This window comes from Passer domesticus, chromosome 8, assembly GCF_036417665.1.
Source record: "Passer domesticus isolate bPasDom1 chromosome 8, bPasDom1.hap1, whole genome shotgun sequence".
Classification (NCBI taxonomy): Eukaryota; Metazoa; Chordata; class Aves; order Passeriformes; family Passeridae; genus Passer; species Passer domesticus.
Window position 1 is genome coordinate 57,953,381 of NC_087481.1, and position 122,221 is coordinate 58,075,601.

A 122,221-nucleotide genomic window follows, 5' to 3' on the forward strand; every position below is an offset into this window, starting at 1 on the left:
AGACACAGCAGTGCAGACCTGTGACCTTTCCAAGCACTTAGCCCTTCCCTAGAAGCAGCTGGGCTTTAAAGTTCTTTAAGTTGTACCACTTTCCAAGGGACTTAGAGACCAGGAATACATTAAGAGAGGGATTTGGGAGCAAGCACAGAATTCATATTCATTTATTTCTGCTCTTTCGGACTTAGGGGCATCTTCACAACTTCCAGAATCTGTGCTTGGAAAAGAAGCAGTCAGTGTGAGAGGCCCGAACTCAACGGGGCACCAGGAATATTCAGTTTGTGAGGCAGGAGACTCAGGAAGAGGCAGCCCCGCAGCCGGGGCTCCAGAGCAGTTCCTGAGGGATCCCCGGCCGCGTTCCCTGCTCCCAGCCCTGCCCCGTGCCCAAACCCGGCCAGCCACAGCCCCCAGACCCGGGCCCGGCTCGGGGCTGGATCCCAGACCCGCCTGCCGCAGCTCCTGGGCCCGGCTGGGCCCTCTGCCCTGCCCGCAGCAGGGAACGGCTTGGGTGGGACACCGAGCTGAGCCGGGCCTAGGGAATGCTGCCACTGAGACACCAGAGCCAGGCCTAGGGAATGCTGCCACTGAGACACCGAGCTGGGCCGGGCCTAGGGAATGCTGCCACTGAGACACCAGAGCCAGGCCTAGGGAATGCTGCCACTGAGACACCAGAGCCAGGCCTAGGGAATGCTGCCACTGAGACACCGAGCTGAGCCAGGCCTAGGGAATGCTGCTGCTGAGACACCAGAGCCAGGCCTAGGGAATGCTGCCACTGAGACACCGAGCTGAGCCGGGCCTAGGGAATGCTGCCACTGAGACACCGAGCTGGGCCGGGCCTAGGGAATGCTGCCACTGAGACACCGAGCTGAGCCGGGCCTAGGGAATGCTGCCACTGAGACACCAGAGCCAGGCCTAGGGAATGCTGCCACTGAGACACCAGAGCCAGGCCTAGGGAATGCTGCCACTGAGACACCAGAGCCAGGCCTAGGGAATGCTGCCGCTGAGACACCAGAGCCAGGCCTAGGGAATGCTGTCACTGAGACACCGAGCTGAGCCGGGCTTAGGAAGTGTTGTCACTGAGACATTGAGCTGAGCCAGGCCTAGGGAATGCTGCCACTGAGACACCGCGCTGAGCCGGGCCTAGGGAATGCTGCCACTGAGACACCAGAGCCAGGCCTAGAGAATGCTGCCACTGAGACACCGAGCTGAGCCGGTCTTAGGAAATGTTGTCACTGAGACACCAGGGCTGAGCCAGGCTTAGAGAATGCTGTCACTGAGACACGGCTGAGCCGAGCTTAGGAAATGCTGTCACTGAGACACCAGGGCTGAGCCGGGCTTAGGAAATGCTGTCACTGAGACACCAGGGCAGAGCCAGGCCTAGAGAATGATGCGACTGAGACACCGAGCTGAGCCGGGCTTAGGAAATGTTGTCACTGAGACACCAGGGCTGAGCCGGGCTTAGGAAATGCTGTCACTGAGACACCAGGGCTGAGCCGGGCTTAGGAAATGCTGTCACTGAGACACCAGGGCTGAGCCGGGCTTAGGAAATGTTGTCACTGAGACACCAGGGCTGAGCCAGGCTTAGAGAATGCTGTCACTGAGACAGGGCTGAGCCGAGCTTAGGAAATGCTGTCACTGAGACACCAGGGCTGAGCCAAGCTTAGGAAATGCTGTCACTGAGACACCAGGGCTGAGCTGGGCTTAGAGAAAGCTGTCACTGAGACACCAGGGCTGAGCTAGGCTTAGAGAATGCTGTCACTGAGACATGGCTGAGCCGAGCTTAGGAAATGCTGTCACTGAGACACCAGGGCTGAGCCGGGCTTAGGAAATGCTGTCACTGAGACACCAGGGCAGAGCCAGGCCTAGAGAATGATGCGACTGAGACACCGAGCTGAGCCGGGCTTAGGAAATGTTGTCACTGAGACACCAGGGCTGAGCCAGGCTTAGAGAATGCTGTCACTGAGACAGGGCTGAGCCGAGCTTAGGAAATGCTGTCACTGAGACACCAGGGCTGAGCCGAGCTTAGGAAATGCTGTCACTGAGACACCAGGGCTGAGCCGGGCTTAGGAAATGCTGTCACTGAGACACCAGGGCTGAGCCGGGCTTAGAGAAAGCTGTCACTGAGACACCAGGGCTGAGCTAGGCTTAGAGAATGCTGTCACTGAGACATGGCTGAGCCGAGCTTAGGAAATGTTGTCACTGAGACACCAGGGCTGAGCCGAGCTTAGGAAATGCTGTCACTGAGACACCAGGGCTGAGCTGGGCTTAGAGAAAGCTGTCACTGAGACACCAGGGCTGAGCCGGGCTTAGAGAAAGCTGTCACCGGGAGGGTGGTCGGGCCTTAGCAGGCGCTGCCCAAGGAGGGTTGGAGTGCCCATCCCTGGAGGTGTCCCGGGAATTCCTGGAGGCGGCACTCAGAGCTCTGGGTTGGGGACACCGGGCACAGCTGGGACTCGTGGTCCTGGAGGGCTTTTCCAGCCCCAGTGACTCTGGGATTCTGTGATAAATCTGTCCCGGAGCAGCGCTGCCCCCCGAGCCCCCGCTACCCTCCCTCCCCTCAGCCCGGCTCTGGCGCTCGCTGCAGGCGGAAACGAGTCAGAGGCACGTTTGGGTTTTTTATTGCTTTAGTTGTTTGGGGGTTTTTCCCCTCATCACAAGTAACTCTTCAGGGAGCGAGCAGCAATAAATCGGGAGGCACAGCGCTATCTCCCCGCCCCGTCCCTTCACGTAAAGCCGCGTGTGGAGCGGCGCTCGTGGAGCCCCCGCTGCCGCCTGGGGAGCGCCTCCACAGCACCAAGACCACCACTTCTTCCTCCTCGTGCTCGTGCTCATCCACCCGCTCCCGCCGCCCCCCCCGCGTGCCGTGCCGGGCCGGGCCGGGCCGGGCCAAGCCGTGCCGGGCCGGTACCGGGATCACCGCCCCGCTCGCTGCCCGGCCCGCCCTCCCTGAGGGGAGCCGGCGGTGACGTCACGGCCGGGCCGCCCGGCAATGGGCGCCATTTTGAAACCGCGAACCCTCCCGCGGCTCCGGGCGGCTCCGTCCCGCTCCCGGCCCCGCTCCCGGCCCCGCTCCCGCGGCTCCCCCCGCCATGGCAGGTCTGTGTCCGCGCTCCGCGCTCGGCTCCGCGTTCGCGCCGGGATGGGCCGCGGGTCGGCTCCGTGTGGCCGCGGCAGCCGGCCGCAGGCCGGGCCGCGCCGGGCGGCACCGGCGGGTGATGCGGGAGCGCGGCGGCCGCGAGGGGTCCGGGCCGGGGCGGCGCGGGGTCTCCTCTCTCCTCCTTCTCTCACCGCCCTTTCTCCCTCCGCAGTAGTGGCGAGAGCTGGAGGCGACGGCGGCGGCAGCAACAACGAGGTGCAGTGGTGCTTCTTGCAGGTGAAGGGGGCGATCGACGAGGACGTGGCGGAAGGTGAGGGAGCCCCTGCGCGCCGAGCCCGCCCGGGCGGCCGCGGGGCAGCGCCGCAGCATCCCCGGCCGTGCCGGGGCGTGCGTGCCATGACTAAGCGAGCTCCCACCCCTAGAGCATCACAGAGCAGCCACGGTGCCTGCCTCCGGGTCTTTGGTGTGGATCCCTGAATCCCTAGATAGTTGGGGTTGGAGGGGATCTCTGGGGTCCCCCGGCCCCAGCCCTGCCCAGGCAGGCTCCCCTGCAGCAGCAGCACGCAGGAGCTGCCCAGGAGGGTTTGCAGTGGCTCTGCACAGGGAGACCCCAGCCCCTCCCTGGCAGCTGCTCCAGGGCTCTGCCCCTGCGGGGAAAGGAGTTCTTCCTGCTGTTGGTGGAACTTGCTGTGGTTCAGTTCCTGGCCAGTGCTCCTTGTCCTGGCTCTGGCACAGCCTCTGGCAGCCCTGGGGGAGCTCTGCACGGGTTGTGGGGTCCCCTCTCAGCCTTCCCTTCTCCAGCCTGAGCAGGCCCAGCTCCCACAGTCTCTCCTCATCTCAGAGATGTTCCAGTCCCAAAATGACCTCTGTCGCCTCTGCTGGACCCTCTCCAGTAGCTCCTGGACTTTCTTGTCATGAGGAGCCCAGACCTGGGCACACTTCTGGGCTTAGGATAACTGTGTACAGTTCTGGGCTTAGGATAAAAGGTAACAACAGTGATATGATACAGGGAGAGGAAAAAAAGAAACACCAGTGGAGTCTGTCAGGCTTGTCAAGTTTCGCTCTGACGCACAGAGAGTGCAGCTCTGTCATTTGTACTGCATTGAAAAGTGCAGTTTAAAGGGATCCTGCAGCTGTGGAGAGATTTGATTCCCACTTGTTAACGTTTGGGAGCTATAAATAGGGATATTAAGCAGGGAAAAAGGGCACACCTTCACATTTCTCTGAAACTTTCCAGGCGCTTCGTGTTTTGGACAGGGTAGAAAACAAGAAATGTTTTAACTGGGAAAAGTGTTTTCTGTACAGTGCAGAGCCTGGGTGGAGTTTTGCTTGACTCTGATGAGAAAGTTCTTTTTTTGCCCCTAAATTTTCTGTGTTCTAACTGTCCAGGCTGGCAGTGTGAACTGTCCTTTCCAAAGTGTGAATTCACTTGCAGGGCCGTGGGTTTGGGATTTTATTTTTGTTACTGGATGCAGTAAATATTTTTCCTTGCTGCCTGCTATGGGGAAATTGTGCTGACAGTGTTTTCATTTTCATGCCACTTGTTTGGCATTCCATTTAAAATAATGGCCATTGGAGGGATAGACTGGAAACTGCTTGGGAAACTGCTTGAGAAACTGGACTCACTCAGTTGTTTTCTTCCTTTGTCTCCCCTCTGTGTGTTTTGTAGCTTGCTCTGAAGTTCCCAGAAATCTTGTAGAAATGTATATAAGTAGCTTGTATGTTTTTTAAATGGTTCTTTTTTCTCAGACCTGGCTCCTAGGGGCATCTTGCTTCCCAGGTAACTCCTGAGCAGCCTGGATTTGCACAGAGCAGGAAAGCTCCATGAATCATTCAGCACCTGGTTTTGCAAAACTACCACTAAAGTTTCATTTTCCTGTGGGAATACCAGAACTACTTACAGGTTTTGTGACTTCTTGATTTTTTGTTTTGATTTGTGGCCTTTCCCCTCTTGTTACATTTTGCTGAAATTGGAATTAAATATAAAAAAATAAGCCATTTATTTGCTAGTAACTGCCCAAATTTAATTTCCTAGTACAAATACATGGCTAGATTTTGGGCTTCATTTAGGGACATATTTACTCATTACAATCTTTCAAATCCTCTCTTACCAAACTGCACATCTGAACCTACTTGGTGGACAACTGTTGCCTTGAAATAGCCTTTGAATGGCACATACATTTTTGTGACAGTGCAAACTTGCTACTGCTGTCACTTTTTAGTCCATTTTGTGAAAAATCAGCTCTCTAGAGAAGGAGGACACCAGGAAGTTGCTGTTCAGCCCATTCCATGCAGTGTTTTGCTGGATTTTCTTAGAAGTTTATTCAGGAGTTGAAACTGCTCAGCCAGGCAACTTTTCCAGAAAATCCTTTCTTTTCCAGTGCAGTTCTAACATAGGTTTTATATTCCATAGTTGTTTCTCAGGTGTCTGGCTCCATCACAAACACTGGGACAAGTGGCTGTGTTAGATTGGCAGCTGGATTTTCCTAACTGGGTCATTAATACAGAAAATCACTGTCTCCTCTTTGTCTTGTCCGTGCCTTGCCTTTCCTCGGTGACTAATCCCTGACCTCTGTTCAGGCTCTGTGTCAGGAAAGAGAAGGGCTCTGTTCAGTGTGACCATTTCTGAAAGACCAGGATCATCCATCACTTATTGAATATGGATTTTCTAAAGGGTTGGATAAGGCTTTTCTAAACGGAAAAGTTTCGTTGGATTCAGGGAAGAGGACTGGAGGATAAAACAGAGATTGAGTGAAAGATTTAATATTAGGGATGGCAACAATCACAATTTGAAAACAAAGCTAATTAAAGATTGTGTTATAATTTTGCTGTTAGTGTTAACCACATGACTCTAAAACTTGCACTGATTGCCCATGGAACTTGTAATTCTTGGGCTGCTTTTTTTGTAGAAAGACCTTTCTTTCTTTCTAAATAGAGAATACAAATGCTGCCAGAGACTTTATCACTTCCATGATTTCAGTGTTGAATTTGTTTTGCATGTTCAAAATCGTTCATTTTAGGAGGCTGTTTTTTTGGGGGAGCAAGTAAAGTGTAAATCTGTTTATTAAATGTACAGATATGCCCAAATTCCCATGGGCCAGATGTTCTGCATCTAATCCATGACCACTTTTGGATGCAGTGCTGTATCTCCAGTTAATGATCCAAGAAATAAACTTTTTTTTTTTAATTGTTCAGATAGTGACTGGTATTGATTGACTGTCCTGCCAAACTGAGACATCCCTTGTTACCATCACTTCAGCCAACTCTCCTCCTGCTTTTGCTGCCTGTTAGGTGTTGGGTCAGACACCTCAGCAGTGTGCCAGGAAGCAGAACACAAGGAGCAAAAACAGCCACCATCTGATAAAAATATATTAGTCTGTAATCCTGAGTACAGCTACAAGTGATTTAGAAATGTTCTTTGGAAATTGTTGTTGCAAATCAGCGGTTTAAGATATTCTCATGTATGGTTCAGGAATTCACTTTGGCTATTCCCCTGTTCTTAAAGGACGTTCAGGCATGGTTTTGTGCTTTAAAAAAACTCTTGCAGTAGAAGTGCAGCTCTGATGTCTGGTTCAGTTGCATGAAGGGAGGTGCAGAATTGGTTGCAAGCTTTGATACTGTCTTTTTTCTGTTCAGACCTGGAAGGTAGAGGACTAGTGATTGCAGAGCTGTTTGCTGTCACCCTAAGTCTGTGGTCATGCCTGGAGGTGGCACTTGTGCTGCAGAGGGGCAGAAGGTGGGCTGTAGGCTGGCTTTGGGCTGGGGTTGTCCTTGAGAGCCAGTGCTTTGCCTTGAGCAGGACCTCAAGAACCCCCTGAAGCCTTAGGGTTCCCCAGGGCAGCTGTGGCTGCCCCTGCATCCCTGGCAGTGCCCAAGGCCAGGCTGGAGCACCTGGGGCAGGGGAAGGTGTCCCTGCCATGGCAGGGGTGGCACTGGGTGGGCTTTGGGGTTCCTTCCGACCCAAACCAGGCTGGAATTCCATCATTATGTTTTGATGAAGTATGAAGCTTTGGTAAGATGTAGCTTGTGAGTGGTGAAGAGTTTGAATAAGCCGTGCATATCACTTGCAGAGTTGTAAGTGGGAATGCACAATAAAGCAGTTTGAGTACTGGGAATGCAGAATTAGTGCAGGTCTTCCTGTGTGACCAGTGGGAGCTACTGGATTTGTCCCTGCAGACGGGCAGGCTGCGTGCAGAGCGAAAAGCCTAATGAAAAATGACAAAACCCACTATTTTTTGAAGGATGGGAAGGTGTGAAAGCTTCAACTGAAAGAAAAAATTTATTTTCTTCTAATGTTAAGACTTTTATGAACTGATAGAACTACACCCAAAGCCATCACAATGAGCTACTTAGAAAAAACTAACAATAGCATGAATTAATTAAATACACTTCTGGTAGGAGAAGGCTTATTGGAATTAGTCTTCCAAAGGTTAAAAAATAATACCGACGCAGTAGATTTGCACAAAGAGTACTGGATTATGTCACGAATCTGAGAAACAGCCTCCAGAATTTCTCATGGCTTGTAGGGAAGGCAGGGCAAGCTCTGCAGGCAGGAGAGGAGCACATCTGTGGAACTGAGCTCTGGCTTTGCTGCTCCTTTTCGTGCCAGGCTGGTCTGGCTTTCCCTGCTCTGTGCACCCCAAACTCAGAAGACAGCTTTTTTGGGATGTCACTCAGAGACTGGACTCCCAGTGTCAGCTCACGGTGTGGCTCCATTGGTGGAGAGCAGGCTGAGCTGTGTGAGGGAATGGCACTGACTGCGTGAGCCGGAGCTGGGGTGCTGTGCCATCCCTGAGCGCTGCCTGGGGGAGCTGCTGCTGGCTGCCTGGCTGGCTGTCTGTCTGTCCACGCTGCTCAGCGCTCCTCCAGGAGCCAGGTGGCTCAGCTCCAGGCATCCAGGACACACAGGAGCTGGCAGGCTTTCCCACACAGCTCCAAACAAGATGTTTGGAGTCTGCCATGGCCTGTCAGCAGCAGCACTGACCTCAAAGAGCTTCTGCTTCCCGGCTGGCCGGTGCCCTGCTCTTGCTTTATCTTAAATCTGTTCAAGGACTTCAATTAGTCCCAAAAGCAGAGTTATTTTTGACCGAGTTAAACCCTGCCAGGTGCCTAAAGGCAATTCAAGACAATTTCACAAGTGATTTGAGTGTTAGGGCCTAAAAAATGGTTAGACCTTACAAATACTTTTGGTTGGCAGAGTGCTTAGCGGTGTGAGCTGAGAGAAGTTTGGTGTGAGCAAAACTATACCCCTTTGCCTTATTTTCCTGATTCTCCACAACTCACTCCTGTGGTAACTCTTCAAAGAAGTCCTAAAAGTGGAAGTGTACAAATTGAGTATGTAAGTAGGCATATTCTGAAAAATAGGTGATTGAGTAACTTGGATGTGTATGTGTATTGTCAGGTGGTTATTGGCAGCTGTAAAGTTTGGCTCATGTTTCAGGACAATTGTGATTTCTATCAGCTGTTAGGAAACAGCACTTTAGGAGCACTGACAGCAAGAGCAGTCGGTCCCTCCCCACTGCAGGGTGGCCCCCTCTGTTCCACTGGCTGTCCTGGCAGCTGTAGGGGACAGCCCTCCTTCACCCTGAAGCAAGTCAGTGACATGGGCAGGGAGGGGGAGAAGTGGGTGCAGGAGTCAGAGTCCTGCAATGGCAGCACTGCCTGCCTGCCCAGCACGAGGAGGGTGGAGCAGGGTGCTGCCAGCAGCCATCCCAGCTGGAGAGTTGACTGACTTCACGCCCTGCTTCCCTCTGCCCACCCCAGAACCTTCCGTGCAGCTGCATATCCACGGGGTGTTGGGGAAGTGCAGTTACTGCAGGTCAGTGACAAGCAGTTCTGAGGCCCTGTGTGTCTGGAACTTGTTAAGCTCCAATAGGATTTTGGTTTTTAAACATTTTTTCTATGATTTGTTCTTTAGCAGGTGCTGGTCTCTAAATTGCTTCATTTTTTTGGATAATCTCTTCCTTCTAAAGGGGCTCTCTGTTTTTTTGACTGATCTTATTTGCTCCTATTATATTTTTTATTTGAGGAATCTTTCCTGAGTTGCTGTGAAGTGATGGCTCCTTGCTGTTCTCACTGCCCACGTTTGTCACCTGTGCTCCCTCAGAATGGTCTGTTGTCCCTGTCTACTGCAAAGAGAGTTGTGTTCCTTCTGATGTCGTGTCACACAGTTCAGCACAGCATTCCAGGGAGATGCCAGTGTCTGCTCTCTGAGTTGATGTAGGAGCACACAACCTGTGCCGATCCCTTCTGCACTCTCTGCTTGCTTCCCATCCACTGTGGGAGACCACACAGTGCCTGCCACAGCTTTGTCCAGCCACGGGATAACTCCTGCTTGTTAGGATAACAGTGTTGGGGGGAGAGGTGTGTCTCTGAGCTTGATCACAGCCACAGAAATACTCCCTCTGCTCAGCTCCCCCTGGCAGTCCGTGCCATCCGTCTGCCTGCAGGCCAGTCCAGCCATTTCCTCTCAGAGCAGGAACCTCTGCACAGGTTTCCCTGGGCCTTAACAAGTTCCTGCTTTGGTCCCAGGATGGGTCATGGGAAATGGGGCTGTGCATTCAGACACAGGGAGCAGGACAAGAGCCAGGTTTGCAGGCAAGCATTGTTCAGGCTGTGTGCTGAAGTGGTACAATGTCCATTACATGTTTGGAAAATTCTGGGTTAAAATGCCCTGGAAGCTGGAACAGCCTCCTTTTTAGGTGCTGTTAGAGAGCTGTGAGTGTTTGGTTCCTTTTCACTACATGTATGAGGAGTGAGTTTGTGACAAAAGGCCCTGAGCAGCTCAGGAGGGTGAGAGGCACTGGTGCTGACCGTGTCTCATTAGTGTTGGTCCTGAATGCGAGCTGCAGCTGCAAATTCCTTCTCTTCTGGGTGAGCCATCAGGTAATTCCATGTTTTCAGCTTTGGGTTTTAACCAGGGCAGCAATGCACAGCCAGCTTAGAGAGGAAAAGTTCACAGGAGCTAATTTTAGGCACCTGATGTAGATGTTGTGGATCTCTTTGCATTCTCCATTACCTCAGCTGAGAGCCCGGGCGTTGATACCGGTGTCAGAAATACCGGGGATGAATCCTGGGGGGATTAAGTTAGTTTGCGGGTATAAGCTTGCTGTTGTCTCCAAATCCTAACAAAAGCTGGTCTCTGCCACCCCAGCTCCCTTCACTCCCAGCAGAGCTTGCCCAGGAGGCTGTGGAGGCTGTGAACGTCCCAGAATTCTGGCAGGAGTTGTTTGTAGGAAGGTTTGCACTCAGCAGAGATGGTGAAAGGCTCAGAGCACTCAAACTGAGCTTTGACACATCTGTCAGGGCTGTCCTGAGACAGGCAGTGGGCTCCACCACATCACGGCAGAGCTGGATTTGTGGCCTCTGATGTGTTTCCTACCCATGGAAGTGATCAGTGCTCTTCAATCTGGGGGTACTACAGAATCACAGTGCAGTTGCCAGCAATCCTTTTAATACACCAGCTGTGAAAACAGCTCGGAGTTTCTCCTCTGAATGCAGTGTAACCGAGTTGGAACTCATTTCCAGAACTGAGGCTAAACATGAATTTTTCTTGTCTGGAAAGAAATATTGCCAGCCTTGTATGTTCCTGTGAAGTCCCAGGGATTGCCGCCCTCCCTGGGTACAGCAGGGGGATTTACATGAATGCAGAGCAAGTCCCAGCCCCACAGAGACAGCTGGCCAAACCTCTGTTTCTAGGAAAGCAGAACCTGAGAAAAGAGCCTTGGGGTGCTGTCCATGAGCAGATATCACGCTGGTTTGGCTTTGCTCACCCTTCCCCACATTCCATGGGATTTACTCTGCTGGCATGGAGAAGAGGCTTAAAGTGAGGCAGGGGGGATAAGACTGGTGCTTGTATACCTGAGAAGCAGTTATGACATCTAACAAAAAAGCCTAGAAATCCCAGAGTTAATGCAGTGATGAAGAGCCTGCAGAGGTTTGCTTTGTTCTTTCCTAAAAGTTTTAAGCTGACTTGGAAGTGAGGAGCAAATGTAGGTGGATGAAGTGTTGAGCAGAGCAGGGATGGTTTGGAATTCATTCTGTGCTTTACTTGGAGTCTTGGAATAGTTTTTTATTTCACCTGCTTTGAGAAGGTAGAGTGCTGAGGATAGTGGGTGGAATGATTTGGGGGATTGATCTGCTTCAATTAAACATGCCTGTAGGGAAAACTTTATAATTCATACTTTTATGGATAAAACAAGTACAGGGCTATTAAAGCAGGTATTTGCTCATATTCCAAATTTCATAACTTAGAAAATATTTGAAGGAAGCTTCTCTATTTTTGTCCTGCTGTGCCCCCCTAGTTCCCTGTTCCCTAGAGCGCGTTGGTGACAGACTATTTCAGTGCATCTTCTTTCCCTCCTCTCCCTGCATTTCTTGTTTCAAGCCATGGAATTTGGGTAGTGTCTGTGTTTTGGTGCGTTTCCACCCAAGATTCTGTTTGTCTGGGTAGCACTGCTGGGGAATAATGGCTGTGTCAGCAGCTGGTTTGGGCATTTTTGGGAAACAAAAATGATACACGACTTACTTTGAGCAAATAATTGTGTGAATACTCCAGCAGAAAGTGGCATAAGCTAATAATAACTTGTTCCTTTTCTAAAACAAAATGGAAAAGTAGCTTTTGTGACTCTGAAAGAATTGTGTGTGCTAAGGAGGCATTTATTCCTGCTGTTATTCCTGAGTCTCCAAGGGTGAAAGGGATCCTAGCTGGAAGGGCTTGCAGGTGGGGGTGGTAGTGGAATATTCGTTTTGCTACTAATAAACTTTCATAACTCAAGGGCTTCTTCCTGTCTGAGTACTGAAAATCTCAAAATTCTCAGTGAAGTCACTTTACTGATTGCTTACCTTCTCAGTTTGTTTCTTTTTCCTTGGTTTCCTGCTTCTCCAGAGTGTCTTCTAAAATCCCTGCATATAATTAATAATAACTGATAATTGACTAGTAATTCCCTTTAAAGAAAGGTGACTATAAAACTGGATGTGTCCAAAAGCTGGTTAGTGATATTGAAGGCTGGCATAAATCTATAGAAAGGTTATATTTAGTCATTTGTTTAGTTGTTCTAAATAATATTTTTTTAATCCAAGAAGGTAAATCATTATCTCTCCATACTAGGAAACAACTTTTAAGAGCATCATTGATAAAAGATGAAAAATAAATTTATATTGAGAAAACTGGTTAATGTTTCTAATCACCTTCCTCTTAAGAGTGGGGCATTATTGAAAGGAATTTCAAAGATAGCACATCAAGATCAATACAGGAAAGGAGTTTCCAGGGAGTCTCCAATTGCACACTCTGGAACTAATTGATATGATACACTTCAAACCTCAGAATTCTGCTATCTGCATCATAAATGCAATATTTGATGTGAGCAGGCCCAGCAGGAGCAGTGTTTGCTGAGTGCTTTGTTCGTTACCATCTGCCCCAGCCCCGGGACAGACATTTCCAGCTCCTTATCTCACCTCCCTGTGGCTGGGGTTGTGCAGTGGCAATTATTTCTTTATTGCCACCTCCCAGAGGGCCTGGGGCTGCTCTGGGGGGTAAGCACTGGCCTCTCTCCTGGCCCCAGGGCACTGCAGGCCCCTGCTTCCATGTGTCCTCCTCGCTGATGCTTCTGCAGGGAGCTGCCTGTGCCAGGCTCCTGAAGTTACTAAGTCCCTGAGTGCTTGGCTTGGGGAGGCAGTGTGCCTCAGCTCACCTGGGCCAGGGCACGCTGCAGGTGGGAGCAGCACACCTGGCAGGATGCACACACTGGGCTGGGATCCCTGGGGGGGCCTCAGGGCAGGGATATCCCATGGACACTGCAGTGTTACTGCCCAGCCCTTGGGAAGCTCAGGGATATCCCATGGACACTGCAGTGTTACTGCCCAGCCCTTGGGAAGCTCAGGGCAGGGATATCCCATGGACACTGCAGTGTTACTGCCCAGCCCTTGGGAAGCTCAGGGCAGGGATATCCCATGGACACTGCAGTGTTACTGCCCAGCCCTTGGGAAGCTCAGGGATATCCCCTGGACACTGCAGTGTTACTGCCCAGCCCTTGGGAAGCTCAGGGCAGGGATATCCCATGGACACTGCAGTGTTACTGCCCAGCCCTTGGGAAGCTCAGGGATATCCCATGGACACTGCAGTGTTACTGCCCAGCCCTTGGGAAGCTCAGGGCAGGGATATCCCATGGACACTGCAGTGTTACTGCCCAGCCCTTGGGAAGCTCAGGGCAGGGATATCCCATGGACACTGCAGTGTTACTGCCCAGCCCTTGGGAAGCTCAGGGCAGGGATATCCCATGGACACTGCAGTGTTACTGCCAGCCCTTGGGAAGCTCAGGGATATCCCATGGACACTGCAGTGTTACTGCCCAGCCCTTGGGAAGCTCAGGGATATCCCATGGACACTGCAGTGTTACTGCCCAGCCCTTGGGAAGCTCAGGGATATCCCATGGACACTGCAGTGTTACTGCCCAGCCCTTGGGAAGCTCAGGGCAGGGATATCCCATGGACACTGCAGTGTTACTGCCCAGCCCTTGGGAAGCTCAGGGCAGGGATATCCCATGGACACTGCAGTGTTACTGCCCAGCCCTTGGGAAGCTCAGGGCAGGGATATCCCATGGACACTGCAGTGTTACTGCCCAGCCCTTGGGAAGCTCAGGGATATCCCATGGACACTGCAGTGTTACTGCCCAGCCCTTGGGAAGCTCAGGGCAGGGATATCCCATGGACACTGCAGTGTTACTGCCCAGCCCTTGGGAAGCTCAGGGATATCCCCTGGACACTGCAGTGTTACTGCCCAGCCCTTGGGAAGCTCAGGGCAGGGATATCCCATGGACACTGCAGTGTTACTGCCCAGCCCTTGGGAAGCTCAGGGCAGGGATATCCCATGGACACTGCAGTGTTACTGCCCAGCCCTTGGGAAGCTCAGGGATATCCCCTGGACACTGCAGTGTTACTGCCCAGCCCTTGGGAAGCTCAGGGATATCCCATGGACACTGCAGTGTTACTGCCCAGCCCTTGGGAAGCTCAGGGCAGGGATATCCCATGGACACTGCAGTGTTACTGCCCAGCCCTTGGGAAGCTCAGGGATATCCCATGGACACTGCAGTGTTACTGCCCAGCCCTTGGGAAGCTCAGGGATATCCCATGGACACTGCAGCGTTACTGCCCAGCCCTTGGGAAGCTCAGGGCAGGGATATCCCATGGACACTGCAGTGTTACTGCCCAGCCCTTGGGAAGCTCAGGGCAGGGATATCCCATGGACACTGCAGTGTTACTGCCCAGCCCTTGGGAAGCTCAGGGCAGGGATATCCCATGGACACTGCAGCGTTACTGCCCAGCCCTTGGGAAGCTCAGGGCAGGGATATCCCATGGACACTGCAGTGTTACTGCCCAGCCCTTGGGAAGCTCAGGGCAGGGATATCCCATGGATACTGCAGTGTTACTGCCCAGCCCTTGGGAAGCTCAGGGCAGGGATATCCCATGGACACTGCAGTGTTACTGCCCAGCCCTTGGGAAGCTCAGGGATATCCCCATGGACACTGCAGTGTTACTGCCCAGCCCTTGGGAAGCTCAGGGATATCCCATGGACACTGCAGTGTTACTGCCCAGCCCTTGGGAAGCTCAGGGATATCCCATGGACACTGCAGTGTTACTGCCCAGCCCTTGGGAAGCTCAGGGCAGGGATATCCCATGGACACTGCAGCGTTACTGCCCAGCCCTTGGGAAGCTCAGGGCAGGGATATCCCATGGACACTGCAGTGTTACTGCCCAGCCCTTGGGAAGCTCAGGGCAGGGATATCCCATGGATACTGCAGTGTTACTGCCCAGCCCTTGGGAAGCTCAGGGCAGGGATATCCCATGGACACTGCAGTGTTACTGCCCAGCCCTTGGGAAGCTCAGGGATATCCCCATGGACACTGCAGTGTTACTGCCCAGCCCTTGGGAAGCTCAGGGATATCCCATGGACACTGCAGTGTTACTGCCCAGCCCTTGGGAAGCTCAGGGCAGGGATATCCCATGGACACTGCAGTGTTACTGCCCAGCCCTTGGGAAGCTCAGGGCAGGGATATCCCATGGACACTGCAGTGTTACTGCCCAGCCCTTGGGAAGCTCAGGGCAGGGATATCCCCTGGACACTGCAGTGTTACTGCCCAGCCCTTGGGAAGCTCAGGGATATCCCATGGACACTGCAGCGTTACTGCCCAGCCCTTGGGAAGCTCAGGGCAGGGATATCCCATGGACACTGCAGTGTTACTGCCCAGCCCTTGGGAAGCTCAGGGATATCCCCATGGACACTGCAGTGTTACTGCCCAGCCCTTGGGAAGCTCAGGGATATCCCATGGACACTGCAGTGTTACTGCCCAGCCCTTGGGAAGCTCAGGGCAGGGATATCCCATGGACACTGCAGTGTTACTGCCCAGCCCTTGGGAAGCTCAGGGATATCCCATGGACACTGCAGTGTTACTGCCCAGCCCTTGGGAAGCTCAGGGCAGGGATATCCCATGGACACTGCAGTGTTACTGCCCAGCCCTTGGGAAGCTCAGGGCAGGGATATCCCCTGGACACTGCAGTGTTACTGCCCAGCCCTTGGGAAGCTCAGGGATATCCCATGGACACTGCAGTGTTACTGCCCAGCCCTTGGGAAGCTCAGGGATATCCCATGGACACTGCAGTGTTACTGCCCAGCCCTTGGGAAGCTCAGGGATATCCCCTGGACACTGCAGTGTTACTGCCCAGCCCTTGGGAAGCTCAGGGCAGGGATATCCCATGGACACTGCAGTGTTACTGCCCAGCCCTTGGGAAGCTCAGGGATATCCCATGGACACTGCAGTGTTACTGCCCAGCCCTTGGGAAGCTCAGGGATATCCCATGGACACTGCAGTGTTACTGCCCAGCCCTTGGGAAGCTCAGGGATATCCCATGGACACTGCAGTGTTACTGCCCAGCCCTTGGGAAGCTCAGGGCAGGGATATCCCATGGACACTGCAGCGTTACTGCCCAGCCCTTGGGAAGCTCAGGGCAGGGATATCCCATGGACACTGCAGTGTTACTGCCCAGCCCTTGGGAAGCTCAGGGATATCCCATGGACACTGCAGTGTTACTGCCCAGCCCTTGGGAAGCTCAGGGCAGGGATATCCCATGGACACTGCAGTGTTACTGCCCAGCCCTTGGGAAGCTCAGGGATATCCCATGGACACTGCAGTGTTACTGCCCAGCCCTTGGGAAGCTCAGGGCAGGGATATCCCATGGACACTGCAGTGTTACTGCCAGCCCTTGGGAAGCTCAGGGCAGGGATATCCCATGGACACTGCAGTGTTACTGCCAGCCCTTGGGAAGCTCAGGGATATCCCATGGACACTGCAGTGTTACTGCCCAGCCCTTGGGAAGCTCAGGGATATCCCATGGACACTGCAGTGTTACTGCCCAGTCCTTGGGAAGCTCAGGGCAGGGATATCCCATGGACACTGCAGTGTTACTGCCCAGCCCTTGGGAAGCTCAGGGCAGGGATATCCCCATGGATGTTGCCCATGGGCAGCACACACACCTTGGGTTCCTAAGCCAGTGTGTCTCTGGTGACTAAAGGCCTGCACTGAGGAATGAGTGAGTGTTTTAGCCTGTCAGTAAAAGTGTGTCAGACTTTGAAGCATGGCTGCATTTGAGGATGTAAATGAAGAATTTTGTCATTGCATTAATACGAGTTGTAATGCTTTTTTTGCTCAAGTCTTGGAACTCCTTGATTTGCTTTCCACATTACAGCGCTGGTTTATTTCTGTTCTCTTTACAGCTGATATAATTTCAACAGTTGAATTTAATTACACTGGTGATCTTCTTGCAACAGGAGACAAAGGTGGCAGAGTGGTTATATTTCAAAGGGAACAAGAGGTCAGTGACTCAAAAAACAAAAGTGTTGTTACTACACTGTTCTTGTGTTGCACAGTCTCCCTCCATCTGTTCATGCCCTGGGGTTTAAATGGAGAGTTTTCTCAGAAAACCCCAAGTTAGACAAGTTTCTAAGTATCTGCCCTGTGCTGTACTTGGTAAGTTGGTCTCGTGGGGGTTCCCTTCCCTCCTTCCAAAAAAAAGAAAATCCCCAAAATCCAGGTGAGCTCTCTATATGTACCTGATGTACTCAGTAGAATTTGGACTTTCTCGTGAATTTTTCCTCTGGGTCAGCCTGATCTGAGATAAATCACAATGCTTTGGGAGAGACTGTAAGAAAAGTTCAGGAAATAAGCTGCATGGACTACAGGATAAGGTAGTTAAAAATTGTTTGAGGATTTAAAACTAGTGGGAACAGCCAGTTTTCCAGAAACACTTGAGTGTTTCCCATCAGGAGGGTGGGAGCACTGTCCCTCCTGCACTTTCACAGCTCCTCTTCATGAGTTCAGCTGTGTGACAGTGCTGTAATGCTCCTGTGTGTTCATCCTGAGCTGGGATATCCCAAGCAGCAGTGGGGATGGGAAATGTCCACCAAGTGCTGAAAAATAATATCTGGGACGAATCTGGAATTGTGTTCTTTAAAAAGTCAGTATTCCACATGGCAATTCTCCACAAAGTGTCTGCATAGTCTGTCCTTCGAGGAGATGAGGGGAATTTGAGGGTTTGAGCATTCTCCTGGGTCAGAAGTATCAGAATTTATAATGGAATTTTAATTCAGCTTTGTCTGTACATGAATATTACAGATCTTCGGGTGCTGTGGGATTCCTCCAGCAGAACCCCTCTGCTCTCTTTGTGGGGCTCAGATGATGCTCTGCTAATGACCACCTGGCCAGTATTTTGCATTTCTCCTCACTGCTGCTGGTCCCAGCCCTGTCCCACAGGTGTCCCTGGTTGTGCTGGGAGGCTCTGAGCACTGAGGTCCAGCAGTGCTGAAATGTTACCTGGCTGCACCCGCACGGCTGCGGCCTCATTCATCATTTACTCTGGGGCCAGAGGCTTAGCTAAGGCCCAGAGATAAGGTCAGAAGTGCCTCAGGCCCATCCTGCACTTCTCAGGATCTTGGACTTGCCTGATGTGGAGGGGGACTATTATGGGCTGGCTCTCAGTTGTTCTGTAAGGCAAAACCTGCCTGTCACGGCACTTCCTCAGAGAAGGAAAAACAAACCCAGGTCAGACTGTTCACACTGGAGGGTTCAGCTGTCTCCTTGGGAACACATGGAAACTGAGGGAAGAGTTGGGAATGAGGGACATTTCTTTTGTCATGTGCAAAACTGCAGGAAAGAATCCAAAGTGTATAATGCTGGAACCTTAAAATAATAACCATATTTTTTACCCGGTTTGGATTTAAGATTCAGTTAATTAGGTCAGTGACAGCTTAGGGTGGTTATACAGTTCCCTATACATTGGGATTTGGGAAAGCACCCTGGAATGCTCTGCATCATGCCCTGGGCTCATAGGACTTGACTTCACTTGCAAGCAGCAATTACTCCAGCCAAATGTGTGAGAGAAAGCACCAGTGCCAAGGCAGCTCACTCTGTGTGCAGGGAACTTCTGGATGGGGTCAGGTGAGAGGAACCTGCCTGAAATTCTTACAAGTCAGTGATGTGTAGGGAGTAAAATCATGTAGAGTCTGAGAGTTCAGTGAGAGCATGGAAGCTCCACAGCCATGAGACACTGCAGGCAAACTGCACCCCTGGGGCTGTTCTGCAGCACAAACCACTGACACCAGCTCACTCAGAAAGCCTGATAACAAGTTGCCTCAAATCTGATAATGCAGATCTGGGGAACCTTGGGACTTTGCTGTCTGTTCCTTGCTCCCACACCCACCACATGAGAATAGCAAAGCCTGAAGGGTGCACAGGTATTTATACATAAACTTCCATTTCTAAAGAGGAAGGGCTGTGTGCACTGTATTGATGCTAAACTGGATACAGTATCACAGACTGAAGATTCAAAATTCAAGAGCTGTTGTAAAAGCTGATGTTCTGATTGACAGTTTCTAGTGGTTGTTTTGTGCGGGCCATTTCTGAGGGACCCAGTGCCACCAGCCTCAAGAAATGCTCTTTTTCTTGCAGACTAAAAGCCGTCCTCTCGCTCGGGGAGAATACAATGTTTACAGTACCTTCCAGAGTCATGAGCCTGAGTTTGACTACTTGAAAAGTCTAGAAATTGAGGAAAAAATTAATAAAATTAGGTGGTTACCACAACAGAATGCTGCTCACTTCCTGCTGTCTACAAATGGTAAGGGTCTTTTCTTTTGCACAAAGAACTTTGTCATTGGAATATTGTCTCACCTGCCACACACTTGGGTTTTTTTCTGACATATTGTGGAGTTGTTTTAATGTCTTCTCTAATTACATGAAAAAATGTTTTGATTGTAATGTTGGCTGTGTAAATATTGAGTCTGTTTAGTTTCGGTGCATCATGGATCTTCTGTAAATGAAATTGTAGAACTGGGTACATGGTTAGTGGGAACAGTTAGACTTATGTCTTAAAGGTATTTTCCAACCCAAACTATTCTGTGGAAAAAACTTGCTCTTATTATCAGAGGAACACATTATTCCTAACAGTTTGGATCACTTTATGAGGTCATGGTGACATTCTAAGAGCAGGAGTGACTTCTGTCTGCTGGTCTGTGCAATTAAGTCTTAATAGATAGAAGTCTTACTAAAGTATTCTTTAAACTGTGTCAAATGAAATGCTCTGCAGGAGTTTGGGGAGGAGAGGTTTGGCTCCAGTTAGCCAAGGATCTCACCCTTGGGTGAGACAAGTGTGCACTCACTGCCTGCCCTTGGAGCACTTCTTTGGTAACACCTGGCACGTGCATTCCTGTGGAACCCCAAAGAGTGGGGCAAATCCTGATCTCTGCCTTTGGCTGGCTCTGAGCAGGTGCCTGGGGCCAACCTGGTTTCCTTTAGGACAGTTAATACAAGGAGTTCATGTGTTTGTTGGGTTTGGTCCCTAGCAGTGGCCTGCTAATGTAATTCCGCTAATTATCCAGGGCTTAGTGGGGAATTTGGGTAATTGGTGTGTGAAACTCTCCCCAGGCAGTGGCATTTGGGTGAGTGGGAGGCACAGGGCCTTACTGCTCAGGCACAAATTGGGATCTTATTCAAACTGCACCTCATGTTGTGGGTAAAGAACTCCGTCAGGGTCCTTCTGCTGCGTGCAGGGAACACAGACAGGTCACTCCTGTCTACTCTGCTGAGTCCATATTTAGTGATTTGATTTTGTATTCAATCCATTCTCAAGCATGTGAATTTTTTGGTTGTAGATAAAACTATTAAACTATGGAAAATAAGTGAAAGGGATAAACGAGCCGAAGGTTATAATTTAAAAGATGAAGATGGAAGACTTAGGGAGCCTTTCCGAGTCACAGAACTACGGGTATGTCTCTGCTCTTTGAGTTTATGTATCTCTCTGCATGCTCTTCTCTGTCTCTGTGCTACCAAACTGAAATGTGCAAATCAAAAATGGTTTTGGTGTCAGGCTCGTTGAAAACATTCAGAAAAAAATGGAGACACTTCATGTTCTTAGATATAAAAACTATTTTAAAAAGTTCCTCTGGAAAGCTTGAGGAAAACTTTTATCATTATAACACTGTATTTCTAAGAGGATGACTCAAAAATTGGAATAGGGTATTCTGTGGCTGGATAAAAGTGTGTTTGTTAGAGCAAGTTCCAAGCATTTGGATAACCTAATGTGCACTGGAATAGTCTTGGACATCATGCTGTAGTGGTAGGGCTAGTGCTCCAAACTTGGGATCATTTGGAGCAGGAGCCCAAGAAATGAAAGGTGGGGTTGGGTTTTTCCTGGGGTTTCACGTTGTTCCACCATCAGCAGGAGCAGAACTGAGGCTCTCACTGCTCTCAAGGCCACCCCTCCATGGTAGGGACTTCAGCTGGAGGCATTTCTAGGGGGTTTGTCTTGCTTTTGCCCAAGCTGAACGTTGAACAGAAGCTTTGGGTGTACAAAATGTGTTGGGAAAGGATATCCACTGCCTCAGTGTGTGCAAGCCAGGGTTGGATTGAGAGTTCCAATGACAGCAGCTAAAGCCAGGGACATCCCTTGGGATACAGTGGTAGAAAGAGGTCCCGGTGGAGTTTGGGTTCTGCAGCCTTGCCCTGCTGGAGCAGGCACCAGCTGGGCACTGGAGGGGCACTTTGGGCTCCTTAAGGCACTGTCCTGCCCAGGGGGAGCAGCAGGAACCTGTCCAGCCAGTCCCCTGCACTTGCTGCTGCTCTGGGCTGCAGCCCCTGCAGGCACTGCAGCCTGGGAGAGGGGCTGATGGATGAGCCAAATCTGAGCAAAAGCTGGCTGGAGGAAAAGCCTCACCTGGAGGTACCTTCATGTGTTAAAATGCTCAGGGTTTGGAGAGCCAGAGTGTGCCAGGAGCTTTGGGGCTCTCTTGGCAGGTTTTGTTACAGGAGCACAGTGGCCATGTTCATGGGGACGTGGCCATGGGGGAGAAGCAGCACTTTACACAGAGACCATGGCATTTCCAAGTCCCATTCCTGATCTTCGCCGTTAGTGCACCTGTGCTGTCACAGCCAGGCTGGGAGCACTCTGCTGAGATAGGACAGTGGCCTGATAAAAAGTAATGGATTAATTGTAGTTGTTAATTGGCTGTAAACAGGCTGGGAGATACACACCGGGAAGGCAGGTAGGGAGCTCTGGGCTGGATCAGTCCTTGTTCCATGAGGACAGGTTACCTGAGGCACCCCTGAGCTCAGCTGGCTGTGGCAGCAGGACACCCGGGTGTGCCTGAATCCCTGCTGACTGTTCATGAGCAAATTGGGAATTTTCTTGGAGACTGTTCTTGCCAGTTTCCTGGGCACCCCGAGTCTGAGGTCTGGGGACATTTCTAAGGGTTTGTTTACAAACACAGCCCGTGTGCTGTTGGGTGAGGCACCAAGGGCTGGCTTTGACTGGGAGGTTTCCTGTTGGCAGTGTCCAAAGTCAGCATCCATGTGCTCTCGATATTTTTTGTGCTCAGTGGATTTCAGAAGTGTTTAGTCACCGAATCAATACAGAAATCTGTGCAGTGCAATTAATTAATTGCCATCAAACAAGCTGTGGGGTTCAGGGCGCAGTGTTGGCGCCAGTTCTGTTTAAGGTCTTTATTGATGATCTGGCTGAGGAGATCAAGGGCAGCCTCTGAGTTGACAGAGGATGGAAGGTGAGTGGGGTGTGCAGCTGCTGGAGGGCAGGAAGCTCTGCAGGGGAAACTGGACAGGCTGGATTTGTGGGCCAGGGCAGAGGGGTAGAGTCCCCATCCCTGGAGGGGTCTCACAGCTGTGTGTGTCACTTGGGGACAGGGGATAGTGGTGGCCTCAGCAGTGCTGGGGGAATGGACTCAATCCTAAGGCAGTGACCCTGTGCTGGGTGATGTGGGGGGTCAGCAGTGACCCCGTGGGGGTCAGCAGTGACCCTGTGCCAGGGTGATTTGTGGGGGTCAGCAGTGACCCCGTGGGGGTCAGCAGTGACCCTGTGCCATGGTGATGTGTGGGGTCAGCAGTGACCCTGTGCCAGGGTGATCTGTGGGGGTCAGCAGTGGCCCCGTGGGGGTCAGCAGTGACGCTGTGCCCAGCCGTGTGCTCTGTGCCCGCTCAGGTGCCAACGCTGAAGCCCATGGACCTGATGGTGGAGGCCAGCCCGCGCAGGACCTTCGCCAACGCCCACACCTACCACATCAACTCCATCTCTGTCAACAGCGACTACGCCACGTACCTGTCTGCCGACGACCTCCGCATCAACCTCTGGCACCTGGAGGTCACCAACAGGAGCTTTAGTATCCTTCGGTGCCCTCTGCACAGCGGGTGCAGCTCAGCTGCCTGTGCTTAGGAGAATCACCTCAGTGTTACTAATTAGAGTGGGTGTTTGAAGCCAGGGCTTAAAAGAGCATTCTGAAGTCTGGAGGTGTAATGCAGTGAAAGCAGGCTTTGGGATGCTCAGTCAGTGCTGAGGGCAAGTGTGCCTCCAGTGGAAAACTGGCAGTAGAAACATTAGGGAGGGTTTGGTTTCTAAGGACGAATTGTGGGAGCATCCCTCACTTGTGGAGTTCAGTCAGCTTAAATAACAGTTGTTGGTTATGAGCAGTAGATCCTTTGTCACTGTGGATACTTCTTTCAAAGTTTGTGGTCTCTTAACCAAGTGACACTTCTCTTGAAACCAAGTGTCAATATTTTTTCATGTCAAACAGTACCATTAACCGCAGAAGTGAATTTCAGATCTTTCTGCAAACCTATGCAACTAAAACTAACAGAGTGCTTTACATTGACAAATCTGCAGTACAATAGAAGTTGCAGGAGTACTGATGCCTAAATAGGTCAATTTCCAAAGCTTCAGGTCAGGTTTTCCAAAGTTTTAGGTCAGGTTTCCAAAGCTTTAGGTAAAGAGATGAGGTTTAATTTGGTATGCAATAGGAAGCATTGAGAAAGAGGCTTAGGGAGACTTGCTGGACTTTGATTCTTGTGAGATACTCTTTCACTCCAGGAATCTGAAATTGCCCAGCATCTGTGGATTTGAGATGGAGAAAGCTGGGGAGGCACTTTTTAATGTAATGACAGGCCAAAGGGCAATGGTTTCCCAGAGCCAGAGGGCAGGGATGGATGGGATATGGGGAATTGGGAATTGTTCCTGGCAGGGTGGGCAGCCCTGGCACAGGGTGCCCAGAGCAGCTGGGGCTGCCCCTGGATCCCTGACAGTGCCCAAGGCCAGGCTGGGCACTGGGGCTGGGAGCAATCTGGTCCTTAGACCATTCTGGGATTCTGTGACTTGTCAAAGCCATAGTTCTCCAGGCTGTCCCCCACTCCTGTACCTTACCCACGGTGGGAAGGAAGCTCTTGCCCCAGTTTCCTAGCTGGCATTTTTAAGCTCTGTCGCTGATTAGCTGCCAGAGGGGCTCGGGTGTGAAGCGTTGCAGGCCTTGACCAGCTGTGGCAGACATCGTGGACATCAAACCAGCCAACATGGAGGAGCTGACAGAGGTGATCACAGCGGCCGAGTTCCACCCGCACCACTGCAACGTGTTCGTGTACAGCAGCAGCAAGGGCACCATCCGCCTGTGCGACATGCGCTCCTCCGCGCTGTGCGACCAGCACTCCAAGTGTGAGTGCCCGCCTTCCTTCCTGCCCGCCTGCCTTCCTTCCTGCCCGCCTTCCTGCCTTCCTTCCTGCCCGCCTGCCTTCCTTCCTGCCCGCCTGCCTTCCTTCCTGCCCGCCTTCCTGCCTTCCTTCCTGCCCGCCTTCCTTCCTTCCTTCCTTCCTTCCTTCCTTCCTTCCTGCCCGCCTTCCTTCCTTCCTTCCTTCCTTCCTTCCTTCCTTCCTTCCTTCCTTCCTTCCTTCCTTCCTTCCTTCCTTCCTTCCTTCCTTCCTTCCTTCCTTCCTTCCTTCCTTCCTTCCTTCCTTCCTTCCTTCCTTCCTTCCTTCCTTCCTTCCTTCCTTCCTTCCTTCCTTCCTTCCTCCCTCCCTCCCTCCCTCCCTCCCTCCCTCCCTCCCTCCCTCCCTCCCTCCCTCCCTCCCTCCCTGGGGAGGGCTGGGCCGGTCCCAGCTGTTTTGTTCTGGGTCACCACTGGGCACAGGTGAAGCGTGAGGCACCACCTGGCTGCTCTCTGCCCATTTGTGCCTCGTGAACTGACGGGAACGAGTGCTTTGGCACAGTGAGACCTGTCTGCTGGCCACACTCGGGCTGGCTGCCTCTCAAGGTATCTGCTCACCCTGTGCCAGTTCAGGGCAGCTCTTGCACCTCTGTGCATTGCAAACTGGGCTGCTGCTGCCAGAATCCCTGTCCCCTGTGACCGGTGCAGCTGCTAGGGTAGGATGAGTCCCTAGGAATAAACCCTGGAAGTTTCCAGGGATGCAGGGTGGCTGCTCCCTCAGCTGCCGAGCCACCAAAGCATGAGCAGGTCAGGAAAGAAAGCTTTGCTGTGGAAGCCGTGAGGCTCCTGCCTGGGCCTTGCACACAGCCATGTTCCTGTCCCTGCTGGCAGAGCTGAGCCCTAGCAGTGTGCCCAGCCCTGGGGGTGCCTGCCACACACCCACTTCCAGGCCAGCTTCCTGCAGTGCAGACAGGGCTTTCTTGGGGCTGGAAGGAAATACTTGTGCAATGGGAAGTGACTGACGCAAGGCCGTCCCACTGATCTGGTTCAGTGTTGCATTAAATCACTGAAAAGTACTTAATTTTTAACTGCTTGGGACTGAATCACATCCTGCTACAAGGGATCTTCCAAAAATGAGGGAGATCTGGGTAGCCTGGGTCAGGGATCTCTGATTTCAGAGGTTGACTTGTGGATTTAAACAACACGTGTTGATCTGCTCTCTAAAATCACACAAACTGTTGCAAATGGAGCTGCTCACATCTCAGGGTTTGTTTAGTACAGCTGTGGTTCAGAGCTAAAGGAAAGTACATGGTTCAGTGGTCTCCTGGTGTTCAGGTCACCACTGTTCCCACCTGCTGCTGTTCTGGCTGATGTGATGGTTACAGTACCACTGCTCTTTGCTGCTCTGGTTGATCCCCAAAACCTGTGAGCTGTGGTCTGCTGGTGCTGTGCTCCAGTTGAATGTTGGAGATGGACATGGGCAGTCTGATGACCTAGAGCACCACAGTGCTAAAAAAGAGATTATTTCTGATTATTTCCGAGAAGTGTCTAACAGCTAATTTATTCAAAAATAAACTGGTGACTGATTTAAAATTCTCCAGTACTGAAAACATGGAAACCTTAAGAGCTGGCATTGGTTTCATGTGGAACTGTGTGTTCTCTCTGCAGTTTTTGAGGAACCTGAAGATCCTAGCAGCAGATCATTTTTTTCAGAAATAATATCCTCGATATCTGATGTGAAATTCAGCCACAGCGGGCGATACATGATGACAAGAGACTACCTGTCTGTCAAGGTGTGGGACCTCAACATGGAGAACAGGCCCGTGGAGACCTACCAGGTACATCCCCGTGTGCTGAGCTGTCCCTGTGTCGCGGTGCCCGTGTGCGTGTCCAACGCGTGTCGCTGTCCCCAGGTGCACGAGTACCTGCGCAGCAAGCTGTGCTCCCTCTACGAGAACGACTGCATCTTTGACAAGTTCGAGTGCTGCTGGAACGGCTCCGACAGGTGAGGCCTCAGGGGCAGGGCTGAGCCTGGGCCAGGGATCAGCCTGGGCAGGGGCTGAGCCCGGGCAGGGGCTGAGCCTGGGCAGGGGCTGAGCCCGGGCAGGGGCTGAGCCCGGGCAGGGGCTGAGCCTGGGCCAGGGATCAGCCTGGGCAGGGGCTGAGCCTGGGCAGGGCTGAGCCTGGGCAGGGGCTGAGCCTGGGCAGGGGCTGAGCCTGGGCAGGGGCTGAGCCTGGGCAGGGCTGAGCCTGGGCAGGGGCTGAGCCTGGGCAGGGCTGAGCCTGGGCAGGGGCTGAGCCCGGGCAGGGGCTGAGCCTGGGCAGGGGCTGAGCCTGGGCAGGGGCTGAGCCTGGGCAGGGGCTGAGCCTGGGCAGGGGCTGAGCCCGGGCAGGGGCTGAGCCTGGGCCAGGGATCAGCCTGGGCAGGGGCTGAGCCTGGGCAGGGCTGAGCCTGGGCAGGGGCTGAGCCTGGGCAGGGGCTGAGCCTGGGCAGGGGCTGAGCCTGGGCAGGGCTGAGCCTGGGCAGGGGCTGAGCCTGGGCAGGGCTGAGCCTGGGCCAGGGATCAGCCTGGGCAGGGGCTGAGCCTGGGCAGGGGCTGAGCCTGGGCAGGGCTGAGCCTGGGCAGGGGCTGAGCCTGGGCAGGGCTGAGCCTGGGCCAGGGATCAGCCTGGGCAGGGGCTGAGCCTGGGCCAGGGATCAGCCTGGGCAGAGCTCAGCCTGGGCAGGGGGCTCAGCCTGGGCTGGGCTGGGTTGGTTGCTCTGAGCGGGGCGTGCCAACGGCTCTGGGTCACAAATGAAAGGGCACAAATCCCTGCAGTAGGCAGTTCACACCTACAGGATGGCCAGCCTGTTCCTGCCCCTGTGCCCAGGTGAGCCTCCAGCTGCAGAACCCAGCACAGGAGGGACCTGGAGCTGCTGGAGAGAATCCAGAGGAGGCACCAAATGATCAGAGGATGGAGCAGCTCTGCTGGGAGAGGCTATTCAGGCTCTCCCTGAAAGGCTGGTCACCTGGAGAGGAGAAGCTCCAGGGTGGCCTCGCAGTACCTGAAGGAGCCAAGAAACTGGAGAATATTTACAAGGGCTGGAGTGCCAGGACACAGGGAATGGCTCCCACTGCCAGAGGGCAGGGCTGGATGGGAGATTGGGAATTGTTCCCTGGCAGGGTGGGCAGGCTGTGGCTGCCCCTGGATCCCTGGCAGTGCCCAAGGCCAGGCTGGACACTGGGGCTGGAGCACCTGGGACAGGGGAAGGTGTCCCTGCCATGGCAGGGGTGGAATAGAATAGGATTTAAGGTCCCTTCCAGCCCAGACCAGTCTGACTTCTGTTGCCAAGGGATAGAGGAGCACCAGGAAAACCTGCTTTGCTCACGTGCAGATTACAAAGTGTCACTGCAGCTGGGTGCAGTGGCAGGAGGGGACACCAGGGGAACACCTGCTTAAAGAAGCGGTGCACTGGAGGCAGTGCTCAAGTGCCAGAGGAATGGAGCAGGTGTCCAGTGGAGAGGAGAGGAACGGAATGCCATGGCCTGGTGGTGAGCGTGGTCTGACTGAGAGGAAGGGGTGGAGTTTATTTCTAACAAGGTGTGCCTTCCTTTCCCTCGAACCAGTACAATCATGACTGGATCTTACAACAACTTCTTCCGGACGTTTGAGCGGAACACGCGCCGGGACACCACCCTGGAGGCCTCCCGGGAGAGCAGCAAGCCTCGTGCCATCCTAAAGCCACGCAAAGTGTGCACAACTGGCAAGAGGAAGAAGGACGAAATTACCGTTGACAGTCTGGACTTCAACAAGAAGATTCTGCACACGGCATGGCACCCCATGGAGAACATCATCGCTGTAGCTGCCACCAATAACTTGTATTTATTCCAGGAAAAGGTTAACTAAGGATGGCTGCCCGCGGACAGAGTCTCGTCTCACATAGTTCAGCTCAGTTGTTTTTCTGTAACAGAAGGCCTTGTTGTCCTGTCAGTGAGGAACATTGATGCACTTACTTCCCTTGAGCTATCGGAGAGCATCTGGCCTGGCTTTGAGTTCCTGGCGTGGTTCTGCCTGCGGTGGGGTGGGAGCATCCACGCGGCTTTCGGGGAGGACCCTCCGAGGCAGAATTGGTGGACAGTGCTCAATGAGGCCAACACTCAAAACAAATGTATTTATTGATGTCTGAGCCTTCCTTTCCAGTTTATAGACCAAAAAGTTTAACACCTGAGAAGAAAAAGTTGTCATAAAAGTGTAATTTCTCTCTCTTGCTCTCTCTGCTGTAATATTTGGGCCTTTCAGAACATTTCTCGTGCTTGATGCCTGTCCATTCCTCCTCAGGCCAGGGCCTGACCTCGGAGCAGGGCTTGAGCTGGGGTCTAGGCAGGTGTCCATGGCTATTTACTCACCAACTGTACCTATAACCACACCTTCTGGTGGAAACCACTTAATAAATAACAGCCTATCAAACGTGTTCTTAGAGCTGGAGGGATGTATTCAGTCTTCTTTTTGTATTGCATGTCCTGAGCTGGTGCAGAACAGTTCTGGTGGCACCTCTGACAGGGTTTGCCCCAAAACACCGAGTTTTTGGCAGACTAATACGAACTTTTTTGTGTAGTATTTCAGATTCTGAATTTAGAGTTTCCATGGCATTGTCATAGAGTTGGAGTTGCACTGGATTTGTTGTCAAAGGCTCTGTGTGTGCCAAGTAGGAGATGGAAAGGGTCCTAGAAACATCCACAGCCTTAACCAAGTGTCGGCCTTGCACGGAGGGAACCGAAACATCGACACCTTCTCTGCTCTGAGGATAAGCATGCAGCCTCCTGGTGCACCTCACCCTCAGGCAGAGACAGACCTGACGTGCATTATGGTTTTTAACCTTTTTAGTATTTGTCACAAAGGGAACAGTTTATTTTAAGTATTTGGCGTAGAATCTTGCATTTCCCACTGCAGTTCCAGAGCCACTCCGGGCTGGGCTGCCCAGGGAGGCCACGCCAAGCCCCGGCCGGCGGGACAGCAGCTGCTGGAGCTCTCTTGCTCACTTGTTTTAAGCCTTAGGTACTGTTTCTTTCTTTGTTTTTTTTCTTCCAAAGAGGCCTAAATGACATGCCCTTCCCCCGGATGAGCCCGGGGCCACGTCCAGCAGCCCCCAGCAGCCGGAGGCTGCACTCTGCCAGGTGCCTGCAGCCTGGGAACTCCTTCCCAGAGCCCCAAGCTTTCCCCCAGCCAGCCCCAAGTGGTTACACTCCGTTTTCCCTGGAACAAAGGCGTGTTCCGGTCCCAAGAGCAAACCGTGGCCGTCCCGCCCCTCCCGGTACCGCCCCCGAGCCGCTGGGTCCCAGGAAGGGGGGAAGGACAAAGCCTGAGGTTCTCCCAGGAAAGGCTCAGTCCAGCCACTCCTGTCCTGTACGTGGGTTGTGACACTTTGGAACTCTGGAGATGTGGAACTGGGGGGTCCCTGAAGCGTTGATCCGACCGCGTTCCCAACGCCTGCTCGAGCCGATCCGTGGGGTTGTACATAATTGTTCAGTTCTTTTGACCAAAAAGTTTAATAAATTTTAAATGTTTACCTGGCCGTGCTCCTTGTGTTTTGCAACATTTCCTTCTGTATGGGAGGGAATTGGCTGGATGGGCCAGCCCAGGGGGATGGTTGGAGTGGCCAGGGCTGCTGCCCCTGCTCCAGGACACGGCGGCACTGGCCGGTTGTGGATCTGTTTTTTCAGCAAATACAAGTGGAATATCCATGAAAAGGATATGGGGGAATTTCCTCTTCTACAGCCCTGTTTGCTTGTACCACTTTCAGTCAGCTTTTGACTGTTCTCATGGAATTGCTATCCTTTTATCTAAAGCCCGATTGTAGTGTCAAGTTTGGTAAAAGCGCTGCCTAGTGGAGCAGCCCGGGCTAGTGAAAGGCTGTGCTCCCCATGGCAGGGGGGACTGCCGGGCAGAGCAGGGTGGGCTGTCGGTGGTCATGCCAAGAACGGGGATTGAAGGCCCCAGCCGTGAGGAGTGGGTGAGCATGGAGCACTGCAGCACCTCACTGGCAGAGCCAGCGCTGCCCCGGGGTGGGGGAAGGAGCTGGGGGACAATGGCAGTGAAAAAGGGACACCGTGGTTTAACCCCTTCCCTCCCCAGCCAAAGCCCAACGCTCAGCAGGGACCTGCTGCTCTCATCCCACAGGAAATGGAAGCAGCGTTCGGGGCACATTCAGGGGTTCCAATCCCACCTTTGCTCTTGGCTCCAGCCTCGGGAGAGGTTTGGATTGAAGGGTAGGAAAATTTCTTTCCTGGAAAGGGCTGCCCAGCCCTGGCACTGCTGGAGTGCCCATCCCTGGGGGGATTTCCCAGCCCTGTGGATGTGGCACTTGGGGACATGGGCAGTGGTGCCCTGGGCACTGCTGGGAATGGTTGGACTCCATGGGCTCACAGGGCTTTTCCAGCCTCAACAATTCCATGCTTTCCAGCTCCTCAGGAGCGCCTGCGTGTGTGCAGTGAGTGCAGGTTACCCTGCTGAGGTTTGCTTGATGCTGTTTCCATGGAAACTTCTCAATTCCACGTCAGGAAGTGACCAGTGGGAAAGGGACAGGCAGAGGCCAAGAGCCTCATCCGCCCCCAGAGAAAAAAGAATGAGGAAACTCAGTTCACCAGGAACCTTTTTATTTAAATATATAAAACATAGTATTTTGGCAAACATTCATTTTCTCATTAAATAAGGTAAAATCACTGAAGGGAAATGCATTGCATCAGTAAAAACCAAGGAGAAGCCACCCCGGGGTTCATCTGCCCAGGGCTGGGGTCAGGTGCAGATTTACGTGGGACAGGAAAAGCCTGTAAGCGACAGCCTGCGGTAGGTACAGCAGAGAACCTGGAGTAACTGCTGGGGTTAAATGAATGTCCTGGCAAAAGCAGCTTTTAGTAGGCACTAAATCCAAATTCTACCTCTGAACTAGGACAAACTGATGGAGTTTCACCCACGTGCTCATCTCTTCCCACTGTGTCTCAACACCTTACAGCTCCCACCGAAGTGAACCAAGCAACACGTACCAGAGGAAAAGCTGCCCGGGGCAGTGAGAGCCCCGGGATTCCCGGATCGATCTGTAAGGCCACTCGCAGTCTGGGCTCATCCCTGCCCGTGGGGGCTGCAGCAGCAGGGACAACATTCCCTCCTTCCACAGGCACAGGAGCGGGCGGGATGGACACGGCCCAGCACACGGGCTGCTGAAAGCTGGCACTGATTTAAACACGGAGCTGCTCTAATTCTCAGGTACTTCACTACAAAGCACTAAGGGACATTACAGCATCTGCCACGTGCTCATGGGGTTGATCCAGCAGGGATTGATCCAGAAGGCTCTATGTGACACGGGAGCTCCAGCGTCTCCCTTCCCATGTTTAGACTAAACTAGAACAGGACAGGACAGGACACACACACGACGGCCACGACCAGCTCCCCCTCCTGTGCACCTCCTGCGCTCCAGCTGCGGCTGCTTTGCTCCAGCTCCAGACCCGCTGCCTCTAAAAGGTGCTGCTGGAAGCCGTGGTGGTCAGGCGCCTCCCGATGTAAATCCTGCGGGGTCACACACGCTCAGCCAGGCTCCCCCTGCCAGGCCCCTGCCCTGGAATTCCGGCAGGAGCAGCACTGCCAGCTGTACCAAGCAGGAGCAGAGCTGCCCTGGAGCCCAGCCCCAGTGACTGCCCCTGGCCTGGTACCCCTCCCAGCCCCAGGGCCCAGCGCCTGCCCCCATGCTGTGGGACGGAAACAGCCCCCATTCCTCCCAGGAATTAAAAACTCTACTGAGTAATTTAAAATAATAGTAAATATTTTTAAATCTGTGTCAGTGGAACTTCAAAATTTCAATATTAGCTTTTTGCTTTGCTGATCTCCTGGTTGTGAGATCGAGTCTCATCTCCAGTAGAGACAAGTGCTGTGTGACTACAGTTCCAGTGTACAGAATTCCTCATTTCCCTGCCTCTTAATTGTTCTGAGAGTTCCCAACCAGGGAGAAAATCAGAAAACTTAAACCATCCAGCAATACCAGCGGCAGGAAGCACTTCCTGAATAACCATCTTGGACAAAGAGGAAATTGGGAATCAGAATCAGGCCTCAAAGAAAGCAGGTTAAAAAATGTCTTCTTTTTTTTTTGTTTTCAATTGAACCTTACCCCAGTCCAATGGCCAGCAGGTGAGAGAGCAGCAGGGATGGGAGGAAAACCTTCAGGAATTCTGCAGAGAATATCCCCCCTTTCTTCATGACACTGGTGTTCCTCATGCTGAGCGTGGCTGTGCGCCGGGGGTGCTTGAAGAGGAATTCCCTGGATGTGGGGAAGGAAGGTGAGGCGTGTGTGCAGCCAGGGAAGCGGCAGGAGCTCTCCCGGCAGCGGTGGCAGCACTCACTTGGGCGGGATGTTCTCGGGCCGGCTGGACCAGTCCCAGATCCAATCCGCGTTCTTCCTCAGCAGCCGCTCCACCTCCCTCCTCCTCTCCAGGAAATCCTCCTCAGACTGCAAGCGAGAGCCACCAGCCCTGAGCAGGACAGCTGCCAGAGCTCCTGGGAGCCAGGAGCACTGCCAGGCCGGCCCGGACACCCCCCTTCCACCCCCGGGAAGAGTTCACATCCCAGATCAAGAGAGGGAGCAGGGAGAGCCATCCTCACAGGGGGGTGAGAATGGCAAAGACCATATCCCATATCCAATATCCCATGTGTGCCCGAGACAACACTGCCCTGCAGTGAAATCCCAGAGCCCAGCTTTAATCCTTATGCACAGTCCCAAAATATCCCCAGCTCCCAGCCCTGATGGACACTGGGCACAGGGACTCCTGCCCTGTCCCTGTCCCAGCCCTGATGGACACTGGGCACAGGGACTCCTGCCCTGTCCCTGTCCCAGCCCTGATGGACACTGGGCACAGGGACTCCTGCCCTGTCCCAGCCCTGATGGACACTGGGCACAGGGACTCCTGCCCTGTCCCTGTCCCAGCCCTGATGGACACTGGGCACAGGGACTCCTGCCCTGTCCCAGCCCTGATGGACACTGGGCACAGGGACTCCTGCCCTGTCCCAGCTCCCAGCCCGGATGGACACTGGGCACAGGGACTCCTGCCCTGTCCCAGCTCCCAGCCCTGATGGACACTGGGCACAGGGACTCCTGCCCTGTCCCAGCCCTGATGGACACTGGGCACAGGGACTCCTGCCCTGTCCCTGTCCCAGCCCTGATGGACACTGGGCACAGGGACTCCTGCCCTGTCCCTGTCCCAGCCCTGATGGACACTGGGCACAGGGACTCCTGCCCTGTCCCTGTCCCAGCCCTGATGGACACTGGGCACAGGGACTCCTGGCCATGCTCCGAGCTGGCAGGTGTCACTGGCAGTCCCTGTGCAGCCCCTGCAGGTGAGCCTGGCCAGGTGTGTGCTCCCAGAGCAAGCCCCCAGCCCCAGCTCTGGTGCAGCTGCAGCACAAACGCTGAGTCAGGGCAGAGCTCCTGGCTCAGCTCGGCTCCATTCCACACAGCCCAGGCCTTGGGATAAAAATAGATCCTGCTCCCAGAATTCCAACAGCTCTTGATGCACACACACACATGGGATGGAAATAAAACTGTCCAGGCAGCTGGAATGCTGATGGCTTTCTAACTTGGGCTTATTTGTTCTCAAAGTCTAAATAATGATCTTTAAACAGCTGAAGGGTGTTTCTGACAATGTAAAAGAATAATTTCCAGTAATAATTAACTTGCAGTACCACATTTAGCTAACCTAAAGCTGGGTCCTCAGAGTCTGGCAGGAGCTGTAGAAATGATGCAGAAAAATTCACTTCCTTGAAATACTTCCTTCCTAAAAATGCTTTGTGAGTCTTTTTTTTTCCATATTAAAAGCTAATTTATTACACTGAAGACTTCAGATTTCAGCCTGTCATCCTGCAATAAGCCCTGTATTGATTAACATGGTCAATGTACATCCTTTCCCCCACTCTTGATGCAAACGTGTTTATTCATTTTCCTTGCAAGGTAAACAAACCTACAAAGTGAAATCAGAAAGAACGGGGAGTTTGCCAAAGCAGCACGTATTCAGGTTTGTATTAATTGTTGAAATACCTGGAATCAAAGCTATGGCATGGCTTGGGAGTTGTGTATTTTTGGCTGCCATATTTAAGTGACTCTAGAAATTCTTGCTGCCGTCAAAGTATCTTTTAAAATTGCTACTCTATTGGTGGAGGTGCATTTCAACATTGGTGGGGGATGCAGGAAATGCACCCCATCAGCAGCCAAAGGGAGAGGGCAAATCCTTCTGAAAAATCTCAGGCACAGACTGGAAAGGCCAAACCAAAACATGCCCACGTGTCAGGAACAAGCACAGGCAGCCTGGATGTGCCAGGGCTGCTGTGAGCTGTGGGAGTCTCTGCTGCAGCAGCCTCTGCTGCTCCTGCCCAAGCACAGAGCCAGAGCTGCCCTGCCCAGCACGGTGAGGACCTTACCTGGAAGCTGTTCTTCTCCCCGCTGCTGTGGCTCTCTATCTCCAGAGCTCTGTGGCTGTCCTGGGGGGTCTGCGAGCGAGGAGGGCTGCACCAGGACAGAAAGAGGAGGTGAGGAGTTCTGTGGCACGCTGGGAGCTGGGCACTCTGCCCAGGAGTGCCCCAGGGCTGCACGGGGCAGTGCTGCCACAGCCCCGCCACCCCAGCCCCTGCTCTGATCCCCAGCCCATGCTGGGGGGCCCTGGCTGGCACAGAAACAACGGGCAGCACACGAGGAGTGCCAGCGGGGTTTGCTTTGCATCCCCAGCAGCCAGGCTGGTCCCACTGTGGAGTTTGTGTGTTTGGAAAAGCCCCTGGATCCCTGGGGCTTTTCCAAACACACTTTTCCAAACTGTGTTTGGAAAAGCCCCAGGGATCCAGGGGCTTTTCCAAACACAGTTTGGGCTGGAGGCCTCAGAGCCCATCACAACCCAGCAAAGGCATTAATGGCACTGCCTGAGCACTGCCCCAGGGCTGAGCTGTTGGGTGGCACCCCTGGACATCTGCTCTGGTTTCTGTGTTCATATGGAAACACACATAAACACACAGCCTATGCACACGTGTGTTCACACAAACAGGCACATGGATGTACATACACTCCTGCAGCACCTGTGTCTGCCTCTGGGCCACCGGTGGGAGCACCCGGTGACGCTGGCAGTGCCCCTGCTCACCTGTCACAGTGGGAGCTCTCCCTGGAGCTGCTCCTGCCCGACTCGTGCTGGGCGTCCAGCAGGATCTTCTCCATGTCCCCGTTGTGGATGGACAGCGAGGCTGGCACCTGCTCCTGGCTGCCCCCGGACACAGAGCTGCCATTGCTGCCACTGCTGCTGAAGTGCAGCTCCACCCAGGAGCCTGCGGGCACAGAGCAGAGCTCAGCCACAGCCCCCGGGGACACTGCAGGGACAGCCCTGCTCCCAGCTCACAGCCACCACGGCATGCCAAGGGCAGCACCTCGGCTGGGAAGCAGCTGCTCAGCAGTACACTGTGTTTCTTTCTGCATATACAGATCTTTTATTTTGGGATACGTTCAACTTTTATTGTTCAACATAGGTGGCAGTCAAAATAATCTCAAGGACTTTTACTGCCAAGGTTCAGTTATTTGTTTATTGTGATTGTTTTGGGCTCCAGACCCGGGGACTGTTCAGTGCAGCCTTTTCCCAGTGCCATTTGTAGGTGCTGCTGTTAAGCAACTGCGGGTGTGTGGCAAGGGCTGTCATGGGTTTGCTCCTAGCAGTATATTTAACACGGTCACATGGGCTTTGTTTTCCTAAGGGAGGGAATAACAACTCCTGCAGGACCCGGAGCTGTTCCTCCCTACAGAATCCTGGAACGCTTTGGGTCAGAGGGACCCCAAATCCCACCCATGCCACCCCTGCCATGGCAGGGACACCTTCCCCTGTCCCAGGTGCTCCAGCCCCAGTGTCCAGCCTGGCCTTGGGCACTGCCAGGGATCCAGGGGCAGCCCCAGCTGCTCTGGGCACCCTGGGCCAGGGCTGCTCACCCTGCCAGGGAACAATTCCTCATTCCCAATATCCCATCCAGCCCTGCCCTCTGGCAGTGGGACGTCCTGTCCCTCCAGCCCCCCAGAAATGAGCTCAGGGAACAGAAAACACCCGAGTCACACAAATGCCAGAGGAACCCCGCTGTGGAGCAGATGTGGCCCAGCCCCAGCAGTGCCCAGCGAGGACAGGAGGACAGGAGCAGGAGGGCAGCAGAATTCCCTGGATTCTGGGCAAGGGGGTCTAGGCAATCAGCAGGGAAAGGACAGACAAGGGCAGTGGTGCTCAGGAGCAAAGGCACAGCAGGAACAGCTGGAGCTGCAGGGCCCCTTCCCAGCCATCCAGGAATGCAGCTGGGGAGCAGGCAGTGCAGGGCTTTAGCAGGAAGCAGAGACATCCCAAATATCCCGGCTGGGAGGAGACGGAGGGCTCCAAAACCAAGTGGGAACAGCACAAAGCCAGACTGCCCCATGTGCATGAACACCAGGAGAATCTCCATCCCAAACACAGAGACCTCCATCTGGACAGCCAAAGCACCACGAAACCTGCTGGATACCAACATTCCAGGCCACCGAGCTGGGAAGAGACGCTGTTCTTCCAAAAGCCTTTTCCTGTACAGCTGGTTTGTTGTTGTTTGGGTTTGTTGGGAATTTTCCCCTCCACGTGACAGTGCCTGGTATGTGGCAGGGAGTGTGTTCAGAGCCAGACAAACCCTTGCCTGCCCTTTCCCTGAAATCTGGGAAGCTCGAGTTGTTACCAAAGAACAGTCACAACCACTGGAGCTCAAATTAAGTCTTTGTCAGCTGAAATCTTACTGGGCACAGTGCTGGGAATGCAGGATAGAGCAGGGAGAGGACTGGGATTGCAGCAGCAAGGGGACAGAAGGCGTGGTTTGCAATTTTCCCTTTTTTCCTTCTCCTTTTGGACACTCCTCAGAGAAGGGCTGTGCTGGGGCACGTGGAACAGGCTGTGATATCATCACTTAAAGATAAAAGCAGCTGTGTTTTTGTGAAGCTGCAAACAGCAAGAGGGCGAAGCGGGTGGCGGGGATGGCCTGGGGACAGCGGGTCTGTCGCGATAGCCCAGCCCGGGACACCGGTGCGAGCACCGAGCAGCGCTGGCAAGCCTCATTTTCCCAAGATACAGCTTCCAGCGCTGGCAATCAATAGCAGAATTGCACAGAGCCATGAGGACGGCCCCTGAAAGCGCTAACCCCGAGCCAGCCGCTGTGTGTGCTGCGCTGGCATTTTTCTGGCATTTTTCTGGCACTTTCCCTTCCCCGGCCCATCCGCCGCTATCCAACACCCGAGCCCCGCTCACAGGCACATCCACGGGCTCTTCCCGGGGACGCGGGGCGATGGCCACGCACCCTGCCCCCGCAATCCGCCAAGATCGCCACACAGAAGGGGCCCGCAGCCCCGGGCGGCGCCGCTCCCAGCCCGCAGCCCCCGGGCGGTGCAGTTCCCGGCCCGCAGCCCCCCGGCAGTGCCGCTCCCGGCCCGCGGCCCCTCGGGCGGTGCAGTTCCCGGCCCGTGGCCCCCCGGCAGTGCCGCTCCCGGCCCGCGGCCCCGCTCCCGCGGCCTTACCCTGCAGGTTCTCCTCCTGAGGGCTCTGTCGCGACATGGCTGGCGGGCGCCCGGGCACGCACTGACCGCGCGCCGCCCGCCCCAGCAACGCCGCGCCGCGCCGCCCCGGTGACGTCAGCGCCGCACCGCCCGCCCATTGGCCAGCGCGGCGGGGCGGGACCGGGCGGGGCGGGGCAGGGAGAGGGGGGGCGCGCGCTCCCTCAGCGCTCGCCGCGCCGCCATGATGGCGGGGAGCCGGGAGACGGGAGAGAGGGGACGGATCCTGCGGGACGGCATCCCTCAGGACAGCATCCCGCAGAACATCCCTCAGGATATCCCCCAGGACCCCCGCTCGCTGCCCGCTGAGCGCTCGAACGCGGACACGGGGGGTTTCGGAGGATACACGGGGGTGTTTCAGAGGATACACCGAGGGGGTCTCAGGGGATACACGGAGAGGTTTCGCAGCAGACACGGAGGGATTTCAGAGGATACACGGAGCGGTTTCACAGCAGACACGGAGGGGTTTCAGAGGATACCCGGAGGGATTTCAGAGGATACATGGAGGGGGTTTCGCAGCAGACACATCCTCTTGCAAACTCGCAGCTCGCGGCCGCTAAGCCAGCCCCGACAGCGAACCGTACACGGCCTTAAAACAGGCAATGGTCACAGGAGGGCTGAGGTGGAAGGGACCGCAGGCATCATCGAGCCCGGCTCTTAGCCCTGTCAGAACAGCCCCAAGAAAATTAATAAATAATGGAAAATAAATAATAGATAATGAATAAATCTTCTCCTTTTCGGACTTTAATTGACGCGATGCCATCAGGGCTCTCCACTTAACTCGTGTTGTTATTCAAAAGCAGATGCCGATTTACTGCTGGGACTTCGTAAAGACAAACGCATAAAACCTGATTTTATTAGCCAAAGTATTAACTCACTTAAAGCACGCAGGCTATTTTTAACCTTGTCTGGAATTGTTTTCACTTGTGCCTTTCGGCGGCCGAGTCACGAAGCCCAAGTGAAACCCGTCAGTAAATTGTGCGTGAGGAACATCGCATTGTAGCCTGCCCCGAAGGAGAGGCCAGGCTGTGAGGGACGCGGCCCTGTCACCGCACAGCCGATGGGTCCGGGGCGGTGGAGCCAGCGAGGGGCTGTGCACAGCTCCGGCCGGCGCCGAGGAGCGGCTCCGGGGCTGCGCTCCCGGCTCCTGCCGCGGCGCTCTGCTGCTCCCTGCTGCCGGCAGCCCGCCCGCCTGCCTGCCTGCCGGGCACGGCTCGGCACGGCACGGCAGGGAACGGGCACGGCTCGGCACGGCACGGCACGGCACGGCACGGCACGGGCACGGCACGGCACGGCACGGCACGGCACGGCACGGCACGGCACGGGCACGGCTCGGCACGGCACGGGCACGGCACGGCACGGCTCGGCACGGCACAGCACGGCACGGGCACGACTAGGCACGGCACGGGCACGGCACGGCACAGCACGGCTCGGCACGGCACGGGCACGGCTCGGCACGGCTCGGCACGGCACGGGCACGGCACGGCAGGGAACGGGGCACGGCTCGGCACGGCACGGCACGGCACGGCACGGCACGGCACGGGCACGGCTCGGCACGGCACGGGCACGGCTCGGCACGGCACGGGCACGGCTCGGCACGGCACGGCACGGCACGGCACGGCTCGGCACGGCACGGCACGGCTCGGCTCGGCACGGCACGGCACGGCACGGCTCGGCACGGCACGGCAGGGAACGGGCACGGCACGGCACAGCACGGCACAGCAGCCGCCTCTCGGGTGTGGCATTCCCATGCCCTCTGAACAGAGAGAAGCTGTGAGACAAGCAGAGAAGAAGGAAAAACATAACTCCTGTCTCGCTTGCTGTGCTGAAGTAGAATGCGAGGTTGAGATCGTTCACCCGAAGTGAAGTGTTTTGTTCCCTTGGCCTGTCAGGGCCGGGGTGTGTGTGTGTCAGGGCTGTCTGCAGACACTCACGGGACGATCAGAGCAAGGGTGAGTGCAAGGCAGGTTCACTTTAGATGCAATGTATATAGTATAGAATAATAAAGGCATTCTTTAGCCTTCTGGTGATGGAGTCAGATGCATCATTCTCTTCCCTTCCTCGGGTCGCCTTTGATTTGTAATACTCGGGGACTCGTCAGGTTCTGCCTCCAGGAGCTGCTCCTCTCCTGCAGGCAGCACTGCCTCGGTGTGTGAGGGATGGGATGCACACCAAGGTTTGCCCCCCAGAACCTGCTCCTCTCCTGCAGGCAGCACTGCCTCGGTGTGTGAGGGATGGGATGCACACCAAGTTTTGCCCCCCAGAACCTGCTCCTCTCCTGCAGGCAGCACTGCCTCGGTGTGTGAGGGATGGGATGCACACCAAGTTTTGCCCCCCAGAACCTGCTTCTCTCCTGCAGGCAGCACTGCCTCGGCTGTGAGGAGCAGGGGCTCAGCCCTGCGGGCACGCAGCAAGGGCTGCCTGCCTCAGGAGGGACGTGGGGATCGTGGAATCACACAACCCCAGAAGGGTTTGGGTTGGTGGGACCCCAAATCTCACCCAGTGCCACCCCTGCCATGGCAGGGACACCTTCCCCTGTCCCAGGTGCTCCCAGCCCCCGTGTCCAGCCTGGCCTTGGGCACTGCCAGGGATCCAGGGGCAGCCCCAGCTGCTCTTTCATCGGTAATTGGGTGAATACTTTTATTTCCATGTATAATTTGATGGCAGAAACTTTTGGGTTATTGGCAGAAACTCACTGCGGTGTCATCAGGAAAAAATGTGAATTTTCCTGTTGTTGGATAAAGTCTTTGAAAGGTTATTGATTTGTTGCACTGCTACCCTCTGCAGAGCTGGGACTCGCTCTAATCTTATTTACTTGCATGTCACAAGCCAATCATGTATTGATTAATTCCCTTTAAGCCAGAAGCAGTGACCATCTCCACAGAATAACAAAGGCATTGATTCGGGTATGGAGTCACACTTGCTGCTCAGACAGCTTCAACTTTGTGTTTGGTTTTCAGCCTCTGGGTTGGGCCTGACATGAGGGCTCAGCCCAGCTGCAAGGGACAGGTATTTCAGGCATTGCACAGAAGTTGTTTATAATCCCAAACCCGTGATAAACTTGCATTAGTTTAGAAATTGATCATGTTAACTGACATTTCTTTGGTTTCTTACTAATAAAAATCAAAGTAATCCACCCACTTCCTAGCCGTACATTGTGAGACAGTGGGGATTTCAGGAGTGATTTGGGAAGATGTGCCTACAACTCCTGCCAGGAGGGGACAGCCGGGGGGTCGGGCTGTGCTCCAGGGACAGGGACAGGAGCAGAGGGAACGGCCTCAGGCTGGGCCAGGGCAGCTCAGGGTGGGCACAGCAGGAATTTCCCCATGGAAAGGGGGCTCAGGCCTTGGCACTGCCCAGGGAGGGTTGGAGTGCCATCCCTGCAGGTGTCACCTGGAGGTGGCACTCAGAGCTGGGGACAGGTGGGGATGGGCACGGCTGGCACTCCGTGGGCTGGGAGGGCTTTTCCAACCCAAATGATTCAGTGATTCCGTGACTGTGCAGACACGGGCTCAAACCCCATGAAATGTGAGCACTGCCTGTCTGCCTCCCACCCAGGGGCTGGTCATTAACCTCGCTGGCTGCCTCTGGAAGTGGAACCGTGTGTGTATTTCACGCTGAGCGTTTCTTGCAGCCAGGTTCATCATTAACCACCCAGCTGCTCCGCGTCCTTCCCGCGCTGCGGCCGCTGCTCTCAGCCAGGGACACAGCAAGGTGTCCCTGCCCACGGCGGGTGGAGCACGAGGAGCCTTAAGGTCCTTGCAGCCCAAACCCCTGCGAGACTTGCTGATTCTGACTGTGCTCAATTAACAGAGAGTTAATAGAAAGTTAATAGAAAGTTAATAGAAAGTTAATAAAGCTGTGTGTGGTGCGGCTGCTGCCGCGGCAGGGCTGTGCCGTGTCCTGGGCCATGTCTGTCACGTTCCTCAGCAGTCCCCACACGCTTTGTGCCGTTCTGTGGTGGCTGCACAGGGACAGTGATCCTGCCTGACCTGAGCTCAGTGTCACAGGGAGCTCAGAACCAGCTGGCACAGTGGGACAGGGCACAAACCAGGCTTAAACCAACCCCAGAGCTGCTGGTTTGCTTCTGTCTTACCATGGAAGAAACTCTGACCACTTCCAGTGTGAATCAGAAAAGCAGAGCATGAAAATCCCTTCAGCTCTTCTTTACTTCCTAACTTCAGGTTTCTAAAGTCCATTCCCATTTTTGTCAGCTCAGCCCGTGGAAGTTGCCAGAGGAATGCTTCTCTTGAGCTCCTGCCAGCAGAAAAACAAACCCCCATTCTCTGAGTGATGCAAACCACTGCTGGGCTCTTGTGTAGGTCACTTACAACACTGCCTGGACGTGACTTGTTTTGCTTACAAACTCCCACAAAATGTTGCAATTCAGCTCTAAAAATAGAAGCCAGTTTCATTTGTCCCAGAGCCGTTGTTGTCACAGCTCTCAGAGCCACAGCCAGTCCTGTTGTCTCCAAGTGCCACTACATGTCCCTGTGGCAAAGGAAAATTGAACCACCGAGCAGGGAGCAGGCAGGGGGAGCACAGCGTTGGGATCCACAAAAATACAAACAAGTTTCTAGGGAATCTGGTTAGCAGTCACGTGTTTCTTGTCCTGCACAGTTATGAGCTTTGGATGGAGGGAAAATGAAGATTTTTCTATGCAAAGTTCCAGATACTTAGCTGTTGTTTAGGGGGGAAAAAACCCAGACCCTCCTTTCTAAAACTGAAACTGTGTTCCAGGGTAGGTTTCTGCTTCCCAGCCCTGCACTCAGATCACTCTGTCATTCCTGTCAGCAGTTCATGGACACACACTGGGAACAGTTCCCACTCTTCTTCCCAGTCTTCACTATTTCTCATGTCAGGAAAACACAAACTCAAACAAATATGCCCTATATCCTATTTGCTTGTAGAGAATGTGGTGGTCTGGGGCTGTTAGAAGTATCTTGTACCCCAATGCATTTATTTTATCCGTATTTGTGATTGGTTTCTGATGGAAAGGGGAATTTTCAGTGGGCAAGTAAATATTGACAATGGATTGAATATTTCCTCAGGTGTGAGGAGCAGTGGGATGCAGCACACTGGGGGTTACAGACCTGCTTTATATCCGTGTGTTTTAGTCCTGAGATCAAACCTGACAGGGCCTTGAACAACGCCTGCCTTTTCCCACCCTCCCAGCACTCCCAGGTCACTGCAGGGCACGCTGGCACCCAGGAATGCCATTCCTGTAAGGGGTGCACCCCAATGCCCGCCCTGCACTCCCACAGGCGTGGGCTTCCATGGAACATGGACCTGCAGCAGTGAGGCCAGAGTCCTCTGCTCTGGCCAGAGTCCAGGCTGGGAGAGCTGGGCGGCTCTGGAGCAGGAGCGGGCTGATCCCGGGATCTGAGGGATGGCAGGATGGGAGGGCTCTGGAGCAGGAGCGGGCTGGGCTCGGGATCTGAGGGATGGCAGGGATGGCAGGGATGGGAGGGCTCTGGAGCAGGAGCGGGCTGATCCCAGGATCTGAGGGATGGGAGGGCTCTGGAGCAGGAGCGGGCTGATCCCGGGATCTGAGGGATGGCAGGGATGGCAGGGATGGGAGGGCTCTGGAGCAGGAGCGGGCTGATCCCGGGATCTGAGGGATGGCAGGGATGGCAGGATGGGAGGGCTCTGGAGCAGGAGCGGGCTGGCCTCGGGATCTCAGGGATGGCAGGATGGGAGGGCTCTGGAGCAGGAGCAGGCTGATCCCGGGATCTGAAGGATGGGAGGGCTCTGGAGCAGGAGCGGGCTGGGCTCGGGATCTGAGGGATGGCAGGGATGGGAGGGCTCTGGAGAAGGAGCGGGCTGATCCCGGGATCTGAGGGATGGCAGGGATGGGAGGGCTCTGGAGCAGGAGCGGGCTGGGCTCGGGAAGGCAGGGATGGCAGGATGGGAGGGATGGGAGGGCTCTGGAGCAGGAGCGGGCTGATCCCGGGATCTGAGGGATGGCAGGGATGGCAGGATGGGAGGGCTCTGGAGCAGGAGCGGGCTGGGCTCGGGAAGGCAGGGATGGCAGGGATGGCAGGATGGGAGGGCTCTGGAGCAGGAGCGGGCTGGGCTCGGGAAGGCAGGGATGGCAGGATGGGAGGGCTCTGGAGCAGGAGCGGGCTGGGCTCGGGAAGGCAGGGATGGCAGGATGGGAGGGCTCTGGAGCAGGAGCGGGCTGATCCCGGGATCTGAGGGATGGCAGGATGGGAGGGCTCTGGAGCAGGAGCGGGCTGATCCCGGGATCTGAGGGATGGCAGGGATGGGAGGGCTCTGGAGCAGGAGCGGGCTGGGCTCGGGATCTGAGGGATGGCAGGATGGGAGGGCTCTGGAGCAGGAGCGGGCTGGGCTCGGGAAGGCAGGGATGGCAGGATGGGAGGGCTCTGGAGCAGCAGCTGCTGACGTGCTGCCGGAGCTGCAGTGACTCCGCAATGGCTGAGCCTGCCGGCGCTGAGCTCATCCCGCAGCCTGCCGGGGAAACCTGTCCTTAGCTCCTCCGACCGCTCGGATCCGCGCTCGGGCTACGTGGTGAGCACATTTTACTCTGCGCTTGGGGGATTTTTAGTGATTTTTGGTTTATTTTCCTTCTCTGTCCTCTCGGTGCTTCCCTGGACCAATCGATGCATCACTCCTCACCTGATCCCACTGTTTAGAGGACAGAGAGGGAAAATAGAACCATCTGCAGCAGGGATGGATTATTTTTTTAGCCTTTTGCAGTGTGAATGGTAAAAATCTCCTTAAATGTGTCTGCTCGAGCAGCCTACAGGTTTTATCTGGAGTGCACTGCAGGCAGGGACTCCCTTGCTGTACAGCATGAGGGACCGAGGTTTCTGCCTACCTGTGCTCCTTAATTAGCATCTACCTGTGCTCGCTAATGACTGCCTGACTATGCTCCTAAATTAGTGCCTGCCTGTGCGTATTAATCAGTGCTCACCTGTGTAATGTATCTATAAATTTGGACACGAAGTGTGACAGACAGATTTGCTGCACACGAGCCATCTAAAGGCTTTGTGGGCTCCATTTTCAGGTGTGCTGTTTGCCATTCTGTGTCTGAGGTTGTCCCCGCTCTGCCTCAGCCATGGCTGTGATGGGCAAGGCGGTGCCAGGAAGGGGATGGCTCTGCCTGGCACCAGCTGCACCTTCCTGCTCCCTCTGTCCCCAGGATTTTATGGACTCTCTGTCGTGTGTGATGCAGTTGGAACGCCAGGCTCAGAGACTGCTGCTGAGCCTCCTGTGCAGCTGTAGTGCTGGTGTTTGGGTGATACACGCCCTGGTGAATCGCTGTGACAAATACCCCGAGTCTGCGCTCGCCGAGGAACTGATCTGGGCATTTCCTGTGTGCTGCACTCCCTGTCAGAACTGCTTCCCATGGCAGTCCCATCCTCACAGCAAAGCAGTGCCATCCCTGGCAGTGCCAGGGCCCGGCTGGATGGGCTGTCACACAGTGTGACATTGCTGTCCCTGTCCATGGTAGGGCTGGAATGGGATGAGCTTTAAGGTCCCTCACAACCCAAACCAGTCTGGGCTTTGATTCTATTCTGTGCTATTTAACCTAAAAAAAGAGAAAGCTATTTCATTTTTCTTTCCCAGCTGCTTGCTCCCTCAGTCATTTTAAATGTGATTTATCTCATCCAGAGTCATTTTCCTTTCAGTTCACGGGATGCCTCTACTGACACTGCTAAAAATGGAGACAGAGATTAGAAAACACATTGGAGTCCCGTTGACTTTTGCCTGTTATTTCACACATTGTGGTACAGCCAGAGGAATGTGTGTAGCACAAAATAATAATTTCCTGGCAAAAAAAAAAGACTCCCAGCTGTCAGCCCGGGCTCTCAGCTGACATGCAGCATCCTTAACCTGCCACCCCTCTGCACCTGGGCTCCTCTCTCTGTAAGGGCTTGCTGGGTGCTCAGTGTATGCTCAGAACTGAAAGTTTCTCAGGGCAGATTACTTTACTTTGCAGTGGAATTTCTGCCTGGTTCGTGTTGGCTCTTGGCAGCTTCCTGACCCATAACTCCTTGTTCCTCACCTGCAAATACCAGACTGGAAGGAATTTTAGTGCTTGTGGGGTGATTAAGAGGACACTGGGACCAGTACGAGGCCACAGGAAAGTGCATTTGCCACCAGGGCCCTGATGGAGAAAATAACACCCCACTTGGACAGGCTTTAAAGCATGTGCTGAAGGCTCATGGGTTGTCTTGACAAATACCAGTCTGGGATGTATTTGTGGAACTGTGTGCCTGTAAATCCTTCCCTTGGTATATGCTCAGTTGTCAACACCTCCCACGTGGTGAAGTTTCACCAAGTTTCCCAGTGCACTGTCAGTTTACATGAAGAGTAAAACTTTGGTTTTTTTTCCTTAAAATGCATCTCTCAAATATTACTTTTTATTGCAGATGGCTTGAATTCCAAGTAGCACCAGCAAACAAATGTTAGCAAGTGAAGGCCTTTAAATAATGATCTTTAACATTTTCCCTTAAAACATGTGTTCTCAGCTTGTCACCTTCTGTGCTGCAGCTCTTCATGTATGATCAGGAACAGAGGCTTAAATGGATAAATAATTTAAAAAGCAAAAAAATTTTACACATGCTAGTTGACTGGGATGTAGGATTTGACCCCACCCAACCACTCTGGGAGTGAGATTCTAACAGCACTGCACAATCTTAAGACACATAACAACATTTGTATGAATATATTTCATGGTAAAAGCAGACAAATATTAGCCAGTACTTTAGAAATCCAAATGAAATCACTCAGGGAATCCTGTTTTTATTTGCCCACAGTGGGCCAGGAGCAGGTACCTGCATGCAGAGAAAAGAGCTTCCTTCTCCCAGAGAGGATTGAGTGTTGGCTGCTGTGGAGCAAAATGCTAATGCATTTCTAGCAATCATTTCACCTGGAAAATGAATTCCTGAGTTCCCTTCACAGCTACAGCCAAACGTGCCGTGCCCAAATAAACCCCCAAGGTCTCAGGGCTGAACAGAGTTCTGTAGAAATGACTCTCGTGGAGAATGGCACAGGGGCAGATTTCTGAAAGTCTCTTCTCTCCCGTGCAGACCCGCAGCTCTCTCCAGGCACACGTGATCAGGGATTTGTTATTCACTGCTGCTGTGGAATCGAGATGAGGGCTCCGTGGATTTCATCTGTGGAGCAGAGGCAGCTGGGAAAGGCTTGGGAGAATGTCTGGAGGATAAATGTTTCCTCAAACACACAGCCAGCAGCAGGCTGTGGAGCCTTGGCTGTCCTTAAACCCAGCAGAGATGCTGGGGCTGGAGCTGTTGCACTGCTGCTGTGGACATTCAACCTTGACAAGGTCAAGTGCCATCAGGGACTCTTTAAAAGGTCACTTTAAGCTGCAGAAAGTCTCCTCTCAGTGCTGGGCTCGGGGTATCCTTGTGTTGGGTTTGTGACACTTGGTTATGCTACAATGCAAAATTTATTTCCTTGCTGTGCAGTACAGCACAACTGGAAAACACTCAGTGGTCAAGATTTATCTGTTGTATGCCACATAATGCCTGCAGTGGTTAAAAGCCCTTTCTCGCCAATCAAAATGCTTTTGGGATTTCTACTGTGGCTACTAATGACTAATTAAAACTTGCTGTGCTGGTAGATCCCAACTTTTCCCTGCCTGAGCTCTCCATGTTCCCAGCTGTCACTGAAGGATGTAGAATGGATTTGGGGTTTGTCAGGCAGCCCTGGTGCATCCCAGAGCTGTCTCTGAAGGAGGCAGGATGGATTTGGGGTTTGTAAGCCAGCCCTGGTGCATCCCAGAGCTGTTGGGAACACCTGGGGATGTTCCTGCAGGGCTGACCCAGGACAGGGGAGCCCTTTATTGTCTGTGCTGCCCCTGGGAGGATTCCATGCACAGTTTGGGTCTCCCACCTCTGACTCGTGCCTGCTCTTCCCTCAGTGTTTGCCCCTAGCCCAGGGGGCAGAGCTGGGGGCTCCTGGCCCCCCTGCCCATCCCAGCCTCACTGCTCTGCCTCTGCCCCTCACCTCTGGGGAGAGGCAGCAGGAAAGGGGCCAGCCTGGGAAAGGGGCTCAGCCTGGGAAAAGGGGCTCAGCCTGGGAAAAGGGGCTCAGCCTGGGGAAAGGGCTCAGCCTGGGAAAAGGGGCTCAGCCTGGGGAAAGGGCTCAGCCTGGGGAAAGGGGCCAGCCTGGGAAAGGGGCTCAGCCTGGGGAAAGGGCTCAGGCTGGGGAAAGGGCTCAGCCTGGGAAAGGGCTCAGCCTGGGGAAAGGGCTCAGGCTGGGGAAAGGGCTCAGCCTGGGAAAGGGCTCAGGCTGGGGAAAGGGGCTCAGCCTGGGGAAAGGGCTCAGGCTGGGGAAAGGGGCTCAGGCTGGGGAAAGGGCTCAGGGTGGGGAAAGGGGCTCAGCCTGGGGAAAGGGCTCAGGCTGGGAAAGGGCTCAGGCTGGGGAAAGGGCTCAGGGTGGGGAAAGGGCTCAGGCTGGGGAAAGGGCTCAGGGTGGGGAAAGGGGCTCAGCCTGGGGAAAGGGCTCAGCCTGGGGAAAGGGGCTCAGCCTGGGGAAAGGGCTCAGGGTGGGGAAAGGGCTCAGGCTGGGGAAAGGGCTCAGGCTGGGGAAAGGGGCTCAGGCTGGGGAAAGGGCTCAGGGTGGGGAAAGGGCTCAGGCTGGGAAAGGGCTCAGGGTGGGGAAAGGGGCTCAGCCTGGGGAAAGGGCTCAGCCTGGGAAAAGGGGCTCAGCCTGGGGAAAGGGGCTCAGCCTGGGGAAAGGGCTCAGCCTGGGGAAAGGGCTCAGGCTGGGGAAAGGGGCTCAGCCTGGGGAAAGGGGCTCAGCCTGGGGAAAGGGCTCAGCCTGGGGAAAGGGCTCAGCCTGGGGAAAGGGGCTCAGCCTGGGGAAAGGGCTCAGCCTGGGGAAAGGGGCTCAGGCTGGGGAAAGGGCTCAGGCTGGGGAAAGGGGCTCAGGCTGGGGAAAGGGGCTCAGCCTGGGGAAAGGGCTCAGGCTGGGGAAAGGGGCTCAGCCTGGGGAAAGGGCTCAGCCTGGGGAAAGGGGCTCAGCCTGGGGAAAGGGGCTCAGCCTGGGGAAAGGGCTCAGCCTGGGGAAAGGGCTCAGCCTGGGGAAAGGGCTCAGGCTGGGGAAAGGGGCTCAGCCTGGGGAAAGGGGCTCAGCCTGGGGAAAGGGGCTCAGCCTGGGGAAAGGGCTCAGGCTGGGAAAAGGGCTCAGCCTGGGGAAAGGGCTCAGCCTGGGGAAAGGGCTCAGCCTGGGGAAAGGGGCTCAGCCTGGGAAAAGGGCTCAGCCTGGGGAAAGGGCTCAGGCTGGGGAAAGGGCTCAGCCTGGGGAAAGGGCTCAGGCTGGGGAAAGGGGCTCAGGCTGGGGAAAGGGCTCAGCCTGGGGAAAGGGGCTCAGGGGGACCTTCTGCTCCCAGGGAACAGGACAGGAGGAGGGGGAATGGCCAGGGAGGCTCAGGGTGGATGTTGGGAAAGGATATTTCATGGAAAGGCTTGTGCAGCCCTGTCACAGGCTGGCCAGGAGGTGTGCAAAAAGCGTGGCTGTGGCATTGAGGACATGGCTCGTGGTGGCCCTGGCTGTGCTGGGCTGGCAGCTGAACTCAGCGAGCTCAGGGGTCTTTTCCTGCCATAAGGATTCCACAGTTCTGTGATTTAGCAGCACAGGCAGAGACAAATCAGAACCAGCCTGTGGGTTTAGTTTTCTCTCCTTCCCTGAATACACAGCTGGTTCCTGAATTGGCACAGGCAGAAATCCCAGTTCCACATGTTGCCTTTCCCAGTTTACAGGGACAAAACCAGCACTGCCAAAGCTCTGGGCTTTGCAGGTTTGCAGAGCTGCATGGAAGGGAATCTCCTCAGGTTTTATTCCCTTAGGACACGCTCAGGTGTAGCAGGAGTTAAAGGAGCTGCTGCTTTGTGGTGCCCCTTGTTACCTGTCAGTCACCCAGCAGGCTCAGCAGCCTGACCTGCTTCCAGCCTGAGGGAGCTCTGCCAGGCAGCACTTCCAAACAAAGGCCATTTTCTGCTTTCTTTGGTCACTTTTTTTTTTTTTTTTTAATTCCCCTCTTACTGAAATATCAGTGTGTGTCCTGGGACTGACATGGTTTTAGTCTGGTAAGGTTTTACAACCACAAATCAAGCAAAAAAACATAGTGGAGAAGCAAGGAATGCAGCAAATAGGATATATCATGGACATGATGAGGAATGCAAAGACAGGAATGCTTAAAGCCTTCCTAGAGTTGTGCTGCAGGAAATAAGAGGTGGGAATGGATGCTGAGACAGGAAAAGCAGGGGCACAGGGATGGGGAGAATCACTATGGCTGGTGTCAGAGTAAAAAAATATAAACATGGTCTTTTCCCTCAAAGCTTCTTTCTGGTGTTTTGGGAGTTTGAGGGGTATGGAGTTTGGTGATTTTTTGTTATCTTGTCTGTTCAAAGGGAAAATATGAAATGGGAGTGTGTGAAATGAGTTTCTTCAGCAGTGCTCGGTGACCAGCAGGATCCCAGCCTGGTCTGGGTGGGAAGGGGCTTAAAGCTCACCTGATTCCAGCCCTGCCATGGCCAGGGACACCTTCCAGCAGCCCAGGTCGCTCCAAGCCCTGTGCAGCCTGGCCTGGAATGGCAGCAGAGGGTCAGAGTCAGTCTGGCACTGATGGAGGTGCACGTCCCACCCCTCGGGGAACGAGAGCAATCCCCTTGGAGCACCCAGAGAGCTCTGCTGCTGTGCCACACAACGCTCACTAAAGACTTGTGTGAGTTTGGGGGAAGAGTCTGGGTGTAAAACCTTCTTCTCCTCCTTTCCCTGTAAATCCCTTGCCATTACGGTGTGAGGGTTGTTTTCCCTGCAGGAGCTGGGCTGAGGTTGGGTATGTTTTGCTGTAAGAGCAGTCACAGTTCCGTGAGGGGAACAAGTCATTGGTTGACTCGGTGTCCTGCATCAGCATGTGGGACCAAAGGGAAATAAATGCTCTGCTAAAAATACTACTGCTGTTGTTTAAAAATAAGCCAGTCAACAACTGAATTTGAGACTGAAGAGTGTTACCAGGCAGGAATGGTTCCTTGCTGCTGCTGTTTCCGTGTCAGTCACCACGGGAGCAGCGTGAGCAGACGTGGCTCCCGGGAAGGGATGTCTGCACAGGCAGGGATGGACTCCCACACCCAAACCCGGGCTGAAGGGCAGGCAGAAAGACCCCAGGGCTTCTTAAAACAGCAGCTGCAGCTTTGGGACGGAGCTTGGAGGTGCTGCTGTGCACCAGCACTCAGAGGCAGCGGTGACTCAGTCCCTGTGAGCCCTGCTGTGACCAGCGTGCTCCAGCTTCACTGAGGGCTGCTGCACCTGTGGCTTTAGCAAGGTTATTTCATGGCTGCTTATTTCATATTAATGACAGACATCTATTTAAAGTAACATGCGTGCCAACTTAGGGCCTTGTGGTTTCCCTGGAGCTCTGAATTCCAAGCTGGCTTGACTCACATAGAGTAAAATTTTCTGAGATGTTTTTCCATGTTCTTTATCCCCAAATCAGTTTTGTTACGTCTAAATTTAGGCCATCGGCCACGCAGGCCTGGTAGCAGTCATTTGTGACAGCAGTTATTATTTCATTGCTGTGTGCTCCCATGCCCAAACCAGTGCTGGGTCTGCCTGTGTCCTGCCCACTGCTGACAGTAAAGTGCATTGAAATCAGAAATGTGCAGCTGAAACCTGCCTGGGCCAAGCTGTCCCCTGCAGAGCAGAAGCCTGTGTCATTGCCCCTGCAGCCCCAGGTCACTGACCACCACACATCCTCAGTGCAGTGCTGGGCACTGGAAGCCAGCTCCAGCTGCTCTCAGAAATGTGTCACTGTCTCAATCGGCTCCTCGTGAGCAGAGGGCTGGGAGGGCACCCAGAGAGAAGAGCTCTGTGTGAAATTGGCATTTGGCAGCCTTGCAGCACCTCTTCAGAAAGTCTCATTTGGGCCCTGAAGTATTTGTAATATTCTTGCTGGGATATAGGATTTGTTTTGGTTTTTTTTTAAAAAAACTGCAACACATCGACTTTGAAGATGAAGCATAAAAATTATTTTTAGCATTTGATGCTAAGTCATCAGAGATGATAAAGGAGAAAGAACAACATTTATAGCTCCCTTCTCTTTGGCAACAGCAGAAAAACCCCATCCTCCTTCCTGGCTGAGTAAGGAGCTTTCCTCAAAGTTGGCCTCAAATCCCACCCAGTGCCACCCCTGCCACGGCAGGGACACCTTCCCCTGTCCCAGGTGCTCCAGCCCCAGTGTCCAGCCTGGCCTTGGGCACTGCCAGGGATCCAGGGGCAGCCCCAGCTGCTCTGGGCACCCTGTGCCAGGCCTGCCCACCCTCACAGCCAAAAATTCCTGACCAAAATCCCATCTAAATCTACCCACTTTCAGTTTAAAGCCATTCTCTGTGTCCTGTCCCTCCATGCCTTGTCCCCAGTCCCTCTCCAGCTCTCCTGGAGCCCCTTCAGGCCCTGGCAGGGCTCTGAGCTCTCCCTGGAGCTGCTCCTCTCCAGGTGAGCCCCCCAGCTCTCCCAGCCTGCTCCAGTTGCAAAATAAGGCTTTAAAATACTTGATTTTAATTAAACATAAGTGCTTCTAAAAATTCAAATGCCATTCTAAAACATTTCAGTTTCATTTCTGACAGCATCTCAATTTCTCATCTTAATGTTTTGACTGAAATGATTGGTAAATAAATCCATCACCCAAAAATGCTCCAGGCAGCAAAGTTCACCCCAGCAGCTGTGCAGGGTAGTGGGGTCCCCATCCCTGGAGGTGTCCCAGGAATTGCTGGAGGTGGCACTCAGAGCTGGGGCTGGGGACAAGGCGGGCGCTGGGCACAGCTGGCACTCCATGGGCTGGGAGGGCTTTTCCAGGCTAAACAATCCTGTGATCCTTGTGCCTGCAGCCTGTGGGGCTCGCTGGAAAGCTCAGTCACTGCTCTGCAGCAGTTATTGCCCTTTTTTGCAAGGAAGGGAAAAGGCAGAGGAGCAGCAGGTTTGGCCTCCATGGCAACGGCAGCTCCAGCCGTGCCTGGGGAAGCTGCTCCTCAGCTCCTGTTTGTTTTCCAAATCTGCCTGGCACAAGCCGATTGCCAGAGAGGAAAGTCGTGTTTTCCTTAATGCAGTGAGGACAGGCATGTGTCTCTGTGCAGGGCTGAGCAGGGCTCTGGGATCACACTGGGGGCTGCTGGGGACAGGCCTGCAGTGAAGGGCAGCAGGGCAGGGAACCTGGGCACTGAAATCCCCTGTTCAGCTCCAAACTGGGCATTTCCCTTCCATTCCCTGTAGTTTATATCCTGCAGTGAAGGGCAGCAGGGCAGGGAAACTGGGCACTGAAATCCTCTGTTCAGCTCCAAACTGGGCATTTCCCTTCCATTCCCTCTGGGTTGTATCCTGCACTGAAGGGCAGCAGGGCAGGGCAGGGAAACTGGGCACTGAAATCCCCTGTTCAGCTCCAAACTGGGCATTTCCCTTCCATTCCCTCTGGGTTGTATCCCGCAGTGAAGGGCAGCAGGGCAGGGAACTCTGGGCACTGAAATCCTCTGTTCAGCTCCAAACTGGGCATTTCCCTTCCATTCCCTCTGGTTTGTATCCTGCAGTGAAGGAGAGCAGGGCAGGGCAGGGAAACTGGGCACTGAAATCCTCTGTTCAGCTCCAAACTGGGCATTTCCCTTCCATTCCCTCTGGGTTGTATCCTGCAGTGAAGGGCAGCAGGGCAGGGAAGCTGGGCACTGAAATCCCCTGTTCAGCTCCAAACTGGGCATTTCCCTTCCATTCCCTGTAGTTTGTATCCTGCAGTGAAGGAGAGCAGGGCAGGGAAACTGGGCACTGAAAGCCCCTGTTCAGCTCCAAACTGGGCATTTCCCTTCCATTCCCTCTGGGTTGTATCCTGCACTAAAGGGGAGCAGGGCAGACTCTGGGCACTGAAATCCTCTGTTCAGCTCCAAACTGGGCATTTCCCTTCCATTCCCTGTAGTTTGTATCCTGCAGTGAAGGGCAGCAGGGCAGACTCTGGGCACTGAAATCTTCTGTTCAGCTCCAAACTGGGCATTTCCCTTCCATTCCCTCTGGTTTGTATCCTGCAGTGAAGGGCAGCAGGGCAGGGAACTCTGGGCACTGAAATCCTCTGTTCAGCTCCAAACTGGGCATTTCCCTTCCATTCCCTCTGGGTTGTTTCCCGCTCTGCTGGAGGGTTCCCAGCCCATGGCATGGGCTGGAAGTGTCCAAGGGCAGGTTGGACATTCTACCTGGGATGGTGGAAGGTGTCCCTGCCGTGGTGGGGTGCAGTGAGGGGAGCTTTCAGTTCCTTTTGAACCCTAACCAACCTGGGATTTTAAGGATATAGCAAATGCAAGGGTCAGATTGCTGAAAGAAATGGCTGAGTTTGAGACTGAGAGGTCTCAGCCTTTCCTGGGTCTGTCCCTGCTCCCAGAGGTGTTGCTGGTGTGCAATTAGGGGCAGTGTGCTGGATTCTGGCCTTGGGGGGGTCGGGCTGGTGCCCCTTCCCTTTGAAGCCAGGCCAGTGCTCGAGCTGCTGTGAGCAGCAGCTCTGGCAGCAGGAGCACAGCCAGCCCTGCTCTCCTGGGGGGTTGGAGGCTCTTTTAAATTGGGATTCTCTAGTGCTTCAGGCTAATATTGATTTTTTTTTGTTCTGGTTTTATTATTTTTTTATTGAAGTATTCACCACATGTCTCCTGCATGACATGAAAATTTCATTCTTCTGCTTTCTTACTCATTCACTCATTGAATCCATTCTAAAGCTCTCAACTGCACCTTGTATTTCTCTTTTTAAAGAAGATGCTGTTCATTGGTTCACACCTAAAAACTGTACCTGGTGGTCACTAATATTTTAGTGGTTTGAACAGATTTCTGTCTGCAGAGATGTCAGAATCTCTGTGTATCTCTTCTATATGTATGTCTTCTGTACTGCTTCTGCAGCAGCTCTTGGCTGCTGCTGGAGCACCCTGTGTCTCAGACCCTGATGGTCAGGGGCTTTGTAACCTCGAGGATTTGTTAAATCCATGGAAATTTGCAGGATGTGTTTGGGATTCAGTGGTGCCAGCACAGGAAGGAAAACAAGACAGCCTTCTATGTAAATGGCATCTGCATCTTTGCTTCTAATTAAAAAATCGAAGGGAAAAGCTTTCTGTAATTAAAGGGCGTGTTTGCTAATTTGTCACGGGCTGGACTCTGCAGCAGCTCTGCCTGGATCTTTCTGGAAGTAACTTCCAGCTTTCGCTCTCCGTGGGAACAGGCTGAGCATTCACCTTTCCCTGGTCATGAGTGCCAAGGGCAGGGCAGGGTGAGCAGGGCCAGGACAGTGTCCGTGTGTCCGTGTGTCTGACCAGCTGGGTGGTAGCCGTGCTCTGCCCCCCCAGGCAGGCTCAGCCTGGCAGACGGGGCTCTCAGCCCTCCCCAGCTCCCCCGAGAGCCCGCTCAGGTCCCCTGGCTGTGCCTCTGCTGCGGGCAGTGCTGGGGCCTGGCCCACGGCTCGGGGCCGTGCCTGGGCTGAGGAGCTCTTTCCCTGCCTGGTCCCATCCAGGGGGATCCTGCAGCCTGTGGAAAGGCCAGAGGGATCCTCCCAGAGCCAGCCTCACTCGTAGAGCACCTGCCATCCCTGCCAGCCTGCCGGGGCTCCCCGGGCAGGGCTCCTGGGGCAGGGGTTCCTTGGGCAGGGGCTCCCCGGGCAGGGGCTTCTGTTCCCATTCCCATTCCCATTCCCACTGCCATTCCCGTTGCCATTCCCATTCCTGTTGCCGTTGCCATTCCCATTCCCATTCCCATTCCCGCTGCCATTCCTATTCCCATCCCCACTGCCATTCCTGTTCCCATTCCCATCCCCATTCCCATTCCTGTTCCCATCCCCACTCCCGTTCCCATCCCCATCCCCATCCCCATCCCCGTTCCCATCCCCATTCCCACTCCCGTTCCCATCCCCATCCCCATCCCCATCCCCATTCCCATTCCCACTCCCGTTCCCCTTCCCATCCCCATCCCCGTTCCCATCCCCATCCCCACTCCCGTTCCCATCCCCATCCCCGTCCCCATCCCCATCCCCATCCCCATCCCCATCCCCATCCCCATCCCCACTCCCGTTCCCATCTCCATCCCCGTTCCCATCCCCATCCCGTCCCCGTTCCGCGCTGCCGCCGCTCGGGCAGCGCTGCCGGCCCGCAGCAGCCCCGCTCCCGGCGGGCACTGAGATGTCACCTTCTCTTTTCGGCCGGCGCGGCTGGGGGCCGGAGTCTCCCCTCGCTCGCTCAGCCCGGTTCCCACGCAGCCTTTGCATTGGATTTTTTCCCCAATAAAGCGTTTCCTGTTGCCGTAACGCAGCCAGATGGGGAGGGTTCAGTGGAAATACCTCGGGAGAGGCCGGCAGAGCCGTGGATCCGGGAAGCAGATCCTCCCCGTAACACTGGCACGGTTTGGTAAGTTCCAGCTGAAAAATGAAAAGCTGCTCCTTTGCTGAGTCACAGCCCCTCGGAGCTGGAGCCGTGACCAGCGGAGCCGCCGCTGCCGGAGGTGAGCCGGGGCGAGCGGGGCCGCGGTCCGCTTCTCCCCCGAAATGATTTTTAATCATTAATTAAAGGGCTCCGTGAGATGAACGCCGTCTGTGGGAACGCGCGGCGGCCCCGGTGGCCCGCAGGGTGGGGGTGGCACGGCTGTGCCCAGGCACATCCCGGCACATCCCGGGCACATCCCGGCACATCCCGGCACATCCCGGCACACCCCGGGCACATCCCGGCACATCCCGGCACATCCCCGGCACATCCCGGGCACATCCCGGGCACATCCCGGCACATCCCGGCACATCCCGGGCACATCCTGGCACACCCCGGCACATCCCGGCACATCCCGGCACATCCCGGGCACATCCCGGCACATCCCGGCACATCCCGGGCACATCCAGGGTACATTCTGGGGCACATCCCGGCACATCCCGGCACATCCCGGGCACATCCCGGGCACATCCCGGGCACACCCCGGCACATCCCGGCACATCCCGGCACATCCCGGGCACATCCTGGCACATCCCGGGCACATCCCGGCACATCCCGGCACATCCCGGCAGGTCCCGGCCGGGGCACGGAGCGGCTGCGGGCGCTGCCAGCGGCTCGGGATGCGCGTCCCGGGCAGCACCGAGCCCTGCCCCGGGCTGGCAGCTCCCGGAGCGGCCGGAGGGCTGTGCCCGGTGCCAAGGGCAGTTCTGCCGAGCCGGGGCCGGGGCCGGGGCCGGGCAGGAGGAGCTCCTCCCGCAGCAGCGCCGGTGCCCGGTCCGGAGCTGCCGGTGCCCGGTACCGTCCGGGGCTGCCGATACCCGGTCCGGGGCTGCAGATGCACGACCCCGGCTGTTTGTTTCCTGGAGCTTTTTTATCTCCTAGAGCCCACGGATCTGAGTGTCAAATCCAGATGAATTTATACATGGAGGAGGGAGCTGGGATTGCTGCAGGAAAGAGAGGAGGGTTCCCGTGCAGCAGAGAGGCTGCAGGTGGGACAGGGACACAGGAGCATTTCCTGAGCACCAGTAAAATGTTGCATTTGTCACTTGAAAGTAATTCTAGTTTGGTTGAAAAGCCGCCAAGGTATTATTATCTAGACAGAAAAATGCTCTTAGGCTGCTGTTTCCAGTGCATCTGTGGTCATTTCAATTGCAGATTTGGTTTTTAAAGCAAGTCTGAAGTTGTTATTATTGTTAGACATGTTTTCCTTGTACTTTTCGATAAGCTTTTAAAAGTTTTTAAAAGCTCAGCATCTTTAGTTGCTGTGGTGTTGCTGATCTGTGGGTGCTCAGCCCACCTGCAGCTGCCTGACCACTGCAGGTCACCGTGGCCTGAGCTGACATCCCTGAGGGATGGGGCAGAGTCACGGAATCACAGACTCACAGAATTTATAAGGCTGAAAAAAGCCTTGGTGATCATGAAACCCGGCTACTGACCACCACCACGTTCACCTCTAAACCGTGTCCCTAAGTGCCACATCTGCATTTTGGAGCACTTCCAGGGATGGTGATTCCATCACTGCCCTTGGCAGGACTGGAGAATCCTAGAAACCTTCCCTGATCTCCAAGCTGAACCTCCCCTGGTGCAATGTGAGGCTGCTTGCTCTCATCCTGGGGAACTCAGCTGGGGCCTCTCCTCCCAGCCCCTTTCCCCCTCTCCTGAGCCTCTGGGCTCTTCCCTCTCCTCCTGGCCCAGCAGGGCTCTCCCAGTGCCACCAGGACATCTGTCCTGTCCCACTTTGCACCTGGCAAGGGCAAAGCAGGAGCTGTGGGAGTGCCAGTCCGGGACTTGACCTGCCTGCTGCAGGTCGGGGTGCTGGGCTGGATGGGCTGGGCTGGTCTGGGCTGGATGGGCTGGGCTGGATGGGCTGGGCTGGATGGGCTGGATGGGCTGGGCTGGTCTGGGCTGGATGGGCTGGGCTGGATGGGCTGGATGGGCTGGGCTGGGCTGGGCTGGGCTGGATGGGCTGGATGGGCTGGATGGGCTGGGCTGGGCTGGATGGGCTGGGCTGGTCTGGGCTGGATGGGCTGGGCTGGATGGGCTGGATGGGCTGGGCTGGGCTGGGCTGGATGGGCTGGGCTGGAAGGGCTGAAAGTGTTGCCCTGCCCTGCCCTGCCCTGCCTGCCCTGCCCTGCCCTGCCCTGCCTGCCCTGCCCTGTCCTGCCCTGCCCTGCCTGCCCTGCCCTGCCCTGTGGTGGCTGCTCTGGTCCCAGCACCAGGGACTCAGCTCCTGCCTTTCCTGCCCAGTGGTGGTTTGGCCCCAGGAGCAGCAGCACTGCTGCTCCTGCTCCCAGGGTTTGTGGTGTGTGATCCCAAGTCAAAGATTCATCTTGCCACCAGAAAAATCATTTCATTTCCTGCCAGTGCCCACAGGGTGGTTTCTTGTTCTTGCGTTAGTACAAAAAAGTAACTGAAACATCCTTTTCACCTACACAGGATTAATCATTTAATAACTTCCTGTTCAATGTCCTTCCAAAAAATCACAGAACTTTGCTCTTCTATTACCTGGTCACACCTATTATGTTCCATTTAGGAGAATTTGAGTGCATTAATGAGCGCCTACCATTTAGCTTTCTGCAGCATCATAATGCTTTTCCTCTGATTTCACATCTCCTGCCACTGTAATGCCTTATTTACGTTGCTGTGTGCACAGCAGATGTCCTCAGTGATGACTTGATCTTTCCTCCTAAATCTCTGTGTGCAAGATATGTCAAATTGTATTTTTAAATGTAGATTACCTTGTACTTTCACGGATTGAATTTCGTGTTGCTAAGTTACCTATTTTTTTCTAGTTTGAGGTTATTGTTTTATTTTTTTCCTTTTGCCTGCCTTGTCCTCTTTCCTGATTGACCTACATAATCCTCTGCTATCAGCGGGTTTTTGTGTCCTGCCCTTTACCAGGTCACCAGCACACCCAGCAGTGCCAGCCCCTGCAGCTGGGCCCGGAGCAGATCCTGTGTCTGGATCCCCACTGTGCAGTTTGCTACCCAGCACAGTGCTCACTCTGCTCTGGGAATGCCCTGGCCGGGCCAGGGGCAGGGCTCAGTGCTCCTGTGGGCACATCCAGCTCAGATATTCCGTGATTCCACAGTTCCGAGCATTAATCCCAGCAGGGTGCTCATGGAACTGGGATCCAGATTCCATCCCCAGCTCCCCATGGCCGGTGGGTGCCAGGGCTCACTGAGGTCACTCTCAGCCCCAGCACAGCCCGCGTTTCTCAGCCCCTCTGCCTGCTGGCAGCCGCTGGCTTGCTGGGCAGGGCTTGCTGGCCATGGCCTTCCCCCTGCATGTAATGAGCCGTAGGAATTTGCACCGTGTCGATTAAAACCCTCGCAGGCTCCCCGGAGCAGAGCAGGCACAGCCATTGCTGTTCCAGGGCGGGTTCCCTGCGGGTGCCCAGAGCCGCAGCCCCTCCCTCAGTGCCCCGAGAACGGCCAGGCTGGGCTGGGGGGCATATCCCCGCAGGGAGCGTCCCCTCGGGCTGGGGACACATCCCCTCGGGCTGGGGACACATCCCCTCGGGCATCCCCTCCCCAGCAGGGACACATCCCGGCAGGGAGCATCCCCTGCAGCATCCCCTCGGGCTGGGGGACACATCCCGGCAGGGAGCGTCCCCTCGGGCTGGGGGACACATCCCGGCAGGGAGCATCCCCTCGGGCTGGGCACACATGCCCTCGGGCCCCGGCCGGGCAGGGTCGGGCAGGGTCAGACGGCTCAGCCCTTCCTCGGCTGAGCATCAGCGCGGTGCCAGGGGCCGCTTCCCCTGAAGGAGTGCATGCAGGAGGCTAAGGGAGTGGAGAATCCCGGCTCAAATCCCAGATTACCCCGCTGCCACACTGACCCACAGAGGGAAGGGCTGCTCTGCAGCTTCTCCAGCCCGGAGCTGGAGCTGGCGGTGGGAATGCGTCCCCGGTTCGTGATGCAGCACATTTCACACGGAAAAGCAGGGCCGGTGCTTTTCCTGATCACTTGCACATCTGAGGGGGAGATTCCTGCAGGGAAGGGCTTCCCCAAGAGGAGGCATCAGCCAGGAGAGGCCGCTTGGGAATGACTCACTTGGCCTCAGAGGTGAAATCCAGGAAGTCATAGTGACCCAATGGAGAGCACAGGCAGAGGCAGCTGTTGAAGTTCTTCTTTTCCCCTTTTCTTTGTTTTGTTTTGTTTTGTTAGTCTTGGTAAAAAAAAAAAAATAAAAAAAAAAGAAAAAAAAAAATTTTTCCCAGAGAAATGGATCAGAGAATCCCCGAATGGTTTGGGTTGGAAGGGACCTTAAAACCCACCCATCCCACCCCTGCCATGGCAGGGACACCTTCCCCTGCCCCAGGTGCTCCAGCCCTGTCCAGCCTGGCCTTGGGCACTTGGATGGGGCAGGCACAGCTGCTCTGGGCAGCTTCCTCAGCCTGGGGTGCTTGGGCTGCAAATGCTCAAGTGAGGGTGAAAGCCTTTTCTTCCCCCAGGCTCTGGGTCTGCCAGGGTGCAGGGTGGCCTCACACCCTCCTACAGCTGCAGGGCAGTGCTATTGCAGGCCAGGCAAACTGACTGCAAGGGTTCCTGCAGCATCTCAAACCAAAGCAGCTTTGAGCAATCATTGCAGCTGCAAACTCCTCAGCCGTGTGTGTGCAGAGCTGCCCTGGCCAAGGCAGCAGCACGGGGTCTCTGTGCCTCCATAGCCCCACGGGCACAGCCTTTGGCTCATGCCACACCAGCACTTCCCACTGAGCCCTTTCCCGTGTGCCTGCAGCCCTTTCCTTCCCGCCTGTTGCTCTGTCTCTCTTCTGGAAGCACGAGCTGTGTTCTGCCAGCCTGGTCAGGGATTCCGGCTCTTCAGCTGGGAGGACATTTTGCTTCCAGGATTTTATTCAGCCATCTTCCAGGGGTTGCTTTTGTTATAAAATCCTTTTTGGATTTTTTCTGTATAGTTGGAAATATTTATTTAGCCAGGGCCTGAAGGGGCTCCAGGAGAGCTGGAGAGGGACTGGGGACAAGGCCTGGAGGGACAGGACACAGGGAATGGCTCCACTGCCAGAGGGCAGGGATGGATGGGATGTTGGGAATTGGGAATTGTTCCTGGCAGGGTGGGCAGCCCTGGCACAGGGTGCCCAGAGCAGCTGTGGCTGCCCCTGGATGCCATTTGAGCAGTTTCTGTGTTCTGAACTCGTTTGCCATCTCTGGATTTGGTCTCTCTCCTTGCCCGTGCTGGAAGCCCCACCTGGTGCAAGCACAGCAGGCTCTCTGCTCTCTGACGCAGAGCTGCCTGCCCCCAGAGCGTACCCGAGGCTCTCTGGATGTTCCCCAGGGATCCCCTTCCCCGCTGGAGGCTGGCACGGGTGCCAGCAGAGCTCACCCTGCAGGGAATTGGGAATGCTGTGGATCCCTGGCACTGCTGCCCCGGTGGGCACCACCCCCACAGCACACCCCAGGCACGCTGGGATGCTCCTGCTCTCCTCCTCAGTCACTGTTTATTTATGGTGCTGTTTCTCTGTGTTTATTATTGGTTTTTTGTTTTTATATTATTGAGGATCACAGGCAGTAACAGGGCAGAGGTGGGCTGGCACTAGGGAGGAGACTCGCAGCAAGCATCTCAAAAAGGTCATTTAAACCAGGATATTTAGTAATGAAAAATCAGGTTTGAGATAATCTCGTCCTCGGTTTTCCAGGCTGCAGGAACAGCTTTTCACTAGAGCCTGATGGACATCTCCCAGCTGTTTGCATTGGGAGATTAATCAACTTTCCATTCAAATTCTTGTCTGTTGCTGTGAAATGTCAATTTTTATCTTGATTTAGAGCTGGGCACACATCTACTGAGAAGTAAAGCACACTGTCAAATAGAAATGTAATTTTTGGATAGTCTGGGTCAGCCTAAAGAAAAGTTCCTGCTCCCATCAGTGTCTTTTGCTGCTGCCCAGTTCCTCACAGCTGAATTTAATGATGATGAATCAGCCTGGAAATTAACCTTAATTCTGAAACCCAAAGCACACTGGTTTTGTTGCCACTGTTGAGTCTGTTATTTTTCAAGCTCATTTATAAATTGAATAAATCCAAGAACTAAAAATCTTTTATGAGCGTGCAGCAATTAAATACTGCCTTTTCCATCCTCAAATCCAGCTGTGTTGTGTGTTGGTGCCGAAGAGGGTTGGAGAGGTAGCATTAAATAGTTATTTAGGGATGCTAATAACATGCTTAAAATGTTTCCATCAAGTGCTTTTGGATGGTGCGATGCCATCTGTGTTACAGTTGATTTAGTTAATTATACAGGCATGAATTCCTTGGGAGAGGGGATGGCATTGCTCTAACAGCTTGTTTGTGAGCAAGAGAACGCAGTGACATGCTATTAAACTCGAGGAATTGGATCTGAAATACATTCCTCGCTAATAGTCCTCCCCAAATTACACTGAGTTTAACAGATAATTTGGATGGGTGTGCTATTGGAGTTTATGGCACAAACTCCAGTGGATTTTTGTACCTTAAATATTGGGAGTTAGCTGAGAAAAAGGAGAAATTGCTTTCCTACCTAGTCACCTGTTTTAATTAATGATTGCTCTTTCTGCAAATTGGCCCTAAGAGTTGTACAATTAAACAGGTGCCCTGCTGTAAAATGTGCCTGCTGGGATTCAGCAGCAATTGTGTCTGCCAGAACTGCAATGACAGACTGTCCTGAGCTGGGACCCAAGGATCGCCCAGGGCAGCCCTGCACAGACACCCCCAGACACCCCCAAATCCCCCCTGGCACCCCTGGAGTGCTGCCCAAAGGCTCTGGAGCTCTGGCAGCCTCGGGGCCGTGCCCATCCCCTGGGCAGTGCCAGCACCCTCTGGGGACGGACCTGTCCCTGAATCCATCCAAACCCCCTGGCCCAGCTCCAGCTGCTCCCTGTAAACCATCATTGACACCCACCTAAGGTTTGCACTTGAAACAAAACCCAGAAAACCTGTGTGAGGCTGATGATGAAGAACCAGAGGGTGGGATTTGGGTCCCTGGCTGTGCCACAAACAGGGAACTTCACACACAAGGGGAGGCTGCAAGTGTGGAGCTCACAAAGGACATGATCCACCCGTCAGAGAGTTAAAGCCAACAGCACTGGAAGGATTAGTCTTTGAGGAAAAATCCAGGTCAGATGGGATTTGACATGTGTCTGTTTAGCTGCTGCTGAATCAATCTAATCCTCAGCAAAACTTTGGCTAGACTTCCATCTGCAGAGATGTCGGGGTGAGGGGCGGAATTATTTTGAATTTAAAGCAGATATTATATCATGAAAGATAGGTTTCAGAGCTTCCTTCTGGGAAGCATTGGTTGGTCATTTATTTCCCTTCTGGAAATGGAGAGTTGCTCTACAGCAGCAGCTTAGGTGCCAGGGTGTGTTACCTTTGCAGGGTGGGGAGGCACCTGTGTGCTACCTGAGCAACTCCCTCAGCTGGAGCATGGACACTCAGGTGTGCCTCTGGGGAGGTCTGGGTTGGGTCACACACTGCTTGTATTTAAAAAAAATGTTATCAAATTAGTCTCAATCTAAATAGCACAGAGAAAAAATTCCTCATAGAATGTCCAGGGAAGGGAGTGGAGCTGGGAAGGGGTTGGAGAATTCCTGAGGATCTGGGAAGGGAATGGAGAATTCCTGAGGAGCTGGGAAGGGGCTGGAGAATTCCTGAGGAGCTGGGAAGGGAATGGAGAATTCCTGAGGAGCTGGGAAGGGGCTGGAGAATTCCTGAGGGAGCTGGGAAGGGGCTGGAGAATTCCTGAGGGAGCTGGGAAGGGGCTGGAGAATTCCTGAGGGAGCTGGGAAGGGGCTGGAGAACTCCTGAGGGAGCTGGGAAGGGAATGGAGAATTCCTGAGGGAGCTGGGAAGGGGCTGGAGAACTCCTGAGGGAGCTGGGAAGGGAATGGAGAATTCCTGAGGGAGCTGGGAAGGGGCTGGAGAATTCCTGAGGGAGCTGGGAAGGGGCTGGAGAATCCCTGAGGAGCTGGGAAGGGGCTGAGCCTGGAGCAAAGGAGGCTCAGGGGCCCTTGTGGCTCTGCACAGCTCCTGCCAGGAGGGGACAGCCGGGGGTCGGGCTGTGCTCCAGGAACAGGGACAGGAGCAGAGGGAACGGCCTCAGGCTGGGCCAGGGCAGCTCAGGGTGGGCTCAGCAGGAATTTCCCCATGGAAAGGGGGATCAGGCCTTGGCACTGCCCAGGGAGGGTTGGAGTGCCCATCTCTGGAGGTGTCACCTGGAGGTGGCACTCAGAGCTCTGGGCTGGGGACAGGTGGGGATGGGCACGGCTGGCACTCCATGGGCTGGGAGGGGTTTTCCAGCCCCAGGGATCCCGGGATTGGATTCTGCATGTGAATCCATGGGGTCTGCACGTGAAGGAAATGCACAACAGAGCCCTGAGTGCAGCACAATCCCTGTCTTGGCCTGCTCACTCCTTTTCCCGTGCAATTCCCAACAGGTTTCCTCTCCCCTTGCAGTTGAGTGAGGGATGCTCTGTTTACATGGAATTATGGCAAATGTTTATGTGGATAAAGCCCAAAGCACAGCTCCAGCATGGGACACGATTGCATGGCTTAGCATGAAATTCCTTTCCAGAGGAAAACTCATTTTCTTGCGTTTGGCTCTCTAGGCTGGTGCAGTCCTAATGGAACGTGGATATTACTCATGTGAAAAAGTGGGAGCTCAGCCATGAACAGTATTATAGTTTATTTCTATCATAGTATTTCAGGGTGCACCAGAGGCTCAAAAAGGTTTGTTTAAACTAATAAATCAGAACAATTTGTCAAAAACAGAGACCACCAGTGCTCGCAGAGCTGTGGCAGACGTTGGCAATGTTCCATATTTGTAAGAACAGTGTTCTGCTTTCAAATATTGGTACCCTGGGTAGGGATTAATTCACTTATTTTTAAGCATGGTGAAACATTCATTTCTGCAACTGCTACCCAGAAAACACATTTCCCAATTAGTCTTGATGTCTGGATTGCAAGTCAGGAGGCACAGGGAGCGCTGAGCCCTGCTTGAGGCAGCTCTGATGCATTATTGATGCTGTTTTCAATATCAAACATGCCAGGAACCAGATGCATAATCTATTCTGCCAGCATCAGAAATGCCATGACCTTTCTGTCCTATTAAGGTGATGTGTCTGATAGCTGCCCCTTCTGTGTAACTCACTGGGAAAATAAAGGAAAAATCCCGGGGCAGGTGGCTGGTGTTCCAGGGGATGTCTCCTGTGCCCAGTGCCGTGGGGAGGGGGAGCTGCTCTGTGCCCTGCTGAGGGTCTGTGCTCAGGGACTCCCGAGGTCCCCACGTGTCCCCAGTGCCAGAGCAGAGCCTGGGGCAGCAGCTCTGTGTCCCCTCAGCCAGGAGGAGCCATTCCTGCCTGCTTCTGGCTCAGCACTGCTGGGTTGGGAGCGTTCCTGTGGCGTGTTTTCCTCCCAGTGTTTGTGATAAATGCTCCTTCAGGCCTGGCCTGGCAGCTGGCCCGGGGTCCCAGCTGGCCCCTGTGCCCGGGGCTGCTCCGGCTGCAGGGCCACTCTTGTGGGAGCACAAGCCACCACTGTGGTGCCTCCAACAATGGCACTTGTCCCCCTGCACTCACACGAGGCCGTGGCTGTCACTGGGAGCTGCCGTGCCCTGTTCAGCCCTGTTCCATTCTGTTATTCCCTGGGAACAACAGCCCAGCGAGTCCAGCTCTGCTGGGGCAGCTGCCAGGGCTGGGCTCTGCTGGCCCAGCATCAGATATATCCATCCATCTATCTATCTATCTATCTATCTATCTATCTATTCTATTCTATTCTATTCTATTCTATTCTATATATATGTATCTATAATACATCTATATATATATGTATCTATATCTATCTCTACATATATGTGTATAAATATATATATATATATACACACCTGGCTGCAGCATCACACCTGGGCTCTGCCACCCTTCACATCCCCAGTGCTGTGCCAAGGGAAGGCTCCACCATCACCTCCTCAGGCCCTCCACTCCTCCTCGGGGCTGGACGTTGGTGGCATTGGTGGCATTGGTGGCATGGCTTAGTGGACACGAGGTCATTCCTGGGTGACCCTGGGCAGGGCCAGGAGTTGGAGCCCAATGGTCTAAGCAGCTGCTTGCCATGAAATGTGTCAGTTCATACCGTTAAGCCTTCACAACATTTTAAAGAAAATTAAGACGCTGCAACGCTGTAAGCATCAGGATCTGTGCTCTACAAATTGACCTCGGGCAGAATTCCCACCCAGCAAACTCTGCTCCCCGGTACCAGCTCCTGAGTTTTCTGTAAGCACGCAGATGTAAATTCCCTGTCAAAGGAATCCTGTTAGCAATCCCCGTACCATTCAAATGATGATTTGCCTGCCATTCATGTGGAAGCAGTTAAAGCTTCTGGGTCGTTTCCTCAGGTTGTGAACTAACCTGGCTCACTCTGCCTCTGCCTTTGCAGGGAATCCTCTCAGAAAATGATTGCAATGTGCACAAAGGGCTCGTTTGCTGCAGCAGGTACAGCTCTGTGCCTGTGGCTACAGGCTGCCCCATTTTTTATCACTAAAGAAAGGGGGTTTTAAATCTCCATTGGTGTGTTGTGTCTGCTTGCACAAAGCAGCAAGAATCTTAAATGCAAAGAACATGTACTCATGTTACAGATTTCTCAGGCAATATCTTTAAAATTTAATTTATTTCTATTTCTTTGCCCAATCAAACGTGTTTCTTTTTATAGAAACTTCCAGGCTCCAAAGTCAGGCCTGAGAAACAGCAGAACTGAGACTGTTTGTACCACCTTGGTTTGGACAATTAATATTAGGAATGTTATTTTATTTTCCCACTTGTTTCTCCAGGTCTCAGCCTCCCTCCTCCCCTCTGACCCACTGCCCTGTGTGATTTCTCTGGCTCTCAGCAGCTCTGCCCTCCCAAACTCCAGCCCTCTCCCAGCCTTAGATCCCATTTTTATACCCCCAGAGCAGCTGCCCCCCTTGGCTCTTTCCTCCCTGATAGATTCAGGCTTTTGCTCTTGGAATTCACACCAGGCCCTTTTTTATCACAATATTGTTGTGGAGGTTTTTCCCGCTGCTATTTTGCTGTTCTCATTTGTGGTTGCTCTCTCCTTGCAGCTGCCCTGACCTGCTGAGCCCCATCCCGTGCCTGGACAGGGACAGAGCCTCTGCTGTGCTGGACCATGAGGGACAGAGCCAGGCACTGAGGGTCTCCAGCCAGGAACACTGCTGCCCACCTTAACAGGATTGCTTTAAAAAGGTTGGAATGTTTCCCCAAATCTCAGCACTTTTTACTGGAACTTTGTAGTACGACCATTCCTTGGTTCCATGATTCTATGAAAACAGAATAGAAATAAAATCTTCCCAGTGGTTGCTGTCTCTGAGCCATGGCAGTGCCAGGAACTGGTGGGTGGGTGTCCCTCCTGAATTCCACATCCTCTGCTCTGTGTGCATTCCATATCCTCTGCCCTGCGTGGGTTCCCCGTCCTCTGCACTGTCTGAATTCCCCATCCTCTGCCCTGCGTGGGCTCCAGGACAATAGTTGTCCAGATGAAGGAATGGACAGTGCCTGGCAGGAGGGTGCAGCTGGGGGGACAGGCCCTGCTCCCAGGGAACGAGGGATGGCACAAGAGGCTGCATCAGAGGAGGATCAGGTTGGATATTGGGCTGCACTTCTCCATGGAAAGGGCTGTCCAGCCCAGATGGGAAATCCCCATCCCTGGAGGGATGTAAGAGCCTTGTGGATGTGGCAGCTGGAGATGGGAGGGTTGGACTGAATGGTCTTAGAGGACTTTTCCACCTGAACAAAGCTGTGATTGCACACCTATCCCATGGAGTGCAGCCCACAGCTGGCCCTTCCATGTGAGCAGAGCTGTGATTGCACACCTATCCCAGGGAGTGCAGCCCCCAGCTGACCCTTCCACCTGAACAAAGCTGCGATTGCACACCTATCCCAGGGAGTGCAGCCCTCAGCTGACCCTTCCACCTGAACAAAGCTGCGATTGCACACCTATCCCATGGAATGCAGCCCCCAGCTGGCCCTCGGCGTGTTTCGGGTGCTGTGTCCCGGCCAGGCAGTGACAGCCTGTGCCCTGTCCCTCCCTGCAGGCCCCAGAAGATGTAGAGCGGGAGCAGCGAGCCGCGGGGCCGGGCGTCCCTCACCATGGCCAAGAGGGGCTCCAGCAGCCGCGCCAGGGGGGACAAGCCCGACGCCTTGGCCGCCCTGCAGGCTGCCAACGAGGAGCTCAGGGCCAAGCTCACCGACATCCAGATCGAGCTGCAGCAGGAGAAGAGTAAGGTGGGCAGCTTCCCCTGCCGTGGTGCGGTTCGGTGTCGCACGGAGAGGTCAGGAATGCCACAGTTCTCCCTGCTGGTTCTTCCCTTTCCCTTTGACACTAATGCCATTTGGGTTTGGCACTCTGACTCCTCCAAACCGAGTGCTTACCCACGTGTGCAGCACTAAACCTCAGCTGTGCCTCCTGCCTAACTCCCAGGTTCCAAGGAGGCACAGCTTCTCCCTCAGCCTTTGGGAGAGGGAGGGCAAGTGGGGCTGGAGCCTCAGCTCTAGGAGTTCCAGCCCTTGCCTTCAGATCACTTCTCAGCAGGAGCATGGAATATTATTTGTTTTTCCCCAATTCTCCAAATCAGTTTCCACTGATAGACTTTGGGGGGGTTTCGGTTCCAGAATAGAAATGTGTTACCCTGCAGGGACAAAATGATAGTTTGCATTTTCCCATGAATTTGCATCACTATCAGGCATTTTAGACCATGAATCTGACACACAGGTATAAATAAATAGAACATCTGTTGATCCTTTTGCTGTGCAGCAGTATTTGCAGCGTTAAGGCTGAGGACTTTGTTTTCCTTCTCCTTGTCCTTCACAGCCACTTCTGGCCATGGCTTCTCTAGAGTTTATGGCATGGTTTTAAACTGAAACATCACTTGAGCCTTGTGTGGTCAGGTACAGTCAGTGATTTCTGCTGAATAATACATCACTTAAAAAGCATCTGGTAAAGTGCAGCTGTTTGGGGCTTCACAGGAGCTTGCACAGAGATTTTTGTGTCCTGCCTGTGCATGTGCAGGTTTAGCCTGTGTGCCTGAGCGGGCCAGAGTGATGGCCTTGGCACCTGATTTTTCCCTTATTTTGGGGGTAATGTGCTGTGAGAGCTTCTGCAGAATAAAGTAAGGACTCAGACTTACTTGGAAAGTGCTGACTGATTCCTGAATGTGTATTAAACATGAGCCTGCAGTGAAAGAAGGGTCTTTGCCAGCAGCAGTTTGTAGACACAGACATACCAGCACTGAGGTGTAATACTGTAAAGTCATCTGTACTACTTTTAAATAATATCATGATATGTATTCATTGTTTGGTTTACTGAAAATACTATTTTTTTTTCCTTATAGGTCAGCAAGTTGGAAAGGGAGAAGAATCAGGAAGTGAAGCAGATCAAGGAGCACGAACAGCATAAAAGCACAGTGGTGGTCACAGAGCTCAAAGTCAAACTTCACGAAGACAAAATGAAAGAGCTCCAGGCCGTCCGAGAAACTCTTCTGAGACAGCACGAGGCTGAGCTGCTGAGAGTGATAAAAATCAAGGACAATGAAATCCAGCGGCTGCAGACCCTGCTGAACGCCGTGCGCGACGGGGCCCCCGACAAGGTGAAGACGGTGCTGCTCACCGAGGCCAAGGAGGAGGCCAAGAGGGGCTTCGAGGTGGAGAAAATCAAAATGCAGCAAGAGATCTCCGAGCTGAAGGGGGCGAAGAAGCAGGTGGAGGAGGCTCTGACGATGGTGATCCAAGCTGACAAAATCAAAGCGGCGGAGATCAGGAGCGTGTACCACCTGCACCAGGAGGAGATCACCCGCATCAAGCGCGAGTGCGAGAGGGAGATCCGCCGGCTGGTACGTGTCCCTCCCTGCTCCTGGAGCCCGTGCTCTGCGGGAAATGGGCACTGCTGGGCAGCTGTGGAAACTCCGGGGCTTGCTCCAGGTCTGTTTGCGTTTGCTCATAGATGGGGCAAAGTGGTTTTTAAAGGTAGCAGGATGTTTGGTGAGAAACTCCTTTATCCACGTGGATAACAAGCCTGTGGATGTTGTTCACATTAAAGGTAGCAGGAAGAGCCCTCAGGTTCCTGGCTGGCCAGGGGAATGCTACAGCAGTTATGTGTCTTGGGTTATGCCCCTATTTCCTCACCCAGCCTTCCTTCCTCAGCCACCTTGGTCCCTCCTTTCCCTGCCTCTCCTGGTTCCCATGGACATCCCATAGTGAGGCTTACAGAACCCCAGATGCTCTTTGTCTGCACCCCTGGGTGCTGCCCACGCAGCAGGGCACTCAGGGGAGTTCTCTCCATGCCCACCGTGGTGGTTTTCCCCAGGACAGGGCTGGTTCTGCTCCTGTGTGGCTCCCCCCTGAGCAGGTGCCTGGGATCTCACCTGGCCCTCAGGTGTGGCTGCTCAGCCTGCCCTCACCTCAGCCAACACCTGATCCTCAGCTGCAGCAGCTGCACTCTCAAAGGGATCAGCTTCACACCTGGGGAGGATGGAGGGGCTGCTGGTGCTTGGAAAAGGGGGCAATCCCTGTGGGAGGGAGCTCCTCACAGGGAAGGCTTTGCAGCAGAGCCTGGCAGGCCAGCAGCGCCTTGTGGGGCTCAGGGGTCACTGCTGCTGTCCCTGACCCACACTCTGAGCCCCCGAGGGCTGCTGCCCTGCCCAGGGGCTGGGTCACACCCTGCCGTGAGCTGTGTGTTGGGTCTTGTCTCAGTGCCTGTGTGGTGTCACCATCATCCTGTGTTTGCCATGCTGCTTTACAGCTCCCTGTGTCCTGGGGCAGACACAGCCAGCTCTCCTCTGTGTCATTAGCCCTCGGCTGTTACCCAAACCCTAAATAAATTTAAAATGCCCACAGAGCTTCAGCCTGGCCCCAGATCAAAGGCTGGCAGTGTGACCACACTGCAGAGGCCCCCTGTTCTGGAGGATGCTGTCCAGCATCACCTGAGCCCTGACCCCCAGAGGGCCTGCCAGGGACTTTGCAGTGTTCTTTGCCTTTATTTAGCCTCCTCTCAGACTTCAGGCTGTTAAGGTTTTTCATAGATTATTTTATTTTTATGAAGAGGATATTAAAAACCATTTACAAGCAACTGCTCCATTGATGCTGCTCAAAGATCCTGCAGTGTAAGTACATTTTCCTCTCACCATACATCACTGGTGCATTGATTTCGTTCAGCACAGTGAATGGGGGGCTAATGGACATCCTAAATAAACTTGCTGCATCACCTGGAAAGGTCCCACTAATGGCCTTTAATGCAGAAGCTGTAAAGTAAATATGGTCTTAGTTACAGGGAACAGAGTGGTTCAACGGGGTGTCATCTAAACTGCCTTTGAAAATCAAACTTTTTTAAAAAAGTTCCTGCTTGAAAGAATCAGATTGGCTCACTGCACCAATGAAATGACCTGATGCCATGACTTTGCCAAACCCTGAGTGCCTCAAGTGCTCTCAGCTCCATGGGCTCCTCAGTTATCCTGGTGGGAGCTGGTGGCTCCTGGCACCTTGTGGGGAGGGCCCTGGGGTCTGGTGCAGGGCTGTGCAGTGCCCTGCTAACAGGGAATCAGGGACTGGCTCAGCTTCAGGGCATTGTCTGAGCTTGCATGGACTGGCAGTCAGGGACAGGAGCAGAGGGAACGGCCCCAGGCTGGGCCAGGGCAGCTCAGGGTGGGCACAGCAGGAATTTCCCCATGGAAAGGGGGCTCAGGCCCTGGCACTGCCCAGGGAGGGTTGGAGTGCCCATCCCTGCGGGTGTCACCTGGAGGTGGCACTCAGAGCTGGGGACAGGGCACAGCTGGCACTCCAGGGTCTGTGAGTCTGGGAGTTCTCCAGATAAACCCCAGCTCCTCACTGCAGCCATTCCCTGGCCAGGTGGATGCCAAAGGCTCCAGCCCCTTGCCATGGAGCAGGGCTGGCAGCTCCCAGCACGGCAGGCGGCACAGGAAGGCAGCTGGGTGTTTTGGGGTGTTTTTGAGTGTTTTTAGGTGTTTTTGGGCATGCTGCTGTGCCCCCAGTGCCATGCTGGCACACGTGGCTGCTGTGCCTGTGCCTGCCCGGGCTGGTTCAGCTGCCCTGGCTCACAGCTCAGGGGGGCCCTGCAGGAGATGGAATCCCCCTGCAGATGGCAAAGAGCGCCTGTGGCAGCAGCCTCCCTTGGAGAGAATGTCTCATTTTAGTCAGCCGCTCTTAAATTTCAATTTGTGCATTCTGAACCGCCTTAAAACCCTGCATGGCTGTGTGTAATGACATTTGTGTGGCAGGAGCACGCCCTGCTGAGTGTGTGCACAGCCAGGCCAGCAGCTTTCAGCCTGCAGGGCTCCCCAAGCCTTGATGCTTGCTAAGTAGGACCAAAATTCCCTGTGGAACAGAGCATTTAAACTTTAATTAACTCTGGGTTGGTCAGGAAGGAGAAGCTCTGCACAGCCATGGCCACTGCAGCCTCCTCACTCCCATCTCCTTTTTCAGGGGACTGAGAAATCAGAAAAACTGAGGAAATGGGATTTGCTGGAGCCTGGGGAGTGGTTATTTTCAATCTAGATAAACTTTATCTGATCAGGAGTATAAAAGCTTTAATAACCTGTGCCAATCCCCCCGTGAGACCACTGGACATGGAGAGCTTCACAGCTCCCTGGTGGCAGTGCCCCCCACAGCCCAAGAGGGGGTCACGGTTCTGAGCCTCTGCTCTCAGAGACCCTGAGCCCTGCCAGACTGTGCTGAGGTAGTGAAGATGTCTGATGCCAAGGTGGGGTCACATGGAAGGGTAGAAAGCTGACTTTTAAATATCGATTTTATTGGTGATTGATTCAGTCTTTACCCTCTGCTTTTGATTCCCTCATGTGTTGAGGAACCCCCATATCTGGGACTGTACAGGTGGCTCAGCACCTGAAAGGCAGACACACGTTCAAGGTGAACTGTTCCTTCTTCCACCTGGGGATTTTTTAGTCATTTGTGGTTTACCACAATTACCATTACTCATTTACCACTTTTTTTTTTCTCCCAACTAAACCTGCCGTGCCCACAGACCCACACTGCTGCCCATGAGTTCTGGGCCTTGCCCTGCCTCTCCTCCCTCCCCCCGTGTGCTCAGCACACCTTTCCCCTCCGTCCCTGCTCTTCCCACACTGTCTCTGTCTGTGGCTGCAGGCTCCAAACTTGTGCGTGTGTCATGTAGAGGAATTTGCTCAGGTGAAGGGAGATGTCAGTGCTGGTGTTGGCTTGTGGTTTATGAAGGTTATGTTTAGGGATTTTTTTTTTCCTGGAAAACAAACTGTTAGTGAAATGCTGTGAAATGTTTTGTGTTTTCTCATCTCTTTGTTCCTCCCAATTTCATGTGTTGCCTTTGTTGTAACATGTCTTTGTTTCCGTATAAGTAAGAATCAACTACCCAATATTCTGCTTATTTTATACAAACAATCATTTGATGATGTGTTATCTTCTCATCTGTGCATCCATTAAATTTCTCCTCATGAGGCATTTAGCAGGAAGACCTCAGGTGCTCTGGAGCCCCTGTGTCTTTGTTTCATTCAAAGCCAGCAGACGCTGCCTTCACGGACATTGCTGGAAGGGTCGTTAGTCATGGCACCCAAAATCCCTGTCATTTGCTCCATTTTGCTTTCCTGGTACCTGGGTGACCTGTCCTGCGTGGGCCACGTTGGCATTTACTGCAAACCAAGTCCTTGGAGTGACTGTTGCCTCCCTCTGTCGTTTTTTCCCAGGTTTACAGACAAAGCAGAGATAAAAGTAATACAGCTCTTACAAGGCAAAATGTTCTTATTTGAAGCAGGCCAGGTTTAAAAACTGACCATTGAAATTAAATGTCTGAAGTTTCAAAATCCGAAGGCAAAAATCCTGTGTTTCTGGAGGCTGAAAGAGCTGGCAGAGCCCTGGGGCAGGGCTGTGACTGCTGCCTTCCCGTGGAACCCCTGCCACTGGTGCTGAGAGCAGCTCTGCTGCCCTGGGGATGTGCCAGGGGTCCGGCCTGGGCAGCACCCAGCCCTGCTGGGACCAGGGATTGCCTGAGCTGGGCTGGGATCAGCTGGGCTGGGATCAGCTGGGCTGGGACCAGGGATTGCCTGTGCTGGGCTGGGATCAGCTGGGCTGGGATCAGGGATTGCCTGAGCTGGGCTGGGATCAGCTGGGCTGGGACCAGGGATTGCCTGTGCTGGGCTGGGACCAGCTGGGCTGGGACCAGGGATTGCCTGTGCTGGGCTGGGATCAGCTGGGCTGGGATCAGGGATTGCCTGAGCTGGGCTGGGATCAGCTGGGCTGGGATCTGGGATTGCCTGAGCTGGGCTGGGATCAGCTGGGCTGGGATCAGCTGGGCTGGGATCAGTGACTTCCTTCACTGGGCTGGGATCAGTGACTTCCTTCACTGGGCTGGGATCAGGGATTTCCTTCACTGGGCTGGGATCAGCTGGGCTGGGATCAGGGTTTCCTTCACTGGCAGGACCCAGCTGCCCTCATGAACTCCAGCCAGACCCCAGGGTCAGATCCTGGCTGATCCCATGGGATGTGCACAGGCCCTTGGCACAGGCAAACAGGGAAGGAGAGTGTTAGAGGTCACTGGGCCTTTGTCATTTAAGCACTTCATGATTTTGCATAATGTTTATTATGTGTAAGTAGAGCCTCTCATGGAAGAGGAATTGCTCACAAGGGAGAGTTTTGGACAAAAAAATTTTTAAAAAAATTATATTTCTTCTAGGAATTTTGAGTATTTAAAGGATACTGAGGTTTAAAAATTAATAATCTACATTTTCTAGAGGTGACATCCAAGCAAAACGCTGCAGAATTGTTAAAGTGTTTGAGTGAAGCCATCCAAGCGTGATGCGAATGTCAAGCCTTAATTTTTTTTAAGGTACTCTGAAGTGGCGATAGGAATTTCAGGCTGTTTGCCAATATTTCACTGCAAGCTGCCTGCTGAAGGAGGGGTTTGCTGCTGCGTGGCCTGGAGCCGGGCGGTGCTGCAGCCTGGTGCTCAGTGTCACTGTCACTGTCACTGTGCTGCGGTGCCGGGCCACCCCGGGGTGCTCGGGTGCTGCCGAGCCCTGTGTGACTGTGTTCTGTTCTCCTTGTAGATGGAGGAGATTAAGTTTAAGGACAGAGCAGTCTTCGTGCTGGAGAGAGAGTTAGGGGTGCGAGCCGGGCATGCTCAGAGACTGCAGCTCCAAAAGGAGGCTTTAGATGAACAACTGTCCCAGCTCAAAGAGTCTGACCGGCACCTGAGCAGCCCCAAGCGGGAACTTCCTTATGCAAGTGGTGCAGGAGACGCTTCAGATCATTCGGGAAGCCCCGTAAGCACTTCCACGTGGTTTCACCTAAACGAGCGACCAAACGAGTGGCAGAATCTTGATGAGTGCACCCTGCAGCAAGGGCTGTCCCATGGCTGTGCAGGGCTCCTGAGGCACCTGCTTGTGCTCTGGCTTTTGTCGTGCCCAAACCGTTGAGATTTCCAATCAAACCTCGCCATGGGAGAGCTTTTGCTTTCTGTCGTTTTGTTTCCCGGTCAGTTTGGTTTGGTTTGGTTTGGTTTGGTTTGGTTTGGTTTGGTTTTGTCAGCAGGGTGGAATTCTCTGTTCTTTCTCTCCTTTTCCTCACCGTACCATGCTCAGCCACCCGCCTTAGTTTGACGGTTTGACACGGTTCTGCCAACAAACGATGCAAATGCATTTCTCACCAAGTGCTGTTTGTGTGCGAGCTCTGGGAGGCGCGAGCTGCGGCTTGGGGAGCAGATGTACGAGGCCAGTTCCAGAGGGGACGGGAGGGCAGGGCAGGGCAGCAGGAGCCCTGCAGCCCCCAGGGCAGCCCTGTCCTGCTGCTGGCTGCCAGCAGGACACCAAGTGAACCAAAGACCTCCTAACCTGTTCTCTGCTGTTTATTCTCTGCAATAGCCAGAACATTCGATTGGAGTGACCCCTCCACGGTGGCTTTTGCAGTGTAACTCTGGCCCCTCCTGCTGGGGCCCCCTTTGCCCAGACAAGCCCTGGGTAACTGCCCTCGTGCCTCTGACGTGTGCAGGTCGTCCTCATTGCTGATCCTCATCAAGATTTCTTTTGCGACAGCCTTGATTGTCTCAGTACAAGTGTAAAACTTATACCTGAGCAGACCAATCTATTTTATTCTCTGGCCCAAGCCTCTCCTGCACCTGTTGAATGAGGAACCCTAGACCTCCCAAAAGTGCCACCAGCACTGTGGGCACTAATTTGCCTCTCTCTAGCTGCACTCAACTTCTGTCAAATGCCAGAACAAGTCATAGAGAAGGGGGAAAGTCTGTCAGTAGCTGTAACTCCTCTCTGATTCTGAACGAGAACACATCTACCTATATCTCTATTCATTCCTAATTTGATTGAAGCATTTTCACTCAGATAAAGTGCTACCCCTGTGGCCTTACGAGTGACCCTTTAGGACCCCTTAAGGGCCACAGCTTTCTGGAAGAAGAGCTTATTCAATGCACAATTGCATGGATTTTCCCCATTCAGTAATTCAGTAATTTTAATACCAGTTTCTTACGACCAAGTCCTCAGACTGGTCGATGTGTCTGAAGCTCTCAGTTCAACAGTGGCATCATTGGAACACGGCCTTCAGTTTTGATATTTTCTGTTGTTTCCAAGTTTACCATTTGTAAACTTTGTGTTTGCACATTTGTATTGTCACATTTGTGACGTTGTATTTGCATATGCATATACATATGCATATACATACCTCTGCATTTGCATTCTTTGTTACATTTCCACTCCTCACTTCCCATTGGGCTCACCCTGCAGCTTTCCATGGTCTCTTGGGCTCCATGGGTTACACTCTGCCCGATGACATTTAAAGTGTTTGGATTCGGGATAAGAAAAACTTTGAGCTTTGCCAACGTGCTCTTGCGTGTACACTTATGAACAGTTATTTGCAGTTGATCTTTGTTTTAGGAACAGCAGTTGGATGAAAAGGATGCCCGGCGCTTCCAGCTGAAAATCGCGGAGCTGAGCGGGATCATCCGCAAGCTGGAGGACAGGAACGCGCTGCTGTCGGAGGAGAGGAACGAGCTGGTGAGTGCAGCAGTGCCAGGGCCTGGGGGCACGCTGCCCTGCCCCACAAACACCCCGGGGTTTGCTCCTGGGCTGCCTGGAAACCAGGGGCTGCCTCTTCCTCCTCCTCCTCAGCTCGCTGCTCGGGCTGGGCCGTGTCACTCCCCGCTTGGCTTGTGCAACCATGGATTTTTGAGATGGCATTAGCTCGAATTAGATGCATTTCTTCTTAAAAATATGTACATTCCCAGCATTGACTGTTTGCTACACAGGCATAATGACTTCTCATGTGGGAATGCTCTCTTCCCAATGGAAAATCACAAGAGTTTTTATCAGTTCTGCTTTGCATCGGGAGAAAATACTTCTAGCGTGATAGTTACGGAAAGTAGTTAATGTATTTGATGAAAAAGCCCCAGAGGTGTTATTTTTCTCGTTATCTTTCAGCTGAAACGTCTCAGAGAAGCAGAAAGTCAGTATAAGCCCATTTTGGACAAAAACAAACGCCTCAGTAGGAAGAATGAGGAGTTGTCACATGCCTTACGTCGAATGGAAAACAAACTGAAATTTGTGACGCAGGAAAACATTGCCATGGTGAGTGCCTTGCTCCTGGGAGAGCAGGGGCTGTGCAGCTGGTGGGGCTGAGCGAGTCAGGCTTTGGCCCACACTTGCAGGTTCCATTCTGGCAAGGTCCCTTCCAACCCAAACTAACCTGGCATTCCATGGTTCACCTTCAACTTTGCTGCCAGAATCACCTCCCAGTCCCTGGGAATCTGCGCCTGTGGCCCTGCCCCTGTTTCCAGCTGGAGGAGCAGGATGTCTGGCACACGTGGAGCCCGATGGGGCTCAGCAGAAGGGCAGCAGGAGAGCTGCCAGGGCAGCCACTAGAGAGATGTCTTTTACTTGCTGTAAAGGGAAGGGCCAGACAAGTCCCTGGCAAAGCCTCCTGATCATTTCCTCTTCTGCCCTGTGGTTTTTGGATTCTAGAGGCAAAGAACGGGAGCAATAAGGAGACCGAGCTCCCTAAATGACCTTGACCACAGCCAGGAGGAAAGGGAAGTGGATTTCCTGAGACTGCAAGTTATTGAGCAGCAAAACATCATTGATGAGCTCTCCAAGGTGAGATGGGAGGCTGCTGTTCTCACGGGAGACTGCCCAAGGGTAGAGCAGAGGAAGCCCAAGGAAGGGGTGCCCGAGCTTCTGGCAGCTGATGGGCACAGTGGGCAGCAGGGGAACCTGGCAGGCATTTCTGTGCTTGCTAGTAATAGAAATTATCTGTGGTGTGGTGTTTGGGAAAACCCTTTCAGTCTGCATTGGCCTGGCATGACAGAGCCATGTCCTTGCATGTGCTGGTGGCAGATCTGGGAGGGAAACTGTCCGAGCTCCTTCAGCTGGACACACCCCCAGGGCTGAAGATTCCTGGGTACAGGGAGGGGTCTGCAGTCCTGGGCTTGGGGTTTTGCTTCCTTCTCAACATGTTCTCAGTCCTTGGAAACAGAAAACACCAAAATCATGATACTCCTCTGGAAAATAACTTTTATTTCTTCCCTCTCTTTTTAAGCCTGTCCAGTTACTGACATTATTTCATTGTTTTCATTAGACCCTGGAGACTGCTGGCTATGTGAAGAGTGTCATGGTAAGAGTGACATTAGCTGCCTCCTCATCTATATATGCTTTAAATTGCTGTTCATGGAAAGCAGGCAGGGTACAATAATATTTATTCTCCCTTCCATCTGTGAAGGGAGCTGACCCAGGGGTTTCCTCAGAGCAGATTTTTTATCAACAGCTGTTCATGAGAGAAAAGCACAGTGATGGTGGGGAGGAAAGCTTTAATCCCCCCGCCTGCCCTGATGGCCAAGGGCAAGTGTCCCCATCTCCAGGGCAGCTCTGTCCCCTTGGAACTGCATTTTTTCACCCTGGCTACCCCTGGCGTTGTGCCACCCACTGCAGGGTGTGCTCAGCCCTGCCCTTGCCCCATCCCTGGGCTGGGGTGGGCAGGGATGGTTGGGGTTCCACCAGGGGTGGGTATTGATGGGATGTGCTGTTCCATTGCCAGGCAACGGGTGGTCAATGTCCCTGCTGCTGGCCCGGGGCTGGCCACCAGGCTGAGCAGCAGCACGTGTCAGTGTCCCCAAGGTCACCACAGCCTGGTACCCAGCGGGTGAAATGGGACAGATGAGGGTTTCCCCTGTAGGGCTTCCCTCTCTGCACTCCTGGGCTTTACAAGTCCAGAACACAGACTTTTTCCTGAGTACTGTAAAAAATCCACCTAATACCACAGAGAGGAAGAAATTGTTCCCTGGGAGGGTGGGCAGGGCTGGCACAGGGTGCCCAGAGCAGCTGGGGCTGCCCCTGGATCCCTGGCAGTGCCCTGGATGGGGCTGGGAGCACCTGGGACAGGGGAAGGTGTCCCTGCCATGGCAGGGGTGAAAGGAGGTGATATTTAAGGTCCCTCCAACCTGGAATTTGATTATTCTATTATTTCCTCCAACTGGAAAAATTGCTGGCAGCAGTAAAGGCTCAAACCTCCCTCCAGAGGCAGAGGGAGCCTGCAGGTCCTTAGAGAAGGGGCTGAGCCTGGAAGTGCAGGGTTCAGAGAGGCCCTGCAGTGTGTGCAGGGCACTGCTGGGCGTGCGCCCCTTCCAGAGCCACCAAGTGCCACCAGGGACGGGGCAGGAGCAGAGCCAGGGCAGGGGCTGCAGGGCCACGGTCACCCAGGGAGCAGCTCCAAGGGGACACCCAAACCCTCAGCATAAAGCTCATCATCAGCTTTATTTTAGTTTGATTTTCATGGACATAAAGAGCAATTCCTAGTTATCTGTGGCAAAGCTGGAAGATGTTGGAGTAAATAACCCAGGAGTGGTGACAGTGTGGGACAGTGGCCAGCAGGGCCATTCCTGTCTGTTGCTGCCCCATGGCTCCTTGTACTGACGAGGTTCATGTCAGTACCTGCTCTCTGAAAACAGCTCACACGTGTCTCCAACTCTTGCAGGAACGTGACAAGCTGCTGAGGTTCAGGAAGCAAAGGAAAAAAATGACAAGAATTCCTAAGGTAAAAAACAAAGCCTTCCACGGTGGCATGCTGATGGACAGGGCTGGGGTGCTCAGAGCACTCAGGGCCAGGGCAGTGCTCTCCTCAGGGGTCTGCAGATGGGGCCTGAGCTCCACTTTGGGTGATGTAGTTCAGGGGCATTGGCAGACTGTATTGGGATATTCAGGGGACCTGTTTGCATCGAGCATTCTGAGCCTTTCCATGCTCTGCATTTACCCTGTGGGACTCTGGTGGGATGTGGTTGTCTTAAGAGCAGACAAATTTTATGAATTAACACATCTCCAAATGATCTTCTAATGGTGCTGCCTGAAAACATGTGTACATAGTAAATAATTCATGCTGGAGTTCAGTAACTTGTGAAAATTGCTGGTTAGGGAAGCAATGGATAGAGCTCAGGGAAAAGGGGATGCTGGTTAATGAGGGCTTGGCAGGGTGTTAATGTAAATATTAACACTAAAATGCCACAGGAAGGTTTAATGGCAGGGCTGCTGTGATCCACAGATGAACAATTAGAGGGAGGCTGGAGCTAATGAACCTATGAATAACTAATTGAGGTCGATGGGAGATAACTCCTCTCATCCTGAACATCTCATCCAGGCCTTCCAGGGAGCCACATTCTGTCTCTGAAAGCTGGGAGGGGCTTTGGACAGGGCATGGAGGGACAGGACACAGGGAATGGCTCCACTGCCAGAGGGCAGGGATGGATGGGAGATTGGGAATTGGGAATTGTTCCTGGCAGTGTGGGCAGGGCTGGCACAGGGTGCCCAGAGCAGCTGGGGCTGCCCCTGGATCCCTGGCAGTGCCCAAGACCAGGCTGGACACTGGGGCTGGAGCACCTGGGACAGGGGAAGGTGTCCCTGCCACATTCTGGGATTCTGTGATTCTCCTTCAAAAGTTACCCACTGCAAATTAAAACCAAAGGCCAAAATCTAGGCATGTTTTTGTAAATCATTAATTAAAATTATCTTTAGATCTGTGAAGTGTTGTCTTTGACTTTCAAGCATTTACAGTAAATCTTTCTTCACCACCATTCCTTTAAACAAAAAGCAGCTTTGAGTGGAAAACTGGATTTCTTCAAACCATAGACACATTGCTGTGGTGATTAATTTCAAGTAAAATCCTTTTTGAAGATCTTTTCATGTGCAAGTCGTGGTGCTGACAGGAGAGACACCATGGTGATGACAGGGGATTAAAAGACATTTCAGTGCATGGCTCTCCCCTCGTGCTGAGCTGAACGCTCAGAACAAAAGTGGTGTTTGGCCACAGAGAAACGGGAAGGAAAATGCATTTAAAAAGGCAGGGCCTGGGAGGGGTCACAAATGTGCCAGTGCAGGGGTCCAGGCAGGTTCTGCAAACACGCGTGGGAAGGACGGGGCTGCTTCTGGAGGGGAGCAGGGGGAGATCTGCCAGAGGGGGAGACCTGCCAGAGGGGTGAGACCTGCCAGAGGGGTGAGACCTGCCAGAGGGGTGAGACCTGCCTGAGCCCGGTGTGCTGCAGACACCCCGCTCAGCCCCAGGGCTGTCTGTCTGTGTGCAGGGCTGTCTGTCTGTCTGTGTGCAGGGCTGTCTGTCTGTCTGTGTGCAGGGCAGTGTGTCCAGGTGTCAGGGCAGTGTGTCCAGGTGCTGGGCAGTCTGTCCAGGTGTCAGGGCAGTCTGTCCAGGTGTCAGGGCAGTGTGTTCAGCTGTCAGGACAGTCTGTCCAGCTGCCAGGGCCACTGCCTGACCCTGCTCTCTGTCAGAAGCCGGTGGTGGAGACGTTCTATGGCTACGACGAGGAGGCTTCCCTGGAGTCTGATGGTTCCTCCATCTCCTACCAAACCGACCGCACTGACCAGACCCCCTGCACGCCCGAGGACGACCTGGAAGAGGTACTCCCCAAAAACCCCTCTGGTTTGGTGCTGACCTTGGTGCTGGCTTTAATGAGCTCCCTGCTCTGTTCCATCACTTCTGTCTGTCATTGCTGCTCTCTCGTATCTGCTCTATCATTCTGTCACCTCAGACCACAAAATGAACACTTTGTTAAATTTGGTGCAGTGCCTGTTGGTCAGTATCTCTACATCTCAGGTCGTCAGTAACTTCACTACTTCCATCCAAGCTGGAAATCTCATATCCTAAGAATATTGAATTTATGGCAGGGTTGCAGGTCTAAAAACTGAGAAATTGGGCAGGCCTTGGGAGGTGTGTTCACTCTGAGCGTGGCTGCAGATTTTGGCAGGTGCAGTTTGGGCCAGCCGAGCTCAGCACTGAGCAGCAAGGTCTGTGGTGGTGGGGGCTGAGGGAGTGAATGCTCCCCTGAGCTCTGGGCTCCAGGGAAAGGCTGGTTCCTGGCTGGGCTCCGGAGGCTCTGAGAGCAGAGCACACAAATGTCATACAAACTAAAGGGATTATTCCTTGGATTTGCCAGGGATTCCTCACAAACGCACTCCCCAGTGTGTGTCAGATCACTGGCCCATGACACAGCTCTGGGCTTAACAAGAATCTTGTAATAAACAAGAATTGCCCCTGATGATGTGCAGCCTTTTCACGGTGTGCTGGCTGCAGCGTGTAATTCAATCTGCTGAAAGGGAACCTGCAGAATTCCTCACTCCATCATGAAAGATACCTGATGGTTACCAGGCTGCACTGCAGGAAATCTGAATGTATTTGTGTATGCATGAGCCTGGTTATTTTTCATTCCTGTATTGACATTCTTCCCCCTGTTCAGCCAGTGGGAAGTTGATGCATGCACCCAGCAATGTAATTCCATTTCATGTTGAGTGAAATATTCCGGTCAGCCTGACATGAAAGCGTTCCATACTGGATATTGTAAGGAGGGTGAAGAAGATGAAGGGCTCCTTTCATGTTGCTGTCACCACTTCAACAACTATTAACTCTGGATTCATGTTTTAATAATTGAGTGAGGCTGTCAGGCTTGGTTTCCTTTCCAAATTGAAACCTTTTGTTGTTAAAGAAAGCTGCATTTTCACCTTTAATGTGAAGATTTTCCCTGTTGCAGTAAGAAAGGGTGGTGCAGTCATTAGTGTGCTATATGGAAGGTAAGCCTTTATCTTTCCAAGGCAGGGATTATCTTTTTATTTCTGTGTTGCATTTCCTGGAGGTAAGAGCGTGCAAGAGGTGTGTGGGACGGAGGGGACGCAGCTTGGGGGCACGTAACCGAGACTTTTTGCACCCTGCTTCCAAACTGCGTTTCAGAAGCGGCAATTCCGGCGCTTTGGAGAGCAAGCAAAGCCAGGCCGCTGTTGCTTTGTGCTTGCAGGGCATGGCCAAGGAGGAGACGGAGCTGCGGTTCCGGCAGCTGACCATGGAGTACCAGGCGCTGCAGCGCGCCTACGCCCTGCTGCAGGAGCAGGTCGGGGGCACCCTGGATGCTGAGCGAGAAGTCAAGGTCTGCGGGGCTTGCATGGCACGGGCAGGGGGCCGGGGGGCTGCCGGGGTGGCTGGGACCCACGGGGCCGGGTCAGGGTGTCCTCCAGCTCTGCTGGGGCTCGCCCAGGCGGCTCCAGGAGCTCTGGCTGCTGCCAGCCCCCTGGGAAGGGCTGCTGAGAATCCACCACGGCTGCAGCTCGGGCTCTGCACCTCTGAGCTGTTCAAGGGAAATCCAGGGAGAATTTTCCATGGGAAATCCTTGAAAGTAAGCTCTTTTCCTGTAAAGAACTGGGACAGATAGCCTTAAATATATAATGCGTGGTCTTTAATTCCTTCTGGGCTCTGAGAGATTACATGATTCCTCATAAAATGTTTAGAAGGCTTATAGCTGAGATTTTGCTGTTAATTAAATTGCAAAGTGCCCTGTGCTATTCTGCCTGTCTGCCTCACAGTTCCTGTGGCAGCTGGCCTGAAGTGCTGCTTTTGTTAGGAGCTTGTTGTGTGTGCCGAGGAGTGACGGAGGAATTGTTTCTGGCAGGGTGGGCAGGGCTGGCACAGGGTGCCCAGAGCAGCTGGGGCTGCCCCTGGATCCCTGGCAGTGCCCAAGGCCAGGCTGGACACTGGGGCTGGGAGCACTGGGACAGGGGAAGGTGTCCCTGCCATGGCAGGGGTGGGATGGGTGGGATTTGGGGTTCCTCCAACCCAAACCATTCCCTGACTCCCTGAAGGGCTGGCAGGATGGGTCATGCCCAGCCTGCAGGGGTGGCTGCAGTCAGCAAAGGGACAAATTCGCTGTTTAACAGGAGAAAGGTGCCTGAGGAGCCCCCATTTGTTCCTACACCTGTTCTGTGAAGGTGTTATCCAGGAGCACTGGGAGCGGGTCACGGTGTAATGCAGGAAAACTGACATTCCCAGCGTTGTTCCCAGAATGAGCACCTCTGAAACATCAGGGATTGCACCTGGAAGGAAAATCCCAGCGAGCCAAGGCATGCCCAGCTGTGAGAGTGACTGGATTTTAGTCTTTTCATAGTGGGCCAAAGGAGGCACCAGAGTGGGTCATGTAAACAAAATCACTTTCAGTGTAAACAATGGGATAAATAGCAGAGAAATGGCTCAAGGAAAGAAAACACGCTGTGAAAGTGTGTAACAAATACAACAACTGACAATAATTACATTTGCTCTCCAGAAAACATGTGTAGGAATGTAGTGTCTATTTCAATAAGCAGGAAGCTACAAATACAGTAAAAACTGAGAGAGGGGCATGAAATGGATATGGCACTACATCATAGATAAGGTTCTAAGTCACAGATAAGGCACCAAAGACACAAAGGTCAATGAAATTTGCCAGTTTGCAATGTGGGCTCTGCTCCGAGTGTTCAATGTGTCCCAAATGTAAGGGTGTGCCCAGAGTTGTGCCATCATAATTGTCATTGCTTTTCCTGGAGAAAGGGAGGCTCTGGCTGCAGCTGCCCAGAGCAGCTGTGAGGGGCCAGCTCTGCTTTGCCATTTTGTTAATCTTGAGTTAAATCTCAAAATCAGTAATCCTATCTCCCAGACTTGATTTGATTACATTTGATTATTTGATACTCTGTGCTCAGCTGCAAATTTCTTCTGCCAAAGAACTTTCAAAATCATTTATTAAAAGCATTTGGTGTTTTAAACACTTTCTGTAACTCCATTAGGTTTAGTCTTTTGGAGAAAGTTTGATTCTATTTTAAATTTATTTTTAAATTCTTCTTTATAGATTTTTTGGGTTATTTCGTTTCTCTCTCCTATCCCACAGACACGTGAGCAGCTCCAAGCAGAAATACACCGGTCCCAGGCTCAGATAGAAGACCTGGAGAAGGCTCTGGCTGAGCAGGGACAGGTAATGCTGACTCCAGTCCTCCTTCCCCACCTCTCTGCTGGGGGCCCAGAAAGGTTCCCAGGCTGGTTACAGCTTGTGCAACACTGCTGACAAAAACAAAACAAAAAAACAAACAAAAAAAAAACAAACAAACAAACAAAAAAAACCACCACAACCCATTAAAAAAAACCAGCAGTAAACATAAAATGTTTTTGAGGACAATAAAATATTAATAATTCAATCATTGCCTTCCCAGCTTAACCCCTTCTAGTTGTTCTTGCTGGGTTTGTGGGTTTTATATTCCTCAGACTGAGATTAGCTTCCAGATAAAGTTTAGTTCGCCTGATCTGCAGAAATATGTAATTTGCATTTAGCAAAATAGAAATTTGATAGTAAACACATAGTTGGGAATATCCCTTTTAATGCAAACCAGATTTTAGCTGAAAGAGTTTTTTAATCACTGGGATGTTTTTATTCCATTTGTGTACTACAGAGCTGTTAAAATGACAGGGCAAGTTTAGCTTAGGAGGTTACTTTGGGAAGTGATGGGCTCCCAGATTGCCAGCTGTCGTTGCTCTGCCCTGTGCCTGTGAGGCTCAGTGAAACCCCTGCTGCTGTGCTGGTAAATGCTCAGCCTCACCTGCAGTGCTGTTCGTTTCCTCCCCAAGGACATGAAGTGGATTGAGGAGAAGCAGGCGCTGTACAGGAGGAATCAGGAGCTGGTAGAAAAGGTACTCAGCGTTTCCATTTGCTTTACTCAAATAACACTTGTGATCGAGGGAGGCAGAAGGGGCAATACTCAACCTGTGTGGCACTGCCCTGCTGGAAATCACTCATGTCAATACGAGATGCTCAGAAAGCTGCTGGAGAAGCAGGGCTCTGGCATTGCCCGTGGTGCTGAGTGTGTCCTGTGCATGAGGACAGTGCCCTGGGGCCAGACTTGTGTGCCCTGGCTGGGTGTGTGTGTGCCCTGTGTGCCCTGGGTGTGTGTGTGTGCCCTGGCTGGGTGTGTGCCCTGTGTGCCCTGTGTGTGTGTGTGCCCTGGGTGTGTGTGAGTGCCCTGTCCCATGCCCGTGCCCTGTGCCCTGGCAGATCAGGCAGATGGAGGCCGAGGAGGCACGCCTCAAGCACGACGTGCAGGACGCCAAGGACCAGAACGAGCTGCTGGAGTTCAGGATCCTGGAGCTGGAGGTGAGCCGTGGGCAGCCCCGTGCTGCTGGGCACTGCGCTGTGGGGGCACTGCAGAGGGCCAGGGGCTCCGTGCACAGGCTGCAGAAGGAGGAGAACCACAAACAGTCACAGAATCACACAATCATGAGGCTGGAAGAGACTCTGAGATCATTGAGTCCAACCTGTGTCCTAACTCCTCAACTCAGATCTATATATATTATATAGTACTATATTATATAGTACTATATTTTATATATATAATATATATTCTATATATTATATAAATTTTATATATTTATATATTAAATTATATATAATAATATATAATATATTCTACATATTATATATAATATATATTATATATAATATACCATATATAATATATAATATATATTATGTATTATATTTATATGTTATATATTTTATCTATTTTGTATATTTTATATATTATATATAGAATATTTATACATTATATAATATATTATATATTATATATAGTATATATATTATATATTATGTATTATGTATTATATAGATTTCTTACATATATATATATGAATATATATTATATATTACTATAGCCCCAACTGCCATGTCCAGCCTTTTTTTAAACACATCCAGAGACGGTGAATCCACCACCTCTCTGGGAAGAGCACTCCAGTACTTTATTTTTCTTTCAGTAAATTTTTTTTTTCCTCCAAAAGCAGCACCAACACCGCCGGTGTGGTTGACAGGTGCTGTGGCAGGAGGGTGGGTGGGCTGAGCCAGGCCGGTCCGTGATGCTGGGTGTGGCACAGAGGGGTAACCAGGGGTCGTTGTTGTCCTTGCAGGAGAGAGAGAGGCGGTCCCCGGCCATCACCTTCCACCACGGCCCCTTCACGGAGGGGAAGAGCCCCCTGCAGGTGTACTGCGAGGCTGAAGGTGTCACAGTAAGGGATGCTCCTTTCCTCTCCCCTCCCTGGGCAAAGCCACGTGCCCTGTGCTGACTCCTGCTTCTCCCTTTCTCTCCTGCCAGGACATTGTCGTGGCAGAGCTGATGAAAAAGTTGGACATTTTAGGGGATAACGCCGTAAGTGTATGTTCCTTTAATAAATTGTGCATGCTTTGGGAGCACCTGTCCTGGTGTGCAGTGAGCACAGCTGCCTGCCTTGGTGCTGCACAGCCTGTCTGCCCCTGCTCTGGGCTAGAGCAAAGCATGTGCTGCCATGTGCAGTTGTGCTGCCTCCTGAAGAGTGACCTGCAGGGGCTGGTGTCACCACAGGCTCCTGAGATCCCTGCTGCTCACACTGCTGCTGGGGTTTGCTGCTTTCTGGCCACTGGGCACACTCGGTTTCCTGATGTGCTTGTCTGCATTTGCTTTGCTTTTGCATTTCAGCGGCTGTGAGCTTTGAGTGTGCCAATAACCCATTAACCCTTGCTACTCACCAGGCCATTAAACAAGAAGCCAAGACAGCAGCGTGAAAAGGAGAAGCAAATACAAGAAACTTGCAGTGCTTCTCCTTCAGCAGGGGGCAGTGAATAACTGCACTTATGGAAGGCACACACGTGCTGTGGGTCGTTCCTGTGCTCTCCTCTGCCAGCACAGCCCCAGCACTGCCATGTCCCAGCACTGCCATGTCCCAGCACTGCCCTGTCCCAGGAGCTCTCCACAGTCCCCCTGCTCAGCACCTGCCCTGGCTCTGCCTCAGGGTCCCACACGAGCCAGGCCCTTCTGCTGTACCTGTGGTCACACTGAAGCTTGGGGTGAAATGCAAAGCCCAGTTCCAGTACTTTGGTTTTTTTGAGAAAGCAACAGGAGATGGATGGAATGGCCAACATCTCAACAAATGCTTCCCAAAATCATCACCTGGCTGCACCAAGTGAGGATGGTGCATGGGATGAGCACTGCATCTCTCCTCCCCATGGCTCTTTGTGCTGAGCTTGACCTTGTCCTGTGTAAATGTCTGTTTATTCCCTATGGGGTACAAATAGATCCAGTGTCCCTTTTCTTGACAGTAAATATGAGAATTTGGGAAGAATTATGTGTGGCAAGGATTGGTACTGAATAGTGGCAATGCCTTTTACAATTATTTGGCATTACAATATTAATTTTCTCTGCCTCAGTTTATTGTTCCTCAGACATATTTAATTCCAGACGTGTTTGAAACAGCAGTGGCCCAAGCAGTGGGTTAGTAACGAGACACGGGGATTTGTTGTAATTGTGCTCTGTTTTTGGTGCAGAACCTGACCAACGAGGAGCAGGTGGTGATCATCCAGGCCAGGACTGTCCTCACGCTGGCCGAGAAGGTAAGGGGGAGCACCAGAAGGCTGCAAGGGGAGGCAGGGCTCCTCCCCTGCTCCTGGCAGCACCAGCCCCTCTGCCAGGGCTGCTGGGGGAGCTGACAGCCCCACACAAAGCCACGGTGCCTCAGGAGGAGTGGCACTGGGCTTGTCCCAGCACAGCAGCCAGCAGCAATGCAGAAGTGCTCCACTGGGTGTGATGAGCTCAAAGCCAGGGCGGACGGGAAGGGCCAGGCTCTGAGCTGTGGCTGCTCAGAGAGAGCAGAGGCTGGCTGAGCTGTGCTCTGCCCTTGGAGCAGCGCCTGCCTGCTGGGCGCCAGGGCTCAGGCTCTGCTCTGTCCCCCAGTGGCTCCAGCAGATCGAGGTGACCGAGTCTGCGCTGCAGCAGAAGATGCTGGACCTGGAGAACGAGAAGGTACCGGGGAGGGGCCGGCAGGGCACGGGGCTGGGCCCTGCTGGCACTGACTGCCCCTTCCTTGCTCCCCAGGAGCTGTTCAGCAAGCAGAAGGGCTACCTGGACGATGAGCTGGACTTCAGGAAACAGTCCCTGGACCAGGCTCACAAGGTGAGGGCTGCCAGGGGCGGCTGGGTCAGGACACCTGGGGGAGCCCTGTGCCCTGGGCAGTGCTGCTGTGCGGTGCCCCAGGGGCTGTGTGGGGTCACACTCCAGCATCCTCTGCACCCGAGCTCACCAGGACTGCCTCGTGAGCAGAGCTCCAGGGTCTGAGTGCCCCCCCAGGGTCAGCACCTGAACCTCACCTTAACACCAGTTTTAATGCAGCCAAAGCTTCAGTAAAGGACTGACAAGGAAATCAGGTTTTCAGGTTTTCATTTGTCTTGTATTTTAAAATATATCTTTTAGCCTGCATGTTTCTTTGGGTTTTGGATTACACCCTCTGTAACCAGAGCAGCTGGAGGTATTCTGGGATGTACATTTGGAATGAAACTGCTTTTAAGTCAGGCTCATCATTAGCTGATCCTAAGGCATTTCACCCATCTTTTCAGTCATCAGCTGTCTTGTTTCTATCAGTGACAGAGAGGTTATACGTATATCCACAAAAGGCATACAGTTTCCCCTCCGTTCATCTCATTTTCCCGGTTCTACATAAACCTAGAGCACAGTTTCACGTTCTGAGGAGCAGTGGGTGTTTATGCCTCTGTTTCTGCCTCCTGTTGGCTACTTGTGTCTTGAACCATTTGGGGGAGCTTTTGCTCCATGCATTTTCCGTCCTGTGGGTGATTTTTAGGGCTGATTTTGCCACGTTCTGAGCTGTGTCTGGGACCAAGGCCCAGTGGAAGCCTTGGAAAGCACACGAGCCCCCTGAGCTGTGGCCCCAGCCCTAAAGCACCTTGCAGTGGAATGTCCCTGCCCGTGGCAGGGGATGGAACGAGGTGGCCTTTGAGGGCCAGTCTGGGACTCTGGTTCCGTCATCTCCTGTCCTGAGCAGCAGTTTGTGCAGCCAAAGGCTGAGTCTGTGATGGGAAGCAGTGAGTGCAAGGAGTGTGCAGCTCAGGCAGAGGGGGCTGAGGGTTATTTGCATTTTCCTGTATTTTCTGCAGGCACCACACACGTGTCCCAGGCACAGCTTTGTTCCAGGGCACAAATGCAGCCTGAGAGCAGCAAGGGAAGCTTTGTTCTGCCCTGGAATTCAAGTGGAAAAAGCTCTTTTGCTTTACAAAATTCGCTTCACTTCCATGTTTCCTTTGTGCCCCTGGAGATGAGGAGCAGCTAATCATGATCCCCTGAAGCAGAGCCAACAGGATTAGCAGGCAAAGCCTCAGCCTGGCTGCTGCAGGGTCCTCTCCAGGCAGCACTGGCTGGCCCTGCTGCTGCTCGGGGGGCCAGGAGGGTCCCCCTGCCCCTCTCTGCCCAGGTCAGTGTCTCCAGACAGGGCTGGGGTTGTGTCTGTGAGCCTGGGGCCCGGCAGAAATCCAGGGGTCAGACAGAAATCCAGGGGTCAGACAGCACCAGGCTAGCAGTGGTGTTGTTTTAAAAGGGAAAGCAGAATCTTCTCCTGAGACCTGATGTGTTCTTCAAGGGTATGCCTGGTTTTCAGCAGGTATCAGCAGTTACCAGCAGTTTTCAGCAGTTATCAGCAATTATCAGCAGTTATCACCAGTTATTGACCAGTTGTCACCAGTAATCAGCAGTTTTCATCAGTTATCAGCAGTTATTGACCAGTTATCAGCAGTTATCAGCAGTTATTGACCAGTTACCAGCAGTTATCAGCAGTTATTGACCAGTTATCAGCAGTTATTGACCAGTTATCAGCAGTTATCAGCAGTTATTGACCAGTTATCAGCAGATATCAGCAGTTATTGACCAGTTACCAGCAGTTACCAGCAGTTACCAGCAGTTACCAGCAGTTACCAGCAGTTATTAACCAGTTATTGACCAGTTATCAGCAGTTACCAGCAGTTATTGACCAGTTATCAGCAGTGCCACAGCCCCTGCGTGGTGGCACTGCTCTGCTGGGAGCACTCTGCTCCCCTGGCTCTGCTGAGACCAGTCAGACCCCAGCAGAGCTCAGCTGGAAGAGGTGCTTTTGAGCTGAGCTGAATGATCACCACAGCCCCAGCAGGGATTTAGATCCCTGTGCGTGTGGCACTCGGTGGCCTTGGCAGCGCGGGGGACAGCTGCCCTGGGGGACTTGGAGACTTTTCCAGCCTCAACAATTCCGTGATTCTGCTGCAGTGGGGTTCTCCATGGAGAGCTCTGAAGGTGCCACCAGCTCTGGAGGGGGTGTGCAGAGGTGCCACCAGCTGCTGCCTTTTCTCCTGCTCCGGACCAAAGCTGCTGAAATAGATTTCAGCTCGCTGTAGGCTTGCCTGGGGGAACAGCCTTCATCCTGGAGTCCAGGGCAGGAGACCCTGCCTGCCAGCACCAGGAGGGTGCCAGGGATGCTCAGAGACCCCAGGGGAGGGTAGCCAGTCCCTCTCCAGCACTTCTCCATCCCAGTGGATGCAGGGGGTCCCTCTCTGCCTGGGAGGGGCAGGAGCAGAGCCCAGTGCAGGACAGGGTCGTTTCCTTTCGCACAAACCCTCCTGGAGCTCCCAGAGGAGGTGCTGGGAGTGTCTTCCCGTGAGGCTTTTCCCCTGGCTGGTACCCAGTGCTGCACACACACGGCAGGCAGTTGTTCCTTCTGGCAGGAGCAGGGACTGGTGCTGCTGTGTGCTCTGCTGGGTAGCAGGAGAGCTGGGAAAGGACAACGAGGGGCTGAAAAATACATGTAAAAATATCTGTAGCTCACAAAATGAGTCTTTTATGAACCTCTTTCCTTCTTCCTTTTCCTGTTTACAGTTTCCCTTCTCCCTTTTCCCTCTCCCGTTCTCCCTTCCTTTACTTTTTTCCTCCTCTCCCCACGGCCATGTCCCATGCCCAGCAGGGAGAAGCTGGCTCCCACGTTTGTGGGGCAGACCGGGCTGGGCCCAGAGGCTGTCCCAGCCCCAGAGCTGCTCGGGGCCCTGCAGGATGGAGGCGGCCCGGGGTGTTTTCCCTCTGGATGAGTGTCCCGTGCTGGCCTGGTGGAGGCTCAGCACGCAGCCCCTGCGCTGCTCCCGTTGCCTTTCAGGGTGGGATGCTCCTCTCCTCACAGACTCCTCGCCCAACCAGGGACACGGTCCAGCTGACAGCTTTATATTGTTTTTGATTAGCAAATTCTGGAATTAGAAGCCATGCTCTATGATGCCCTGCAGCAAGAAGCTGGAGCCAAAATTTCCGAACTTCTTTCAGAAGAGGAGAAGGAGAAGCTGAAGAGCGCCGTGGAGCAGTGGAAGCGGCAGGTGATGAGCGAGCTCCGCGAGAGGGACGCGCAGATCCTGCGGGAAAGGATGGAGCTCATCCAGCACGCCCAGCAGGTGCGTGGGGGCAGGAGGGATGGCCCTGGGGCTGTCCCGAGCTGGCCAGGCCTTGCGTGGCCCGGGATGCCCCTGCACAGGGCAGCGTGCTGTTCCTGCCTTTGTCACACACGGTGACAACCGCAGAGCGCTCACCCACAGCCTCACACCCTCTTTGGTTTGGTAGAAGCACAGCACATCCAGTCCATGTCCCCCATAACCCCCAAACCCATCTTCCGGGTACATCTGTATTTGGTTGGTTAATAAATATTTTTTTATTTGAAATCTGACAGAGAATTAAAGAGCTAGAAGAAAGAATTGAAGGCCAAAAAAGACAAATAAAAGAGTTAGAGGAAAAGGTAAGGTCATGCAGATGGAACAGCTGCTGTGTGTGCACATGACCATTCCCCATCTCACCTGGGCCAAGGAAACCACCTCAGAGAGAGCTGTGTGTGTAGTGCAGTGAGGAAGGGGGACGGCTCCAGGCAAACAGCTTCTCCCTCTGAGGAGGGACATGAACTGGTTGAATTGAGTCCTCCCTCCCTGCTACCCTTCAGGGCAGCCTGAAACTGGGCAGGGATGGGGCCATGCCCTGGAAGGGCCAGAGCTCTGGGGAAGGGGTGTTACTCCCTGTTCCCCATCATCCCATGCCAGCCCCTGGCCGTGCAGTGCATGGAGCAGCCTTTCCCAGCAGGAACGGGGGCTTTGCTCCCCTCCCTCACCTGCAGCCACAGTTCATGTCATAGGGCGTTCTGCAGGCAGCCAAAACGGCTGTGTTTTACCCCAGAACGGCCTCAGTGAGCCCTGCCCTGTCCCAAAACGGCTGTGTTTTACCCAAAACGGCCTCAGTGAGCCCTGCCCTGTCCCAAAACGGCTGTGTTTTACCCCAGAACGGCCTCAGAGACCCCTGCCCTGTCCCAAAACGGCTGTGTTTTACCCCAGAACAGCCTCAGTGAGCCCTGCCCTGTCCCAAAACGGCTGTGTTTTACCCCAGAACAGCCTCAGTGAGCCCTGCCCTGTCCCAAAACGGCTGGGTTTTACCCCAGAACGGCCTCAGAGACCCCTGCCCTGTCCCAAAACGGCTGTGTTTTACCCCAGAATGGCCTCAGTGAGCCCTGCCCTGTCCCAAAACGGCTGTGTTTTACCCCAGAACGGCCTCAGTGAGCCCTGCCCTGTCCATGGCATGGCTGTGTTTTACCCAAAACGGCCTCAGTGAGCCCTGCCCTGTCCCAAAACGGCTGTGTTTTACCCCAGAACGGCCTCAGTGAGCCCTGCCCTGTCCCAAAACGGCTGTGTTTTACCCCAGAATGGCCTCAGTGAGCCCTGCCCTGTCCCAAAACGGCTGTGTTTTACCCCAGAATGGCCTCAGTGAGCCCTGCCCTGTCCCAAAACGGCTGTGTTTTACCCCAGAACGGCCTCAGTGAGCCCTGCCCTGTCCCAAAACGGCTGTGTTTTACCCAAAACGGCCTCAGTGAGCCCTGCCCTGTCCCAAAACGGCTGTGTTTTACCCCAGAACGGCCTCAGTGAGCCCTGCCCTGTCCCAAAACGGCTGTGTTTTACCCCAGAACGGCCTCAGAGACCCCTGCCCTGTCCCAAAACGGCTGTGATTTACCCCAGAACGGCCTCAGCGAGCCCTGCCCTGTCCCAAAACGGCTGTGTTTTACCCCAGAACGGCCTCAGCGAGCCCTGCCCTGTCCCAAAACGGCTGTGATTTACCCCAGAACGGCCTCAGCGAGCCCTGCCCTGTCCCAAAACGGCTGTGTTTTACCCCAGAATGGCCTCAGTGAGCCCTGCCCTGTCCCAAAACGGCTGTGTTTTACCCCAGAACGGCCTCAGCGAGCCCTGCCCTGTCCCAAAACGGCTGTGTTTTACCCCAGAACGGCCTCAGTGAGCCCTGCCCTGTCCCAAAACGGCTGTGTTTTACCCCAGAACGGCCTCAGCGAGCCCTGCCCTGTCCATGGCATGGCTGTGTTTTACCCCAGAACGGCCTCAGTGAGCCCTGCCCTGTCCCAAAACGGCTGTGTTTTACCCCAGAACGGCCTCAGCGAGCTCTGCCCTGTCCATGGCATGGCCAGGCTCAGGTGCAGCTGGGCCAGCACCTGGGACTGAGCCCAGGCTCAGCAGGGCCGGGCTCGGGGTGTTGTGAGGGGTCAGAAGAGCTCAGCTGAGGTTCCCATTGCCCCGAGCCCAGGGCTGGCTGGGCTCAGAGGGGCAGGGGTCACTGTCACAGCCCAAGGGACACGGGAGCTCTCGTGAGCCAAGCTCAGCCCCGAGCACTCAGACTTTACCTCACACTCCATATTTCTTCTCACCTGAGAGTTTTGTTGTGCTCTGTCTGTAACCACAGCTTATTTCTCAGTTAAACACACTGTAAACTCTTAATCTCTTTCTTCTCTTCCATTTTTTCCTCTCTTCTCTCCCCTTTTCAGTTTTTATTTTTGTTTTTATTTTTCTCTTTAGCTTTCATTCTTTGGTCATAGTCCTTCAGGCCACATGCACAAGGTAAGCCCTTGAGTCTCCTCTGCTCTCTCCTCTTCTCCTCCTAGAGCATCTCTATTTTCCCATAGAGAAAAGAGCTTCCTTTTGCTGTGTCAGCAGGATTGAAGGGTCTCTTGGGCATGCCAGAGAACCCAAAAATGGAAATCTCCAAATCCTTTTAAAAAAAACGTGAAACCTGGACACCAGCCGGCAAAAAATTGTCAAACAGAACTTCCTTCTTTAGAGGGAAGGACAAGGAAAAATTAAGCAGGCTTAAGAGCAAGGAAACCTCTGGCAAGCCAGGGAGAGCCCCCAGCCTGGGGTGACTCCTCTGCACCAGGGGCAGCTCCAGCTGATCTGTGCTGGAAGCCCATGGAAACCCTCAGCCCCTCTCCTGCCAGCCTGTCCTGCCCCCGGGACAGCACCAGGTGGGTTTGGGTGGCATTTATGGGGGTGTGTTCCTCCAGACCCAGGGCCTCCCTGAATCCCCTTTTTCCCATGTAAATAGGGGATAAATTGCCCTGTTTCTGTGTGTGCTGCCAGAAATGACCATGGCACGGAGGGAAACACTCCCCACTAACAACAGAAATGGAATATATCCCAGACCCTGCTTTATCAGTTGTGCAGTCCAGCAGATAATTGTAAACAGGACCTCACAGAAGTTTAGTGAATGTTATTTTTGCCCAGGGGGGCTTTCTTTGACTGCTGTTTTCCTGTCCTGTTTCAGCCCCCCGAGGCCACTGCAGTGCTCCTGCTGTTCTTCCCAGAGGGACAGCCCTGCTTCCCGAGACCCGCACAGACTTTCCCCGTGCCCCAGACCTGCCTGGCTCTGTGCTGCTGCCCAGGGCAGGTGCACTCTGTGGCACTGCCAGCGAGGCTGGGCCGGGCTCTGGGGCAGCCCCTGCACCCCGAAACACCCGAGGAGCCTCTGCAGAGGACAGAACTGAGCCCACAGAGAAAGCCAAGAGCTCTGCTCCCGCCCCTCGCGCAGCCCCAGGCTGCTCTGGAGTGCCCATCTCTGATTCAGATACACTGAATTTATTCCGCTTCCCTGCTAAGCAGGTGGCAAATTGCTTCTGTGTAGAAGTGCCCCTGTCCTGTTTGTATGCCACACACTCACGTTTGTTCCACAGTTCTTCAAAAATCTGTCCTGAAAGAAGGTTTTAGGAAGCGTTCCAGAGGAGTAGCTCATGAAAAGATGGATGTGAGTGAAAATGAAGTGGTTTGTTCCAAGGCATTTCTCTGTTGCACAGGGTACAGCCCATGCTTTGTTGAATATCCCATGAGCTCAGTTTTAGGAAAAAACGTAGAGCTACGTTCAGGAAACCAAGCTGTAATTTTGTTTGTTTGTTTGTTTGGGGTTTTTTTTTTCTTTTTCTTTTTTTTACTTGTCAGTAAACCATGACGAGAAAAATTATGCACTAATTTATAATTGGCTGTCCCTGAACAATGACAAAATGCTTAACACTGTCCCAGCAAAAAGTTCAATCTGGAAAAGAGTGAGCTAAACCCGATTATCCCTGATCCACATGTGCTGGGCTGGGAGAGGGAACAGAAGATGTTGTCACCTGGAAGATGTCCTCACCTCGGGGAGAGGGAGCACAAGTGCCACAGAGCCCGAGCCTGGGAGGCTGGCACAGGAACCAGGATGGAAAAAGAATCCTCTAGAGAAACAGGTGAAGAGGAGGAAATCCAGAAGAAATTCCAGAGTGTGACTGACCACGCTGGATCCAGAGCCGAGCACAGAAATGCAGGGATGAGGAACAAAGCCAGGGATGAGGAACAAAGCCAGGACCAAGGCCAGGGTGAGGAACAAAGCCAGGGATGAAGGACAAAGCCAGGACCAAGGCCATGGTGAGGAACAAAGCCAGGACCAAGGCCAGGACCCTGCTGGCAGCCAGGGTCCCACGGTGCCCATTCCCTGGGAACATGGGCAGGAAGGGATCAGAGCTCTGGGCAGGTAAGATGGTCTGACCAGCTGGGAACCCCTTTATCCTGGGATTCTGTGGAACTCCCTCCCCTGCTGGTCTCTCTCACTTGGGTTAAAATACTTCAGGTGGTAACAGAGGAAATACTGAATTTGGTATTGAAATTACCAAAGTCTTTATGCAAACACTATTTAATTATTGCTAATAATTTAGGTGTTAAATTTCAGTTGTGATATAATAACAAATGCTGGTTTTGTGTTTTAGATCAGTGGTCACTCTTAATACAAAATTATTGGGAGGTAATTAAATGCACTGTCAGATTTGTATGGACAGCAAGCAGTCATGCTGCTTTTAAAGAAACATGTTTTAAATGCAGGAAATGAAAATATTTTTCATTTTGCATAGAAAATATAAATACTAATCAGAAAAGTATTTTATTTCACAATTTCCCCTCACTTTTTTTTTTCAAATTTGTGCTGATAAGGAGTTACTTGGCAGATAAACAGGATGGGGAGAGCAGCAGAGAAAGCTGCAGTTGCACAAGTTTTATAGAAATGTTATTTACATGCCAAATGTATGTATTAATTAGGCATCAAATTGTAATTCCACTATGAGAAGAAGCTCTCCTGTGGGCCAGAGTGGGCAGTGCCCAGGTGGGGGTGTGGGCACCCAGGGGTGCCCCCCAGCAGAGACCCCATCAGTGGCACCCCAGTGCAGGGTGCTGCAGCCAGGGGAAACTGGGAGCTGTGTGCCCTGGAGGAGAGAATTCTGCTTTACAGGCCATCTGATTGTCCCAGGCAGGTTTGGGATGGTATTTCAGTTATTTTTCAGTGTCTCTTTAACTTTGGACACTGGAGGCTTGCAGGGATGAGTAGCACTTGCCCGTGTCCAAATAAATAAATTGTCAGTTACCTAAGAGAAATTTTTTATTAGAAATTAACTCTTACATCTATAGAAGAGGCTTTAATGTCCATATTTTTTTCCTTGATTATCTTAATTTAATTAAAATTCCCAGCATTTATTATAGCTCCATTTGATATTTGTTCATTCAAAGGAAACAACGTGTGGAACGTGCTGGAACACATAATATTAAATTATTGCTTTCAATTTTCCAGTGACAGAAGGATAGGGATGGCACCATGGCAGAGGGTGGAACTACCTGATCTCTGCAGTCCCTTGCTCCCCAGGCCAGCCTGTATTTGTGATTCTGAAAGCAGCTGGCTGTGTTTGGCTGGTGCCTGTGGAGCTGAGCGTGCCCTGGGGCCGTGGGGAGGTGCCTCTTCCCCAAATGCCAGCCATGGCCACCAGCAGCAAGCCAGTTTTGGCTTCATGGTGGACCCACCTGTTTGTGGATCCTCCTCTAACCCTTTTGTTTCTTACAACAGTATAAATTCTCTTTAGAAATGGCCCTTAATATTTCTCATAAGAATAAACAATGTATTTCCTACTGCAGGCAGCAATCAGAAATACCAGTTGCAGGAGTTCAGAGTTGATGGTTTTATTTCACCGCGGTTACAGGTGTGGTGGGATGGGGACATTTCCCCAGGGGAGCCTCCTTCACCCCAGAGCAGGATGGGGACATTTCCCCAGGGGAGCCTCCTTCACCCCAGAGCAGGATGGGGACATTTCCCCAGGGGAGCCTCCTGCACCCCAGAGCAGATCCGTCCCCGTGAGCCTCTCAGTTTTGTAGGTAATTCCTTTTCCTTGATGACTTTGCACACGGATCAGTTGAACAGCAGCAGGTTGTTCTGTGCTCCTGGCGTACCCCGCTGTCAGCAGAGGGTGGCTTTGGGGTTTTTCCTCCCTTCAGAAAGGAACCACGGGGGGATGAGGAGCTGCTGGAGCCCTGTGTGTGTGCTCAGCCCCTCTGGAAATGACTTCCTCCACAGGGGCACTAATGAGCTCAGCCTCAGAATGCTAATTGGCGAGTCTGCTGTGCAGGGTGACCCCAGACATCCTTGTTTGAAGTGAAGTGTGGGCAAATTCAGGCAGTCAAGGAGACTCCCATTGAGCAAAGGCGTTCCTGGGAAGGCACTGACTCAAAAGCTTTTATTCCTTTTACCGTGCTGTAAATCTTGCGGGTTTCTCTCTCAGTGGAGAGCAGGATTGGCTCAGCAATGAAGGAGAGATTTCCAGTGTGTTAATAACTGTCAATTTGTATAAGAGCAGGGGGTGTCTCCTTGCACGGCGGCTCTGCTCGGCTGTCTCAGGGCTGCTGCAGACTGAAATGCACAGAAATGACAATGTCGGTCTGAATTTGTGCTGAGGCGGGGGAGATGGAGGCCCTGGGGCAGGAGAGCGGGGCTGGTGCTGAAGGAGGGCATGGCTGGGAGCTCACCCAGCTCCCCACTGCTCACCCAGACGTCTCTGCGGTGCAGAGGCTGCTCCTCCATGGCTCTGCCAAATCCCACGGGGAAACCCTTCAACAAGGCCAGCTGGGATTTTCCTTCTAAGCAAAACATCTGCTTAATTGCAGCAGGCACTTTTGGTTGTGCTTCCTGGGCAGGCTCCGGGGGCAGCCTTTCATTTACCCTCTCTGCAGCTAAACCTCCCCCTCCTGTGCTGCTCTAAGGGTATCACACACAGCGCAGGGTCCCAGAAGGGTTTGGGTTGGGAGGGCCTTGCAAGGTCACCCTGCCACGGGCAGGACACCTCCCACACCCCACGTTGCTCCAAGCCCCCTCCAGCCTTCCCTCCAGTCATTTACATGGCGTTCCTCTTTCTGTGGGAAATAGAGAAGAGCTTTTTTGGAGTGTGAATTTGTGCAGCAGCAGCAATTTGGTGTCCTGTGTGCTTCCCCCTCAAAACCCCGGTGCCTTCCATCCTCAGCCTGCTCTCAGAAAGAAAACTCCACCTAACTGTACAGACTGGCAGGGTAAAAGCCTGCTCCACCAAGCTGGTTTTAAAGATGATCATTCATTTCACCTTTCATTCCCCAAATGGGGATGAATGAAGCTGGGCAGAGCAGCTTCAATTCTCATCACAGCTGAAGGGTTCTCCCCCTTAATCAGAGTCTTGCTGAGCTCTTGCAAATAATAAGGACACGTATCTTTGTAGTTTACCAAACTCAGTGTTAGCCTGGAGAATTATTCAGCTGGAAAATCTATCATAAAGCTAGTTTTGTTAAAAGATTGCATTCTGTTTGTAAGCTGTGTTTGTGTAACTAGCCCTGCCCTGGAGGGCTGGGTGCCCAGCGGTATGTCTGCACTTGCAGGGCAGCAGAAATGCCAGAGAAAGCTCCCCGGGAAAGGAGAGCGTGTCCCAGCCACTAAGGCTGCACAGACCTCACAGATCCGCAGAGGCAGCTGAGGAGATGCTGCTCTGTCAGTGGCTTTTCCTAGGAGAACTGCCCGGGGGGCACTTTGCTCCTTGCTGTAAACAAGGATGCTGTGAACACCCCGGGGCACAGCAGCTGGGGAGGGCAGTGCCAGGATTGTCGGGCTGTCACAGAGGGCTGCGCTGGCAATCCAGTGTGGAAAGAAAATGCTGTGGGTTCCTGTGCACATATTTATATTTATATATGTGTGTGTGTGTGTAAAATGAGTAGTACCAAGATTTTATCACAGGTAAATAGTTTGTAATGGAAGGAAACATCTTTTTAAACCCCTGCTGTTATGCCTCGAGGGAGCAGCCCTGTTTTCTGCTGCAGCAGACACAGTTTGCAGCGTGTCTGTGTCAGAATCCCCCGTGTCCGTGGGGCAGAGCCTGACTGTGGGGCCACAGGAGGTGATGCCAGTGCCAGGGCCCTGCCCTGCCTGGGGTGTCTCCTGGCACGAGAGTGGGCAGGAGTGGCTGGAGCCAGCCGTGCTGGCTGCTCCCTGCACTCCTGGCCTGGCCGAGCAGGGCTGGCACTGACGGGCACGGCTGCGGTGATGCCCAGCATCCCCAGCCCAGCTCCAGCCTCCCCGGGCTCCTGGCGCTGCTGGAAACCTTCAGGGGGCCGGGAACAGCGTTTCGGATTCCAGCCTGTGAATATTGATGAGGAGAAGTGCTTTCATGCTCGTGGGTAGTTCCTCTGCTCAGCAAACACTCACAGCGTTTGTCAGCGTAAATGGATATGGTTGGGAACGCTCCTTCCTTGGTAAATTGGACTGGAAAACCCCAGAATTTTCCAGTCAGTATAGACAGGAACAAAATACACCATGGACATGTTCACTGGGATGTCCTATGAAACAGTGCTCTTAATCATTAAATCTAAAATGAGGAATTAAGTAAGAAATTAAGTGGACAGTGAGAGGCTGCTGATTGCTGGGATTCTCAGGGCTGGTAGCCCATCCCCCAGCCACAAAAACCATGGGACTGGGGCCTGAAATGCAATCAAGAATCTGAATTTTTGCAGAGACTCTGTAGTGAATTGCCTGAGTGTGTTCATGCCCTCACCCTGCTCACAAAGGCAGGTGTTAAAAAATAGCATCTTAAAAAAGAAGGTGCACTTTGTCAAAGCTGGGGGTGCAGCTGAGATTTGGGTAAGTCCATTTGTGTAATCCATTAACTGTTGTTACGCTGATCTTTGGCTGCTTCACTGCAGCCAGCAGTTTCCTCTTTCTCACCAGGAAAAAGGGGAAAAGTAAAGAGAGCTTCCTCTTCTTCCCCAGGGACCTGTCCTGCCCTCTTCCCTGACATCAAGTGTTCCCCTTTCTGTGGAACCTATTGGAACTAAATGGCCACCGTTTTTAGATGGTTAAATATCTCCCCTCTGTATTTTATTCTGCTCGTGATTTCTCATCTTCCTGCTCTCTGGGCCCCCTCCCTGCCCTGCAGTATGTCCCAGTGGGTTATTTGCATTTGTGTCCATGTGCACAGGAGGGGTTGAATATGCCATAAATGCCCTCTGTGAATCCAGTGGAGAGGAAGGGGAAAAGGCAAGGAAGCCAAGTCTGGCCCATTGTTCTTTGCATGGACGTGAAACTCCACCTGTTTATTCTCAACGGGGGCATGAGTGGGAAGATGAGAGATTCCCCATCCCCACCTCCTGGGGCTGCTGGGGTCCCAGTGAGGATGGGGTCCAGCCCCCGAGGCCACAGCCCCCCCAGGGGCTCTCTGATCCCCTCCTTCCCACTGCAGGGATCCCAGAGGGATCCATGGTTTACTGTCCCACTGGCAGGCAGCAGTGGGTCCCAGGCTGGATTCAGGTTTAGCAGTGATGAACCTCAGGCTCCTCCAGGCAGACTCTTCTTTGGGAGAGAGGGCTGAGCTGCCTCAGAGCCACCTCCAGCATCGCTTCACCTGCTTGGTAACTCTGCTCAAGGGGCTCAGTGGGGCATTCCCTTGGCCAGTCCAGGTGCTGCCCGGTGGTTCTGGTGCCTTTTCCTTACTCCCCAAGCATGTCCCAGCTTTTCCCAGCAGCCCAGGATGCTGTCAGGTGCCTCCCCCAGCCATATGGTCCCTTGTGATATATATAAATAAACCTATGTATATATAAATAAGCATGTAAATATATATGCATAGATAAGGATGAATGTGTAAATATGTATCTCCTTCCACTGCAGCCTGGGTAGGAGGCTGTGCTGATGAAGGTGATCATTCTTCTTCAGGAAGTGTTGTGACAGGACAAGGAGTAATGGATTCAAATCAGAGGAAATTTAGCTTAGATCTATGGAAAAAACTCTTCTCTGGCAGGGAGGGCAGCCCTGGCACAGGGTGCCCAGAGCAGCTGGGGCTGCCCCTGGATCCCTGGCAGTGCCCAAGGCCAGGCTGGACACTGGGGCTGGAGCACCTGGGACAGGGGAAGGTGTCCCTGCCATGGCAGGGGTGGCACTGGGTGGGATTTGGGGTCCCTCCCACCCAAACCATTCTGGGGTTTCGTGATTCCTTTCTCACATGAAATTTGATCCCTGATCTTCGAGGAGCTGCATTCCTGCCTTGTTCTTTTCAGCAAAGCTGCTGTTTTCCACAAGCCAGGAGTGCCCAGAGGCACAAACATCAGCGCTCCAGCCGTTACCGTTTTTCATAGGCTGGTGTCCCAGTTTTACAGCTCTCTGGAACAGTTCCGTGTCTTCGGCGGGGTGAGCGAGGGGTGACTGTGCCGTGTGCCGGGCTCGCAGCAGCCCCGGCGACGGAGAGGAGAGGAGAGGAGAGGAGAGGAGAGGAGAGGAGAGGAGAGGAGAGGAGAGGAGAGGAGAGGAGAGGAGAGGAGAGGAGAGGAGAGGAGAGGAGAGGAGAGGAGAGGAGAGGAGAGGAGAGGAGAGGAGAGGAGAGGAGAGGAGAGGAGAGGAGAGGAGAGGAGAGGAGAGGAGAGGAGAGGAGAGGAGAGGAGAAAGGGAAACCCCGTGTCAGCCGCTTCCTCTTCTGCCGCCTGCTTCTCGGTCTCTTTTCAGACTTGCTCCTGAAATCCCTGGGGTGCTGTTGCCACCCGTGAGCAGCATCCCTGTCTCAAGGCTCGGGGGACAGAGGAGCCGCAGGACCTGCTCTGTGCAAGGTGTCCCGGCTCGGTTCGAGGGCAGCCCAGGGCAGCCCGGGGTTCTCTGCCCTGCCGGCCGGGCTGGGAAGGGTTAACCCTTTCCCGCACAGTGGCTGCGCCAGGGAGGGGATTCAGCTGCTGCTGGGCCTGGGGAGGAGAGGCATGGAGCAGGGGATGGAGAAGGGACAGGGAGTGGGGGATTCCCTCCGCTCCAGCCGTGGGCCGGCTGCTCCCTCCCCCGGCGTTCCCCGTCCGGCTGCTCCTGCGGCTGGGTGGGAGGTGGGAGCAGGGCACGGGGCCAAGGAGGGCACGGGAAGGGCCGGGCAGCTGCAGCAGCCCCCTCGCACCCGCGGGCACCGCGTCCTTGGAGCCGCCTCGCCTCCCCGGGAGGGGGAATTTGGCTCCGCGGTTATTAACTCAGATGAGGCAAATTTTAAATTCGTCGTTCCTCACGATCATCACCATATTCTGAGTGTTACCCAAAGCTGTTAGGGGAGTGCTGCTTAGGGAAAATTAATTGTTTGATCTGTGGCACAGCCTGGAGGAAACAGTACATTTAACATTTAATAAATTATCTCTTTTTTCAGGGGAAAAAATAGTAACTGGCAAAGCCTACTCCAAGTTAGACTTAACTGTGAGCTGCTTAACAACCCAGCACAACCTATGGAATGGAAATGTTGTAGATTGTGGGATTAAAAATCCCATGTGGAGGAGAGGACCACAGCTGTAGTTAAACTTGTGTTTATTTTATTCTGTAGGTACCTGCGCCACTGGAGTTTCTAAAGCTATGAAGAAAAGCCTTGACGCTGAAATTGTTCAACCTCTTCCTGCTCTTGTACATCAACCATGTTTTAACCCAGCACAGGGAGCTCAGCTGCAGAAACAGAAGGAAGGGAGTGGTCAGAGAAGCGTGGTATTTGAACCAGAGGAATGCGATGTTTTGAGGCCAAGGTTGTGGATTTTGGTATCAGCAGATGACTCTATCATGGAAATGATTTAACAAGCTCTGATTCTACCAGATACCAATACCAGTGCTGGGATTCTGGGATGAGCTGCGATTTTGCTTCTGCGTTTCACGCCTAAAACAAGTTCATTTAGAGTTCTACTGAAATACTTCATGTCTTAAAATACTGTATTCACAGGAAGCCCTGCAGGTGGTGGTCGAGGTGACAAGGGCACGTTAGGAATTGGCTTGAGCCCATCTCATGGCTCTTCATTCAGGACGTGCTCTTGCCCGGTGTGCCCGTGTGTCTCAAATTCCGGTTCTGTTTTCCGATTGACTTCCTTGATCCTGGGGGTTTTAAGTACAAATCCAATTGTACAGGACAGGTGTGTGTGTAAATAAGGTATTGTGCTTATCTGTATGTCACTATAAATATGTATGAAATTTTGTACATAGGGAAGAGAAAATTGCTCAAAGAATGTTTCCAGAACTGTTTTCTCCGTTTAAATGCACAGACGGGAGATGGCCATCCACGGGCTCCCTCTCTCCGGGAAGGGATCCCGCTGGTTCCACTCGCTGCCCGTGTCCCGCCGGCTCTGTGAGGAGTTTTTTGGTAGCCCGGGGCCGGGCTGGGCTGTGTGAGGAGTTTTTTTGGCTGGGCTCTGTGAGGAGTTTTTTGGTAGCCCGGGGCCGGGCTGGGCTCTGTGTGAGGAGTTTTTTGGTAGCCCGGGGCCGGGCTGAGCCGGGTCGGGTCTCGGCTGCTCCCTCCTCGCTCTGGCCCCGTGCATCTCCCACAAACACCGTCTCCGAGCCCCGGAGGGCGGTGGCCCGGCCCGGGGCGCTCCCGCAGCCCCCGTGCCCGGTGCGGGGCTGCAGCCGGAGCAGGGGGTGCCCCGGGGCACCCCCGCCCCAAACCCGCCCTGTGTGTGCGCCAGGCACGGACTGCTTGCTCCCGCTGCTGGAGGACGAGGCTGTCATTTCCAGTATTCCGCTCTATATCTGTAGCCTTCAGTGATTCCTTGAGTGCCTTACGTGGCTTGTGGACAGAATTCCTGACCAGGAGGAGAAAACGCCCCTGGACCGGCGCCGGCTCCTTCGCACCCCTGTGCCCCTCGCCGGCAGCGTGCACAGGAAGAGATTTAGCTTCGACTCAGGAAATCGCCCTGTGAATATGTGTATTAAACCCTGTATGATGTGCTGTACAGTTTATTAAAAGGGACTATTGTAAACTTATGCAAAACGTAACAGAGAAGATGGAGGTTTTTGGTCCGCTGGCTGGTGTGCCGTGACCCGTGTCCTCTGATCCTACTCCAGAATCATATCCAAAATACAGAACGCTGGGTTCAGTGCTGTGACAGCAACCGACAGCCCGAACACAGGGGCTGGAGCGATCGACTAGAGAATTTTACAGATATTTTTGTATTGTGATTCCTATGATATATATCGAGAGACTTTCTATTCCTTTGTAAAATACATAAATTATTGTCAACTTTTAATTAAAAAGATCTGTTTTAAACCTTCAAATTAGAAGAACTGGTTTGGGGTTGAGGGGATGGGGAGGCTGGGCGGTGACAGCTGGGGGCCCGGGAGCTGCCCGGAGGGCTCGGGCGGGGGGCGGTCACCCTGTCCCGGCGGCAGCCAACCCCGCGCTGTGTCTGCCACCGCAGACGCGGGAGATGTCACCTCGCGGTCGTACGTGGGGCCGGGCACGGGTGGATGGGCACCGGGAGGGGCGGGGGTCCCTGGGCGGCTCTTAACGCGGCGCGGGGCTCTCCTGCCCAGGGCGAGCGGCGGCGGCAGCGGGGCCCATGTCGGGGCGGCAGGAGCAGGCTCTGCCCGCCTGCTTTGCGGGGCTGGGTGCGGGCAGCCCGCGGCCGCGGCAGAAGCGCGGCGGCATGTTCTGCAGCGTGGAGGATGCCTTCGACAACAAGACGCTGAACTTCGCCTCGCTCGCTGCCTCCGGAACAGCAACACCCGTCGGGGGGCAGCGCCGCGACACCCACCCGGGACCGAGCCCCGACGCGGGACCGAGCCCCGGTCCCGACCCCGATCCCGGCCCCGCCGCGGCCGCGCTGCCCCCGAGAGCTCCGGCGGCGCTGCCCGACGGCTGCCGGCAGGTAACGGGACCGCGCCGGGACAGGGGTCTGGCCGAGACTGCGCCGGGAAGGCGAGCGGGGACCCGGCCGGCTGTCCGTCTGCCGTCCTGCCCCCATCCCGTCCTGTCCCGTCCCGTCCTGTTCCATCCCGTCCTGTCCCATCCCCTCCTGTCCCATCCCATCCCGTCCTGTCCCATCCCGCTCCGTCCCGTCCTGTCCCATCCCATCCCGTCCCATCCCATCCCATCCCATCCCGTCCCATCCCATCCCATCCCATCCCATCCCATCCCATCCCATCCCATCCCATCCCATCCCATCCCATCCCATCCCATCCTGTCCCGTCCCAGCCCGTCCCGTCCTGTCCCGCGGAGCTGGCCCATTCCGTCCTGCCCCGTCCTGTCCCATCCCGTTCCGTCCCGTCCCATCCCATCCCATCCCATCCCGTCCCGTCCCGTCCCGTCCCGTCCCGTCCCGTCCCGTCCCGCGGAGCTGGCCCGTCCCTGCGGCGCGGGCTTGAGCGGGGCACGGTGCAAGGGCGCGGAGCGGCCGCCTTTCGCTCGGGGGACAGGGCTGTGAGCGCCCGGCCCGGCTCGGCCCCGCCCGGCCCGGCTCGGCCCCGCCCGGCCCCGCCCGACCCGGCTCGTCCCCGCTCGGCCCGGCTCGTCCCCGCCCGGCCCGGCTCGTCCCCGCTCGGCCCGTCTCAGCCCGCGGCCGGGCGCGCGGCGGGGCGCGCGGGGGCGCGCACGCAGGCGGGGGCGCGCGGCGGCGGGCGCGCGGCGGCCCCGCACACAGCGGACACGCGGCGGAGGCGGCGGCGATGTCGCAGCCGGGCAGGAAGAGCGTGAGCCGCGCCACGGTGAGGGTGCCCGGGGGCTGCGGGGCTGCCGGCCGGGGGTCGCTCCGGCCGGCGGAGATGGAGCGGGGCGGGCGGTCTCGCACAGCCGGGGAGCGCCGCGGCTCCTGCCCGCCCGGGGCGCCAGTGCCGGTGCCGGTGCCGGTGCCGGCGGTGCCGTTGCCCGGCGGGGCCGTTGCCGGCGGTGCCCCGGGGCCGAGCCCTGCCCTGCGCCCTCGCAGCCTGCCCGCTCCGCTCCGCTCCTTTGTTGGAGCCCGGCCGGAGCCCGGCTGTCCCGGCGCTTTGTCCCGGGGCCGCCCGGGGGGACAAAGGCGGGCGGGCTCGGCCGCGGGGCTGCCCCGCCGTGCCCCGGTTGCCGTGCCGCGGGGCCGGGGATGTGCTCCGGGCACGCTTTCACCGCGGGATGGGCTGGGCAGCGGGAGAGCATCCCGCGGCCGGGCTCTGCTCCCCGCCTCTGCCCGGGGTCCCCCCGCGGCTCCCCCGGCCCCGGCCGCGCTGCGTGGGAGGGGATTCCCTCCCGCCGGCGCTCCCCGGCAGCAGCCGGCAGAAATCCCTCGATTGCGGTGCCTTGTGTTTTGTTTTTTCTCCTCTTGCTGTCTCTTGGCAGAACTCCTCGGGAGAAGCCCGGGGGGTGCGGGAGCCGGGGACCAGCCGCGTTACTGCTGCGGGAGAGGGTCCTGGGCCTGGGGTGGGCATGGGGTGAGGGTGAGGGTGAGGACGGAGTGAGGATGAGGATGGGGTGAGGATGGGGATGGGGTGAAGATGGGCCCCACAAGGGGAGGGGCCGTCAGGCTCTCCCGTGGGGCAGCAACACTGAGGCTGCTTTTGATTGATGTTATGGGACAAGGGGAAACAATAAGGACAATAAGTCCTTGACAGTTAGGAAAAAAAAAAAAGAAGTAATGCACTTCTTTAGTTTTCCTTTTGTATGCCAGCGATGCTCTTTTAAACAAGCCCCGAAATGTTTCCCGGCAGTTTTGCCTCCGGACCCGGCTCTTTGTGGTGTACATCTCCAGGCTGTGCTCCACGTGCTCAGGCGTCCCTCGGCTGGTTTTGTGCCAGGCCATGCTCTTTGTGTTGCCCATTTCAGCACTGGAAATAATTTTTCAAGGAACACCAGAGAGCAGGAAAGGAATCCTCTGAAATTAGGCTGCAGCTCCACATAGACATCAGTGCTGCTGCTTCCTAAATTTTCTAGTTAAAGATTCTGGGTGAAGATTCTGCAAATCTGAAAAAAACTGTGTCAGTGTCTGGCTTTGAAGTGAGGCGAGTCCTCGAGGCTTTATCTGCCTCTGCCGAGACAGTGAAAGCGAATGAATGGCAATAAATTACCAGGTTAATGAGATGCACTGAGAAGCCTGCAGCCGGAGCTGAGGCAGGAGCACGGCTCAGCCTTGGAGCTGGGGGTGCCCAGGGCTGCCGGGCTCAGCCATGCACCCCCGGCTCCTGCCACCCTTCAGACAGCTGGGCTCCTCCAAATGACAGCTTCGTATGGTTCCCCTTGCAAATGTACTTGTAGAACAGTCTGGATAGTCGCTGAACTTGAGTGATTGGAGGGAAAATACTAAAGCTAGATTTACTTAAAGCCTGGAATGAGTGAAGTGGAATCCAAACAAAAAAAATCTTTTAAAAACTGTGGATTTTTTTCCCATTAGAGTGACCACATCCTAATCAAAGGAGGAAAAATTGTCAACGATGATCAGTCATTTTATGCAGACGTTTATGTGGAGGATGGCTTAATAAAGTAAGTTAAAAATTCATATTTGCTAATGTAATTTCTTAGAATGATGCAGTGCCTTGGGAGGTTCCTTCCCATCATTTTTTCTTCAAAATCTTTTAGAAAAATAAAGGCAGCGTTTCAGAGTAGTGTCAGGAAAGAGCTACCCTGGCGTAGCTGCAGCTGGAAAGACTTGCAAAGCACTGGCAGCCTGGGGAGGAGCAGCAGAGGATGTTTGGGCATCCTCACTCCAAAGCTGCTGCCGGTTAAGAGGAGGTGTTGGTTTCCTTTGCAGACAAATCGGGGAGCACCTGGTGGTTCCCGGCGGCACCAGGACCATCGATGCCCACGGGCAGCTGGTGATGCCGGGGGGCATCGACGTCCACACGCGGCTGCAGGCGCCCGTCATGGGCATGAGCTCGGCCGACGGCTTCTTCCAGGGCACCAAGGCGGCGCTGGCAGGAGGCACCACCATGATCAGTAAGGGGGAGCAATCCCAACGGGCTGCTGGAGTCACTGCAGGGGTGTTTGTTTGCCTTCATGGCACAGAAATGTCAGTTTCTGCTGGGCAAATCCAAACACCACACAGCTAATTGGAGGTGTTGTGTGCCGTGCAGAACCTCCTTCCCTTGCTGCACGTGGATATTAAAAATACACACGTGTATTAAAAATATCTGTCTGCTCCTGCCTCACCTCATCAGAGAGCAAGACAGAAGAACACTTTAAACACCTTTTAATATGTTTTTAACAGCTCTGCAAGTGTGGAGCATTTTTGAATTTCTCAGCTTTAAGCACAGGCTCCATTTTTGTGTTAATGTAAAATAATTTTTCTCTCTGTTCTGTTCCTATTCCATTCCCAAGAAGCACTGCAGGACCAGTCTCAAGAGTCCTGGCACAGCTCCCCAGCGAGCCCACGGCCAGTGCTGCAGGGAATGGGAGCAGAGCTGGGGGAAGTGATGGGCAGTGGGGGCTGCCCTTGGGAGCTGCCCCAGAGCAGAACCCTCACCAGCACTCACGGTGCTGTGCTGGCTGACAAACATGACAAAACCAGGGTTTCTTTGGGGTTTTTTGCACTTGTGTCCCTTGGTGTGGGAGATCCTTCCCCGTGTCCCTCTCAGCGCTGTAATGAGCTGGCCCTGCCGTGTCCGTCCCTGCAGCAGCAGCTCTGCGGCCGGGGCGCGGTGCCCGGCGTGTCCCCTCCCTGACACGCGTGTCCCCTCCCTGACACGCGTGTCCCCTCCCTGACACGTGTCGTGTCCCCGCAGTTGACCACGTGTGCCCGGACGCGGGGAGCAGCCTCCTGGCCGCCTACGAGCAGTGGCGCGGCCGCGCCGACGGCCAGGCCTGCTGCGACTACGGCCTGAGCGTGGACATCCCGCGCTGGCACGAGAGCCTGAGGGAGGAGCTGGAGGCCCTGGTCAAGGACAAGGGTAAGGGGCCCGCGGGGTCGGGGTCACCGCAGGGTCCTGGGGTGGCGGTGGCACCCCGCTGTCCCCAGCGCTGCAGGGACACGCGCAGGCGGCCGCGCGCCTGCCCCTAGAGCTGGGACCTCCCTGTCCTTGGCCGTCCAGGAGGGAGCTGTGGATGGGCTTGTGGGCACCATAACATCTGGTCTGTGCCCTCACCTTTGGGCAGCTGGCAGCATGGTCATGGACAGGGGTTTTGGAAACTGAAGGAGTGGGGTTGGCCACCCTGGCGTGGGCTGCCAGACGTACAGACGAAACATTTAAAGGAAAACCTCTGAGACAGGGCTCAGAGAAGGAAACGCAGCTTTAGGCATTCCGTAGTGGTTCCGTTGTGCCTGTAACTCCTGTGCATCCCCAGGTATTCCTGGGACATGGCTGGCTGGAAAGCAGGAAAGTAGACCACGGCAGGGATTCATGCATTCATTAATACCTATTGCTGTGTTTGGAACTACACTTTCCTTCAGATATGCTAATGCAGAGCTAAATGTCTTCAGTGTAATTTGTAGTCTTGCAAGCAAGGGTTTAATTGGCCAATTACCATAGAAATTCACAGTGAATTTCCTATTAAAATGCAGAGTGGCTGAAGTAATGGAGCTGTTCCTTGGAACACATATGAAATACAGCTGTAATTTGATCATGGTTTGGTATTGCTTATTGCCTCTATCCATACAAAATACAGCAGCAATTCATAGAATCATGGAATGGTTTGTATTGGAAAGGACCTGATCCCTTTTCCTGCCATGGCAGGGACACCTTCCCCTGTCCCAGGTGCTCCAGCCCCAGTGTCCAGCCTGGCCTTGGGCACTGCCAGGGATCCAGGGGCAGCCACAGCTGCTCTGGGCACCCTGTGCCAGGGCTGCCCACCCTGCCAGGGAACAATTCCCAATTCCCAATCTCCCATCCAGCCCTGCCCTCTGGCAGTGGGAGCCATTCTCTGTGTCCTGTCCCTCCATGCCTTGTCCAAATTCGAGAATCAGGCATAGACTGAAGCCACCAGTGGAGGGAAAGCAGCCTGGGAGTGAGGCAGCTGAGTGTGCATTCAGAGCCAGTCACAGAGGGTACCTAACCCCAAACATGGACAAACCCCCCCAAACAGGGGGTTTCATTTTTTGGTTCAAGTGCACCATAAACTAGGGGTTTATTGTCTTTCACTACTCACAAGCTTTGGGGTCAGTGGGGACATTTCCACATCAGCCCTTGGCTTTGCTTTGCTCCCAGTGTAACCCTCTCCAGCACAACCCCCTGTCTGACCACCCCTGCCCAGCCCACACCAGGGCAGTGACAAAGGGACAAGCCACACCTGTCATTTTCTTTTTTCAAGGTGTGAACTCCTTCCTGGTGTTCATGGCTTACAAGGACAAGCTGCAGTGCACTGATGGCCAGGTAGGACACCGGGATGCAGGGAAAGCCGCGGCCTCACTCCGAGCCAGGCGGGTGGTGGGGGCTCACCTGGGCTGTGTCTCGGCAGATGTACGAGATCTTCTGCACCATTCGGGACCTGGGGGCCATCGCCCAGGTGCACGCGGAGAACGGGGACATCATCGAGGAGGTACCGTGTCCCCTGGGAGCCAGGGGGCACCAGGCCTGGGGAGGGGAGCCCCTGCCCCTGCCCCAAAGCCTTGGAGGGAACGGGACCCTGTGCAGCAGCGGCTGCAGGCAGAGGGATGTGCAGGAGCATCAGGGTGTGCTGTGGAATCGCCAGAGTCCTCATGGGTCTTCACATGTGCTTGGGTTCCCAAAAAGCACTCTGGGGGTTCCTAATGGGTGACTGACTGCCTTAAGTGATGCTTTATCCCATTATCTGTCATGTTTAGGAGTTTGCATTACTTGAAAAAATCAGGAGGCTTGAGGCTTTTACAGTAATGTCCATGACATTGGCAGTGTTTAACCCCACCATCAGCACTTGGGAATTCCTTGGTGTTGCAGCCTCTGCTCATGGGCCTTATTTTTGCTTTAGAAAAGACAATCTTGGCTTCAGCCTTGGTCAGATACACGAGGTGGAGTTACAGTGGCAGTTCCTCAGGCTCACAGTCACACCAGCCTTCAGTCTGGTGTGGGAGGAAGGCTGAACGGAAAGCCAGATCCAATCCTTCAAATGGGTTTATTTGAACAAACAGGATAAAGGCTAATTCCCACCTCCTGGGATTTTATCTGGAGCCTGTTCCTCAGCTGGCTGTGGAGCCAGGCAGCTCATAGCTGCAGCAGTGTTTCTGCAAGTTGCCAGTGCGGTGACACTTGAGCCCTGGGGACAAACCTGGAGGAGATCTGTGACAAGAATACAGACAAATAGGCAGGCTCTAAGAGCAGGGTCCTTTAAGGATCCTGTGGGATCTGCTCCGTGGTGTTGGATTACATCCCTGCCTTAGTGCCAGCTGCCTGGGAGGTTACATGATACAGAGCAGCAGAGGGACAGGGTGAGGTGTGTGCTGGACATCTGCGTTCAGATGCCACGGGAGTGACCTGGGACCTCCCAGAGCTCATCTCAGCATCTGTCACTGCACGTTCCCTTTCCTCTGTGCCACGTGGTGAGGCGCAAAGGGACAGGAATGTTTGGGAGAGGTGGCACTTGCTGCACCCCAATGCCAGTGTCACAGCCCTGTGCCCATCCCTGCCTCCTGCAGGGGCCCTGGGCAGCTCCAGCAGGCTCAGGTGGTGGGATCCCTCTCCTTTGCTGTAGCTGTGCACCAGGGCTGGGGCAGCCCGGGTGGGAGTCCCCTCCAGAACCCTGGGTTTGGGGGTGGGAAGGTCCAGAGGTGCTGTTGGGACACAGCAGCTCCCATGCAGGAGCATTTCTGCAGCACAGGACGGGTCTCTGGAGGTGGCCCTGGGAGTGGGATGTCCCAGGGGAGTGTCCCATGCTCGGGTGGGTTCATCACTCGGCCCCTGCCCTCGGGTGGCTCTGGACGAGGTGTGCTGTGTCCCGTGGTGCTCCAGCAGGCTGTGCCCATCACTGACTGCTCTCTCCTTCCTCCTCGCCCCCCAGGAGCAGAAGAGGCTGCTGGAGCTGGGGATTACGGGCCCGGAGGGGCACGTGCTCAGCCGCCCCGAGGAGGTAACGCTGCCAGCCCTCACACCAAGCTCCAGGCCTGCCGTGCAGAGGGGCTGGGACACCCGTGCCCTGGGACACTCGTGCCCTGGGACACGTGTGTCGTGTTCTTGTGCCCACAGGTGGAGGCAGAGGCCGTGTTCCGTGCCATCACCATCGCCAGGCAGGCCAACTGCCCCCTCTACGTCACCAAGGTCATGAGCAGGGGCGCTGCAGATGTCCTGGCTCAGGCCAAGAGGAAAGGTAACACTGGCCTGCACAGGCAATCCCCGAACCTCCAAATCCAGCAGGAATCTCATCTGACTGTGAGGTCTGAGGAGTCCTTATCTCCCGAGCTCCCCCACACTGAGGGCGCTGAGGCTCGTGCTGGTTTCCATGGTAGGGTGTGCCAGAGCTAATTGCTTGGAGCTGGGAAGATTGGATGTGTTGGAAACTGTGACACTTCCATCTAGGCAGACACAGCTGAGAAACGGGGAATAATCCACTTGTGATCGTTTGGTGTGAACTGAATGAAAACCAGATGTGGAGCAAGCTCCAAATTGTGGCTGGGGGTGGAGTGGGAAGGGCTGGGATCAATCCTGTGGGGAGCAGGGTGGAAGGGGAGCACAGTCACCGCTTCCCCCAGCCCAGTGGCTGCCAGACAGACACAGGTTTGGTTTAAAGGAAGGCATGACAGCTCGTAGGAATGTGTGCCGGGTGTGAGGAGAGGACAGGCAGATCCAGAACTTGCTTTGACAGTGTCTCCCAGTCACCTGAGATAATCTAAAGCACCAGCGCGACTCTGGAGCGCTGGCAGTGCTGCAGGAGTGGCACTGCCGTGTGTGGTTGTGGCAGCTGCCCTGACAGCGCCCTGCTCTGCAGGCACCGTGGTGTACGGGGAGCCCATCACGGCCAGCCTGGGCACCGACGGCTCCCACTACTGGAGCAAAAACTGGGCCAAAGCCGCCGCCTTCGTCACCAGCCCCCCGCTCAGCCCCGACCCCAGCACGCCCGATCACCTCAGCACTCTGCTGGCCAGGTGGGTCCCGTGTCACACCTGGGCACACCTGCGGGTCTGCGTCCCGCCACGCCCACCGCTGCCATTTCCAGCGCTGGCATCGCCCGTGGAGCCCACGGTCTGCCCAGCAAGGGGGCTGTGCCAGCCTGGGGGTGCCATCAGTGACCCTGCCCTGTCCTCTCCCCAGCGGGGACCTGCAGGTCACCGGCAGTGCCCACTGCACCTTCACCACTGCGCAGAAGGCCGTGGGCAAGGACAACTTCACCCTGATCCCCGAGGGCACCAACGGCATCGAGGAGAGGATGTCCATCGTGTGGGAGAAGTGTGTGGTAGGTGCTGCAGGGCAGCTGGACGGAGCACACGTGAGCTGTGCCTGGGCTCCAGGCTGTCACAGCCCCGTTAATGCAGACAAGCCAGAGCGGTGGCACTGTCTAGACACTGCTGCAGCTTCAGAGAGCTGCTGACGAGAGACTGAGACACACAAATGCCTTCAAAGGCTGCTGTGCAGGGACCACCCTCCGCTCTCGCTCAGTCACCAGGGAGCTCTGCAGCACTTTCTCCCAGGGGTGGTGAGGTGCTCCTGTCCCCTCGGGCTCACAGAGGCCTGGGGAGGTGGATGGGGACAGGGTGTCTCTCCCGTGGGACTTGGCTGTGGCCATGCTTCCAGCTGCAGGTCTCCCCAGGCCCCAGCAGTCTCCATGTCACCTCAGTGTCTGCCTGGCAGCAGGGCTGTGACCCGAGGGGGCGATCAGCCCATGTCCCTGCATCCCAGTGCACAATTCCCTGCCAGCAGCATCCCTGGGCATAGGGGCTCTATCCTGCATCCCACAGAGCAGATGTCCCTGTGCAGGCTGCAGGAGCTTGGGAGCCAAGCCACCCTGAAACCTCTCTTACTTAGATGGGCTTTGTTCAAAGAGAAACAGAACTTTTCTTACGATGATGAGTGAAGATGGTAAAGAAATAGCACTGTTAGGTTCACTTGCAGTGTTTCTTCACGGGGCTGTCCTTAACCCTCTTCAGTGATCCTGGGGTGCCTGTGCAGGAGTTGGAGCCAACCAGTGAAGGTCTTGTTTTTCAGAGACTTCAACCTTTGGAGTCCAAGGAAAATAAAACCTGTGTCTCATGTCCTTTATCCCACAGGGACAAGGCTCATCCTCACATCCCCCTCCCCTGTAACCACAGCTCTGTGGCAGAGCAGCCCTCACCCCACATGGGCACAGGGGTGGGGACAGCCACGGGGAGGGACCGTGCCCACAGCCCGTGTGCTCCTGGGTGTTTGCACTCCCCAGGTCCCCGGGAAGATGGATGAGAACGATTTCGTGGCGGTGACCAGCACCAACGCTGCCAAGATCTTCAACTGCTACCCCAGGAAGGGGCGCGTGGCTGTGGGTGCCGACGCTGACCTGGTGCTCTGGAATCCCAAGGCCACGAAAATCATCTCAGCAAAAACCCACCATTTGGTAAAATGTATTCTAGATTGTTTTCTGAGGCTGGTTTTAGAGTCAGGAGAGATCTGGAAAGCAATGGATGTCCTTAGCTCATGCAGCAGAGGAGGAGTTGTCTGTGTGGGTAAACTGATGAAGGACCTTGCATTTGCTTTTAAAAATAGTAGGAAAATATCCTTTTATTGCTGTAAAGGGTGGGATTGGTACTGAGTGACCACTCCAAGACAGCTGGCATCTCGTAAGGGAATCTTCAGGTCAGTGTATTTGCTGTGGACTAGAAAAATGTAGGTTCTGAACTAAGTATTGAACTATTGCTGAACTGCAATGTGTATTAGTTATAGTTTAATATGTATTGAACTATTGCTATAGTTTAATATACAAGGGTATTAATCTTAATACAATAAAAAAATTAAATATTCCATAAGGAATATATAAATAATATAATCATATAAATACAATTTAATAAAAGTATTAAACTACTGCTGTAGTTTAATATTATTGGTTTTAAGGTTTATTTTCTCCCTTCCAGTTTGCTTCCCATTGGAATCTTGTTATTTGAAATATGGGATGGGGAGGTTAGTTATCTCTGACTGATGGTGCACAAGGAGCAGTGTACAAAAATGGGGGGCATTGTTGGCTTCCTCTTAAATCCTGCAGGCACTGAAAACCAGGGTTTGCTTTTTCCAGAACGTGGAGTACAACATATTTGAAGGCACTGAGTGCCACGGGGTCCCAACCGTGGTCATAAGTCAGGGAAGAGTTGTCCTTGAAGATGGAAATCTGTGTGTCACCCAGGGCTCCGGTCGCTTCATCCCTAGGAAGACATTCCCTGACTTCGTTTATAAAAGGATAAAGGCAAGAAACAGGGTAAGGAGAGTTTTATTTGCCATAATCCTGTGCTTTGATCACAATCTCTCAGCTGTAGTGTATTGGAGCCTCTGTGATGGCAAACCTGCAACAGCAGCAGGAATATTATCAAAGCTATTCTTTCTGTGTGTAACTGCCTGGCTCCTCAGTCAAGAATTCTTAGTATTAGAGCTAATAATGACACTTTTATTAGCCTATTACAATGTTACAAAGCAAAAATATGACTTCTAGCAAAAATATGACTTCTTTGTATTGATGTAGAGGGAGGAATTCCTCTCTTACCTGTGCTAGAGAAGTTTTTGTTACTCTATTCCCCGTGTCTGCTCTGCATCCTTTGGAGGGTAAGGGATGTACATCCCTTGGTACTGGAATACAGTAAGATAAATCCTCCTGTGTGCTGGCACAGCTCTTTAAAGAGACACAAATATGTAAAGAGCTTCTTAACAGCTCTGTCCTCCTTCTCTTTTCCTGTGCTATTGCAGACACTGTAATTCTGCATCCTAACAAAGGCAGAGCAGGAATCAGTAACTCAAATTACCTGCAGAGGCAGGAGCCTTGACTCCAGTGTGCCTCAGGATGTCTGGGGTGCCTGGAGGGCAGGATGGGGATGTGCCAGCTCCCTGCAGGGTGGGAACGGGACCCAGAGAAGGTGTAGATGCCCCATCCCTGGAGGTGTCCGAGGCCAGGTTGAAAGTCCTTTTAAGACCATCAATTCCAATCATTCTCCCAGGCCACCACTGCCCCATGTCCCCAGGTGCCACATCCACACGGTTTTGAAATCCCTGTGGGCATGGGGTCTCCAGCCCTGCCCCGGGCAGCTGTGCCGGGGCTGGGCAGCTGTGCCAGGGCTGGGCAGCCCTTCCCACGCAGAAATGTTCCCGTATGCAGCCTGAATCTCCCCTGGCACAGCTGGAGGCCGTTGCCCCGGGCCCGTTGCCCGTGCCCGGCCGTGGCTGACCCTGTGCTCCCCTGTGCAGCTGGCCGAGGTGCACGGCGTGCCGCGGGGGATGTACGACGGGCCGGTGCACGAGGCGGCGGCGAGCGTCAAGGCGGCGGCGCCGGGCACGGCCGCGCGCGGGGCGCCCTGCGCCGGCAAAGCCGCGGCGCCGCCCGTGCGCAACCTGCACCAGTCCGGCTTCAGCCTCTCTGGTACGTGGGGCCCTGGGGAGGGCTGGGCAGCTCTAGAATGTTCTACGGTGTTCATGTCAACGCACAGAGCCTGGTGGGGGCTCTGCTCCCGGCAGCCAGAGCAGGCAGTGATTCAGCATCATTTGTTCTGCAGAAACCTGCCCAGCAGCTGTCGGGAGCTTGGAAAGGCAGTGCTCTGCCCTAAAACCACTCCCATAATGGTTTTTTAGCTGGTTGGATCACATGGGTCCTATAATGTTTGATAAATGTTACCAGTCCCCACATTTTATTATACACAATATTTATCTCTAGGAAAGCCATTTATAAATTTTCCAGAAAGAAACAATGAAAAATTAAGTTCAGGCACCATTCCAAACTGTGTCATGCTGATAGAGTGTCCAAAATGACATATAATGAAATTATTGGTATTTCCTGAGGAGATGTTGTGTGGTTGTGGCGTTTAAGCAGTGGGACTGCCCCGCTCTCTCTCTCCCCCCCCAGGGTCACAGGCGGATGACCACATTGCCCGGCGCACGGCGCAGAAGATCATGGCCCCGCCGGGCGGGAGGTCCAACATCACCTCGCTGTCCTGACGCTGTCCCCGCGCCCTGCGCCAGCCCCTCCCCGTAGGTAGAAAGTAGAGTGATCCCGAGGTAGCGCTCCCAGTTGGGTTCTCTGTCCGTGTTCTTCGCTAGCTGCTAGGAAAGCCCTTCCCTGTGCATGCGGCACGCCACGGCCCCGGGCTGCGGGGCCAGCCGGGCCCCCGCGGCCGGCGTGGGCAGGAAGGCACAGCCAGGCTGGATCGCGCTCTTCTCCAGCAGCACCCGCCGCCCGCTCTCATCAAAGGACCTCCAACAGATGAGCACTTGCGTGGTTTCCAGCCAGAGCCCTCCGCCCTGGCCGAGCTGCCAGAGCCACCCCCAGAGCGTGTGTCCCCCGGGGTCACAGCTCAGGGGCGAGTCCAGCCCCGTGTCCTGGGGCACAGTGGTGCTGGCCCTCCAGGACCCGGCCGTGCCGTGGGCTGGTGTCCTTCTGTCAGCCTTGCTTTTTAAAGATCATTTATACGGTTTTTCAAGAACTGAGTGTGAGATCAATACCCAATACCAGGGCTCGTTTGGAGGCCAGGTGCATGCAACACACTTTTTTATAAAGATTATTCTAGCCCAATTATTATATTTAAAGGTGTGTACACAGAGTGAACCTCTGGCTGCAGAGCCATGCATGTACCTCCAGGAATGGCTTTCCATTCCTGTCTGCTCCTTGCTTGGAATAAACTTGGTTGGAAACCACGAAATGGTGGAAGTGGTTGATCCACCCGAGTCCATTTTGTTGTTTTCTTCCTCTGAGTTTTTCTGGGTGAGGCTTGCACCATCCCATCCTGATTTGCAGGTTCCTGTGCCCCCTTAAGGGGTCATGATGGCAGTGTGGGCAGATCCCTCCCTTCTCCTCGGCCGTGCTCGGGGCTGTGCAGCCTCTGCCCCGTGGTTTGCAGATGAGCCCAGCTCCAGGAGTGGGGGCTGGCTTCCCCTCGGCCCACGCTGGTTCCAGCGCTGGTGAGATGTCATGGCATGTCCGTGAGACACTGATTTCCCTCGGGCACTGCCAGGCTTGGCTCTCCGGCTCTGTCTGAGCCAGGCACGAGAAAGGGAGCAGGGGTTGTGGTGGCTCAAGCAGGGATCTGATTTGTGAGTGGGGGCTGGAACCACACATATGGCAGCTCCAGATACATGAATCCATTAATTAGGAATGAACCCACAAATGTAAACCAGGGAGGGATTTAATTTTTTGCTGGGGGTTTTTGCTTTTTTTTGATTATCTGATATGACCTACATTTCACAGCTTAATGCTGCAGTAATTTCTGTGTTAGGCATATGGGAATGCATTTGTTTGGATGTTTTATATTTAATTTAAATTTAAATTTAAATTTAATTTGTTGATTTTCTGATTTTTCCTGAAATTGCACCAAAGCAATTAACATTTAGTGGAAGGTGTCCCTGCCATGGCAGGGGGTGGAATGAGATGAGCTGTAAGGTTCCTTCCAACCTAAACTATGATTTTATGATCTCTCTTCATCCTGAATAGAGCTTAAATTACAGCAGTGGGAAATCCATAAGGAATGGGAAAGATAGAAGTCACAGTCTGATGGCAGTGACCTCCCCATCACCCCAACATCACCCTGTGGGGTGACAGGGACACCCCAGCACCCTGAGCTTGTAAACACTTGGCATAGGAAGTTCTGAGGCCCCTGTGCTGCAAATGTCCCTTTTGCACAGCTGCTGGTTCGTGCCAGGCCCCCATGGCCAGTGAGGACCCAGCAGAGTCACTGTTGCCTGTCCCACACCCCCAGTTTCGGTGCCTCCCCGCTCTGTGCCAGCCGTTCCCCTGGGGAGGGAGGGTTTGTGTTTATTCCCTCTGTCAGGGAGCTGTCGGAGCCGGCACAGCTGCCCCGTGCAGGGAGAGGCTGAGCCCCTCAGCCGCCTGCTGATGGAGCCAGAGGCTGCAGGAGCCACCCCGTGGCACCCAGGCGGTGTCTGGCCCTAATTCCTTTGGACAGCTTTCCTGCAGGCTCTGGGTCAGGGACACCGCCGAGACGCGCCGTGCCCTTGACTGACGGCGCAGCCCTGGCTGCAGCACCACGGCCACAGCGAGGAGCCCCGGCTCCCCAGCCTGTGCCTGGGCTGGGGACGGACCCCCAGTTCCCCCAGGGCAGCAGTGCTCCTCAGGGATGGACCCCAATTACCCCAGGACAGCAGTGCTCCTCAGGGATGGACCCCCAATTCCCCCAGGACAGCAGTGCTCCTCAGGGATGGACCCCAATTCCCCCCGGACAGCAGTGCTCCTCAGGGAGCAAATGAGCTGGCAGGCAGGCACTGAACTATCCCTGTGCTTATCCCTGGCTTTCCATGCTCACTGTGTCTTTTTTCTTTATTTTTATTTTGCATGGCTTCCCAGTGCCACAGGGCAGGGTCAGGCCCTGGCCCAGGGTGCCCAGAGCTGCTGTGGCTGCCCCTGCATCCCTGCCGTGTGTAAAGCCAGGCTGGACACTTGCTCCAGCCTGGCCTTGGAGCACCCTGGGACAGTGCAAGGTGTCCCTGCCTGTGGCAGGGTGGAACAAGCTGTAATGTCCCTTCTCACAGGACAGACCGTTCTGGAATTCTGTGGTTCTGTGATTTCCCTCACATCCAGCACCCTGATCAGCAGCAGGATCAATTGCAGCAGGTGAGAAAGACAAAGCTGGTTGATGAGTGTCGTTTGTCCCTGGCAAATTCCAGTTGCCACGGTTTAGGGTTTAGGCACAGTGGTGACACTCAGGGCTGGCAGGCACTGAGCTCTGCTGGCTGCTGTGGGCATTTCTGGGCTCTGCTGGCTGCTGTGGGCATTTCTGGGCTCTCCTGGCTGCTGTGGGCATTTCTGGGCTCTGCTGGCTGCTGTGGGCATTTCTGAGCTCTGCTGGCTGCTGTGGGCATTTCTGGGCTCTGCTGGCTGCTGTGGGCATTTCTGGGCTCTGCTGGCTGCTGTGGGTGTTTCAGTCCCTCAGCTTCCCCTGCCCTGGATTTCAGGGCTGTGTGCCCTCACTCTGTGACCCTCACCTTTCCCCTGCAGTGCACAGCCCAGCTCAGTGGGGGCCCTTGGTCCCTCAGGGACACCCAGAAGGTGCAGAAGGGATGAGTCCAGGCTCAGACATGGATTGTCTCAGCCTGCACTGCTCCCTTGAAGTGAGCAGCAGCTTTGGGAGCTGCATCTGCACTGCAGCCAGCGAGCAGCACGTTACAAGCATGACAAAATAAGTCATTCCCGCACTGAGGGGGATCAAAGAGGAAAAGCGGAGATCTCCTGACACTTCCAGGGTGCTTTTATTGAGGTTAACATACAAACTCCGGGGCTGTGTGGGGAAATACCAAACCCCGTGAGCCGTGGCTGTCGTGCCCTCGGTGCCACAGCAAGGTCGGGGTCCTGCCCATCCCCTGCCCCTCTGCCCCACGCTGGTGCCCCCAGCACGGCTGGCAGCAGGGCCAGAGTGGGCACAGCTGTGCCAGGCTGGCTCTCGTCCTCCCCGAGATCCCCACCCAGCACGGACAGTGCCCGCAGCCCCAGGTGAGCAGCACAG

The 122,221-nt window shown here is 54.0% G+C and overlaps 4 protein-coding genes and 1 long non-coding RNA gene across 33 annotated transcripts; 3 read left to right on the forward strand and 2 right to left on the reverse strand.

Moving 5' to 3' along the window:
• The first annotated feature begins 2,934 nt into the window (after positions 1-2,934).
• PPP2R2D (protein phosphatase 2 regulatory subunit Bdelta) lies at positions 2,935-29,664 on the forward strand. Of its 2 annotated transcripts, none has more exons than XM_064431611.1 (10): positions 2,935-3,093; positions 3,306-3,404; positions 16,863-16,960; positions 19,093-19,258; positions 20,292-20,404; positions 22,631-22,808; positions 23,963-24,127; positions 25,785-25,954; positions 26,030-26,121; positions 27,725-29,664. In XM_064431611.1, the coding sequence occupies exons 1-10, from the start codon at positions 3,087-3,089 to the stop codon at positions 28,002-28,004; spliced, it is 1,368 nt and encodes a 455-aa protein (XP_064287681.1). In that variant the 5' UTR covers positions 2,935-3,086; the 3' UTR covers positions 28,005-29,664. The 2 variants fall into 2 exon arrangements, with proteins under 2 accessions (XP_064287681.1, XP_064287682.1); XM_064431612.1 differs by having other exon boundaries at positions 2,939-3,093; positions 3,309-3,404.
• A 1,070-nt stretch (positions 29,665-30,734) lies between these two features.
• On the reverse strand, positions 30,735-37,803 carry BNIP3 (BCL2 interacting protein 3). The gene is made up of 6 exons (XM_064431613.1): positions 37,675-37,803; positions 35,261-35,441; positions 34,554-34,638; positions 32,486-32,592; positions 32,254-32,403; positions 30,735-31,658 (listed from the first exon to the last, which is right to left on the reverse strand). Exons 1-6 carry the CDS (start codon positions 37,709-37,711, stop codon positions 31,607-31,609), a joined length of 612 nt encoding a protein of 203 aa, XP_064287683.1. The 5' UTR covers positions 37,712-37,803; the 3' UTR covers positions 30,735-31,606.
• Positions 37,804-43,979: 6,176 nt separating this feature from the next.
• Positions 43,980-106,022, forward strand: JAKMIP3 (Janus kinase and microtubule interacting protein 3). Of its 28 annotated transcripts, none has more exons than XM_064431615.1 (26): positions 43,982-44,241; positions 55,997-56,208; positions 67,269-67,410; positions 68,259-68,448; positions 69,555-70,052; positions 75,267-75,482; positions 77,103-77,222; positions 77,646-77,792; positions 78,186-78,317; positions 78,799-78,834; positions 80,191-80,250; positions 81,990-82,118; positions 83,507-83,635; positions 85,400-85,483; positions 86,131-86,193; positions 86,555-86,653; positions 87,463-87,561; positions 87,648-87,707; positions 88,853-88,918; positions 89,259-89,327; positions 89,400-89,477; positions 92,567-92,770; positions 93,043-93,108; positions 95,210-95,251; positions 95,955-97,187; positions 104,314-106,022. In XM_064431615.1, the coding sequence occupies exons 4-25, from the start codon at positions 68,314-68,316 to the stop codon at positions 96,261-96,263; spliced, it is 2,841 nt and encodes a 946-aa protein (XP_064287685.1). In that variant the 5' UTR covers positions 43,982-44,241; positions 55,997-56,208; positions 67,269-67,410; positions 68,259-68,313; the 3' UTR covers positions 96,264-97,187; positions 104,314-106,022. The 28 variants fall into 28 exon arrangements, with proteins under 28 accessions (XP_064287704.1, XP_064287694.1, XP_064287690.1 ...); XM_064431616.1 differs by having other exon boundaries at positions 55,997-56,114; XM_064431617.1 differs by lacking the exon at positions 55,997-56,208 and having other exon boundaries at positions 95,955-97,075; positions 97,106-97,187.
• LOC135306977 (uncharacterized) lies at positions 46,429-56,019 on the reverse strand. Its single transcript, XR_010367745.1, has 3 exons — positions 55,897-56,019; positions 50,220-50,292; positions 46,429-46,856 (listed from the first exon to the last, which is right to left on the reverse strand). It is a non-coding gene; the product is annotated as an uncharacterized LOC135306977 (long non-coding RNA).
• Positions 106,023-107,338: 1,316 nt separating the features above from the next.
• Positions 107,339-119,407, forward strand: DPYSL4 (dihydropyrimidinase like 4). Its single transcript, XM_064431642.1, has 14 exons — positions 107,339-107,450; positions 109,103-109,191; positions 109,460-109,644; positions 110,430-110,594; positions 111,952-112,013; positions 112,099-112,179; positions 113,614-113,682; positions 113,799-113,919; positions 114,538-114,694; positions 114,861-115,002; positions 115,963-116,133; positions 116,806-116,985; positions 117,963-118,134; positions 118,615-119,407. The coding sequence occupies exons 1-14, from the start codon at positions 107,412-107,414 to the stop codon at positions 118,704-118,706; spliced, it is 1,725 nt and encodes a 574-aa protein (XP_064287712.1). The 5' UTR covers positions 107,339-107,411; the 3' UTR covers positions 118,707-119,407.
• Positions 119,408-122,221: the final 2,814 nt, after the last annotated feature.

Bases quoted from the DNA above. Each gene is read 5' to 3' on its own strand.
- PPP2R2D (XM_064431611.1), top strand. The intron at 16,961-19,092 runs GTCAGTGACTCA...TTTTTCTTGCAG, and splicing joins TATTTCAAAGGGAACAAGAG to ACTAAAAGCCGTCCTCTCGC. The intron at 26,122-27,724 runs GTGAGGCCTCAG...CCCTCGAACCAG, and splicing joins TGCTGGAACGGCTCCGACAG to TACAATCATGACTGGATCTT.
- BNIP3 (XM_064431613.1), bottom strand. From the start codon at position 37,711: ATGTCGCGACAGAGCCCTCAGGAGGAGAACCTGCAGG. The intron at 34,639-35,260 runs GTGAGCAGGGGC...GTCCTGGTGCAG, and splicing joins GAGAGCTCCCACTGTGACAG to CCCTCCTCGCTCGCAGACCC. The intron at 32,593-34,553 runs GTAAGGTCCTCA...TCTCGCTTGCAG, and splicing joins GGGAGAAGAACAGCTTCCAG to TCTGAGGAGGATTTCCTGGA.
- JAKMIP3 (XM_064431615.1), top strand. From the start codon at position 68,314: ATGGCCAAGAGGGGCTCCAGCAGCCGCGCCAGGGGGGACAAGCCCGAC. The intron at 82,119-83,506 runs GTACTCCCCAAA...TTGTGCTTGCAG, and splicing joins CCGAGGACGACCTGGAAGAG to GGCATGGCCAAGGAGGAGAC. The intron at 85,484-86,130 runs GTAATGCTGACT...TTCCTCCCCAAG, and splicing joins CTCTGGCTGAGCAGGGACAG to GACATGAAGTGGATTGAGGA.
- DPYSL4 (XM_064431642.1), top strand. From the start codon at position 107,412: ATGTCGCAGCCGGGCAGGAAGAGCGTGAGCCGCGCCACG. The intron at 109,645-110,429 runs GTAAGGGGGAGC...GTGTCCCCGCAG, and splicing joins AGGAGGCACCACCATGATCA to TTGACCACGTGTGCCCGGAC. The intron at 116,986-117,962 runs GTAAGGAGAGTT...TCCCCTGTGCAG, and splicing joins GGATAAAGGCAAGAAACAGG to CTGGCCGAGGTGCACGGCGT.